This window comes from Micromys minutus (assembly GCF_963924665.1).
Source record: "Micromys minutus genome assembly, chromosome: 2".
Taxonomy (NCBI): Eukaryota; Metazoa; Chordata; class Mammalia; order Rodentia; family Muridae; genus Micromys; species Micromys minutus.
Window position 1 is genome coordinate 50,132,771 of NC_137971.1, and position 144,179 is coordinate 50,276,949.

Here is a 144,179-nt window from a genome sequence, read left to right on the forward strand (position 1 = left end):
AAATCTCAGTCCATGTCTCCACTGAGGGCCATGTCTAGGTCCACAACCATGCAGCTACAAGGTCCTGTGCCAATGTCTGTGGTTCATATTACCACTAAAGACCATGCACACATCCCTGCCTAGGACCACATTGGTGTGTGAGTGCTGTGCAGAGCTGGCTCCCCTCCTCACTGGCTGTAGCACTTGGGAGAGCCAGCTCTGCACTTTGCATGGGGAGTGCAATAGAGCACGTGACCCTGGTGGCAGGGGTAAGGGTAAGCCATCCTGAGGAGATGAGCACAGATAAGATGTTCTTCACACTTTGTCTCAAGAGGCAGCTGGGAGAGCAGGCCCTGCACCTCACCTGGGTAGTACATATGTGCTGGTCCTGATGGTGAGTCAGCCCCTAGGGTGAGAGTCTGAGAGCTGTCATAGACCTTCACTCTTTGCAATACTTGGGAGAGTAAGCCTCGCATCTCAACTGGACATCACAGTAGAGCTGGCTCTGGTGGCTTGGGTGTGACTTAGCTAGCTCTGAGGGCATGAGAGAGGGAAAGCTGGCTCCTTGCTGGCTGTAGTATTGGGTGAGCTCGTCAGGGGGAAGTGTTGGAGGGCTTGTCCTGGTAGTGTATGGGAGAACTGGTGTGCTGACCTACTCAGTTACCACCCAGGCCCAGATCCCCAACATCTACCTCATTGCACCAGTCCTACTACAGATTCAAAGCTGCAGGATCTCCATGACACAGGGCAACAACAACAACAACAACAACAACAACAACAACAACAACAGTAACAACTTCTCAGGAAGTCTGAGAGGAACCCCCTACCCCCAGTGAGGACCTGCTACTGATGGTGTGGCAGAATCCAGAGACCAATGGCTCATTGCAATAAACCCTCATGTAAAGATGAGTGGACAGGAGTATACTGTGGTGCACACTGTGACACACTACCGCTTCCATCATGTGATATCTTTTATGCTTTGTTTTATTTATTTTGTTGATTTTTTAAATTTTCTTTTAGGGGAGGTGGCAAGGGTAGAGGGTGGCTATGAAGGGAGAGGGAGATGAGTGGGATTGGGTGCATGATGTGAATCTCACAAAGAATTAATAAGAAGTAAATAAACCTCATAACAATAGGATTATAGTTAAAAAAATCTATACATGGGGTAAATCTTTATGTGCTTCAACATATGACATTTCTGATTCAACTCTTGTTTAGAATATACTGTATATATAACATAAATTCAACTCTTTTGAAAAAAATAGATCTACTAAAATATAGATGTTTTAAAATAGTTACCATGTGGCTGTCAGCCATCTTTACTAAGGTTAAAAAAAGAATACATGTCATGTGACTTCACCACCATCCTGATTAAGATGACCATACGGTATAAACCGACAATGGTAGTACTCATAAAACTTCTTCCTCCATGGCAATGAGCAAAGAAACACCTTGTTGGTGGTGGTGTCCTATCAGCCAGGGGCAGAGAAGGTGGCAGTCCTTTGTCTATCCTAGCTTGATGCCTGGTGTGGTGGCCAAAGCTGTTTCACACCTAGGACACATAAAAATCAAATCAAATCAAAACAAATCAAGCCAAAGCCAATCCAATACCATTTAGGCAATGCATCACGGGAGGGGAGGAGGAAGTCAGACAGAGACCTGGGAGCCTCTATACCACACAGATATGACCTCCAACACATGGCACAGGTGGACCATAGACACCCACTTGCTGCCAGAACACACAGTGAGGACAGACAATGTCACCCAGGGCCCCTCCAGCTTCGTGGCCAGTCTTCAGGGGGAGCCACCACAATGTGCGAGCATGTGTTAGACAGATGGGAGAAAGAGAAGAGGAGCAGCTTAAGCATTATGAAGAGAAAGAACTGGAGACTCAAAGGTGGAGAGGAGCTTGTTGAGAGTGGCCATCCCCACCTCCTGGGGCCATGGTGGGGCCCCAGCCCAAGCTGCAATTGAAGGCTATGTCTGAGTTTGTGGCCACACAGCAGTAGGGGTCAGTGTCGATGTCTATGGCTCATATTGTTACTAGAGAACATAGGGGCATCCTTGCCAGGTCGGGGCAGCTGTCAGGGACCACTTGGATGTCCAGGGGTGACTCACTGGCTGTGGTGCTCTGGGGAGCTGGCCCCACTTCTCACTGGTGGCAGCACTTGGGAGAGCGGGCTCTGCATCTTGCCCAGGGAGCACAGTGGAACTGGCCCTGGGTTTGAGGTGTGGGGTGTGGGGGTGCAGGGTGGGTGAGTGTCAAAACCAGCTTTGATACCGCAGGGTAAGTCGAGTTAGGCAGCTCGGTGTGGCATCCACGATTGGAGTCAGTGCTGAGAGCATCTGATAGGGGTCAGCACCAAGAGGGGCTGATGAGAGTTGAGAGTCCATACAGACAGCAACCAATTCAGGCTTCTGCCTATGGCAGCCAGTGATTAGGGAAAAGAAAAGGGGGGAAATCAAACACACACACACACACACACACACACACACACACACACACACACACACACAAAGAGAGCAGGGGCAGGAGAGAGGGAGGGAGGAAGGGAGAGAGAGAGATCGAAGCAAAAGCAGGCTCCAGCATTTTATTTTTTTCTCTTAACCATTTTTATACCCTTTAAGACAGTTTCTCTATTTAGAAAGTTACTTCATGGCTACAAGTTACACATTTTCTAAAAACAAACACTATAAGAACATATTCTTCAAAAACAGATTAAAATCATTACACAAGAGGAAATTGCAACAGGATTACTGATTATGTATTCCTTTTTTGAAATATATCTGACTAAACAATTCCAGTCTTTCTTTCCACAAGCTCATTGTAACCCCAAAGTAATAATTCTTTTGTCACAGATTAACAAAGTTTAAGTAGGAAAGGTCTATAATATCAAGTTTCTCCTATGCTTGGTTGACGGCAATCCGTACTTACAAAGGACTAGGTCATCTATCTTATGTCTTACTTTTGATGTCTTGATCAGCTAGGCTGGCTAATCATCTGTTCTCTGTTCTTATATGCATAATAGAACTATTTACTCTTTATTTATAACCTTCGTTTTTGCTGGCACACGCTGAAAACCTGTGACCCTCTCCCTAGATCACAAGGTCAAGGAGCTCAGGCACAACCGAGAGCGAATGCTTTCTTTGATCATTAACTTGTCCCAAGCCTACTTTTCTTGCTACTACAATTACATGCTTGTAATGCATGAACAGTCACTGTATTCATTTCTTTAGCTCACGAAGCTCTTGCCAGCCTATGAAGAAGGGGCACATTCTATTCTTGATTCTAACTTTAAACTTTCTATCAACTATCCCAACTTCCCCAGATCGTCTAAATCAAGCTAACTCCCTAAAACTATTTAAATCAAATCAGGAATTCTGTAAGATCATGAATTCATCTAAACAGCATTATCTTAAGAACTTTCATCTTCATGTTGCTCTGCAGAAAGCTTGTCCAACAGAGTGGGCTCTCACCCAGGAAGTAACCACACCAGGCTACAGGCAGCGAGGGTCTCCTGGTGTCTAGTCACACCAGGCCAAATAAATGAAGACAGTGACAAAGACAAACATGAGAAAACACATCAGTAGCAAGAAGCAATCCTAGGACAAAGTCTCCGGGGCCAGGCCAGGCCTTTCTAAAGTGCACTCTTTCATAGCTGAGCAAGACAGTGGGGCACCTCCATGCACCTCAATTGCCCACTGCAGCTCTTCTTTTATAGCACCATCAGGTGAGCCCACTTTGAGGACGTTAGGGTGGAAGAGCTGACCCAGTGACTCATCTGCTGTGGGTGGTACAGGCAGAGAGGGTTTGCTTCTGCCCCCACATGCCTTGCCACCTCAAGCAGTTAAGAAACCTCCCCACAGTGTCATGAGTGTGGGAGAGCTAGCCTTGCCCATCATGAGGTGAGCACTCAGGAGAGATGGCCCTACGTCTCACTTGGAAAGCACAGCAGAGCTGCCGGTCCTGGTGGTGGCAGTGCAGGTGAGCTGGCTCAGAGGGTGAGAGGTTCATGCCCCACTACCTACAGCAGCAGTAAGAAGAGCTGGCCTTGTTTACAGCACCCAGAGAGTACTTAGCAGCACAGTAGAGCTGGCCCTGTTGGCAGGGGTGGAAGGTGTGGGTGAGCTGGTCCTGAGTGTGTGAGGGAGAGCTGGCCCAGGCCTTCCGTGACACAGGGCAACAAGCAGGAGGAGGCCTGGTGAGGATCCAATACTGACGGTTGTTACAGAAGTTGGAGATCTCGAACCAGACTCATTGCAATGATCATTTTTGCAAGCGAAGCTGTGTGGACAGAGGGAAATACTGTGGGACACACTGTGGCACACACTAGAGCTTCCATGATGAGATGCTTTCTGTGATTTGGTTTTGTCTTTTGGTTTTGTTTGTTTGTGTGTTTTACATGTTTACATGGGGGAGAGGTTGTGAAAGGCCCCAGTAGTGGAAAAATACAAACTGTCCCCTCAGTGTCTTTAAGAGGGGTTGATGACGAGCTACAGCTGAGCCCCTTCAGGAACCTGATAACATTCCTCCTCAGGATGAGCTAGCGATGGACTGGGGCTGCACCTGTGCTCCTGATAACACCCCCAAAACCCAAGGTCCCAGGAGAAGGCCAACCCCAAGGTCTCAGCCCGTACCTGACAATAGATAATGGGTAAAATCAGCAGAAACAGAACATCTGGCATTGGTACCCTGCTCCCCCAGATACCCCCACCCCGTTTGTGGTTTTCAGCTTTAAAAACTCACTGTAACTACGGCTCAGGGTTCACTCCTTCCAGAAGGCTGCTGAACCTAGGCATGTAGGCATAACAAAATCCTCTTGCTTTTGCAACGAACCTTGACTTTTAGGTGGTCTTTGGGCAAGGGTCCTGAGAGAAAGGCTTAAAGTTTTTCATTTGGGGGCTCTTCTGAGATTTCCCTACGCCCCCAGACCCCATACTCCCGAGTTTGGAGGAACTTCTGCGAGTCTCAAAGAAAAGTCTTTACTTCTGCTTCACTTCTGCTTTCTCTCCGTTTTTACTTTTGGTTCGGTCAGTTGTCTCGCTGTCTGTATCTGTTTTACTGAGTTTAAATATTCAGTGTCTGCATCCTTGATTTGTGCGGGGAAATCAGAATCATGGGGATCGCCCCGGTGAAGTTTTAGGCTGCCCCTCCAACCTGTTTCAGTAGGCCGGCCATCTGATTGTATTTCTGATTTCAGACAAACTCACTGAGGTTGCTGTGTTCTTCTCTGTTTTGTCCTCTTTGTTGCAGTGCTTGTGAGCCTTTATTTTATTTCTTTGACTCCCCAGTGGTAAGATGGGACAGACTGTGATGACTCCTCTGACGTTGACTGTAGACCACTGGTCTGAGGTTAGGACTAGAGCCCATAAGTTGTCAGTAGAGGTTTTAAAAAAAAAAGTGGCAGACTCTGTAGTTCAGAGTGGACAGGATGGCCGAGCGAGGGCATTTTTGACTAACAGAAAATTAGGGCAGTAAAGGCAAAAACTGACTTTGGGACCCACCGGGCGACAGGGAGGATCCACAGGGAGGATCCCCTCAGGCCCAGTGGCAGGCACTCGTGGTCGCCTGGGTGCAGCCCCCCAGTCTGTGGCCCTCCCTCTCCGAGAATATGGATCCCCTGACGAGCATGGGTACAGGCCCCTACAATATTGGCCCTTTCCCCCTTCAGACCTTTATAATTAGAAGACCCACAACTCCTCCTTTTTAAAGAACCCCAAGCTCTTACAGCATTAATAGAATCTCTTCTTTCCTCCCATCAACCCACATGGGATGATTGCCAGCAGCTCTTACAGACTCTCCTCACTAAGGAGGAGAAATAGTGAGTTCTCTTGGAAGCCCGCAAAAACGTGCCAGGGGCAGATGAGAGACCCACTCAGTTCCCCGATGACATTGATGCCAGATTTCCACTCACCCGCCCCACCTGGGACTTCAACACACCAGAGGGTAGGGAGCATCTGAGGGTCTACCATCAGGCTCTTGCGGCAGGTCTCAGAGGGGCTTCCAGACGTCCCACCAATCTGGCTAAGGTAAGAGAAGTGACTCAGGGCGCCACCGAGTCACCGACAGTATTTCTAGAATGGCTTATGGAGGCATTCAGGTGTTATACACCTATGACTCCAGCTCAGAGGAGCACAGGGCTATGGCTGCCATGGTCTTTATTGACCAATCAGTCATAGATATCAGGAAGAAACTCCAGAGAATTGATGGCTTACAGAGTTACTCTTTACAAGATCTAGTTAAAGAGGTAGACAAAGTATATAATAAGAGACAGTGGAAAAAAAGGAAGAAAGAAAGAAAACAGGAGGAAAGAGAATTATGCAGGGACAGGAGGCAGGACAGAAACTTGAGCAAGATATTGGCCATGGTAGTTAGAGAAGGAAATAGAGCAGGTGAAAGAAAAAGGCCTAGAAAGATAGGGAAACTGGGCCCAAACAGCCATTAGGAAAAGACCAATGTGCCTACTGCAAAGAAAAAGGACACTGGATCAAAGACTGCCCCAAGAAGAAGAGAGGCTTCCTTCCCAAGGACAGAATCCTTGCCCTAGAAGATGAGGACTAGGGTAGTCGGGGCTCACATCTTCTCCCTGAGCCTTGGGTAATTTTAAAGGTGGAGGGGAAACCTGTCCAGTTCCCCGTGGACACTGGAGCTCAACATTCAGTCCTGTTAATGGCAGAGGGATTACTGTCTAGCAGAAAATCCTGGGTACAGAAGGCAACGGGAAACCAGCGTTATTCACAGACTACCTGAAGAATGGTGGACCTCGGCGTGGGCTGGGTATCCCACTCATTCCTGGTTATCCCAGATTGCCCTTACCCCCACTGGGGAGAGACATCCTAATTAAAGTAGGGGCCCAGATCCATTCTGACTCTAAAGATAAGCAGAGGACCCCGCTGCAAGTCCTAACAGTCAGGTTAAAAGACAAACATAGACTGCATGAAAACAAAAGGCTTTGGATAGACACGTTTCAAAAGGACGTGGTGAACATGGATTGGTGGCTGGCCACCACTCCCTTGACATGGGCAGAAGTGTCAGGGATTGGAATGTCAAAAATGCAACCTCCAGTAGTGGTCGAGTTGAAAGCCTCTGCAAGCCCAGTTGCCGTCAGACAATATCCCACGAGTAAGGAGGCCAGAGAAGGCATAACACCCCATATCAGAAAACTGCTCGACCTTGGGATACTTGTAAGCTGCCAATCCCAATGGAGTACTCTGCTTTTCCCAGTTCAGAAGCCTGGAACAGGAGACTACAGGCCAGTCCAGGACTTGAGAGAAGTTAGCAAGAGTTTACATCCAACTGTACCTAACCCTTGAGTGCCCTGCCACTCCAATGGCAGGGTACTGGACATAAAAGATGCCTTCTTTTGACTGGGACTCAGTCCTACTAGCCAGCCACTATTTGCCTTTGAATGGAAAGATCTAGATATGGGACTATCAGGGCAGCTGACCTGGACCAGGCTACCCCAGGGTTTTAAGAACTCCCCCACCATTTTTGACGAAGCCCTGCACGGAGATTTGGCCCACTTCAAAGCTCTGAAGTTACCCCAAAGTAACGATTTTACAGTATGTTTATCACCTCCTTCTGGCAGCTTCTACTAAACAGGAGTGTGCAAAAGTAACTGAAATGTTCCTCCAGGAGCTAGGCAATCTGGGGTATCAGACCTCAGCTAAAAAGGCCCGAATCTGTAAAAGAGTCAAGTACTTGAGATATCTCCTTAAAGATGGCCGGAGGTGGCTCTCAGAGGCCTGAAAGATGATTGTTTCACAGATCACCACCCTCGCTCGCTCCCTACTTTCTCACGGCAGGTGCTGGAATTCCTATGCACGGCTAGATTTTGTAGACTGTGGATGCAAGAAATTGCAGCCCCTCTCTAAGCAAGACATCCACTCCATTCAGCTGGGGCTTCAAGGAGCAACAGGCTTTTGACAAGATCAAACAAGCCTTGTTGTCTGCCCCCGCCCTAGGACTCCCAGACACCAACAAGCCTTTCTACCTGTTCTTGACTGAGTCGAAGGGAGTGGCAAAAGGAGTGCTGACCCAAAAATTGGGCCTTTGGGAGAGGGCAGTCGCTTACCTGTCTAAAAAGCTAGACCCAGTAGCTGCCGGATGGCCTGGCTGCCTACGGGCCATAGCAACAGTGGCCCTGCTGGTAGAAGACACTGATAAACTGATTCTGGGGCCAAATCTCATGATTACAGCCTTGCATGTACTTGAGAGCGTAGTCCACCAGTCTCCCGAGCGCTGGCTGACCAATGCTAAGATGTCCCATTACAAGGCATTATTGCTGAATCCAGACTGCATTTGATCCATGACCGTAGCCCACCTCAATCTTGCTATGCTACTGCCAGACTCGGGAAAGGAACCAATAGTGCATGACTGTCATGAAATCCTTGCCCAAGAATGTGGCAGGTGACAAAATCTGTCTGATCAACCACTACCTGACGCTGAGCTAACCTGGTACTTGGACAGTGGTAGTTTCCTGCGAAATCCATCCTCAACAACAAGAAAACATCTGTGGGAATCACTATCCCTGACCTCAAGCTATATTACAAGGCAATTGTGCTAAAAACTACATGGTACTGGTTCAGAGATAGGCATGTGGATCAACGGAATAGAATAGAAGATCCAGAAATGAGTCCTCACATATATGGTCACCTTATTTTTTACAAAGGAAGTGTAAACATTCAATGGGAAAAGGACAGCCTATTCAACAAATGGTGTTGCTCCAACTGGCACTCAGCATGCAGAACAATGAAAATAGATGTATTCTTATCTCCTTGTACAAAGCTCAAGTGCAAGTGGATCAAAGATCTTCACATTAAACCAGGTACACTGAAACTATTAGATGAGAAAGTAGGAAAAACCTTAGAACACATATGCAAAGGAGAAAATTTCCTGAACAGTTCACCAGTGGCTTGTGCTCTAAGGTCAAATATCGACAAATGGGTCTTAATGAGATTGCAAAGTTTCTGTAAGGCTAAGCACGCTGTCAAGAAAACAAAACGGCAACCAACAGATTGGGAAAAGATCTTTATCAACCCCACATCAGATAGAGGCCTAATATCGAATGTATACAAAGAACTCAAGAATCTAGACACCAGAGAACCAAACAACCCTTTTAAAAAATGGGGTACAGAGCTAAACAAAAAGTTCTCAATTGAGGAATATCGATGGCTTAGAAGCATCTAAGGAAGTGCTTGACATCCTTAGCCATCAGGGAAATGCAAATCAAAACAACCCTGAGATTCCACCTCACACTAGTCAGATTGGCCAAGATCAAAAATTTAGATGACAGCAGATGCTGGCAAGGATGTGGAGAAAGAGGAACACTCCTCCCCTGTTGGTGGGGTTGTAAACTGGTACAACCACTCTGGAAATCAGTCTGGCAATTCCTCAGAAAATTGGACATAATACTACCTGAAAACCCAGTTATTCCACTACTGGACACATACCCCAGAGAAGCTCCAACATACAATAAAGACACATGCATCACAATGTTCATAACAGCTCTATTTATAATAGCCAGAAGCAGGAAAAAACCCAGATGTTCTTCAGTAGATGAATGGATACAAAAATTATGGTACATTTACACAATGGAGTACTACTCAGCTACCAGAAACAATGACTCTATCAAATTCTTAAGTAAATGGATGCATCTATAGAATATCATCCTGAGTGAGATAACCCAGTCACAAAAGAACAGAAATAATATGCAGTCACTGATAATTGGATACTAACCCCAGAAAGTTCTGAACACTGCAGGAACAACTCACAGACTATATGAAGTTCAGGAAAAAAAAAAAAAGAAAAGAAAAGAAAAGAAAAGAAAAAACCATTATGCTTAATCCTTACACACCAAGAAACTAATTCCAGGTTACATCCTGTTTTACATGTACCTAATGCTCATTGTAACTAGTAAGATTTCAAAGCACACTATCAAACCTTTAAAAAAAAGAAACCCAAGCACTGACAAAAATGTATTCACATACTTTTATGCAAAAATGCTTAAAATTTGTACATTTTTCTTTATTTTTTAAAATAAAGTTGTTAAAAAAAGAATGGAAGTTTATGGTTTAGAATACACATTAAATAAGGCTTGAATCAGTGATATGGGGATTTGGAAAAATAGATGCTCTGCTAGACCAGTGCAAAGAACTCTGGAGTACCAGCCTATGGGATAAAGAAAGTAGGAAGTTTTCATGATTGGTGCTTTAAAAAACAGTACCTCATCTAACTCATTTTTTTCCTCCAATTTGTTTTACACAATTTTTTCATAATAAAAAATAAATACTGTTTAGACTTAAAAGAAATGGAGAGAAGAGAGTGGGGCAAAGAGAACACTTGGGGACCAAGAAGCACCAAGAGACTGTGTGTCCAAATGGCTGAGTTATATAGGTATAAGAAGCTGGAGAAAGGGAAGTGGAAGCCTAACCCCTAGGAAGAAGAGGTTTAGGATGGGGGCAGAGTAAGAACTGCTGGGAGGAGGCATAGGTACTGAGGGAGATTTGTACCAGGTTTCCTTGAGATTTAACACTTTGTCCTTGTTCACCCTCCCACTATCTTAACATATATTTACAATCAGAATTCATGGCATAAATAAACTTGAAACAGGACAGGTAGCCGAGGCCAAGAATTGTGCTTACCTCATTTGCATTAAGTTAACTTTTTATTCTTTTTATTCACTCTATTAACCAGGGTGAACTCTATTAACAAGGGTGAATATTGAGCACTCTCTTCCACAGATTAGGAAAATGACAAACACCTAACTTCCCAGTCTGGAAAGTTATATATTCTGTAAAGACTGTGAATTGTATAGTAGGTTAACTACAGTTTTAGAAAATTTGCAGATCAATGTCCACAGGTAATTAAGGGGCACTGTACAAAGTGTCTCACAAAGTAGATCTTTAACAGATTCATTACAGAAAGCAACTCAGCAGAATGCTCCTCTTGACGACCTTGAAGAAAGCAGCTTTTCTATCTAACACCTAAGGCATTAGTGGAAATCTGTTCTATGGCCCTGATGCAGAAGGGAAAGGGAATATATTAAGAAGGGGCTGGGATCTACTCACCAGTGAAAAAGAATTTGTTAAATACTTTGGGCTCACATAAGATCAATTGTTTTTGTACCTTCCTTTGGACATAGTCATTAGTCCTGGATGGCCTTTCAGGAACTCCTGAATCAAGTTGGCAGCCTGGGGAGATTCCAGATCTTCCAGATGACTTTCATTTTGATCTGCAACATAATCATATCTCCTCATTCTCTATTGGAGAACTTTACAGCAGCCATTCCCAATCACCGCTGCTGGGTCCCCATCCTCGACAATGGCACTGGCTCTGCTAATGACAGTGGGAATCTGAGCCAAGATGACCTCCTGAGAATCTCCATCCCCCTGGACTCCAACCTGAGACCAGAAAAGTGCCGTCGTTTTGTCCAATCACAGTGGCATCTCCTTCATCTGAATGACACCTTCTCCAGTGTGACAGAGCCAGACACAGAGCCCTGTGTGGATGGCTGGGTGTATGACAGGAGCACCTTCTTCTCCACCATTGTGACTGAGGTAAGTGACTTCATTTTCTGTTCATGACAGGTATTTAGCAATAGCATGAATAGTGTACATGCTTTGAGCTTAGATATCATCCTTTAGCCAATACTGATTACTTATCTTTTAAATGTGAAACACATTTGCAATGAGTCTAACAACTAGTAAAGGATAGGGACCTGTTTTCTGGATTATTTCACTCTATGGAAAGACCACAGTTTAAAAAGTAATCCTTATGTATCAAATCAGTTTAAGCAAATAATTCATGTATTCTGTTATAAATATTATAAGTTGGTATTTATTCTTTTAGTTTTGGTTTCAAATAAGAAATATATAGGAGACTGAACAAAACCATAGTGAGCTGTTTGGAATTATGGCTCACTGGTAGAATTCCTGTGTGGCATGTATAATCCCAGAATTCCATTCCTAGCACTCTAAAGTCTCAATACTTTCTGTGATAGGGTAGAACGGGGCTGTGCACAAGGTCCTGGACTCCAACTTCAGAATTGTCAACATATCTATATCTATACCTCTATACCTCTATAACTCATCTATCTATCTATCTATCTATCTATCTATCTATCTATCTATCTATCTATCTATCATTATCATCATCTATCTTATAAGAGGGTGTATTTGGGTATGGGTTCCAGAGCATTTTTTAAGGTTCTCAAATTATTGCAGTATATGGCCAAGTTTGAGAACTTTTAAAGCATGGAGTACAAGTCCGTAGTGCAACCTACAGAGCCAGGCTCTAGTGTTACTAAGGGAAGATTCCTGGAGTCAGGTGTATTTAATTTGAGTCCAGGATGGTAGAAGTCAGATGGTGTTGAAAGACTTCAGGACTCTTCTAGAATGGAACATGTTGAAGCATTTTGATAGAGTCTGACAGGCTATGAACCTTACTTTGATGGTTTCAATATCTTTCAGTGGGACCTGGTGTGTGAATCTCAGTCACTGGATTCCATAGCTAAGTTTCTATTCTTGACTGGTATGTTAGTAGGAAACATTCTATATGGCTGCTTAACAGACAGGTGAGTGTCTCTGGTTCATATTTCTCCCTATGTGTGAGTATTTTAGTCACCTGTGAGTCATTCAATTATTATCCAAGAAGCCATTGCAAATTATATTCTAGCTGTACTTTTATCCTAGAGACCCACAAACACAAATGGAAATATCAGTCAGTGTCATGAGTGCTGTTTGAATACAAGTCTCCATGTTGTGTGGACACATGAATACCCTCTCCATGAAATATAGATGCGTTTCAGGATGGGGATTATAGAATTATATAGATGTCTCACCCCCTATTTCAGGTGGATTTCTTTGAGTCTTTTTCCATTTAATATGGTATTTGCTATGATATTGTCATATATAGCCATTATTATGTTGAGGTATGGTTCCTCAGAACTTTTGTCATGAACTCATGTTGGATTTTGTCAAAGGCTTTTTTACTATATCACCCACTATATCATTTTTTGGTATATACTTAAGTACTCAATATTCAGTTCACATATACTTGCTCAACTAGGTTCACCATTACTATATTCACAATAGCTAGGAAATGGAAATAACTCAAATGTCCTTTATGAATGAATGATGAAAATGAGTACACACATACAATGGAATTTTGTTCAGTTGTAAAGAGAAACAAAATTATGAAATTTGCAAGTAAAATGGAACTGGAAAGTATGCTGAGGTAACCAGACCCAGGAAGAGAAACAGTGCAAGTTCTCTTTTAATTGTGGATCCTAGTTCCAGGTCTTTATTTGAGAATAACCTGAAGTAGTCAGAGAATTATGACATAGGTGGTCTATGGCTGCAGACAGAGCATTGGCTGTTTTTTTTTCAGGGATGAGCTTCCACACAGGATATTCAATCCCAAGTGGCCACCTGTGGGCACATGGACTTTGTAATTTATCTGTCTATCTATCTCCTATCTATCTATCTATCTATCTATCTATCTATCTATCTATCTATCTATCTATCCATCCATCCATCCATCCATCCATCCATCCATCCATCCATCCATCCATTTATCCATCCATCTATCTATCTACCTATCTATCTATCTATCTATCTATCTATCTATCTATCTTCTATCTATCTATCTATCTATCTATCTATCTATCTATCTATCTATCATCTATCTATCTATCTATCTATCTATCTATCTATCTATCTATCATCATCATCATCATCTATCATTATGAGGTGAGAAAGACTGATAGAGATGGGTAGAGTGAAAGACAGTTGGTATGGAAGGGATAATGGGATAACAGAGGGGCAATCAAAAAGTGGAAGGATGATAGAGATAACCGGAGAGGAAGGGTAATGCATGGGGAGAGAAAAAAAGAAAAGATAAATAACACCAATAAGTTTGAAAAAGCAGAAAATAACCCATTGGTGGATGAACTATTAAACTAGGCGACCACTAAAGGTTTGCTGTTCAAGAAGTAGAACATTTACAATTTTAATAGATGACTCTTTCCTATGAGAATACATATGATTTACATGGTGTACGTATGCATTGTTTGAACTGACTAAGCTTTATATAGACTGTCATTTTATCATTTTATTTAACACATCACTCTTTTTTTATTCATACCTTGTCCTAAGTTAAAACATAAACTTAACAATTATGACTATGTTGTATAAATTTGGATGAAATAGAATTTACAATTAAGTATAATTAATGTCACAATGTAAACAAGCTGATGAGAATAGCAGATACCACAGCATGCCTACCAGTTACCCAATTACTTTAAATCTAGTACTTTGTTCAATGTAGTGGAAAGAATTCCTCTTCTAATTGACAATTGAACTCTGAATTCCGACTTTTTCAATCTTTCTATTCTGTTAAAAATCTGCTTGATAAAAATTTCCATCTGAAGGGCCTGGAGTGGAGAGATGGCTCAGAGGTTAAGAGCACTGGATGTTTGTCCAGAGCTCCTGAGTTTAATTCCCAGAACCATTTATAATGAGATCTGGTGCCCTCTTCTGGGCTTCAGGCATAAAGCAGACAGAATGCTGTATACCTAATATATAAATCTTAAAAAAAATTCCATTTGATAAAAATTAAGTATTTTGTCATATCAATGAAACAAGGTACTAATACATGTTAAACAAATAATTTAATAAGAAGGTATTTATATTATGGTAAAACTTGAATGTTGTACACTTGTCTTGTGGCTTGAATTAGTAGGAAAAATACTAGTAGTAAATTGGAGATGAAGCTTTGGTTCACACTATTTTCAAACAGAAAGTTGCTTGTCAGGATATCTACTTTTAGTTATTTCTTGATTATTTATCAAAATATCTTCAGTTTGTATGCTAAGTGCATTGTTCCCATAATCTAATCCTTTTTTCCCTCAGGTTTGGGAGGAGGCTAATCTTTATATGTGCCTCACTGCAAATGGCCGTCACCGGAACCTGTGCAGCTTTGGCTCCTACCTTTCTCATCTACTGCTCACTACGATTCCTGGCAGGGATTTCTTACTCAACCATCTTAACAAATAGTGGGTTGCTCAGTAAGTCAAAACTTTTAATGGACATTTTCTAGGCTTTCGTTTTGAACTCAATGCCCCTCCCATCCTAATTTGATTTTTCTGTGTGTCATTGTCACTGAGCTTTAATTATCCAGGTTATAAAAGAATTTAAAATCAAGATTCATTTTCTTTTCTTTTAGTAATAGAATGGACAAGGCCTAAATTCCAAGCTTTGGCCACAGCACTGCTGTCGTGTGCTGGAGCGACTGGGCAGATAATATTGGCAGGCCTGGCTTTTACTATTCGAGACTGGCACCACCTCCATCTGGTGATGTCTGTACCAATATTTTTCTTACTTGTACCCACAAGGTATGAACTTTCTTCTTCTGTCTTGTGGAATCCTGGAATGACCATGTAGATGGAATCAAGATTTAAAAATGCATTAGTATTTGGTTGACACCAGCCAGTGTGTGCTCTTCTTTGAGCTTTGTGTCATGAGGACAAGTAGGACTCTCATATAAACCAAGGAGAGTGATTTAAACTTGAACTTAACACCATTACCCTTTTTATAAAATTATATGCATGTGTGATAAGAGATATAGTTTTACTGAGGAGGACTTATTATTTATCTGAAGGTTCTAATTGTGAGATTTTGTTTTACTAATAACTGGATAAAATGTATCCCATCATATTCATGCTTAGATAAATAATTTCAGAGGAAGTGTGTTCAATAATACATATTATCATTATTAGATGTGGTATACTGAAGAAAACTATGTACTCTTTGATATTTAGATTTTATTACTCACAAGATAATTTTGTTTACTAAGAAAAAATTTACTCTGAAAGAGTAGCAATGAATCCTTACCAGGATGTTCTTGTTTTTTTTCTGTGTGTCTTTGCTACCCAGGTTATAATAGAATCTTTGTAAAAATATTTCCTTTCCTACAGAAAATTTTTTTTATTAGATACTCTGCATTTATTTATTTATTTATTTAACAACTTTATTTTACAAAACAAAGATAAATGTACAGATTTTAAGCATTTTTTGCATAAAATTATACAATACATTTTTGTCAGTACTTTTTTTTTTTAAAGGTTTGATAGTGTGATAAAGATCCCACCAGTAACAATGAGCATAAAGTACATGTAAAACAAGATGCAACCTGGAAATAGTCAAAGTTTTCTCGGTGTGTAAAGATTTTTTTTGTTTTTTTTTTACAATGAGCAGACAGTACATGTAATATAGGGTACAACCCAAGATTTGTCAATGTGTTCTTGGTGGGTAAGGATTGAGCATGACTATTTTTTTTGTTTTGTTTTGTTTTCTTTATTTCTTAGACTTTATACAGTCTGTGAGTTGTTTCTGGGGCAGTGCGAGCCTCTGGGGTTAGCATCCCACTATCAGTGACTGCATATTATGTCTGTTCTTTTGTGACTGGGTTATCTCACTCAGGATGATATTCTATAGATGCAGCCATTTTCTTAAAAATTTGGTCAAGTCATTGTTTCTGGTGGCTGAGTAGTATTCCATTGTGTAAATGTACTACAATTTTTATATCCATTCAACTTCTGAAGGATATCTGGGTACTTTCCAGATTCTGGCTATTATAAATAGAGCTGCTATGAACATTGTGGTGCATATATCTTTGTTGTGTACTAAGGTGTCTCTGGGGTATATGCCCAGAAGTGGAATAGCTGAGTCTTCAGGTAGTATTATGTCCAATTTTCTGAGGTATCGCCAGACTGATTTCCAGAGTGGTTGTATTAGTTTGCAACCCCACCAACAGTGGAGAAGGGTACCTCTTTCTCCGCAACCTCACCAGCATCTGCTGTCATCTGATTTTTGGATCTTGGCCAATCTGACTGGTGTGAGGTGGAATCTCAGGGTTGTTTTGATTTGCATTTCCCTGATGGCTAAGGATGTCGAGCACTTCTTCAGATATTTCTCAGCCATTCGATATTCCTCAACTGAGAGCGTTTTGTTTAGCTCTGTACCCCATTTTTTAATAGGGTTGTTTGATTCTCTGGTGTCTAGCTTTTTGAGTTCTTTGTATACCTTGGATATTAGGCCTCTATCTGATGTGGAGTTGGTAAAGATCTTTTCCCAATCTGTTGGTTGCTGTGTTGTTTTCTTGACGATGTCCTTAGCCTTACAGAAACTTTGCAATCTCATTAAGTCCCATTTGTTAATCTTTGACCTTAGAGCTTGAGACATTGGTGTTTTGTTCAGGAAATTTTCTCCTGTGCCTATGTGTTCTAAGGTTTTCCCTACTTTTTCCTCTAATAGTTTCAGTGTATCTGGTTTAATGTGGAGATCTTTGATCCACTTACACTTGAGCTTTGTACAAGGAGATAAGAAAGGGTCTATTTTCATTTTTTTGCATGCTGAGTGCCAGTTGGACCAGCACCATTTGTTGAATAGGCTGTCCTTTTTCCATTGAATGTTTACTGCTCCTTTGTCAAAAATCAGGTGACCATATACATGAGGGCTTATTTCTGGATCTTCTATTCTATTCCATTGATCCACATGCCTATTTCTGTACCAGTACCATGCAGTTTTCAGCACAATTGCCTTGTAATATAGCTTGAGGTTAGGGATAGTGATTCCCGCATATGTTTTCTTGTTGTTGAGGATGGAGTTCGCTATTCTAGGTCTTTTGTTATTCCAAATGAAATTGCACATTGACCTTTTCAATTCCATGAAGAACTGTGTTGGAATTTTGATGGGGATTGCATTGAATCTGTAGATTGCTTTTGGTAGGATGGCCATTTTTAAAATGTTGATCTTTCCAATCCATGAGCATGGGAGATCTTTCTATTTTCTGAGATCCTCTTCAATTTCCTTCTTTAGAGGTTTGAAGTTCTTGTCGTACAGGTCCTTCACTTGCTTAGTTAGAGTCACACGAAGGTATTTCATAGTTTTTGTGATGATTGTGAAGGGTACCTTTTCCCTGTACAGGTCCTTCACTTGCTTAGTTAGAGTAACACCAAGGTATGTCATAGTTTTTGTGACGATTGTGAAGGGTACCTTTTCCCTAATTTCTTTCTGCACATGTTTGTCCTTTGAGTATAGGAAGGCTACTGACTTGTTTGAGTTAATTTTGTATCCAGCCACTTTGCTGAACTTGTTTATCAGCTGTAGGAGTTCTCTGGTGGAATTTTTGGGGTCAGTTAAGTACACTATCATGTCATCTGCAAAGAGTGATGTTTTTATTTTTTCCTTTCTGATTTGTATCCCCTTGATCTCCTTTTGCTGTCTAATTGCTCCAGCCAGGACTTCCAGTACTATTTTGAATAGGTAGTGGGAGAGTGGGCAGCCTTGTCGAGTCCCTGATTTTAGTGGGATTGCTTCAAGCTTCCCACTGTTAAGTTTGATGTTGGCTGTTGGTTTGCTGTATATTGCTTTTATTATGTTTAAGTATGGACCTTGGATTCCTGTTCTTTCCAGGACTTTTAACATGAAGGGGTGTTGAATTTTGTCAAATGCTTTCTCAGCATCTAGTGAGATGACCATGTGATTTTGTTCTTTGAGTTTGTTTATATGGTGGATTACATTGATGGATTTCCTTATATTAAACCATCCCTGCATCCCAAGGATGAAGCCTACTTTGTCATGATGAATGATTCTTTTGATGTGTTCTTGGATTCGGTTTGCAAGGATTTTGTTGAGTATTTTTGCATCAATGTTCATAAGTGAGATTGGTCTGAAGTTCTCTTTCCTTGTAGGGTTTTATTGTGGTTTAGGTACGAGGGTTATTGTAGCCTCAAAAAATAAGTTAGGTAGTATTCCATCTTATTCTATCTTTTGTAATAATTTGGAGAGTATTGGTGTTATTTCCGCAATAAATGTCAGATAAAATTCTGCACTGAACCCGTCTGGACCTGGGCTTTTTTTGGTTGGAAGGCTTTTGATGACTTCTTCTATTTCTTTAGGTGTTATAGGGTTATTTAGATGGTTTACTTGGTCCTGGTTTAACTTAGGGATCTTGTATCTGTCTAGGAATTCGTCCATTTCCTCCAGATTTTCCAATTTTGTGGAGTATAAGTTTTTGTAGTAGGATCTGATGATTTCTTGAATTTCCTCAGTTTCAATTGTTATGTCTCCACTTTTTTTTCTGATGTTGTTAATTTGTATACTCTCTCTTTGCTCTCTAGTTAGTCTGGCTAGGGGTTTATCAATCTTGTTGATTTTCTCAAAGAACCAAGTCTTGGTTTTGTTGATTTTTTCAATAGTTCTTTTTGTTTCTATTTGGTCTATTTCTGCCCTAATTTTGATTATTTCTTGCCGTCTACTCTTTTTGGGTATATCTGCTTCCTTCTGTTCTAGGGCTTTTAGCTGTGCTTTCAGGTTGCTGATGTAAGCTCTCTCCAGTTTCTTTTTGGAAGCACTTAGGGCTATGAGTTTTCCTCTCAGTACTGCATTCATTGCATCTCATAGGTTTGGGTATATTGTGTTTTTGTTTTTGTTAAATTCTAGAAAATCCTTAATTTCTTTTTTTATTTCCTCTTTGACCCTGCTATTGTTTAACAGAGCGTTGTTTAGTTTCCATGTGTATGTAGGCTTTTTGTTGTATTTGTTGTTGTTAAAGACCAGCCATAGACCATGGTGATCTGAGAGGATGCATGGGAGTATTTCAATCTTCTTATATCGATTGAGGCTCGTTCTGTGTCCAATTATGTGCTCAATTTTCGAGAAGGTGCCATGGGGTTCTGAGAAGAAGGTGTATTCTATTACTTTAGGATGATATGTTCTGTATATATCTATTAATTCTAGTTGGTTCAAAGTCTCTGCTAGTTTTGCAGTGTTCTTGTTCAGTTTCTGTTTCCATGATCTGTCCATTGGTGAGAGTGAGGTATTAAAGTCTCCCACTATTATTGTGTGAGGTGAAATGTATTTTTTGAGCTTTAGTAGGGTTTCTTTTATGAATGTGGGTGCTTTTTTATTTGGAGCATATATGTTAAGGATTGAGAGTTCCTCCTGACAGATATCCCCGGTAATGAGTAAAAAGTGTGCTTCCTTATCTTTTTTGATAACTTTTGGTTGGAAATTTACTTTATTCGATATTAGAATAGGCACTCCAGCTTGCTTCTTGGAGCTGTTTTTTGGAAGATTTTTTCGCACCCTTTTACTCTGAGATAGTGTCTGTCTTTGTCTCTGAGATGAATTTCCTGTATGCAGCAAAAGGCTGGATTTTGTTTATGTATCCAGTCTGATAGCCTATGTCTCTTTATTGGGGAGTTGAGTCCATTTATGTTAATAGATATCAAGGAATAGTTGTTTCTGTTTCCTGCTATTATTGCTTTTGTGTGTTGAGTTGTGTGTGTGTCTTTTTCTTCTTTTGGTTTTCTTGTTTAGGAGTTTTCTTGTTTTTACTAGGCTGTATTTTCCCTCATTGTATTGGGTTTTCCACCTATAATTCGTTGTAGTGCTGGGTTTGGGTCAGATATTGTGTAAATATTGATTTTTCTTGAAATATCTTCATCTCTCCATTTATGGTGATTGATAGTTTTGCTGGGTATAGCAGCTTGGGCTGGCACTTGTGCTCTCTTAGGGTGTCTGTCCAGGCTCTTCTAGCTTTCATAGTCTCTGTTGAGAAATCGGGTGTGAGTCTGATTGGCCTGCCTTTATATGTTACCTGACCTTTTTCCCTTACTGCTTTTAGTATTTTTTCTTTTTTGGGCACTTGATGTTTTTACTATTATGTTTTGGGAGGTATTTCTTTTCTGGTCCAACCTATTTGGAGTTCGAAAGGCTTCTTTTATTCTCATGGTCATCTCATTCTTGAAGGTAGGGGAGTTTCCTTCTACGATTTTGTTGAAGATATGGGATTTTTAAAGATTCTTTCCCAGATGTTGGCAGCCATTTTGTTTTGTTTTGTTTTGTTTAGGTTGCATATTTCAGTGTTTATTCTTTTTTTTCTTACAACTTTATTTACAAAAAAGTGAGATAAATGTATAGATTTTAAAAGCATTTTGGCATAAAACTATGTGAACACATTTTTGTCAGTACTCGATCTGTTTTGTTTTCTTTACAGTGCCCTCAGCTTTACAGAAATTTTGCAATCATGGTGTCATTTTAAAAAACTGTTGAGCAATACTCCCTTGTGTAAATATAGCACATTTTCTTTATTTATCCTTTGATGAGGAAAATACAGACTGTTTCCAGTATCTGACTATTAAGATTAAATTCACTATGAACATAGTTGAGCAAGTGTCTTTGTGGTATGATTGAACATCCTTTGGGAATATGCTTAAGAGTGTATAGCTGGGTATTGAGGTATATTGATTCCTAGTTTTTTGAGAAACTGCCTTATTGATTGATTTCCATAGTGACTGTATGAGTTTTCCTCCCATCAGCAATTGAAGAGTGTTTCCCGTGCTACACACAGATGAGATATCACTTGTCTTTTTGATCTTTGCTATTCTAACAGTAGAAAGTAGTTTGATCTTCATTTTTCTGATGGCTAAGCATGTTGACCAAATCTTTAAGTGTTTCTAGGCCACTTGAGACACCTCTGTTGAGAATTCTCTGTACTCCTCTCTAAAATTGGATTATTTGGTTTGTTGATGTCTAGTTTCTTCAGTTCTTTACATATTTTGGATATTTGCCCTCTGTCAGATGTGGAGTTGGTGAATTTTTTTTTGCCAGTCTGTAGGCTGCTGGTTTGTTTTGCCTTACAGAAGCTTTTCAGTTTCATGAAGTCCCATTTATTAATAGGTGATCTTAGTGCCTGTGTTACTGTTTTTGTTTCCAGAAAATTGTCTCCTGTGCCAATGTGTCCAAGGCTATTCCTCACTTTCTCTTCTGTCAGGCTCGGTGTAACTGGTTTTATATTGAGGTCTTTGGTCCACTTGGACTTGAGTTTTGTGCAGGGTGATAGATATGTATCTATTTGCATTATCCTATATAAAATTAGACAAGCACCATTTATTGAAGATGCTTCCCCCCCATTGTAAAGTTTTGGCTTCTTTGTCAAAAATCAAATGTCTATAGATGTGAAGGTTTACTTCTGGGTCTTCAATTCTATTCCATTAATCAACCTGCCTGTTTTCATGCTAATGCAGTTTTAATATCTCTAGAAGTTCCTTAATTGTAAGGATCCATTTGCATTCTTCACTCATTACAGGTAATCAGTTAGACTAGTATCACTTGAACATAATTTGTTTTTCATTGTGACTTTTGGTTTCTTTATCAAAAATTAGGTGTTCACAGGTGTGTGGATTTATGTCTAGGTCTTTGATTTGATTTGATTGGCTAGCATGTCTGTTACTATGTGGTTTTTACTACTATAGCTTTGTAGTAATGCTTGAAATCAGGGATGATGAAACCTTGGGAAATTCTTTTATTGTTCAAGAGTGTTTTGCCTAATCTGGATGTTTTCCACATAAAGTTGAATATTGTCCATTCAAGATATGTAAAAATTGTGTTAGAGTTTTGATAGTGATCATATTGAACATATAGATTAATTTTGGTAGGATGATCATTTTACTATCAATCCTACCAATCCATGAGCGTGGGAGGTTGTTACATCTTCTGATATCTTCTCCAATTTTGTTCTTCAAAGTCTTAAAGTTTTTGTTATGTAGGTCTTTCATTTGCTTGATTAGAGTTACCTCTATATATTTTATATGTTTTGTGGCTATTGTGAAAGGTGCTGTCTTTCTGATTTCTTTTTTAGTCCATTTGTCATTTGCATATGGGGGTTATGGATTTTATGTTTTGAGTTAATCTTGTATACAATCACTTTGCTGAGGGTGTTTATAAGCTACAAGTTCCCTGGTAGATTTTTTTTTTGGGTCATTTATGTACATTACCATATCATTTGTAAATAGCAATACATTGATTTCTTTCTTTCCAATTGTATCCCCTTGATCTTCAGTTGTCTTATTGCTCTAGCTACAAATTCAAGTACTATAGTGAATACATATGAAAGGAATGGAAAAAACCTTGTTTTATACCTGATTTTTAGTGAAACAGTTTTCAGTTTCTCTCCATTTAATTTGATGTTGGCTATTGGCTTGCTATTACATTGCTTTTATGATTCTTAGGTTATGTACCTCACATCCCTGATCTGTCCAAGACTTTACCTTAAAGAGTTTTAGATTTTGTGAAAAGTTTTTTTTTCAGCATCTAATGAGATAATAATGTGTTTTTTTCTTTCAGTTTGTTTATATAGTAAATTACATTGACTGATTTTTTTGATTGTTGAGCCATTCCTGCATCTGTAAGATGAAGCACACTTGCATATGGTAGGATACTTTTTTGATGTGTTCTTGGATTCAGTTTGTATTTCATTGAGTAATTTTGTATTTTTTTCCTTTTATTTCTTACAACTTTATTTAAAGAAGAGAGATACAAATACAGATTTTTAAAAGCATTTTGGCAATTCTTTTAGAGGTTTAATAGCATGCATTGAATACTACTAGTTACCATAAGCATAAAGTACATGTAGAACAGAATGTAACATGGAGACAGTCAGAGTTTTCTTGGTGTGTATAGATTAAACATAATAATCTTTGAATACCAAAAATTGCCACAAGGCTATATTCTTAGCTTTTGGATTATTAATGATTTAAGGTCTAGGTGTACCATACTCTGAGACAGTGTTATTAACTTAGTTTTTTTCCTAAGAAGGACTGAGACTTTCACTATTTGGCCTTTGTTATTCATGAGCTTCATATGGCCTCCGAGTTGCTTCTGGGGTATTGAGAGCTTTCTGGGGTTAGTATCCAATTATCAGTGACTGCATATTTTGTCTGCTCTTTTGTGACTGGGTTACCTCACTCAGGATGATATTCTCTAGATGCATCCATTTTTCTATGAATTTCATTAAGTCATTGTTTCTAATAGCTGAGTAGTACTTCATTCTGTAAATATACCACAATTTTTGTATCCATTTATCTACTGGAGGACATCTGGGTTCTTTCCATCTTTTGGCTATTATAAATAGGGCTGTTATGAGTATTGTGGTACATTTGTCCTTATTGTATGTTAAAGCATCTCTGGAGTATATGGCCAAAAGTGGGATAACTGGATCTTCAGGTAGGACTATGTCCAATTTTCTGAGGAACTTCTAGACTGATTTACAGAGTGGTACCAGCTTACAACCCCACCAACAGTGGAGAAGTGTTCCTCTTTCTCTACATATTTGCCAGCATCTGCTGTTTTTTGAGTTTTTGATCTTAGCTGTTCTGACTGGTGTGAGTTAGAATCTCAGAGTTGTTTTGATTTGCATTTCCTCGATGACTAAGGATGTCAAGCACTTCCTTAGATGCTTCTCAGCCATTCGATATTCCTCAATTGAGATTTTTTGTTTAGCTCTGTACCACGTTTTTAAGATAGGATTGTTTGATTCTCTAGAGTCTAACTTCCTAAGTTCTTTGTATACATTGGATATTAGGCCTATATCAGATGTGAGGTTGGTAAAGATATTTTCCCAATCTGTTGGCTGCTGTTTTGTTTTCTTGACAATGTCCTTAGCCTTACAGAAACTTTGCAATCTCATTAAGTCCCATTTTTCGATTCTTAGTCTTAGAGCACAAGCCATTGGTGTTCTGTTCAAAAAAATTTCCCTGGTGCCTATGTGTTCTAAAGTTTTCCCTACTTTCTCTTCTAATAGTTTCAGTGTACCTGATTTTATCTGCAGATCTTTGATCCACTTGCGCTTGAGCTTTGTACAAGGAGATAAGAAAGGTGTCTATTTTCATTCTTCTGTATGCTGAGTGCCACTTGAGCTAATACTATATGTTGAAAAGGCTGTCCTTTTTCCATTAAATGTTTTCGGCTCCTTTGTCAAAAATCAAGTGACCATATGTGTGAGGGTTCATTTCTGGATCTTTTATTCTGTTCCATTGATCAATGTGCCTATCTCTGTACCAGTACCATGCAGTTTTTAGCTCGAGGTCAGGGATGGTGATTCCCACAGATGTTTTATTGTTGTTGAGGGTGAATTTCGATATTCTAGGTCTTTTATTATTCCAGATGAATTTGTAAATTGCTCTTTCCAGATCTATGAAGAACTGAGTTGGAATTTTGATGGGGATTACATTGAATCTGTAGATTGATTTGGTAAGATGGACATTTTTACAATGTTGATCCTTCTAATCCATGATCATGGGAGATCTTTCCATCTTCTGAGATCTTCTTTAATTTCCTTCTTCAGAGATTTGAAGTTCTTGTCATACAGGTCCTTTACTTGCTTAGTTAGAGTCACACCCAGGTATTTTATATTGTTTGTGACTATTGTGAAGGGTATCTTTTCCCTAATTTCTTTCTCCACATGTTTGTCCTTTGAGTAGAAGGCTACTGATTTGTTTGAGTTAATTTTATATCCAGCCACTTTGCTGAAGCTGTTTATCAGCTGTAAAAGTTCTCTGGTGGAATTTTTGGGGTCACTTAAGTATACTATCATGTCATCTGCAAATAGTGGTATTTTTACTTCTTCTTTCCCAATTTGTATCCCTTTGATTTCCTTTTGCTGTATAATTGCTCTGGCCAGGACTTCTAGTACTATGTTGAATAGGTAGGGGGAGAGTGGGCAGCCTTGTCTAGTCCCTGATTTTAGTGGGATTGCTTCAAGTTTCCCACCATTAAGTTTGATGTTGGCTATTGGTTTGCTGTATATTGCTTTTTATTATGTTTATGTATTGGATTTCTGTTCTTTCCAAGACTTTTAACATGAGCAGGTGTTGAATTTTGTCAAATGCTTTCTTAGCATCTAGTGAGATGACCATGTGGTTTTTTTCTTTGAGTTTTTTTATATATATGGTGGATTATGTTGATGGATTTCCATATATTAAACCAACCCTGCATCCCAGGGATGAAGTCTACTTGATCATGGTGAATAATCATTTTGATGTGTTCTTAGATTTGGTTTGCAAGGATTTTGTTTTGTGTTTTTGCATCAATGTTCATAAGTGAGATTTGTCTTAAGTTCTCTTTCTTTGTAGGGTCTTTGTTTGGTTTAGGAACAAGTGTTATTGTGGCTTTGAAAAATGAGTAGAGTACTGTTCCATTGGACTCTATTTTGTGGAATATTTTAGAGAGTATTTGTGTTAGGTTGTCAATAAATGTCTGATAGAATACCGCACTAAACCCATATGGTCCTTTTTTTTTTTTTTTGGTAGGGAGGCTTTTGATGACTGCTTCTATTTCTTTAGGTGTTATGGGATTATTTAGATGATTTACCTGGTCTTGGTTTAACTTTGGTATCTGGTATCTGTCTAGGATGTTAACGTGTATACCCTCTTTGCCCTCTCGTTAGTCTGGCTAAGGGTTTCTCAATCTTGTTAATTTTTTCAAAGAACCAACTCTTGGTTTTGTTGATTCTTTGAATGGTTCTTTTTGTTTCTATTTGGTTACTTTCTGCTCTGAGTTTGATTATTTCTTGCTGTCTATTCCTCTTGGGTGTATCTGCTTCTTTTTGTTCTAGAGCTTTCAACTGTGCTATCAAGTTGCTAGTGTATGTTCTCTCCTGTTTCTTTTTGGAGGCACTCAGAGCTATGAGTTTCCTCTTAGCACTGCTTTCATTGCATCCCATAGGTTTGGGTATGTGGTGCTTTCATTTTCGTTAAATTCTAGAAAATCCTTAATTTCTTTCTTTATTTCTTCTTTGACCATGTTATTCTTTAGTAGAGCATTGTTCACCTTCCATGTGTATTTGGGCTTTTTATTGTTTTTGTTGTTATTAAAGACCAGGCTTAGTCCATGGTGATCTGATAAGATGCATGGGAGTATTTCAATTTTCTTATATCTATTGAGGTTTGTTTTGTGACCGATTATATTGTCAATTTTCGAGAAGGTGCTGTGAGGTGCTGAGAAGAAGGTGTATTCTTTTCTTTTAGGATGAAATGTTCTTTAGCTGTTTATTAATTCCAATTGGTTCATAACCTCTGCTAGTTTTACTGTGTCCTTGTTCAGTTTCTGTTTCCATGATCTTTCCTCTGATGAGAGTGGGGTGTTGAAGTCTCCCACTATTATTGTGTGTGATACAATGTATGTTTTGAGCTTTAGTAAAGTTTCTTTTATTAATATGGTGCTCTTGTATTTGAAATATATATGTTAAGGATTGAGAATTACTCCTGATAAATTTTCCCTGTAATGAGTAAAAAGTCTCCTTCCTTATCTTTTTTGATAACTTTTATTTGAAAATCTACTTTATTCAATATTAGAATGGCTACTCCAGCTTTTTTCTTGGGGCCATTTGCTTGGAAGGTTTTTTTCCCCAGCCTTTTACTTTGAGATAATGTTTGTCTTTGTCTTTGAGATGAGTTTCCTGCATGCAGCAAAATGCTGGATTCTGTTTATATATCCATTCTGATAGCCTATGTCTCTTTATTGGGGAATTGAGTCCATTTATGTTAACAGATATTAAGGAATAGTGGTTGCTGTTTCCTGTTATTTTAGCTTTTAGAAGTAGAATTAAATGTGTGTCTGTCTTCTTTTGGTTTTCTTGTTTTTTTTTTTTTCTTTTTTCTTTTTTTTTTAGGATGTAGTTTCCCTCCTTGTGTTGGGTTTTCCATCTATTATTCTTTGTAGGGCTGGATTTGTGGTCAGATATTGTGTAATTTTAGTTTTGTACTGGAATTGTACAATTTTGTTCTTGGTTTCTCCATCTATGGTGATCGAGAGTCTTACTCGGTATAGTAGCCCAGGCTGACATTTGTGTTTTTTTAGGGTCTTTATGATGTCTGTCCAGGATATTCTAACTTTCATAGTCTATGTTGAGAAGTCGGGTGTAATTCTGATTGGTCTGCCTTTATATGTTACATGACTTTTTCCCCTTACTGCCTTTAGAATTCCTTCTTTGTTTTGAATACTTGGTGTTTTGCCTATTATGTGTCAGGAAGAATTTATTTTCTGGTCCACTCTATTTGGAGTTCTGTAGGCTTCTTTTATGATCATGGTCATCTCATTCTTAAGGGTAGGGAAGTTTTCGTCTACAATTTTGTTGAAGATATTTACTGTGCCTCTTAGTTGGTATTCTTTGCCCTCTTCTATTTCTATTATCCTTACGTTTGGTCTTCTCATTGTGTCCTGGATCTTCTGGACATTTTGGGTTAGGAACTTTTTGGTTTTTGCATCTTTTCTTAATGTTTTGTCTATGTTTTCAATGTCTTCGGCCCCTGAGATTCTCTTTTTCATTTCTTGTAGTCTGTTGGAGATGCTTACATATGTGACTCCTGATTTCTTTTTTAGGTTTTCCATCTCTAGGGTTTCTCTCTTTTTGTGTTTTCTTCATTGTTTCTATTTCTATTTTCAATTCCTTCATCTCTTTGGTTGTGTTTTCCTGTAGTTCTTTGAGTTCTTTGTGTAATTTTTGTGTTTCCTCTTTAAAAGTTTTTATTTCTTTATGGTTGTCCTCCCGTACTTGTTTAAGTGAGTTATTCACGCTCTTCTCAAAGATCATTATCATCATCTTGAGGTATGATTTCAGGGTTGAGTCTTCTTTTTTTGTAGTGTTTGGCAATCCACTGCTTGCCGTGGTGGGAGAGCTAGTTTCTGATGTTGCCAGGTTGTCTTGGTTTCCATTGCTTAAGTTCTTTCGCTTTCCTCTTGCCATCTTGTTGTCTGTGGTTATATGTTGTCTTGTCAGTGACTGGCTCCTTTCTGTCCCATGGATCTGAGGGCCTGTGGGCTCAGGAAGAAAATTGCTTCTGAGTGTTCGGCTTCTTTGGGTGAGCAGTGAGTTCTAGTGGCAGGTACTTAGTTGCCTTTGTGGGCTCAGGTCGGGGAGCTCTTGTGAGGCTGCTCTGGGAACTCGGCCTTTTGCCTACTGGTCCTGAATATTAGTGGTGGAGATCTGGCTCTTTCTCCAGGCCAAAATGGACCCTTTTCCAGTTAGTGCAGCACTCTATGCTCATTGAGAACTCATGATGTGCCTTTCCTGGCCCTTTGTGTCAGGTTCACTTCTGGTCCAGGTGTAAAAGCGCTTTGGAGCTGATATTCCAGAACTGCCTTCCCCGGGCAGATCAGGATTCTCTCTGACACAGTTCCAGGCACTGCCTCCAAGCACTCTCTGTGCTCTGGGTACTCACTGCACAACCTCACTAGGTTTGTGCCCCAGGTTACCTGCTGGTCTAGGTGGAAGAGTGCCTGGGTGACTGGTCAGGGAGCACAGCCTTTTTTGGCGCATCCCTTTCCAGTACTTCTTTAAGTGTGTTATTTATGCACTTCTCGAGGATCTCCATCATCATCATGACATATGACTTTAAGCCTAAATCTTGTTCTTCTGGTGAGTTGGGATATACACTATTTGCTGTGTTGGGAGAACTTGGTCCTGATGTTGCTAGGTTGTCTTGGTTTCTGTTTCTTAGATTCTTCTGCTTGCCTCTTGCCATCTGGTTATTGGTTGACTGGAGCTTGTCTCTCCTGTGGTTCTATGGACCCGTTGTCCCCAGAGGGAGATTGTTCCTGGGTGTTTGGCTCTCTTGGTAGGCTGTTGAGTTCCAATGGTGGTGCCCAGTCATGATGCAACTGGGTGGGGTCTGGTCTTGGGTCACAAGTCATTTCTTCTGTTTCTGTTGTATAGGGTAATTTCAGGAGTATTGCCATTAGCTTCTATTTTTCAAAAATCTTTTTAAAACTTTTAATTACTTTATTTTCTAAGGGATTGTAGGTCTTATTAAGTTTTCTTTTTAAAATCTGATCTTGATTTAACCTTGGTAAATAGTTAAATAGGTAAATACCTATTTAGAAAATTGTTCATTTTTTTTACATTTTCCAGTTTTGTGAAGTATAACCTAATGATTTTTTTGATTTCTGCAGTGTCTGTTGTTACATTTTGTTAATTTATATTTGTTTTCTGCCTTTGGTTAATTTGGAAAATAGCCTGTTAGTCTTATTAATTTTACTCAAAGAACCAACTTACTGTTTCATTGATTCATTATATTGTTTGTTTCTATCTTATTGATGTCATCTCCGAGTTTGATTTTGCCTTGCCCTACTCCTTTTGGGTACAATTTCTTCATTTGGTTCTATAGTTGCATTGCTAGTATGAAATCTCTGCAAGTTTTATAAATGTGAGTACTTAATGCTATGAAATTTTCTCTTAGCACTACTTTCATTGTGTCTCTTATGTTTTGGTATGCCTTACATTCATTTTTATTGAATTTTAGAAAAGTCTTAATTCCTTTATTTCTACTTTGAACCAGTTTTCATTCAGTGAAGAGTGCTTTGGTTTCCATAAATTTGTAAGCTTTCTGTTGTTTTTGATATCCAGCTTCAATCCTCAGTGGTCTGGTAAGATACAGAGAGTTATTTAAGTTTTCTTGTCTCTGTTATGACTTGCTTTGTGTTCCAGTATGTGGTCAGTTTTGGAGAAGGTTTTGTGTGGTGCTGAGGTTTTCTCTTTTGTGTTTGGTAGAATGTTTTGTATATATGTGTTAAGTTTATTTAATTTCAACATCTGTTAGCTTCAGTATTTCCCTGTTCAGTTTTAGTTTTGTTTGGATGATTTGTTATTGATGATTGTTATTTGGTGGAAGGTAGGTATTCAAGTCTGGCTTTGAGCAGAAAGTGTCTGTTCCCAGGCAGCACTGCTACCCGGATCCTGAGGTTTTGTGTGGCCTCTCCCAGGATAGACAATGGAGAGCAAGTGTGGACTCACCGCTGGGCTCATGAGTGAGAGAACCCTCCCGAGGCTATTCTGGGTGCCCAGTAACTTGTGAGCAGGCTGCCAGTTCTGATGAACCTGGGCTGGGTCTGGCCTTGGACAGGAAGTGTATGTTTCTAGGCAGCACTGCTACCTGGGCCCTGAGAGTTCCAGGCAGCCTCTCTGGGATAGTCAGTGGAGAAGGAGTGTGACTTGCCCCTGTGCTCAGGAGTGAGTCATTTGTTTTCTTATAAAATGGTTTTAATTAATTTATTTTAAAAATATTTTTCTCTTATACAGTACACCGCAACAGCAGCCTCCCCCTACCTCTGCTCTGCCCCAGATCTACTGCTTCTTAATTTTTCTTCAGAAAAGAGCAGACTTCCTAGTGATATCAACTTATACATAACAAGATACAAGACTAGCCATAACTTTTTATTTCAATGCTGGTCAAGGCAATCGTCTTAGGGTTTTACTGCTGTGAACAGACACCATGACCAAGGCAACTCTTATAAGGAGAATATTTAATTAGGTTCAGAGTTTCAGTCCATTGTTATCAAGGTAGGCATAGTAGCATTCAGACAGGCATGGTGCATGAGGAGCTGAGAGTTCCACAATTTCATCTGAAGACTGCTAGCAGAGTACTGGTTTTCAGGCAACTAGGATGAGGGTCTTACAACCTACACATACAGAGACACACCAACAATGCCACAACTTCTCCAACAGGGCCCTATTCTTTAATAGTGCCACTTCTTGGGCTGAGCATATACAAACCATCACAGCAACCCACTGTGTAGAAAAGGTTCCAGGAGCAGGCAAAGGAGTCAGAGACAGTCCACTCCCACTGTTATGAATCCAACCCCCCCCCCAAACTAAACATCCAGTTGTGGTGGCACATACTGGTAGGACTTGCTGAAGGGGGCAGTTGTAGGAGGATAATGAGTTGAAGGCCAGTCTGGGCTTTACTAAGGTTTTTATTTGGATTATTGAGTTTTTAATTTCAGATTGGTTTTTACCCAGTAATTCTATCTCTTTGTTGAATATATTTTTATATCTTGTATCAATTTAAAAATTTATTTTTCTGCTTTTGTTATCTTGGAGCATATTCTTTTTTTTGTCATTCATTTTTTAAAATGACTTTATATTAAAAAACAAAGATAAATGTACAGATTTTAAACATTTTTTTATAAAAATTATACATTTTTGTCAGTACTGTTTTTTCAGATATTAAAATAATTTTTACATAAAACTATGTGAATATATTTTTTAGTCAGTACTTGATTTTTTTCAAGGGCTTGACAGTATGCATTGAAAACCTAATAGTTACCATGAACGTAAAGTACATGCAAAACAAAATGCAACATGGAAATAGTCAAAGTCTTCTTGTTTTGTAAATATATATATATTTTTGTTTTCTTTATTTCTTGGACTTCATACAGTCTGTGAGTTGTTTCTGGGGGAGTGCAAGCCTCTGGGGTTAGCATCCCAATATCAGTGACTGCATATTATGTATGTTCTTTTGTGACTGGGTTATCTCACTCAGGATGATATTCTCTAGATGCAGTCATTTTCTTAAGAATTTGTTTAAGTCATTGTTTCTGGTGGCTGAGTAGTATTCCATTGTGTATATGTACCACAATTTTTGTATTCATTCATCTTCTGAAGGACATCTGGGTTCTTTCCAGCTTCTGGCTATTATAAATAGAGCTGCTATGAACATTGTGGTGCATATATCTTTGTTGTGTATTAAAGTGTCTCTGGGGTATATGCCCAGAAGTGGAAAGCTGGGTCTTCAGGTAGTACAATATCCAATTTTCTGAGGTATCGCCAGACTGATTTCCAGAGTGGTTGTATTAGTTTGCAACCCCACCAACAGTGGAGAAGTGTTCCTCTTTCTCTGCAGCCTTGCCAGCATTTACTGTCATCTGATTTTTGGATCTTGGCCAATCTGACTGGTGTGAGGTGGAATCTCAGGGTTGTTTTGATTTGCATTTCCCTGATGGCTAAGGATGTCAAGCACTTGCTCAGATGTTTCTGGGCCATTCGGTGTTCCTCAACTGAGAACGTTTTGTTTAGCTCTGTACCCCATTTTTTAATGGGGTTATTTGAATCTCGGGTGTCTAGCTTTTTGAATTCCTTGTATACCTTGGATATTAGGCCTCTATCTGATGTGGTGTTGGTAAAGATCTTTTCCCATTCTGTTGGTTGCTGTTTTGTTTTCTTGACAATGTCCTTAGCCTTACAGAAACTTTGCAATCTCATTAAGTCCCATTTGTTAATCTTTGACCTTAGAGCTTGAGCCATTGGTGTTTTGTTCAGGAAATTTTCTCCTGTGCCTATGTGTTCTAAGGTTTTCCATACTTTCTCATCTAATAGTTTCAGTGTATCTGGTTTAATGTGGAGATCTTTGATCCACTTACACTTGAACTTTGTACGAGGAGATAAGAAAGGGTCTATTTTCATTCTTTTGCATGCTGAGTGCCAGTTGGACCAGCACCATTTGTTGAATAGGCTGTCCTTTTTCCATTGAATGTTTACTGCTCCTTTGTCAAAAATCAGGTGACCATATACATGAGGGCTTATTTCTGGATCTTCTATTCTATTCCATTGATCCACATGCCTATTTCTGTACCAGTACCATGCAGTTTTCAGCACAATTGCCTTGTAATATAGCTTGAGGTCAGGGATAGTGATTCCCACAGATGTTTTTTTGTTGTTGAGGATGGATTTCGCTATTCTAGGTCTTTTGTTATTCAATATGAAATTGCACATTGATCTTTTCAGTTCCATGAAGAACTGGGTTGGAATTTTGATGGGGATTGCATTGAATCTGTAGATTGCTTTTGGTAGGATGGCCATTTTTAAGATGTTGATCTTTTCAATCCATGAGCATGGGAGATCTTTCCATTTTCTGAGATCCTCCTCAATTTCTTTCTTTAGAGGTTTGAAATTCTTGTCGTACAGGTCCTTCACTTGCTTAGAGTCAAACCAAGGTATTTAATAGTTTTTGTGACGATTGTGACGGGTACCTTTTCCCTAAATTCTTTCTCCACATGTTTGTCCTTTGAGTATAGGAAGGCTACTGATTTGTTCAAGTTAATTTTGTATCCAGCCACTTTGCTGAACTTGTTTATCAGCTGTAGGAGTTCTCTGGTGGAATTTTTGGGGTCACTCAAGTACACTATCATGTCATCGGCAAAAAGTGATGTTTTTTATCTTTTTCTTTTTGATTTGTATCCCCTTGATCTCCTTTTGCTGTCTAATTGATCCAGCCAAAACTTCCAGTACTATGTTGAATAGGTAGGGGGAGAATGGGCAGCCTTGTCGAGTCCCTGATTTTAGTTGGATTGTTTCAAGTTTCTCGCCATTAAGTTTGATGTTAGCTGTTGGTTTGCTGTATATTGCTTTGATTATGTTTAAGTATGGACCTTGGATTCCTGTTCTTTCCAGGACTTTTAACATGAAGGGGTGTTGGATTTTGTCAAATGCTTTCTCAGCATCTAGTGAGATGACCATGTGATTTTGGTTTTGAGTTTGTTTATATGGTGGATTACATTGATGGATTTCCTTATAATAAACCATCCCTGCATCCCAGGGATGAAGCCTACTTGGTCATGATGAATGATCGTTTTGATGTGTTCTTGGATTCGGTTTGCAAGGATTTTGTTGAGTATTTTTGCATCAATGTTCATAAGTGAGATTGGTCTGAAGTTCTCTTTCCTTGTAGGGTCTTTGTGTGGTTTAGGTACGAGGGTTATTGTAGCCTCAAAAAATGAGTTAGGTAGTATTCCATCTGATTCTATCTTTTGGAATAGTTTGGAGAGTATTGGTGTTATTTCTGCAATAAATGTCTGATAAAATTCTGCGCTGAACCCATCTGTACCTGGACTTTTTTTGGTTGGGAGAATTTTGATGACTTCTTCTATTTCTTTAGGTGTTATAGGGTTATTTAGATGGTTTACTTGGTCCTGGTTTAACTTTTGGATCTTGTATCTGTCTAGGAATTCGTCCATTTCCTCAGGATTTTCCAATTTTGTGGAGTATAAGTTTTTGTAGTAGGATCTGATGATTTCTTGAATTTCTTCAGTTTCAGTTGTTATGTCCCCACTTCCTTTCTGATGTTGTTAATTTGTATACTCTCTTTTTGCCCTTTAGTTAGTCTTGCTAGGGGTTTATCAATCTTGTTGATTTTCTCAAAGAACCAACTCTTGGTTTTGTTGATTTTTTCAATGGTTCTTTTTGATTCTATTTGGTCTATTTCTGCCCTAATTTTGATTATTTCTTGCCGTCTACTCTTTTTGGGTATATCTGCTTCCTTCTGTTCTAGGGCTTTTAGCTGTGCTGTCAGGTTGCTGATGTAAGCTCTCTCCAGTTTCTTTTTGAAAGCACTTAGGGCTATGAGTTTTCCTCTCAGTACTGCTTTCATTGCATCCCATAGGTTTGGGTATGTTGTGTTTTCGTTTTCGTTGAATTCTAGAAAATACTTAATTCCTTTTTTTATTTCTACTTTGACCCTGCTATCCTTTAACAGAACGTTGTTTAGTTTCCATGTGTATGTGGGATTTTTGTTGTCTTTGTTGTTGTTAAAGACCAGCCGTAGACCATGGTGATCTGAGAGGATCCATGGGAGTATTTCAATCTTTTTATATCGATTGAGGATCGCTCTGTGTCCAATTATGTGGTCAATTTTCGAGAAGGTGCCATGGGGTGCTGAGAAGAAGGTGTATTCTTTTACTTTAGGATAACATGTTTTGTATATATCTATTAATTCTAGTTGGTTCAAAGTCTCTGTTAGTTTTGTAGTGTCCTTGTTCAGTTTCTGTTTCCCGGATCTGTCCATTGGTGAGAGTGAGGTATTAAAGTCTCCCACTATTATTGTGTAAGGTGAAATATATTTTTTGAGCTTTAGTTAGATTTCTTTTATGAATGTGGGTGCTTTTTTATTTGGAGCATATATGTTAAGGGTTGAGAGTTTCTCCTGACTGGTTTCCCCGGTAATGAGTAAAAATGTCCTTTCTTATCTTTTTTGATAACTTTTGGTTGGAAATTTACTCAATTCGATATTAGAATAGCCACTTCAGCTTGCTTCTTGGAGCTGTTTGCTTGGAAGTTTTTTTTCCACCCTTTAACTCTGAGATAGTGTCTGTCTTTGTCTCTGAGATGAGTTTTCTGTATGCAGCAAAAGGCTGGATTTTGTTTATGTATCCAGTCTGATAGCCTATGTCTCTTTATTGGGGAGTTGAGTCCATTTATGTTAATAGATATCAAGGAAGAGTTGTTTCTGTTTCCTGCCATTATTGCTTTTTTTTGGGTTGAGTTGTGTCTGTGTCTTTTTCTTCTTTTAGTTTTCTTGTTCTTACTAGGCTGTATTTTCCCTCATTGTGTTGGGTTTTCCACCTATAATTCATTGTAGTGCTCGGTTTGTGGTCAGATATTGTATAAATTTTGATTTGTCTTCAAATATCTTCATCTCTCCATCGATGGTGATTGATAGTTTTGCTGGTATAGCAGCTTGGGCTGGCACTTGTGTTCTCTTAGGGTGTGCATGATGTCTGTCCAGACTCTTCTAGCTTTCATAGTCTCTGTTGAGAAATCGGGTGTGAATCTGATTGGTCTGCCTTTATATGTTACCTGACCTTTTTCCCTTACTGCTTTTAGTATTCTTTCTTTGCTTTGGGCACCTGATGTTTTTACTATTATGTGTTGGGAGGTATTTCTTTTCTGGTCCAACCTATTTGGAGTTCTGAAGGCTTCTTTTATGCTCGTGGTCATCTCATTCTTGAGGGTAGGGAAGTTTTCTTCTATGATTTTGTTGAAGATATTTACTGTGCCTCTTAGTTGATACTCTTCTCCCTCTTCTATTCCTATTATCCTTAGGTTCGGTCTTCTCATTGTGTCCTGGATTTCCTGGACATTTTGGGTAGGAGCTTTTTGTTTTTTGCATTTTCTCTGGCTGTTTTGTCTATGTTTACAATGTTGTCTTCTGCCCCCGAGGTTCTCTCTTCCATCTCTTGTAATCTATTGGAAATGCTTGCTTCTGTGATTCCTGATTTATTTTTTAGGTGTTCTACCTCTAGGGTTATCTCTTTTTGTGTTTTCTTTATTGTGTCAATTTCCATTTTAAATTCCCTCTTCCATTCCTTCATCTCTTTGATTCTGTTTTCCTCTAGTTCTTTGAGTTCTTTGAGTGTTTTTCTTGTTTTCTCTTTAAAAGCTTCTGAATCTTTTTGCTTTTCCTGCCATTCTTGTTTAAGTATCTCTATCAGTGTCTTGAGGTATGATTTCAGGTCTGTGTCTTCCTTTTCTGGAGTGTTTGGAATTCTGATGTTTTCTGTTATGGGAGAGCTGGGTTCTGGTGTTGCCAGATTGTCTTGGTTTCCTTGGGATATACTCTTTCGCTTTCCTCTTGCCATTTTGTTGTCAGTGATATGTTCTTGCCTTTCCCTTGTATCTGGTCTGTGTCCCTGGATCTTCACTGGTCAGGTGGCAGATGGGTCAAGTCCTGTTATATGCGTCAGAGTCGCCGGGTGGGAACAGAAGTTCCAAAGTTCTATTCCTGGTCGCTGGATCTGACAGGGCGGGGCAGGTCAAGGTAGGGGGTGCACTTTCCGTGTGCACTCCGCAGAGATCTCTCTGCTCCCTGGCAGCCCCTAGGTCTCCCACCCACCAGTTGCTCAGCCTCTACTAGCCGTCGTTCCAGGTGGCAGATGGGCCAGGCTCTGCTCTGTGTCCTGAAGTCGCCTCCGGGTGGAAACAGAAGTTCCTAAGTTCTGTTCCAGGTCACTGGATCGGGCAGGACAGGGCAGGTCAAGGCAGGGGGTGCACTTTCCGTGCGCACTCCGCAGAGATCTCTCTGCTCCCTTGCAGCCCAGGTCTCCCACCCACCAGTTGCTCAGCCTCTATGAGCCGCTGTTCCGGGTGGCAGATGGGTCAGGCTCCGCTCTGTGTCCTGAAGTCGCCTCCGGGTGGAAACAGAAGTTCCTAAGTTCTGTTCCAGGTCACAGTTGTTCAGACTTTACGAGCTCGGAGCATATTCTTATCTAATTTGAGGTTCTTAACGTAATTGTAATCATTTTGTTGAATTATTTATCTGGAGCTTTTCCTGGTCATTTTCATTGCAGATTACTATTATAGGATTAGTAATTTTTGTAAGAGTCATGTTGCCTTGGTTTATCTTGTGTTAGTTTCTGAACTGGGACTGAAACAATTGGAAAACTTTGTTGCTTGGATTTTTCTTCATTTTTCTTCTTCTTCCTCCACCTTCTTTTTCTAGATTTATTTATTTATTTATTTATTTATTTATTTATTTATTTATTTATTTGAGTACACTGTAGTTCTCTTCAAACACACCAGAAGAAGGCATAGGATCCCATTGCAGATGGCTATGAGCCACCATGTAGTTCCTGGGAATTGAACTCAGGACCTGTGGAAAAATAGTAAGTGCTCTTAACCACTGAGCCATTTCTTTAGCCCTATTCTTGTTTTGTTGGTTCAGGTTGCCTTTTTTTTTTTTTTTTACTAGAGACACAATGTTCAGGATAGGACTAATTTATAGTATGGCTGAGATGTAATTTTACTCTTCAAATTGGTCCAGTGAGCTTTGCCTAAATAGGCCTGCACAGGGGAAGCTGAAGTCTCCTAATTAGTGTAAGGAGCTATGTGACCTTAGCTTCCAAAATTACACTCTTTCTTCTTTTAAAAATTATTTAAAAAGTGGTGCAGTATTGGATAAGCAGAGGAGACATACTTAGTTAGGATTGACTCTAAGAGGTGATTATAGGTTTGATATAATGAGATGAGTTCATACCAACAATGTGTAAACCTCTGTCAGACTTATCATATAATTTAAATCTTCATAACATATCAATCCACACCATAGCACTAATACTCTCATTATATAGATGAGAAACTACGGTATAGATGTTTTATGTATGGTTGGATGCCAACATGTTGTTAGCATAAGAATGAGTGCAATTCAGATGATATAATTAGTATGTGAAATTTCTTCAGAGGTCCTTAATTAGGAAAAAGTATTATGAATAAATATTCCCTACATTCTAACAAGAAAATCTGGAAAAGTACTATATAGGTTTCCCTTATGTTTCAGTTTGGTGAACTTCACAAAGTTTGCATGCAAGTCATGGCAGGGAGACCAACATGACTCCAGGTCTGCATCCCAAAAATACAGGTGTACTCTATGGGTGAATTGTTTCCTAATGAAGGTATCAGAAAACATAGGATTACATTTACTGCTATAACAGAATGAGTTGTACCAGTAGACTAATAGAACCATTTAAGGGCAAATTTGGCACAGAAAATGACCACACAAGAATTGTTTATAATTCCAATCTCCTCTTGAGCAGGTGGTTGTCAGAGTCAGCTCGGTGGTTGATAATGACCAACAAACCCCAGAAGGGCTTAAAGGAACTTAGAAAAGTTGCACACATAAATGGAATGAACAATTCTGGAGATGTCCTAACCATTGAGGTGAGCAAGATGGAAGCACAAAGAAAACACTAGCTTGGTAATACATGTCTAAATGTCAAGGTGCAATACGCTGCTATTCAATATAGTGTATGCATGTTTGTTTCAAAATGGACTAAAACATGTCATTCCTTTGCTTATTAAATTTAATTTGTAAAAATGTATGCACAGCATTTTATTCATTTTAAAACTTTTCTTAGCATATATTAGTTATATCTAATAACAAGTGTTATTGTAAAATTTTCATGTACTATTGTTATACATAATGATGAGTGTTATTGTAACATTTCCATATATGTAATTATATTTTTTCATATTTATCACTCCTTGCTTTTGTTCTCTCTCCCACTAGTTTTTCTCCTCTTCTTACACAGTCCTCTTGTACTTTCATGTCTTTTTTGTGTGTGAAACAAAAAATTCCATTAGGGTAAGCTATAAAAATAGGAATGAGAGGTTATTTACAGCATACAACTTCCAGTAGCTATTCAATTGAAACAATTCTTAAAACAGAACAACCCCCCCTACAACTGACTATCAATCTTCAGGAGCAGTAGGCCTTTGTCAGCCCTTTAATATAGTAACGGCCACTAAGTATGGAATGGCCTTACAAGCCCCTCTAATTTCTATTATGGAATGTTGACTGGACCATCTGGGTGTGTCTTGTGCAGGTAACCAGGACTGCTAACATTTAAGTGTAGAATGGCTATTTAAATCCTCTGGCTCTTAAACCCCTCATGTTGTTCCTCGAGCCTTGGAAGGGGTAATATAGATGTCCAATTTAGGAATGAGCATTCAACAGTCATGTATTTTTAGCACTTTGACCCATTTTGAGCTTGCAGTAACTGCAACCAGTATAAAAAGAAGCTTCTCTGACCATAACTGATAACACCAGTATTCTAGGACATAAATAAAGTCATTTAGATGGCAATTCAATAGACAGGTCAAGTCCAAATAGTAAAACAACTCCCAAAGCAGCAACAACAGCTTCCTGCCTTGGTTACTTTTCTATTGCCATGACAAAAACACCACGACAAGTAATCTTGTAAAAGAGAACATTTAATTTGGGGGTTCACAGTTTCAGAGGGTTAGAGTCTATGGTGCATGGCAGCAGGCAGCAAGCATGTTGCTGGAACAGATGATGAGAGATTATGTTCTATCTGCAAGGGAGGGATGGAGGCAGAGTGAGGGAGCAAGAGAGCAAGAAAGGGGAAGGGGAGAAAGAGAGCAAAGTGGGAGTGGCATAGATTTTGATACCTCAAAGCTCACCCCCAGCAACACAGCTCCTCCAAGACAACACGTTCTAATCCTTCCCAAAGAATTCTACTCAGTGGGAATCGGAGAGCATTAAAAAACCTGATTCTATGCGGACTATTGTTCAGACTGCCATACTCTCTCCACTTAGGTCTATGATGTACACAGCTATGGGTTTTCACTTAGGTTTGATGTGTCAAATACAAGTTATCACTTGTGATACAGGCCTTAAGTTCAGTCAGAAAGTGATATGTTAACCCCACCGCAGTGATGCTGGTATTGCACAAGACAAACTTTCTCTGGCATTTTATAGTGTAACACAAGTACTTACATCTGAGCAATCTGTGGATGAAAATCTTCTGCAACATCATTCGTAGCTCTTCCCAGGACTGTAAAAACTAGCCAGCAGGGAGGAAGTTTCTTGCTCAATTTTAGCTTGATTTCTCTGTATCCTGCTAGCACAGCATATGATATATTTAACAATCTATTCATATTGTAGTTCTAGTAGGAAACCATCAGCTATGGTATGGCCAACTTGACAAGATCTAGAATCACTTAGGATTTAAGTTTCCAGGCATACCTGTGAGGGGTTATTTATATTAGTTTAGTTTCTGAGCATGAATGTGAAGAATCAGCTTGATTAGGTTGGACAAGGAAGATGACATTACAAAGGCCAGCACCATCCTCTCAGATTGTCTCTGGTCAAGATAAAAATATGGAATTTGGTAGAATATATTCATTATTTTTTGTTGTGGTGATAAAGTAAAGAATTTATTTAGTTTATGGGTCCAGTGAAAGGGTCCATAATGATGGGAGTGTCATGGCAGTAGGCAGGCATAGCAGCAGGCAACAGAGAGACTGAACTGGAAGTAGGGTGAAGCTATAAACTTCCAAAGCCAACTTGCAATGATGTACTTCTTTCACCAAGATCTGCCTCCTAAATGTTGGATATCATCCTTAAATAGTATCACAACTAGGGACCAGGTATTCAGATAAACGAGCTTATGGCGGACTTTTCCCGTTGAAATTACCACATTCTACCTTCTGGATCTCATGAGCTCATAGACATATTATAATGTAAAATGCATTTAGCCTAATTTGAAAAGTTCCTATAGTCTTTCAAGTCTCAATACTGTTCAAAAATCTTAAGTGCAAAATCTCTTCTGAGTCTTAAGAAAATCTCTTAATTGTGAATCACTGTAAAAAACCAGAACTAAAACCAACATATTTCTAACATACAATGGCACAAAATATGAATTCTATTCAAATGGGAGCTTGGTGATAAAACACTGAACCAAAGCAAGACCAAAATACAGCAGGACAAACACTAACTCCTGTAACCCCATGTCACATGTCTAGATCTTGAGTTTCAAAGGGCTTAGGTGGGCTCTATGCTTTTAGACTTTTTGCCTGCAACATTTATCTTCACTGTATTCAGCTCTTCTTGGCAGATGTCCCAGGGCTGTGGCACCTCCCACACCTTGGGGTTTCCACTGAAACCCAAGCTTCCCTTTTACAGCTTTATACAATGCACTCTGAAGATCTCCTGGACTACAAGGAAATTCTTGTAGTGACTTCAGTACTGGCACACTTTTGGCTGGTCCCAGGCTTTCTGAAAACTGCAAAGGGAGAATTTTTGTTTTTTATCTTTTTAGGTTTATTTTATGTGTATTGGTGTTTGCAAGATTAAACAAGTTCTAACAACTGAGCCATCCCCAGCCCCACTGGTAATGATGTAATAGTTTTACTAACTATAGAGTGTTCAAAAAAAGGTAGGCTACCCTCAGAACTTCAAACAAAATAGTCTTTAATTATGTATGGACTTTTACAATTTAAATTTATACTTTGTGTATACTTTGTACAATTTTGGTATAGTAGAGTCATATTCATGCTTGTATTCTGCTACTAGTAAACAGGGCAGTCTAGAAAGGCCATAATTAATATGTTTAAAAGTTGCTTTGATGTCCGCAGATGAAAACTGCTACCAAAACCAAATGCTGGTGTTTTTAATTATACTTTCCTTAGCATGAAATACTGGCTTGAGTACTATTATAAGATTGCTAGCCTGTAATGTAATTGTATTTTATTAATTTATTTATTTTATAAAGTATTATTATAGCTCACAAAACTTGTTATATAATAATATGTGATGAATACATGATTTTTTCTCTTTTTTTTCTAAGAAAAACTGAGGCTTCCACATTTTGGCCTTCCTTATTTTTGAGCTTCATAGGTCTGTGAGTTGTTTCTTGGGTATTCAGAGCTTTCTGGGGCTAAAATTATCAGTGGATGTATATTATGTGTGATCTTTTTTGATGGGGTTACCTCACCCAGGATGATATTTTCTAAATACATCCATTTGCCTAGAAATTTCGAAAAATAATTGTTTCTAATAGCTAAGTAGTACTCCATTGTGTAAATGTATCACACTTTCTGTATCCATTCTTCTGCTGAAGGACATCTGGGTTCATTCCAGCTTCTGGCTATTATAAATAAGTCTGCTATGAATATGGTGGAGCATGTGTCCTTATTATATATTGAAGCATCTTTGTGGTATATGCCCAGTAGTAGAATAGCTGGGTTCTCAGGTAGTACTATGTCCAATTTTCTGAGGAACCGCCAGTTGATTTCCAGAGAGGTTATACAAAATTACAATCCCACTAACAGTGGAGAAGTGTTTCTCTTTCTCCATATTCTTGCCAGCATCTGCTGTCATCTGAATTTTTAATTTTAGCCATTCTGACTGGTGTGAGGTGGAATCTCAGGGTTGTTTTGATTTGCATTTCCCTGATGGCTAAGGATGTTGAGCACTTCCTAGATGTTTCTCAGCCATTAAATATTCCTCAAATGAGAACTTTTTGTTTAAGTCTGTACCCCATTTTTAATAGTGTTTTTAATTCTCTGGTGTCTAGCTTTTTGAGTTCTTTGTATATCTTGGATATTAGGCCTCTATCTGATGTGGTGTTGGTAAAAATCTTTCCCACTTGGTTGGCTGCCATTTTGTTTTCTTGACAGTGTCTTTAGCCTTACAGAAACTTTGCAATCTCATTAAGTCTCATTTGTTAATCTTTGACCTTAGAGCTTGAGCCATTGGTGTTCTGTTCAGGAAATTTTCTCCTGTGCCTATGTGTTCTAAGGTTTTTCCTACTTTCTCATCTAATAGTTTCAGTGTACCTGGTTTAATGTGGATATCTTTGATCTACTTGCACTTGAACTTTGTACAAGGAGATAAGAAAGGGTCAGTTTTCATTCTTCTGCATGCTGAGTGCCAGTTGGACCAACACCATTTGTTGAATAGGCTGTCCTTTTTTTGTTGAATGTTTACAGCTTCTTTGTTAAAATCAGGTGACCATATACATGAGGGTTCATTTCTGGATCTTTATTCTATTCCGTTGATCCACGTGCCTATCTCTGTACCAGTACCATGCAGTTTTCAGCACAATTGCCTTGTAATATAGCTTGAGGTCAGGGATAGTGATTCCCACAGATGTCTTCTTGTTGTTGAGGATGGATTTTGCTATTCTAGGTCTTTTGTTATTCCAGATGAAATTGCATATTGCTCTTTCCAATTCCATGAAGAACTGGGTTGGAATTTTGATGGGGATTGCATTGAATATGTAGATTGCTTTTGGTAAGATGGCCATTTTTAAAATGTTGATCCTTCCAATACATGAGCATGGGAGATCTTTCCATTTTCTAAGATCTTCCTTGATTTACTTCTTTAGATGTTTGAAGTTCTTGTCATACAGGTCCTTCACTTGCTTAGTTAGAGTCACACCAAGGTATTTCATAGTTTTTGTGACTATTGTGAAGGGTATCTTTTCCCTAATTTCTTTCTCCAAATGTTTGTCCTTTGAATATAGGAAGGCTACTTATTTGTTTGAGTTAATTTTATATCCAGCCACTTTGCTGAACTTGTTTATCAACTGTAGTAGTTCTCTGGTGGAAGTTGTGTGATAGCTTAAGTACACTATCATGTCATCTGCAAATAGTGATGTTTTTACTTCTTCCTTTCCAATTTGTATTCCTTTGATCTCCTTTTGCTGTTTAACTGCTCCAGTCAGGACTTCCAGTACTATGTTGAATAGGTAGGGGGAGAGTTGGCAGCCTTGTCTAGTCCCTGATTTTAGTGGGATTGCTTCAAGTTTCCTACCGTTAAGTTTGATGTTGGCTGTTGGTTTGCTGTATATTGCTTTTATTATGTTAGGTATTGGATTCCTGTTCTTTACAAGACTTTTAACATGAAGTAGTGTTTGATTTTGGCAAATGCTTTCTCAGTATCTAGTGAGATAATCATGTAGTTATTTTCTATGAATTTCTTTATATGGTGGATTACATTGATGGATTTTCTTATGTTAAACCATCCCTGCATTCCAGGGATGAAGCCTACTTGATCATGGTGAATGATCGTTTTGATGTGTTCTTGGATTCGGTTTGCAATGATTTTGTTGAGTATCTTTGCATCAATATTCATATGTGAGATTAGTCTGAAGTTCTCTTTCCTTGTAGGGTCTTTGTGTGGTTTTATGAATGAGGATTATTGTAGCCTCCAAAAATGGGTTAGGTCGTGTTCCATCAGATTCTATTTTGTGGAATAATTTGGAGAGTATTGATATTATGTCGTCAATAAATGTCTGATAAAACTCTGCACTGAACTCATCTGGAGCTGGGCTTTTTTTGGTTGGTAGGCTTTTGATGACTGCTTCTATTTCTTTAGGTGTTATGGGATTGTTTAGATGGTTTACCTGGTCCTGGTTTTACTTTGTTATCTTGTGTCTGTCTAGGAATTTATCCATTTCCTCCAGATTTTCCAGCTTTGTTGAGTATAGGCTTTTGTAATAGGATCTGATGATTTCTTGAATTTCCTCAGTTTCAGTTGTCATTTTTCCACTTTCCTTTCTGATTTTGTTAATTTGGACACTCTCTCTTTGCCCTCCTTTAGTCTGGTTAAGGGTTTATCAATTTTGTTAATTTTCTCAAAGAACCAGTTCTTGGTTTTTTTAATTCTTTCAATGGTTCTTTTTGTTTCTATTTGGTCTATTTCTGCCCTAAGTTTGATTATTTCTTGCAGTCTACTCCTCTTGGGTGTATCTGCTTCCTTTTGTTCTAGAGCTTTCAACTGTTCTGTTAGGTTGCTAGTATATGCTGTCTCCAGTTTCTTTTTGGAATCACTCAGAGCTATGAGTTTTCCTCTCAGTACTGCTTTCATTGCATCCCATAGGTTTGGGTATGTCGTGTTTTCACTTTCATTGCATTCTAGCAACTCCTTAATTTCTTTATTTATTTCTTCTTTGACCCTGCTATTGTTTAATAGAGCATTGTTTAGTGTCCTTGTGTATATGGGATTTCTGTTGTCTTTGTTGTTATTAAAGACCAGTGTTAGACCATGGTGGTCTGAAAGGATGCATGGGAGTATTTCGATCTTCTTGTATCGATTGAGGCTCATTCTGTGTCAAAGTATGTGGTCAATTTTTGAATAGGTCCCGTGAGGTGCTAAGAAGAAGGTGTATTCTTTTGGTTTAGGATGATATGTTTTGTAGATATCTATTAATTCTAGTTGGTTCATAGTCTCTGCTAGTTTTACAGTGTCTTTGTTCAGTTTCTGTTTCCACGATCTGTCCATTGATGAGAGTATGGTATTAAAGTCTCCCACTATTATTGTGTGGCGCAAAATGTATTTTTTGTTTAGTTGGGTTTCTTTTATGAATATGGGTGCTTTTGTATTTGGAGCATATATGTTAAGGATTGAGAGTTCCTCCTGACAGATTTCCCCTGTTATAAGTAAAACGTGTCTTTTCTTATCTTTTTTGATAACTTTTGGTTGAAAATCTACTTTATTCGACATTCGAATGGCCACTCCAGCTTGCTTCTTGGGGCCATTTGCCTGGACGGTTTTTACAACCTTTTATTCTGAGATAGTGTCTGTCTTTGTCTCTGAATTGAGTTTCCTATAATCTGCAAAATTCTACATTTTGTTTATGTATCCAGTCTGATAGTCTATGTCTCTTTATTGGGGAGTTGAGACCATTTATGTTAATAGATATCAAAAAATAGTTGTTTCTGTTTCCTGCCATTATTGCTTTTTTGGGTTGAGCTGTGTCTGTGTTTTTTTCTTCTTTTATTTTTCTTGTTTAGGAGTTTTCTTGTTCTTACTAGGCTGTATTTTCCCTCCTTGTATTGGGTTTTCCACCTATAATTCGTTGTAGTGCTGGGTTTGTGGTCAGATATTGTGTGAATTTTGATTTGTCTTGAAATATCTTCGTCTTTCCATCTATGGTGATTGATAGTTTTGCTGGGTATAGCAGCTTGGGCTGGCACTTGTGCTCTCTTAAGGAGTGCATGATGTCTGTCCAGACTCTTCTAGCTTTCATAGTCTCTGTTGAGAAATCGGGTGTGAGTCTGATTGGTCTGCCTTTATATGTTACCTGACCTTTTTCCCTTACTGCTTTTAGTATTCTTTCTTTACTTTGGGCGCTTGATGTTTTTACTATTATGTGTTGGGAGGTATTTCTTTTCTGGTCCAACCTATTTGGAGTTCTGAAGGCTTCTTTTATGCTCGTGGTCATCTCATTCTTGAGGGTAGGGAAGTTTTCTTCTATGATTTTGTTGAAGATATTTACTGTGCCCCTTAGTTGATACTCTTCTCCCTCTTCTATTCCTATTATCCTTAGGTTCGGTCTTCTCATTGTGTCTTGTATTTCCTGGACATTTTGGGTTAGGAGCTTTTTGTTTTTTGCATCTTCTCTGGCTGTTTTGTCTATGTTTGCAATGTTGTCTTCTGCCTCCGAGATTCTCTCTTCGATCTCTTGTAATCTATTGGAAATGCTTGCTTCTGTGATTCCTGATTTCTTTTCTTGGTGTTCTGACTCTAGGGTCATCTCTTTTAGTGTTTTCTTTATTGTGTCAATCTCTGTTTTAATTTCCCTCTTCCATTCTTTTATTTCTTTGGTTCTGTTTTCCTCTAGTTCTTTGAGTTCTTTGAGTGTTTTTCTTGTTTCTTCTTTAAAAGCTTCTGAATCTTTTTGCTTTTCCTCCCATTCTTGTTTAAGTAACTCTATCAGCGTCTTGAGGCATGATTTCAGGTCTGTGTCTTGTTTTTCTTGAGTGTTTGGAGTTCTGATGTTTGCTGTTATGGGAGAGCTGGGCTCTGGTGTTGCTAGATTGTCTTGGTTCCCTTGGGATATACTCTTTCTCTTTCCTCTTGCCATTTTGTTGTCAGTGATATGTTCTTGCCTTTCCCTTGTATCTGGTCTGTGTCCCTAGTTCTCCACTGCTTGAGGTGTCAGATGGGTCGAGCCCTGTTTTATGCCTCAGAGTTGTTGGGTGTGAGCAGAAGTTCCAACGTTCTGTTTCTGTTTGCTGGATCAGGCACAGCAGGGCAGGGCAAGGCAGGGGGTGCACTTTCCTTGTGTACTCCACAGAGATCTTTCTGCTCCCTTGCAGCCCAGGTCTCCCACCCACCAGTTGCTCAGCCTCTATGAGCCCCTTTTCCGCCTGGCAGGTAGGCCAGGCTCCGCTCTGCATCTGGAAGTCGCCTCCGGGTGGAAACAGAAGTTCTAATTTTCTGTTCCCAATCGCAGTTGCTCAGCCTCTATGAGCCGCCGTTCCGCCTGGCAGGTAGGCCAGGCTCCGCTCTGTGTCCGGAAGTCACCTCCGGGTGGAAACAGAAGTTCTAATTTTCTGTTCCCAATCTCTGGATCGGGCAGGGTGGGGCAGGGCAAGGTACGGTGTGCACTTTCCGTGTGCACTCTGCAGAGATCTCTCTGCTCCCCTGCAGTCTTGGTCTCCCACTCACCAGTTGTTCAGCCTCTGTGAGCAGCCGTTCCACCTGGCAGGTGGCCAGGCTCCGCTCTGGGTCCGGAAGTCACCAGTTGCTCACCGTTCTGCCTGGCAGGTAGGCCAGGCTCCGCTCTGCCTCTAATTTCTATATTACACAATTTCCTTTTCTTTCCCACTCCTCTTTATTTAAGAATGAAGGATAGAGAAGATGAAAGAAAAGGTAAAATATATGTCTGAGCTTTCTACTTTTCTCCTGGTCCAAAGCTACAACATTTGCAAACTATCCCTTAAAATGGCAACATAATTCATGAAATAACCAGAACCATCTATTCCAACCAAAGAAACTAGGATGATGATCTTCTTTTGTTTTCTTCTAGTTAATTGCATTGAAGAATTCTGGAGATTCAAAAGTAAATAGGAGCATTGGTTTGGTCAAATGTGGGCTAACTGGCATTATTTGTCTTACAGTCTCTATTTCTGAGAAAGATCATGGTTTAGCTGATGTCCTGAAGGTAACAGTCTGAGAGGCTTGATGGGTGAGTGAGCTGTTCTGAAAATGTCCTGAAGCAAGTTTTTAGAGGAAACAGCCTTGCTGTAATGGAGGTAGAATCAAACAAAGAGCAGGAATAAATGGTTCCAGAATATCAGCATCCCAGAGTGTTTACCTTGTTAGTGATGTCTCCTCTTGCATTCAGCAATATACAAACCTTACAAGTAATACATAGCTTTGTAAAGACATTCCTATGAAACATGCAAGATGCACATATCAGTTAAGGAAGATCAATAAAGAAAAAACTACTGCCTTTCTTTAGAGGTTAGTTTGATCACATCATCAAATTATGATATAATTTTCAATTAATGGCATCTTAAAGGATGATATGTAATAATAAGTCAAGAGCATTTTATACTCAGTAAGTGTTATTAGCTGTATATAGATGGTTAAGTTTCAGCTGGTCCCAGAGCTGTCTCAGTGTAGAGACATACACATCATCACATATACATCACTTATCTTGTTGATATTGTTAATCTCCTTCTTCTTGTCCATAGCCAAGGTCTTCAGGGGGTCTCCATTTGTCATTTCTGATTTTTATAAAATTGGGAAAAACCCATAGTTTTCTTTTCCTGTGCAAATATAGACATAATCTCTCCTCCAGTGCAACACATTACTGTTTTCTATTCTGATGTTAGAACATCTTTAATAAAACAAGCTGGTTAAGTTCAGCAGTGTTTTCTACAATCCAGTGTTTTTTAACTACCATAGGTTTTGTGCATTAGCACCAGTCAAGAAGAAACAAAAAGAACTAAATGAAGAATCAACAAAACCAGGATCTGGTTCTTTTAGAAAATCAACAAGATTGATAAATCCTTAGCAAGACTAACTAGAGGGCACAGTGAGAGTATCCAAATTAACAAAATCAGAAATTAAAGGGGATACACAACAACATAAATTGAGGAAATTTAAGAAATCATCAGATCCTACTACAAAAGCCTATATTCAACAAAAGTGGAAAATCTGGAGGAAATGGATGACTTTTTAGACAGATACCAGGTACCAATGTTAAATTGGAATCTGATAAACCATATAAAAAGTCCTATAACACGTAAAGAAATAGAAGCAGCCATCAAAAGCCTCCTAACTCAAAAAAAGAAAAACCCAGGACCAGATGGGTTTAGTGCAAAATTATATCAGATTTTCATAGAAGACCTAATACCAATACTCTCCAAACTATTCCACAAAATAGATACAGAAGGAGCACTACTCAATTCATTCTTCAAAGTCACAATTATGCTTATACCTAAACCACAGAAAGACCCTACAAAAAAAGAGAACATCAGGCCAATTTTTCTCATGAACATTGATGCAAAAATACTCAATAAAATTCTTGAGAACTGAATTCAAGAACACACCAAAACAACCATTCACCATGATCAAGTAGGCTTCATCCAGGGATGGAAGGATGGTTCAATATTCAGAAATCTATCAATGTAATCCACTATATAAAGAAACTCAAAGAAAAAAATCAAATGATAATCTCTTTAGATTCTGAGAAAGCATTTGACAAAATTCAACACTTCTTCATGTTAAAAGTCCTGAAAAGAAGAGGAATTCAAGACCCATACCTAAACATAGTAAAAGCAATATACAGCAACAAGTAGGCAACATTAAACTAAATGGCGAGAAACTTGAAGCAATTCCACTAAAATTAGAGACTAGACAAGGCTGCCCACTTACCTCTTACATATTCAATATAGTACTGGAAGTTCTGGTCAGAGCAATTAGACAGCATAAGGAAGTCAAAGTGATACAAGTTGGAAAGAAAGAAGTCAAAATATCACTATTTGCTGATAATATGATAATATACTTAAGTGACCCCAAAAATTCCACCAGAGAACTCACTCTTACAGCTGATAAACAACTTTAGCAAAGTGGCTTGGTTATAAATTAACTCAAACAAATCCATAACTTTCCTCTATTCAGAGGATAAACATGCTGAGAAACAAACTATGGAAAACATACTTCACAACAGTCACAAATAATATGAAATACTTTGATGTGATCCTAACCAAGCAAGTGAAAAATCTGTATGACAAGAACTTCAAATCTCTGAAGAAGGAAATTGAAGATTTCAGAAGATGGAAAGATTGACAAATGGGACTTAATGAGATTGCAAAGTTTCTGTAAGGCTAAAGACACTGTCAAGAAAACAAAACTGCAACCAACAGATTGGAAAAAGATCTTTACCAACCCCACATCAAATAGAGGCCTAATATCTAAGGTATACAAAGAACTCAAGAAGCTAGACACCAGAGAACCAAACAACCCTATTAAAAATGGGGTACAGAGCTAAACAAAAAGTTCTCAATTGAGGAATATCGAATGGCTGAGAAGCATCTAAGGAAGTGCTTGACATCATTAGCCATCAGGGAAATGCAAATCAAAACAACCCTGAGATTCCACCTCACATCAACCAGAATGGCTAAGATAAAAAATTTAGATGACAGCAGATGCTGGCAAAGATGTGGAGAAAGAGGAACACTTCTCCACTGTTGGTGGAGTTGTAAACTGGTACAACCACTCTGGAAATCAGTCTGGCGATTCCTCAGAAAATTGCACATAATACTAACTGAAGACCCAGTTATTCCACTTCTGGGCATATACCCCAGAGAAGCTCCAACATACAACAAAGACACATGCACCACAATGTTCATAGCAGCTTTATTTATAATAGCCAGAATCTGGAAAGTACCCAGATGTCCTTCAGTAGATGAATGGATTTAAAAATTGTGGTACATTTACACAATGGAGTACTACTCAGCTACCAGAAACAATGACTTTATGAAATTCTTAAGAAAATGGATGCATCTAGAGAATATCATCCTGAGTGAGATAACCCAGTCACAAAAGAACAGACATAATATGCAGTCGCTGATAATTGGATACTAACCCCAGAAAGCTCTGAACACCCCAGAAACAACTCACAGACTATATAAAGTTCAAGAGAAAAAAAAAAAAAAAGAAAAAACCATTATGCTTAATCCTTACACACCAAGAAAACTTTGACTAATTCCAGGTTACATCCTGTTTACATGTACTTTTTGCTCATTGTAACGAGTAAGATCTTAATGCACACTATTAAACCTTAAAAAAAACCCAAGAACTGACAAAAATATATTAGTATACTTTTATGCAAAAATGCTTAAAATTTGTACGTTTATCTTTGTTTTTTAAAATAAAGAAGTTAAAAAAGAAGACAGAAAGATCTCCAGTGCTCATGTATTAGAAGTATACATTCATAAAAATGGCTCTTTCTAAAAGCAATTTACAGATTCAATGCAGCCGCCCCATCAAAATTCTAACACAATTCTTTATAGAGTTGGAAAGAGCAATTCACAAATTAATCTGGAATAACAAAAAACCTAGGATAGCAAAAACTATTCTCATCAATAAAAGAATTTCCAGGGGAATCACCATCCCTGATCTCAAGCTATATTACAACGCAATTGTGATAAAACACACACAATATTGATACAGGGATAGGCAGGCAGATCAATGGAACAGAATTGAGACCCAGAAATTAATCCACGCACCTATGGTAACTTGATCTTTGAAAAAGGAGCTAAAAACATTCAATCAAAAGAGGACAGCCTCTTCAAAAAATGGTGTAGGTTCAACTGGCAGTCAGCAAGCAGAGGAATGCAAATCAATCTCTTCTTATCTCCTTGTACAAAGCTCAATCAAAGTGGATCAAAAACCTCCACATAAAACCATGTACACTAAAATTATTAGAAGAGAAAGTAGGGAAGAGCTCAGAACACATAGGCACAGTGTTAAATTTCCTGAACCAAACACCAATGGCTTATGCTCCAAGATCAAGAATTGACAAATGGGGTCTCGTGAAATTGCAGTTTTTATAAGGGTAAGGACACTGTTAAGAAGACAAAACAGCAGCCAACAGATTGGGAAAGGATCTTTACCAATCCTACATTTGATTCTCATTTAACTTTGGTACATGATATCTGCCTAGAAAATTGCCAATTTTATCCAGATTTTCCAGTTTCATTGGGAATAACCTTTTGTAGTAGGATCTGATAATTTTTTGAATTTCCTTCATTTCTATTGTTATGTCTCCTTTTTTATTTCTGATTTTGTTAGTTTGGGTACTGCCTCTGGGCACTTTAGTTAGTTTGGCTAGGGGTTTTTCTATCTTTCTGATTCTCTCAAAGAACTAGCTTTTGGTTCTGTTGATTCTTTGTATAGTTCTCTTTGTTTCTATTTGGTTGATTTGGGCCATGCATTTGACTATTTCCTGCCTTCTTCTTCTCTTTGGTGTTTGCTTCCTTTTGTTTTAGAGCTCTCAGGTATGTTATTAAGTTGACAGTGTATGCTCTCTCCAGTTTTTTTTCCCCCAGGGCACTTAGTGCTATGAATTTTTTTCTTAGCACTATTTTTATTGTGTCCCATAACTTTGGGTATATTATGTCAACCTTTTCATTGAATTCCAGGAAGTCTTTAATTTTTTTCTTTATTTCTTCCCTGACCAAGTTATCATTGAGCAGAGAGTTGTTCAGTTTCCACATGTATGTGGGCTTTCTGTTGCTTTTGTTTTTATTGAATTTCAGCCTGATCTCATAGGTTGCATGGGATTATTTCAAACATCCTGTATTGGTTGAGGCTTGTTTTGTGATCAATTATACAGTTGATTTTGTAGAAGGTATTATGAGGTGCTGAGACGAAGGTGTATTTTTTTATTTAGGGTAAAATGTTCTGCAAATATCTCTTAAATCCATTTGGTTTATACCTTTATAAGTTTCATTGTGCCTCTTTTCCATTGTGTTATTCTTTTTCAATGACCTGCCCATTAGTGAGAATGGGATGTTGAAGTCTCGTACTATTATTGTGTAAATATTTTTAAAAAAAGAAACTTTACTAAAGCCCAAAACCAATGTGTGTTTTGGGCTTTAGTAAAGTTTCTTTTTTTAAAAAATTTTTTTATTGGATATTTTTATGTATTTACATTTCAAATGTTATTCCCTTTACCCCCATTCTCTATCTCTACATCCTCCCCTTGCTTCCAGGAGGTTGCTCCCACTCTCAACCATCCACTCCCAACTTAGTGCCCTGGCATTCCCCTAAACTGATAAAATGAGCCTTCACAAGACCAAAGGATTCTCTTCTTATTGAGCCAGAGAATGCCATTCTTTGCTACATATGGGGCTGGAACCATAGTTGTCTGTGTGTATTCATTGGTTGGTGTTTTAGTCCCTGGGAGCTGTGTGGGGTTTGGCTGATTGATATTGTTGTTCTTTCCATGGGGTTGCAAACACTTTCAACTCCTTCATTTCGTTCTATAGCCCCTCCATTTGGGTCCCCATGCTCAGTCTGATGGTTTTTTTTTTTTTTCCATTTGGGGCATAGATGTTCACAATTGAACCTTTCACTTGGTACATTTTCCCTTTGATGAATATGAAGTTGCCTTCCTCATCTTGCTTGATAACTTCTGGTTGAAAGTCTATTTTATTGGATGTTAGGATGGAAACTCCAGCTTGTTTCTTGGGACTATTTTCTTGGTAGACTTTTCCCTAGTCTTTTACTTTGAGGTAGTGTTTAGATTTGTTATTTAGGTGTGTTTTTTGTATGCAGTAAAATGCTAAATTCTGTTTTCATATGTAGTCTGTTAACTTATGTCCTTTTATAGGTGAGTTAAGTCCTTTAATATTGAGATATTAAAGACATAATATTTTGGTTTCTGTTATGTTTGTTTTTTTCTTTTAATTATTTTATTGAATATGCACTGTATTTACATATAGGATGTTATCAACTCCCCCCCCCATCAAATCTCCCTTTCCTATCCACTTGCATCCATGAAGGTAATCTCTCTCCCAAACACCCTCTCCACCTAAGTGTCTTGGCATTCCCATGCAGTGGGAAAATGCACCTTCACTGGACCAAAGACCTCTTCTCCCATTGATACATATGTAACTGGAGCCATGGGACTTTCCATGTGTGCTCAGTGGTTGATGTTTTATTCCATGGGAGTCAGGAGGTTTTGGTTGGTTGATAATGTTGTTCTCCCCATGAGGTTGCTAAACCTTTCAGCTTCCTCAGTCCTTTCTTCAACTTTTTCATTGGGGTCCCCAAATTCAGTCTGATGGTTAGTCACAAGTATCCTCAACTGTATCTGTATGACTCTGGCAGAGATCCTCAGGAGGCATCCATATCTGGCTCCTGTTAGGAAGCACTTCTTGGCATCAGCAATAGTGCTTTGGTTGGGTGGCTAATATGGAGTAGATCTCCAGATGAGACAATCCCTGAATGAACTTTGCTTCAATTCCTGATCCTCTATTTAACCTTGTATTTCTACCCACGAGTGTTTTATTCTCCCCTTTAAGAAGGACTGAGGCATCCATATTCTGGCCTTCCTTACTTTAGAGCTTCATAAGGTCTGTGAATTGTTTCTTTGGTATTCAGAGCATTTTGGGGCTAGTATTTTGTGATACTCGGGATGATAGCTCCTACTTCTATCCATTTACCTATGAATTTCATGAAGTCATTGTTTCTAGTAGCTGAGCAGTACTCCATTGTGTAAATAAATGCACCACACTTTCTGTATCCATGAAGGACATCTGGGTTCTTTCCAGCTTCTGGCTATTATAAATAAGGCTGCCATGAACATGGTGGAATATGTGTCCTTATTATATGTTAAAGCAACTTTGGGGTGGTTATGTTTGTTTTTATAGATGGCATTATGTAATGTGGTTCTCTCCTTTTGGCTTTGTTGTGAGATGATTAATATTTCTTTGGTGTAGGTGCTCTCCTTGTGTTGGAATTTTTCTTCTAGAATCCTGTGTAGGGCAGGATTGGTAGATAGATACTATTAGAATTTGGTTTGTGTTTTGGAATATTTTGATTTCCCTATCTATGTTGATTGAGAGTTTTTCTAGTTATAGGATGACATTTATTTTCTCTTAGTGTACGCATGTCATCTGACCAGGCTCTTCTCTTTTTTAGTGTCTTTGTTGAGAAATCTGGTGTAATTCGGATAGGTCTACCTTTATATGTTATTTGGCCTTTTCCCTTGCAACTTTTAATATTTGTCGCGTGCCCCACGTCCCGCCGGCAGAAACAGGCGTGCAACAACACAAGATTCTTCTGTGGACAACCTTTATTGTACAGCACTCTGAGCAGGGGACCTCCTGAGCGGGGAACTTCTCTCTGAGCAGGGGACTCCCTACCGGGGTCTTCTGTATAGGCGATCTCTCACGTGCGATCTCCCACGTGCGATCTCCTCTCACCGGGTCTTTTCTCTCTGCAATCTCCCTACTGGGTCTTCCTCATGCGATCTCTCTTACTGGGTCTCTCTCCATGTGGGAGAGAAATGCACTGCTATATATGCCTAAGAGACTTGTGTTGCTACCTGATTGGTGCATCCTCCAGTAGCTCATTCACGTGCCCCGAGATTGGGCTGTGACTTATGTGGTTGCCAAGCAACACGAGGGGAAAAGTTTTTGTAGGCTGAATAATGGGCGGAAAGCTGGCGCCATCTATTGGCGCCAATGGCTTCCTACATTCTTTGTCCTGTGTATTTAGTGTTTTGATTATTATGTGACAAGAAGATTTTATTTTCTGGTCTCATTTATTTGGTGTTCTATAGTCTTCTTGTACCTTTATGGCCATTTCTTTTTTTAGGCTGAAGAAGTTTTCTTCTATGCTTTTGTTGAAGATGTTTTCAGATCTTTTGAGCTGGGAATCTTTGTTCTCCTCTACTCCAATATTTTCAGCTTTGGTCTTTTTACTGTGCCCTGAATTTCTGAATGTTTTGGGTTAGGAGTTTTTCATGTTTTGAATTTTCTTTGATAGTTGTGTCAATCTCTTTTATGGTATCTAATACACCCAAAATTCTTTTTTCTATCTCTTGTATTCTGTTGGTGATGCTTACATCTGTAATTCCTGAACACTTTTCTAGGTTTTCCATTTCCAAGTTTGTCTCAATTTGTGTTTTCTTTATTGTGTCTACTACTACTTTTAAGTCTTGGACTGTTTTATTCAATTTCTTCATCTGTTTGTGTTTTCCTGCATTTCTCTAAAGGATTTATTTGTTTCCTCTTTAAGGGTTTCTTTCTGTTTACTTGTGTTTTTCTGAATTTCTTTCAGTGAGTTATTTATATCCTCCTTAAAGGACTCAATTATTTTCATGAGATAAGAATTTAGGTCAGCTTCCTGATTTTCAGATATGTTGGTGTATTTAGGGCTTGCTGTGGTGGGAGAACTGGGTTCTGATGATGTCCATGTATATATGAATCTGTTGCTTGGTCTTGTGCTTGCCTCTTGCCATCTGGTTTTCTGTGGTGTTTGCTGGTCTGGGTGACTCTGTCTGGAGCCTGCCTCTTTTGTCCATGGGTTGCTTCAGGTCTCCTGGTAGGTCTGTGGCCCTGGCTGTAGCACACATCCTGTGGGGACTTCAGAGGGACAGAGAACCTGCTGATCTCTTGCTTTTGCTGCAGCAGATCTCCTGAGAGGCCTTCAGACTGTTGGGTCTTTAGAAGAGCAGTCAAGTTGTTTCCTGTGTGAAGCTGTTCTTCAGAAGGGGGCCTACAGACTGTGGTTTCTGTTTTCCTGTGTGCAGCAGAATTCCAGGAAGGCTCTCAGTTTGTTCTGTCAGTTGCCCTGCATGCCATGGAGCCCCTGGGAGGTCTTCAGACTGTGGTGTCAGTTGCCCAGTTACTTTGTGTATGGAGGAACTCCTGGGATGCCTTCAAGCTGTAGTATCTTCAGGGGAGCAGACAAGCTGGCTGGTGATAAGTTGCCCAGTTGCCCTGTGTACAGTGGATCTTCTGGGATGCCTTTAAGCTGTGGTGTCAGTTGCCCCCAGTTAGTTCTTTTTATGAAGTTGCTTCCTTTTAGGGTATCTGTTGTTAATCTCTCCCAAGAAATTACTGCATATTTTTGGAGGTGTTCCTCTTGTGTCCATAATGAGGCAATCTTTGCATTAGTAATTCCAGCTAATTTCCAGTCCCATTTTTTTTTAGTATCAATTTAGAAACCTTTTCTTTTTAGGTTTTTAATTTTGTACTCTGTTTATGTGCTAACACTTTCCATTTTAATATATAATCTTCCATGTTCATGAGAATTCCTGTAGGAGAATGAGCAGAAGGTAAGATAACTAAGATGCAGGTCCTCTTTGGATCAATATTATCTAGGTATGTATCCTGCAATTTCCTTTCTACCAAGCTAACTCCTGCTCAGCCTTGGATGATAATTGTCCCAGACCACTTAAATCTGTTTCCATCTCCTAAGGTTTGAAGTAAATTTCTTATCTCTTGAGTAGTCAAGCCAATTGCAGGCCATGACCTAATATCTCCCAGTAGCTTCTGAAAATCATTAAGAGTCCTTAATTGTTTTTATCTGACTTGTACCTTTTGTGACTTAACCTTTTTCCACCTCTATATCTTATAAAACTAACAAATTCCCCTCTTTGTATTTTCTGAAAAGTATTTAGTTCATTTCATTTTCTTTGGTGTCCCCAAGAAACAAGTCTGAGTCAGTGTACCCCAGCACTGTATAATAGAACTTTGTGCCATGATGGAATTGTCCTCTGATGTCCCACAAGCAGCCATGTGAGTGCTTGAAATGTGATTAGTGTAACTGAGAAACAGTTTTTCATCCCCCTTTAAATGGCACTTCAGCACTGGTGAGTTTGGGCAGAGCAATTCTTTACTTTGGAGGCTATTCTGTACAGAGAAGAATGTTCAAGTTCAGCTGACAGAAGCACCTCTTTGGATTTTTTAAGGGGCAATTTGCAATCCTCAGTAAGGCAAGGTTTTTTTCTTTGTTTTGTGTTTTTGCTTTTTATTTCATCATACATTCTTTCGAGGATATTTATATCTGAATCAGCCAATAGGATGTCATCTATATAATGATAAATAATGGATTAGGGACATTGTTTGCAAATCATATCCAATGGTTGTTGTACAAAATATTAGCACAAGGTGGAACTATTTAACTTTTCTTGTGGTAGGACTTTCCAATGATATATTTTTTATTGAATAACTTCTATTAAAGGTAGGTTCTGAGAAAGCAAGCCTTTACTATAATGTTCATGGAGGAATTGTGAAAAAACAATCTTTTAGATCAATCACTATGATAGGCCATTCCTTAGTCAACAAGAAAAACAATGGGATTGCAAGGAAATCATTGGCTGAATAATGTTATTAATTGCTCTGAAATCTGTCAACATTCTCCATTTGCCATATATATATATATATATTAATGACAATTACTGGAGAATTACAAGGGCTTGTGGACCCCTCTATATGCTGAGTCTCCAGCTGCTTCTGGAAAAGCTGTTCTAGTACCTGTAGTTTTTCTTTTATCATAGGCCGGTGATTAATCCAAATGGTTTGGTCAGTTAACAATTTTAGTGGCAAGGCTGTTGGTATTTTAATGGCAGTGACTCCTTTATGTAAAGCTGAATTGTCAGCCCTTGCTGTGTCTTGTTTATGGACACCCTGGACAGTACCTAACTGTCTTTGATAACATTCCTTAATTGATTTGATGTTTTTATTATTTTTTAGTTAGGGTTTCTATTTCTGAACAAAACATCATGACCAAGAAGCAAGTTGGGGAGGAAAGAATTTATTCAGCTTACACTTCCACATTGCTGTTCATCAATCACCAAAGGAAATCAGGACAGAAACTCACACAGGGTAGAAACTTGGAGGTATGAGTGGATGCAGAAGCTATGGAGGAATGCTGCTTATTGACTTGCTTCTCTTGCCTTGCTCAGCTTTGTTTTTTTATATAACCCCGGACCAGCCCAGGGATGGCACCACCCACAAAGGGCTGGGTTCTCCTCACTTGATCAGTGAGAAAATGACTTACAGCTGGATCTCATGGAGGCATTTTCTCAAAGGGGGCTCCTTTCTCTGTGTTAATTCCAGCTTGTGTCAAGTTGACACACATAACCAGCCAGTAGATATTAGGCACCTCAGTGATTTTGTTACCAGCACCTGAAACTAAAGGGATATTGATTTGTGTTTCCCATCATTGTAACAGATCTTTTTCTCATAAGTTTATGGCTACATCTGCCACATATAGCCTTAATTTTCTGACCCTCAGACCCTGTACATTTAAGTCATCTGGTGCTTTGCTTTATTTGGGATAAAGTCCCAACTCCTTAAAATTGTATGTCCACTTTTTGAAGTGGTCAATCTACAGGCCAAGATTTTGGAGAGATGATGGTGACATCTGCTCCAGTGTTGACTGTTCCTTTAATTCCAATGTTGTTTATTGATATTCTAAGCTTGGGCCTTTGATGTTATACAGAAATTTGCCAAAATGTTTGTTTTTGGCCCCCTTTTAGATTTTTTGAATTGTTTGTAGAAATTGTCTCGACCTTGTTATCTGGTCTCACAATGTCTGTATTTAGAACAGTGGTGTTTAATTGTCTCAAGGAAGAGAACTCTCCTTGTTTGGCTTTGGGGCTTGCAAGAGCCCCCACCCTGGAGATTTTTGTTAAGGTATTGCTCCATTTGTCTGTTGTTGCTCTATGTTCCCTAGTCCAGCGTTGGCTTTTGCCACATTGTTTACATATTCCAGACGGCATTGGCTCCCTTTTGGGATTGTTTTGGTTTTCTCTGCAGTTTCTTTTGAAATGACTCTGCTTACCACAATCAAGGCATTTGAGATTTTTGAGTCATCTCAAGGTCTCTAGTGGCAGGTTCTCCTTTTAAGATCATGTCAGGTGAACAAGATCTAACATTAGCTATGTATCTAATGCACTTGAATATTGATGTTGACCTTGTCCTTAGTGGTCTGATTACTTCCTTGTATTCAGCATTTACATTTTAAAAATCTGAAGACGCGATAATTGCTTTTCTTGCTGATGGACCCAATATACTCTTTCTACAGCAAAGAAAGGCAGGGAATGTTTTCTTTGGATCTTGTATAACTTGAAGAAATAGCTCACCTCTTTTCCTTGACTCTGCAACTTTGTCCCAGACATTTAAGGCTGCCAAGTGACACAATGCCAAGGTTTTTCATTATACACAGCCTGTACATCTAACTCAGCAAAGCAACCTTCACCAAACAGCTAATCTTTGAAAATATCTTTACCCTGGCTCTTTTTTGTCATATTATCTACTTGCCTCTTTTCTCCATGAGAACTACTTTAAATGTGACACAGGTTCTAGTATTGCTTTTGCCATATCCTCATAGTCTTTGGGATTATTCTAATTTTAATAGCCCAAGAAGTCAGGATTTGGTTTACAAATGAATGCATTCCAAAATTAATGACACTTTTCTTAAATTTTCTCAGTCCTAACACATCCATTGGTTGACTTCAGAGTTCCTGATAATCCTGTGGGTGATCATTGTCTTTGTTGTATACTAACTGGATGAACTAAAATTTGATTCCTAAAAACTATTGTTTGGCTTTCTCCAATTTTCTAATTTTATCTTCTGTTTTAATGTCAGTGTTCAGCCTTGACACAGGATTGGAGTTCTCAACTGGAATCAGAGATATCTGGAAGGCACATAATAAATAAACAGACTACTTGTCCCTGTTATATGTTGGAACATATTTTGGGTATATGCCCAGGAGTGGCATAGCTGGGTTCTCAGATAGTACTATGTAAAATTTTCTGAGGAACCACCAGACTGATTTTTAGAGTGGTTGTGCCAGCTTGGGATTCCAACAATAATGGAGGAATATTTATTTTTCTCCACATCCTAACTAGCATCTGCTGTCACCTGGGATTTTTATCTTAGTCATTCTGACTGGTGTGAGTTAGAATCTCAGGGTTCTTTGAATTACATTTTCCTGATGACTAAGGATGATGAAAATTTTTTAGGTGCTTCTTTTTTTTTTCTTTTTTTTTAAACGACTTTATTTTACAAAGCAAAGACAAATGTACAGATTTTAAACATTTTTTGCTTAAAATTATACATTTTTGTCAGTAATGTTTTTTCAGACATTGAAATAATTTTTACATAAAACCATGTGAATATATTTTTTTCGTCAGAACTTGATTTTTTTCAAGGGCTTGACAGTATGCATTGAAAACCTAATAGTTACAATAAGCATAAAGTACATGCAAAACAAAACGGAACATGGAAGTAGTCAAAGTCTTCTTGTTTTGTAAATATATGTATGTTTTTTTTTTTTTTTTTGTTTTCTTTATTTCTTGGACTTCATACAGTCTGTGAGTTGTTTCTGGGGGAGTGCAAGCCTCTGGGGTTAGAATTCCACTATCAGTGACTGCATATTATGTCTGTTCTTTTGTGACTGGGTTATCTCACTCAGGATGATATTCTCTAGATGCAGCCATTTTCTTAAGAATTTGGTTAAGTCATTGTTTCTGGTGGCTGAGTAGTATTCCATTGTGTATATGTACCACAATTTTTGTATACATTCATCTTCTGAAGGACATCTGGGTTCCTTCCAGCTTCTGGCTATTATAAATAGAGCTGCTATGAACATTGTGGTGCATATATCTTTGTTGTGTATTGAAGTGTCTCTGGGGTATATGCCCAGAAGTGGAATAGCTGGGTCTTCAGGTAGTACTATATCCAATTTTTTGAGGTATCGCCAGACAGACTTCCAGAGTGGTTGTATTAGCTTGCAACCCCACCAACAGTGGAGAAGTGTTCCTCTTTCTCCGAAGCCTCACCAGCATCTGCTGTCATCAGAGTTTTGGATCTTGGCCAATCTGACTGGTGTGAGGTGGTATCTCAGGGTTGTTTTGATTTGCATTGCCCTGATGGCTAAGGATGTCGAGCACTTCCTCAGGTGTTTCTCGGCCATTCAGTGTTCCTCAACTAAAAACGTTTTGTTTAGCTCTGTACCCCATTTTTTAATGGGGTTATTTGATTCTCTGGTGTCTAGCTTTTTGAGTTCCTTGTACACCTTGGATATTAGGCCTCTATCTGATGTGGTGTTGGTAAAGATCTTTTCCCATTCTGTTGGTTGCCATTTTGTTTTCTTGACGATGTCTTTAGCCTTACAGAAACTTTGCAATCTCATTAAGTCCCATTTGCTAATCTTTGATCTTAGAGCTTGAGCCATTGGTGTTTTGTTCAGGAAATTTTCTCCTGTACCTATGTGTTCTAAGGTTTTCCCTACTTTCTATCTAATAGTTTCAGTGTATCTGGTTTAATGTGGAGATCTTTGATCCACTTACACTTGAGCTTTGTACAAGGAGATAAGAAAGGGTCTATTTTCATTCTTTTGCATGCTGAGTGCCAGTTGGACCAGCACCATTTGTTGAATAGGCTGTCCTTTTTCCATTGAATGTTTACTGCTCCTTTGTCAAAGATCAGGTGACCATATACATGAGGGCTCATTTCTGGATCTTCTATTCTATTCCATTGATCCACATGCCTATTTCTGTACCAGTACCATGCAGTTTTCAGCACAATTGCCTTGTAATATAGCTTGAGGCCAGGGATAGTGATTCCCGCAGATGTTTTTTTGTTGTTGAGGATGGATTTCGCTATTCTAGGTCTTTTGTTATTCCATATGAAATTGCACATTGATCTTTCCAATTCCATGAAGAACTGGGTTGGAATTTCGATGGGGATTGCATTGAATCTGTAGATTGCTTTTGGTAGGATGGCCATTTTTAAGATGTTGATTTTTCCAATCCATGAGCATGGGAGATCTTTCCACTTTCTGAGATCCTCCTCAATTTCTTTCTTTAGAGGTTTGAAGTTCTTGTCATACAGGTCCTTCACTTGCTTAGTTAGAGTCACACCAAGGTATTTCATAGTTTTTGTAACGATTGTGAAGGGTACTTTTTCCCTAATTTCTTTCTCCAAATGTTTGTCCTTTGAGTACAGGAAGGCTACTGATTTGTTTGAGTTAATTTTGTATCCAGCCACTTTGCTGAACTTGTTTATCAGCTGTAGGAGTTCTCTGGTGGAATTTTTGGGGTCACTCAAGTACACTATCATGTCATTGGCAAAGAGTGATGTTTTTATCTCTTCCTTTTCGATTTGTATCCCCTTGATCTCCTTTTGCTGTCTAATTGCTCCAGCCAGGACTTCCAGTACTATGTTGAATAGGTAGGGGGAGATTGGGCAGCCTTGTCGAGTCCCTGATTTTAATGGGATTGCTTCAAGTTTCTCGCCATTAAGTTTGATGTTGGCTGTAGGTTTGCTGTATATAGCTTTTATTATGTTTAAGTATGGGCCATGGATTCCTGTTCTTTCCAAGACTTTTAACATGAAGGAGCGTTGGATTTTGTCGAATGCTTTCTCAGCGTCTACTGAGATGACCATGTGATTTTGGTCTTTGAGTTTGTTTATATGGTGGATTACGTTGATGGATTTCCTTATGTTAAACCATCCCTGCATCCCAGGGATGAAGCCTACTTGGTCATGATGAATGATCGTTTTGATGTGTTCTTGGATTCGGTTTGCAAGAATTTTGTTGAGTAATTTTGCATCAATGTTCATAAGTGAGATTGGTCTGAAGTTCTCTTTCCTTGTAGGGTCTTTGTGTGGTTTAGGTACGAGAATTATTGTAGCCTCAAAAAATGACTTGGGTAATATTCCATCTGATTCTATTTTTGGAATAGTTTGGCGAGTATTGGTCTTATATCCTCAATAAAAGTCTGATAAAATTCTGCACTGAACCCGTCTGGACCTGGGCTTTTTTTGGTTGGGAGGCTTTTGATGACTTCTTCTATTTCTTTAGGTGTTATAGGGTTATTTAGATGGTTTACTTGGTCTTGGTTTAACTTTGGGACCTTGTATCTGTCTAGGAATTCACCCATTTCCTCCAGATTTTCCAATTTTGTGGAGTATAAGTTTTTGTAGTAGGATCTGATGATTTCTTGAATTTCCTCAGTTTCAGTTGTTATGTCCCAACTTTCCTTTCTGATTTTGTTAATTTGGATACTCTCTCTTTGCCCTCTAGTTAGTCTGGCTAGGGGTTTATCAATCTTGTTGATTTTCTCAAAGAACCAACTCTTTGTTTTGTTGATTTTTTCAATGGTTCTTTTTGTTTCTATTTGGTCTATTTCTGCCCTAATTTTGATTATTTCTTGCCGTCTACTCTTTTTGGGTATATCTGCTTCCTTTTGTTCTAGGGCTTTTAGCTGTGCTGTCAGGTTGCTGATGTGAGCTCTCTCCAGTTTCTTTTTGGAAGCACTTAGGGCTATGAGTTTTCCTCTTAATACTGCTTTCATTGCATCCCATAGGTTTGGGTATGTTGTGTTTTCATTTTCGTTGAATTCTAGAAAATTCTTAATTTTTTTCTTTATTTCTTCTTTGACCCTGCTATCCTTTAACAGAGCGTTGTTTAGTTTCCATGTGTATGTGGGCTTTTTGTTGTTTTTGTTGTTGTTAAAGACCAGCCGTAGCCCATGGTGATCTGAGAGAATGCATGGGAGTATTTCAATCTTCTTATATCGATGGAGGCTCATTCTGTGTTTAATTATGTGGTCAATTTTCGAGAAGGTGCCATGGGGTGGTGAGAAGAAGTTGTATTCTTTTACTTTGGGATAGTATGTTCTGTATATATCTATTAATTCTAGTTGGTTCAAAGTCTCTGCTAGTTTTGCAGTGTCCTTGTTCAGTTTCTGTTTCCCTGATCTGTCCAGTGGTGAGAGTGGGGTATTAAAGTCTCCCACTATTATTGTGTGGGGTGAAATGTATTTTTTGAACTTTAGTAGGGTTTCTTTTTTGAATGTGGGTGATTTTTTATTTGGAGCATATAAGTTAAGGATTGAGAGTTCCTCCTGACAGATTTCCCCGGTAATGAGTAAAAAGTGTCCTTCCTTATCTTTTTTGATAACTTTTGGTTGGAAATTTACTTTATTCGATATTAGAATAGCCACTCCAGCTTTCTTCTTGGAGCTGGTTGCTTGGAAGTTTTTTTCCCACCCTTTTACTCTGAGATTGTGTCTGTCTTTGTCTCTGAAATGAGTTTCCTGTATGCAGCAAAAGGCTGGATTTTGTTTATGTATCCAGTCTGATAGTCTATGTCTCTTTATTGGGGAGTTAAGACCATTTATGTTAATAGATATCAAGGAATAGTTGTTTCTGTTTCCTGCCATTATTGCTTTTTTGGGTTGAGTTGTGTCTGTGTTTTTTTCTTCTTTTATTTTTCTTGTTTAGGAGTTTTCTTCTTCTTACTAGGCTGTATTTTCCCTCATTGTATTGGGTTTTCCACCTATAATTGTAGTTGTAGTGCTGGGTTTGTGGTCAGATATTGTGTGAATTTTGATTTGTCTTGAAATATCTTCATCTCTCCATCAATGGTGATTGATAGTTTTGCTGGGTATAGCAGCTTGGGTTAGCACTTGTGCTCTCTTAAGGAGTGCATGATGTCTGTCCAGGCTCTTCTAGCTTTCATAGTCTCTGTTGAGAAATCGGGTGTGAGTCTGATTGGTCTGCCTTTATATGTTACCTGACCTTTTTCCCTTACTGCTTTTAGTATTCTTTCTTTACTTTGGGCACTTGATGTTTTTACTATTATGTGTCGGGTGGTATTTCTTTTCTGGTCCAATCTATTTGGAGTTCTGAAGGCTTCTTTTATGCTCGTAGTCATCTCATTCTTGAGGGTAGGGAAGTTTTCTTCTACGATTTTGTTGAAGATATTTACTGTGCCTCTTAGTTGATACTCTTCTCCCTCTTCTATTCCTATTATCCTTAGGTTAGGTCTTCTCATTGTGTCTTGGATTTCCTGGACATTTTGGGTTAGAAGATTTTTGTTTTTTGCATCTTCTCTGGCTATTTTGTCTATGTTTGCAATGTTGTCTTCTGCCCCTGAGATTCTCTCTTCGATCTCTTGTAATCTATTGGAAATGCTTGCTTCTGTGACTCCTAATTTCTTTTTTTGGTGTTCTGACTCTAGGGTTATCTCTTTTAGTGTTTTCTTTATTGTGTCAATTTCTGTTTTAATTTCCCTCTTCCATTCCTTTATTTCTTTGGTTCTGTTTACCTCTCGTTCTTTGAGTTCTTTGAGTGTTTTTCTTGTTTCTTCTTTAAAAGCTTCTGAATCTTTTTGCTTTTCCTCCCTTTCTTGTTTAAGTAACTCTATCAGCGTCTTGAGGCATGATTTTAGGTCTGTGTCTTTTTTTTCTGGAGTGTTTGGAGTTCCGATGTTTGCTGTTATGGGAGAGCTGGGCTCTGGTGTTGCTAGATTGTCTTGGTTCCCTTGGAATATACTCTTTCTCTTTCCTCTTGCCATTTTGTTGTCAGTGATATGTTCTTACCTTTCCCTTGTATCTGGTCTGTGACCCTGGTTCTCCACTGGTTGAGGTGTCAGATGGGTCGAGCCCTGTTTTATGCCTCAGAGTCGTCGGGTGTGAGCAGAAGTTTCAACCTTCTGTTTCTGTTTTCTGGATCAGGCACGGCAGGGCAGGGGCAAGGCAGGGGGTGCACTTTCCTTGTGTACTCCACAGAGATCTTTCTGTTCACCTGTGGTCTAGGTCTCCCACTCCCCAGTTGCTCAGCCTCTATGAGCCGCTGTTCCGCGTGGCAGGTAGGCCAGGCTCCGCTCTGCGTCCGAAAGTCACCTCCGGGTGGAAACAGACGTTCTAATTTTCTGTTCCCAATCGCAGTTGCTCAGCCTCTATGAGCCGCTGTTCCGCGTGGCAGGTAGGCCAGGCTCCGCTCTGCGTCCGAAAGTCACCTCCGGGTGGAAACAGACGTTCTAATTTTCTGTTCCCAATCGCAGTTGCTCAGCCTCTATGAGCCGCCGTTCTGCCTGGCAGGTAGGTCAGGCTCCGCTCTGCGTCCGGAAGTCGCCTCCGGGTGGAAACAGAAGTTCTAATTTTCTGTTCCCAATCACAGTTGCTCAGCCTCTATGAGCCGCCGTTCTGCCTGGCAGGTAGGTCAGGCTCCGCTCTGTGTCCGGAAGTCGCCTCGGGGTGGAAACAGAAGTTCTAATTTTCTGTTCCCAATCGCTGGATTGGGCAGGGCGGGGCAAAGCAAGGTATGGTGTGCACTTTCCATGTGCATTCCGCAGAGATCTCTCTGCTCCCCTGCAATCTTGGTCTCCCACTCACCAGTTGCTCAGCCTCTATGAGCTGCCGTTCTGCCTGGCAGGTAAGCCAGGCTCTGCTCTGCGTCCGGAAGTAGCCAGTTGCTCAGCCTCTATCAAGGTGCTTCTTGACCATTCAGTATTCCTCATTTGAGTATTCTTTATTTAGCTCTGTATCCCATTTTTAATAGGGTTATTTGATTCTCTGGAGCCTAACTTCTTGAGTTATTTGTATATATTAAATATTAGCCCTCTATCAGATGTAGGATTGGCAAAGGTCTTTGCCCATTCTGTTGGTTACTCTTTTGTCCTATTGACAGTGTCCTTTGCCTTATAGAAGCTTTGTAATTTTATGAGCCCTATTTGCCAATTCTTGATCTTACAGAATAAATTGCAAACCCAGTCACTATTATTGATACCAAGAAGTGCTTAATGGGAAGAGCCTGATATGAATGCCTCCTCCAAGGCTCTGCGAGAGCCACACCAATACAGATGAGGATGCTTGCATCTAACCATCAGTCTGAGCATGAGAACCCCAATGGAGAAGCTAAAGAAAGAACTGAAGGAGCTGAAAGGACTTTTAACCCCATGGGAAGAACAACATTACCAACTAAACAAACCCTACATAGCTCCCAGGGACTAAAACACCAACCAGTGAGCACAGATGGAGAGACCCATGGCTCCAGTTGCCCATGTAGCAGAGGATGGAATTGTCTGGCATCAAAGGGAGGAGAGGCTTTGATGAGCAGTGAAGGCTCATTTCCCAGTGTAGGAGAATGCCAAGGCGCTGAGGTGGGAGTGGGTGGTTGGAAGTGAAAGCATCTTTATGGAAGCATGGAGAAGGGGAGGGGGATGAAAGGGGCAAAAGGGAATAACATTTGAAGTGAGAATACAGAGAATATCTGATAAAATTATTTTTTAAAAAGTATTTGACAAAATTCAACACACTTTATGTTAGGAAAATGATACCCTTCACAATAGTCACAAACAATACAAAAGACTTTGGTGTGACTCTAACCAAGAAAGTGAAAGATCTGAATGATAAGAACTTCAAGTCTCTGAAGAAAGAAATCAAAGATCTCCCATGACCATGGATTGACAGGATAAATATAGTAAAATGGCCATCTTGCCAAAAGCAATCTACAGGTTCAATGCAATTCCAATCAAAATTCCAATTCATTTCTTCACTGAGTTGGAAAGAGTAATTTTCAAATTCATTTGGAATAACAAAAGATCCAGAATAGCAAAAACTATTTTCAACAATAAAAGAACTGCTGGAGGAAATCACAATCCCCAACCTCAATCTGTATTACAAAGCAATAGTCATACAAACTGTATGTTATTGGTACAGAGACAGGCAGGGAGCTCAATGGAATAGAACTAAAGACCAAGAAATGAACTGACATACCTGTGGTCACTTGATCTGTGACAAAGGAGCTAAAACCATCCAGTGGAAGAAAGACAACATTTTCAATAAATGATGTTGTTCAGCTGGAGGTCAGCGTGTAGAACAATGCAAATTGGTCCATTCTCATTGCACTGTACACAAGTCCAAGTGGATCAAAGACCTCCACATAAAACCTGATACACTGAAACTAATAGAAGTGGGGAAGAGCCTTAAACAGAGGCACTGGGGAAATTTTTCTGAACAGAACACCAATGGCTTTATGTTCTAAGAGCAAGAATCAACAAATGGGACCTTATAAAATTGTAGGAGGAGTTCTGTAAGGCAAAGGACATTGTCAATAGGACAAAACAGCAACCAACAGATTGGAAAAAGATCTTTACCAACCCTACATCTAATAGAGGGTCAATATTCAATATATATAGAAAGGACTCAAAAAGTTAGACTCCAGAGAATCAAATAATCCTATTAAAATGGGGTACAGGGCTAAACAAAGAATTCTCAACTGAAAAATATTGAATGGCTGAGAAGCACCTAAGGAAATGTTCAACATTCTTAGTTGTCAGGGAAATGCAAATCAAAACATCCCTGAATTTCTACCTCACACCAGTCAGAATGGCTAAGATCAAAAACTCAGGTGACATCAGAAGCTGGTGAGGATGTGGAGAAAGGGGAGCACTCCTCCCCTATTGGTCTCAGTGTGAATAAGTTCCTGATGTCCTTAAGTGTGTCAGATCTCCTGGGAGTCAAGCTTCCTTTGTGTTCCTGTGATCCTGGTTCTGTTAGCACACCTGTGTTCCTGAGATCCTGGGCATGTTAGAGCACCTGGGTGACAGGTTTCCTCTGAGGGTTGTGGGATTGGGTACAGTACTAGTGCCCAAGGTCTGCTCAGGGCTCAAGTTCAGACCAGAAGGGACCTAGACCACTGGCTGGGTGGGGGGGTGGGAAGTCCCTGTTTCCTTGGATCCCAGGGGACCCTGTTACTCTTAGTATTGGGACAGATGTGTCTGCCTCACCTGTAATCCTGGGCATGTTAGAGCACCTGAGTATTGTTGGGATGGGTGAGGTTCCAGCATCCACGGTCTACTCAGGGCTCAAGTTCAGACTGGAAGAGCCCTGTATTTCTTTAAGATATTTATTTTTCCTTTAAGGCCTTCTACCTGTTTGCTTGTTTTCCTGTATTTCTTTAAATGTTTTATCTATTTCCTCCTTGAAGGTCTCTTTAACCTTCATGAGATAGGATTTTAGGTCATTATTTTGTTTTTCAAACATATTAGGCTATCCAGGGCTTGCTCTTGTGGGATAACTGGGTTCTGATGGTGCCAAATTGCTTTGAGTTCAGTTATTTATAATCTTGTGCATGTCTCTGGCTAACTGATTATTCTTATGTTAACTGGCCTGGGTGTCTCTGACTGGAGCCAGACTCTCTGGAGTCAGTTAGAGTTCTGAGATTCTGGGTTAGTGCTCATTTTGTTGGAGGCAGGCAGTGCTGTTTCTGGTCATAGTGGGCCTCCTGTGTCTGGTAAAAAGTCACAAGAAGATAGTTTTTCCTCTTGGCTATCTCTGTTTCTAATTATAAATGGTGCTATTCTGAGTACCTCTTACCAGAACAAAGAGGCCTGCTTTTTGGCTAGGCTCATCCCATGTGACTTTAGTAAGGTGCGAATCTCCCCAGCCTGGGGAAAGTCTTGATGTGATTGTGAACTGCCCATTGTATAAAAGAGAAGAAATGCTTTCTCCAATGGGAATGTTCCCTCAACCTTTCAGCTTTTAGGGGATTCCTCAGAGGTCCAGAAGCACTAAGCCTTCTTGCCAGTGCAGGCTCACAGCTGCTTTTATGGTCTAAAGCTGCTGCTTTGCCTGGGTGTTTTTGGATTTTTTTGTCTTTGATTGCTAGGGAGGCTCTCTTGAGTTGCAGGGAGCTTACGTTTCTTTCTTAGTCATCTGGGTGCTGAACCTTTAGGTCGTTGTCCTGCCCCACGTTGGATGCCAGTTGTTGGGGCTCCACTCTGCTCCTCTGAGGGAAGGTTGCTCCACACTGCAGGTCCCAAGGGAAGGCAGTTTCTGGGGCTCTCTGCCTAGCCTGCTTGATTTCAGGCTGGGAGGCGTGGGAACAAATCCCAGTGGGGTGCTGCCAGGCCTGTGAACTCTGGTAGGCCAATGCTCAGTAGGGTGCTGAGCAGTGCAGGGTCAGCAACAGGGCTCTGGAATAGAGCGTTCACAGAGGACAAAGGAATCAGGACCACAAAGGAGCCAGGACCGTGGAGAAGGTTTCAATGTGTGTCTTTATTTTCGCACATGTCTCTCCTTTGTTCTGCTCTTTTTAAACAGCCTGGGATTCAACCACCTGATTCCCATTTGTTTACCTCTGAGATTGGCCATAGTTGTTTTCTAATGCTATGTGTGTGCGTGCGTGCGTGCGTGCGTTCGTGCGTGCGTGTGTATGTGTGTGTGTGTGTGTGTGTGTGTGTGTGTGTGTGTGCAGGGGACTTAGGGAGTGGCTGACCTGGCTAGAGTCTACATCACTCTCTCCTGTGGAGGTGGGGTTTGGAGTGTGCCTAGAGCCTTGTACATCTGCCCCATTGTAGTGCATCTGGGCAAAGTGGCTTTACATTTGGGAGTTCAGAAAGCACCTACTAGTTGACAGTTATTTGCATAACCATCTTCGGGGCTTCACCTGACATAAACCACTTGTATTTCCAACTTTTACCTTTCAGAACCACAAGAGGGCAGGTAGATCTCATGTCAGCTGGGCTCTGTAGATGTCCCAGCTGGCATGGGTATTTGGGCAAGACTCTTACCTGCCTCTTGGTCACTGCCGACTTCCTGGGAGGCACACAGTCTGTAGTGCATAGGAGGTTATCTGTGCCATTCTAACTTTTAAATACTTAGGCCTATGGAGAACCCTCACCATCAAACCTCTATAGAGTATCTAAATGAGTCTTCACTTTCTTTTTTTCCCCCTAATCTGTATCTCTCATCTGTACATTACCTTCAATATTCTGAATCCATCTATACTTCCTTGCTTAACATATCCTTACTGCAGATATCTCTTAGCTCTCTTGGTTTCATATTACTTACCACTTTTCCCCCTACAATTTTATTTTTTAAAAAAAGAGATACATGTACAGATTATTAAAAGCATTTTAGTGTAAATATATATGAGTATATTTTTGTCAGTACTTTACTTTTTTAAAGGATTGTTATTATGCATTGAAATCTTATTATTTACAAAGATCATAAAGTATATGTAAAATAAATGTAACATGGAAATAGTCAAAGTTTTCTTGGTGTGTAAAGATTAAACACAATGATTTTTAACTACCAAAAATTGCCACAAGGCTATCTTCTTAGCTCTTGAGTTATTAATGATTTAAGGTCTAGGTGTACCCCACTCTGAGAGGGTGCTATACACTTATTGATTTTTTTTGTTTTTGTTTTCTAAGAAGTACTGAGGCTTCCACTCTTTGGCCTTTTTTTGAGCTTCATATGACTCACCACTTTTATAGCTAACATTATTTCTTTGATGTGTATATTTTTCACTAGCAGAAACAGTAACTACTGATCTAGTTCTTTGCAGGTACCCAGTATACCCAAATTGCCCATCATTTTGTGACAACTAAGCAGTTCATTAATTCTGTTGAAGGTTGTGAGAACAATCATGAAGGAGGAGCTGGAGGCCTCACAGACAAAATCTTCCCTATGGGACTTGTTCCGCACACCCAACCTGCGTAAGCGGCTCTGTCTCCTGTCCCTTGTGAGGTAGGTTTTCCACTGTTCATATTGAAGTGGTTTGAAGATAAATTTTCTGACTGATGCATTTGATTATAAGTGATGAGGAATTTCCGGAGCCAGAGTTGGTCAAAGGGTTTTGTGTAAATGCAGACGTATAGTGTGCTGAGGAGTGTGTTTATCTAGCCATTTCCTGGATTTATCATTAGAGATTGATGCTCAGAAGCTTAGTCACGGTACAAACTTGGGCTCTGAGTATTTACATTTGTCTATTTTAACTTCAAAAGAGATCTCAAAGTTAAGGTGCATGCATGTGTACATGCCAATGAATACATACATTGTACAGTCATCAACTAGATCAAGATACAGTGAAAATCCTAAAACTCCTCAAGCACTCATCATGTATCCTACAAACTCTATTATGCATTCAAAAATTCAATAGCAATTATATGTTCTATCTTCATACAATGATTTCTTTATTTTTATAAAATTAGGAGCTGGATAAATGGCTCAGCAGTTAAGATTATTTACTGCTCTTCCAGCGGACCTGGGTTTAATTCCCAGCACTTACTTGGTGGCTCACAATGGTTTGTAACTCCAGGATCTGACATCCTCACACAGCATACATGCAAGCAAAACACTAATGTACATAAATAAAGATAAATTATAAAAGTATTATTTTCAAAAATATCCCAGAGAACAGAATGTAAGAATGTACCACTAACAACAAAACCTAACAACTACCCATTCTCTGTGGTGACAAAAAACAGTTTACAAAAATAAATAAATAAAAAAAATCCTGTCTAACTGCCTTGGTAAACAGAGTACAGCAACAGCTGCAAAAGCTTGTTCAGTTTTTTATGGGTTGATGGCAAGAGGAGGTTGCTCAAATGGCTTGCCGGGGGAACCAGGTGGTTAGTTTGGGGACTTTTTTTTTTTAAGACAAATGTAGTGCTGATAGTTGTGGTCAGGAGTTTTCAGGCAGCCTTTAAGGGATTCTGAGAATCACTTTAGGTGATTTTTCTATTTCCTAGCAAAACCCAGTTCAGGTGGGGATCCTCCTCCACTTAGAGCCAGCTTTAGTGATTTAACATTTCAGCCATTTGTTGATTATAAAGGGTGACAGTGGTCTTCTGATTACTTCTGGCTGAGTAGAAATGTCAGAAAAAGGGGGTCTGGAATTGGGCCAAAGCAGAGGATCAAATTAGTAGGCAATGGTATGAGACCTGAGGGAATTCTATCATTAGCATCTGGTTCACTAAACAACCAGTCAGCTCATTGATTCTTTCCTGATGGGGCCAATTGTTACTCAGAGAAAAATAGAAGTTAGAGGGCTGAGGAAAGGCAGGAGTCAAAAGCCTAAAAGAGATCATAGTGAATGTTCTGTATTGAAGTCTGCTCCCAGGGGTCAGTTTTGTATGTCAGCTCATAATACTTTTGTCAGGTTCTTAATACTTTTGTTGAGCTGGCCAGATTAGTTTACATAGTAACAACATTTTTTGAGGAAGAGACAAGTGCCTTTCTTGGCAGTCAGCAAGTCAAGGGCTCTCTGGTTTTGTATATCACTGAGGCTAGATAGTTGAGCTGGGTTTGAAGCAATAGTAGAGCCAATGTTGATTTCTGGATGAATATGCCAGTTAGAAATCTGTTGGGACAGTTGGAGATTATGGGTAGAAGATAAAAGGAACTTAGGGGGATCTTGGACATATAGTTGAAACTTTCAGTCCTGCCCCACAGTCATGGTAATTGGGAGGGTATAAAAGAGCCTCAAGACCAGGGGAAAGAAAGGAATCACCTTTAGGAACAAGTGGTAGGCAGGAAAGTTTAAGCTTTTAACTGATCAGAGTACTTATCAGACAAGAAATCTTTATCCAATTTGAACTGTGGCAGATGGAGTCAAGTCACAACTCCCTGAAGCATACATGAATGTTTTAAAGTTGAAAAGAAGAGGTCTGTAGTACCACTGCCTGTTTTAATCTGCACGGAAATCCTCACTATAGGGTAAGCAGTTAATAAGTGTCTGCATACAGGTGCACTCCTTCAAATCATAGTAAAAATAAAGCCTAAACATTAACCAACATAAACACAAACATGCATCTGTAATAAGACAAAACTTCTGGAGGGAAAGAGGACAAAGGGAAGGAAGATCTTGAGAGACTGAAAGATGGTTCTGGAATAGAAACATGAACACTCTTTTCTTGGCCCAATTGTCTTCACATGCCTACTGGAAGAAGAAAAGGTTGGTATAGATTGAACAACAGAGATGTCTTCAGCACAATACTTTTAAAATTCTATATTTAGAAAAGAAAACAACCAAAGTAAATTAAAAAAATTTCAGCCCATGACTATTAATAATTTTAATGATTTAAAATGTTTAATAGCCAATACTTTTAACTGCACTAAAACTAGATTAATATATCTTATCAGAACCTATCTCCTCATTAAGCAATAGGTTCATCTTTTATATCCAAAGTGAGAATGCTTTAATGATAAAAGCAGGCTTTTAAAATTTGACCAATGAAGCACCAAAAGATGGCATCTGTCTAAGCATCTCCTTTTTACTCCATGATAGACACAATTTATTTATTTAATGTAAGATAGAAAAATATGTTCAGTTTGTATTTAAAAGAAAGTTAAACCACAGGGGCTTGTCCTAAGAGGTTAGGATAAGAAGGAACATTCAGGAAGGAGTTGGATTTAAAAAAAGGAAAAGCATAATTTAGATATAATAATAATCCCTGAACAACCAGTGGCTTGGGCAATTTGACATAATTATAAAGGAGTGATCGATAAGGTGACCCCAGAGAGTACAGAATACAGGCCCCTGTAGCCCTAGGTTGGAGGGGGTGGCTATCAACACCCATCACAGATATCTGAGAAAGATAAGTTTTATCAGAGTAAGCAGGAAATATAGACCAAGTGGCCTCTGTATAAATTAAAAATGACACAGACTTACCTGCTACCTGGACAGTCAGCCTAGGCTCCTCCATCCTAAATTTCATGGCTTTGTTGGAGGTAGAAGTCTCAGGGAGGCATCAGTCTGAGAGATTTTCCTGTGGGGGAAGAACTTGGAGGACTGATCTGCTTTGGTGAGACAGGATGGTACAATCAACTGTACAGTCTCCTGCTTGTCCAAAGTTTGGGCCTCAGTGGTGAGTGAGGCTTGGGGCAATTCTTTGCTCAGGGGCTAGCATTGCCACACTTGAAGCAGGTCCCAGGTGGAATCTGTTGGTGCCCTATCTTCTTTGGTGGTAGTGGCCTCAGGGCTGTTACCACAAGCCGGTATTTCTGCCTGTCACAGGAAGTCTTTTACTCCTCCTCCATTCCATTAAACACCTTAAGTGCCATATTCAGCAGATCTCTCTGAGAAGTTTAAGGGCCATCATCTAGTATCTGATTTTGAATATTCTTTTACATTAAGCAAAATTGACTTGTTTTCATCTACTTTCTTTAGATGTAACTTTGTCAACATATGCAGACTAAGGCTGTCCCTGTAAATGAATTACATTTGTACTGAGCATGAACATGGCTAGAAATATAGCTTTGAATACAGTAAAGAATTTGATCATTTATAAGCTCACTGACCAGTAACTTGATTTGAGTGTCTTAATTATTTTTTAACAGTTTTCAAGCTAGTAACTTTTCCAGGATTGAGCCTTAAAATTTATACTTTTAAGCAGAAGATCCTTTTGTATTAAAATAAATTTTCAGCCATAAATAGAGTCTTCCACAGAAATACTGAAACCTCATTTTTCTGATACTATTACAGTGTATTTTTGTAAAATATCACAAAAGTGATCACATAGGTGGCATGTACCTTTAAAACTAGTACCCAGGAAACAGAGGCAGGAAGATCTCTATGAGTCTGAGGATAGCCTGATCTACAGAATGAGTTCTAGGACACCCAGAGTCACACAGTGAAACCCTGTCTTAAAAACCATCCAACAAACCAAACAAAAAGAACTAAACAAAGCAAAACAAAACAAAACCCCCAAATAACTCACTAAATTTATCCAAATATTTAAAGCCTAACACAAAGACATAAATCATTAGACATGTATCTTTAAGGTAGAAGTAGTTAGACATATATCTTTAAGTCAGTTTGTGTAGGCCTGAATAGATCTTAGGAAGACAAAAATCTTTATATCAGTTTCTGTTAGCTGACTAAACCTGCATATCCTGAGGAAGCTATAAACCTTAATTATAAAACATGTGTTGTTTGTAAGTTCTGTTTTACACAAACAAGTGTTTAATTCATGTTACACATATGGTATACTATAGAAAAATAAGAAGACACATATATACATGTTTTAGCTTTCAATTCTGTTACAGAACTTAAATTACAGATTCTTAAACCATACCAAATGAACCTACACATTCTGAGATGAAGAGAATTTTAATTTTAGTGAAGGATTCCTAAGAAAAGGAATCAAAGACAGTAAAACTAAGGGGAAGAAAAGGAGGGCAATTATGAAAGTTAAACATCTGCAATTATGCTTGTCACTTGTGAACTTTATTAGAAATAATTTACTTTTTAGCTGTTCTAAAGCACATAGTGTCATTTTCCTGGGCTGTTCTGTTTCAATCTCAGTTTTTCTATTTCAGACTTAGGTGGATGACCTGACCCAGGACAGAGACATTGGAGAAAACTTTTAGTCTAACACACCTGGGTCTAGAACAGGTCAAATTCAAACTCCAGACTCCCCTTATTAGTAGTGCCCCATTCCATATACAGACATCAAACCCAGACACCATCGCAGATGCCAAGAAGTGCTTGCTGACAGGAGCCAGTTATAGCTATCTCTTGAGAGGTTTTGCCAGAGTCTGATAAATACAGAGGTGGATGCTCACAGCCAACCATTGGAGTGAACATGGGGACACCATTGGAAAAGTTAGAGAAAGGGCTGAAGGAGCTGAAATGGTTTGCAACCCCATAGGAAGAACAACATCAACCAACCAGACCCTCCAGATTCCCCAGGGACTAAATCACTAACCAAAGAGTAGACATGCAGAGACTCATGGCTCCAGCTGCATATGTAGCAGAAGATGGCCCTTGGTCCTGTGAAGGCTCGATACTCCAGTGTAGGGGAGGTGAAAGTGGGTGAGTGGGAGGGGGAGCACTCTCACAGAAGCAGGAAGAGAGGGGATGAGATAGGAGGTTCTGGAGGATAAAGTAGAAAAAGGGATAATTTGAAATGTAAATACATAAAATATTTTAAAAAATAGTGTAGAACAGCATGAGACAATATCCTAATATTATCCAAACTCCAAAGACATTTGAATGTGAGATTGAATCCAAAGCTCAGAGGGAGACATGGCAGCAGAGAGCACAGAAGTCTTAGAGATATGTGATTTTTTTTAGAGTGCAGAGTGCAGAAAGATTAAAGATAAATGATTTGAATAATTTGTCCTTCTGTGGCAGAGGTTGTAACAGTCTGTGTAAATTAGAAAGTTGGATGTTGTATTAAATAATAAGTAATGTAAAAGGCACCACATCACACTAGCGCTGCTACTTTCTGTCCCTGGTGGTCCTTCCACCTCCACCTATATGGCCACCTATCTCGTGGCTCTCTGCTCACATCCAGTGTCTCTGCCTCCTGTGGTTATAGTCATAATTCCCAGCGGCATGGTAAAATCAAAATTCTAAAAGCGTGTAAGTTATCAATCAGATTTATATCAGTAAATTCTCACTCCGTAATGTTCACACAAACTCAGAGCCAGTTGATGTTGATATGAACTGCTCACCTAGACAAGACACATTGTCCTATAATAGTCCATCCTTTCTATGATATCTATAGCTACCATTTGCTATTTAAAACCACACAGGGGTGGGTCATCCTTCTCCTCCTCCATTTTGGCTTTTTTCCCCCTTCTCTCTCTCCCAAATTTCAGATACTCTGCCCCACCTTACTTTTTCATTGCCCAATCACAGGCCTTGCCTTATGTTGTGCCTGAACTCACCTGCATATAGATTCATCCACATGACTTGAGTCATCCTTCTCTTCATCTTCCTCATTCTCCTGGAGACTGCCATCTTATTGGTCCCAAAGGCATCCAGTCTCTTTTTTCCTCCTTCTTTTGCCCTCTCTGACCTGGAAGTCCCACCTACTCCTTGCCAAGTGACTGACCCCTGAAATCTTTATTCATTAGGGAAAGGTCCTTGTTATATTTCACCCTTTCTGTTCAATTAAAAAAAAGTACTTTTCTTTCAAATGTAATCTGAGGACAAATATTACCATTTTGTAATTTACAAAGTACAAAATACACCTAAAACCAAGTCTATCATTTTTTTTGGTCAATTAAACAGAATGCTCTGTTATCAATCTTAACTTAAGAAAGGATAAAATTATATGTTATGTCCTAGCTAACTAGTATACTATTTAAAAATGATATTTTCTTTAATTACATTTTAAATGTTATTCCTTTGCCCTGTTTCCCCACTGGAGTCCCTCTGTACTCTCTGCCTCTATGAGAGTGCTCCCTTACCAACCCACCCACTATGTACAGAGCTAAACACAGAATTCTCAGCTGAGGAATACCAAATGGCTGAGAAGCACCTAAAGAAATGTTTTTAATAGGATTATTTGATCTCCGGAGTCTAACTACTTGAGTTCTCTGTATATATTGGATACTAGCCCTGTAACAAATGTAGGATTGGGAAAGATCTTTTCCCAATCTGTTGGCTGCCACTTTGTCCTATTGACAGCATCCTTTGCCTTACAGAAGCTTTGCAATTTTATGAGGTCCCACTTGTTGATTGTTGAACTTAGAGCATGAGCAATTAGTGTTCTGTTCAAAAAATTTTCCCTGTGCCCATGTGTTCAAGGCTCTTCCAAACCCTCTCTTCTATTAGTTTGAATGTATCTGATTTTATGTGGACGTCCTTGAGCCACGTGGACTTGAGCTTTGTACAAGGAGATAAGAATGGATCCATTTACATTCTTTTACATGCTAACCTCCAGTTAACCTAGCACTATTTGTTGAAAATACTGTCTTTTTTCCACTGGATAGTTTTAGCTCCTTTGTCAAAGATCTAGTGACCATAGGTTTGTGGGTTTATTTCTGGGTCTTCAGTTCTATTCTATTGATCTTCCTGCCCGTCTCTCTACCAATACCATACAGATTTTTTTTTTTTAAAATCACATTTGCTGTGTAATATGGCTTGAAGTCAAGGATAGTGATTATCTAAGAAGTTCTTTTGTTGTTAAGAGTAGTTGGCTATTTTTACTATATTAATCCTGCCAATCCATAAGCATGGAAGATCTTTCTATCTTCTGAGATCTTCGATGTTTTTCTTCAGAGACTTGACATTCTTGTCATAAAATACAGGATCTTTCACTTCCTTGCTTAGAGTCAAATCAAGGTATTTTATATTGTTTGTGACTATTGTGAAGTGTGTGTTTTCCTAATTTTTTTCTTAGCCTGTTTATTCTTTGAGTAGAGGAAGGCTACTGATTGGTTTGAGTTCATTTTTTATTGGATATTTTCTTTACTTACATTTCAAATGTCATCCCCTTTCTGGGTTTCCCCTCTCATATTCCCCTATTCCAATTCCCTCTCCCTGCCTCCATGATAGTGGTGTTCCCCCATCCAATCATTTGCTCCCATCTCTCAGCCATGGTATTCTCTTACACTAGGGTATTGAGCCTACACAGGACCAAAGACATCTCCTCTCATTGATGTCTCATAAGGCCATTCTCTGCTACATATGTTGCTGGAACCATGGGTCCCTCCATGTATACTTTTTAATTAGTGGTTTAGTCTCTGGGAGCTATGGGGGGTCTGGTTGGTTGATTTCTTTCTGTTGGCTTGCAACCCCCTTCAGTTTCTTCAGTCCTTTTTCTAACTCCTCCATTGGGGACCCTGTTCTGAGTCCAGTGGTTGGTTGAGAGCATCTGGCTCTGTATTTCTCAGGCTGAGTCAGAGCATCTCAGGAGACAGCTATATTAGGTACCTGTCAGCATGCACTTCTTGGCATCCACAATATTGTCTGGGTTTGGTGACACTATATGGCATGGATTCCCAGTCTCTGGATGGCCTTTCCTTTAGTCTCTGCTATAAACTTTGTCTTTGTGTTTTCTCCTGTGAATATTTTGTTTCCTTTTTAAAGAAGGATTGAAGCATTTTCTCTTTGGTCTTCCAACTTCTTGAGCTTCATGTGGTCTTTGGACTGTATCTTGGGTAATCTGAGCTTTTGGGCTAATATCCATTTATCAGTGAATGCATACCATATGTGTTCTTTTGTGACTGGGTTATCTCATTCAGGATGATATTTTCTAGTTACATACTTTTGCCTAAGAATTTAATAAAGTCATTGTTTCTAATAGTTGTGTAGAACTCCATTGTGTAAATGTACCACATTTTCTGTATCCATTCCTCTGTTGAAGGACATCTGGGTTCTTTCCAGCTTCTGGCTATTACAAACAAGGCTGCTATGAACATAGTGGAGCATGTGTCTCTTTTATATGTTGGGGCATCTTTTGGGCATATGTCCAAGTGTAGTATAGCTGGGTCCTCGGGTAGTACAATACCTAATTTTCTGAGGAACCACCTTGAATTAATTTTATATCCAACCACTTTGCTGAAGATGTTTATTATATATAGGAGTTCTTTGGTAAAATTTTTTGGGTCACTTAATTATACTATCATATCACCTGCAAATAGTGATATTTTAACTTTTTATTTTCTTTTTTTTAAAACAACTTTATTTTACAAAACAAAGATAAATGTACAGATTTTAAACATTTTTTGCTTAAAATTATACATTTTTTGTCAGCACATTTTTCAGATTTTAACATAATTTTAATATAAAACTATATGAATATATTTTTTAGCCAGTACTTGATTTTTTTCAAGGTTTGATTGTATGCCTTGAAAACTTAATAGTTACAATGAGCTAAAGTACATGTAAAACAAAATGTAACATGGAAATAGTTAAAGTTTTCTTGTTTTGTAAATATTTTTTTTGTTTTGTTTTGTTTTCTTTATTTTTTTGGTTGGGAGGCTTTTGATGACTTCTTCTATTTCTTTAGGTGTTATAGGGTTATTTAGATTTTTTACTTGGTCCTGGTTTAACTTCGGGACCTTGTATCTGTCTAGGATTTCGTCCATTTCCTCCAGATTTTCCAATTTTGTGGAGTATAAATTTTTGTAGTAGGATCTTATGATTTCTTGAATTTCCTCAGTTTCAGTTGTTATGTTGCCACTTTCCTTTCTGATTTTGTTAATTTGGATACTCTCTCTTTGCCCTCTAGTTAGTCTGGCTAGGGGTTTATCAATCTTGTTGATTTTCTCAAAGAACCAACTCTTTGTTTTGTTGAATTTTTTAATGGTTCTTTTTGTTTCTATTTGGTCTATTTCTGCCCTAATTTTGATTATTTCTTGCCATCTACTCTTTTTGGGTATATCTGCTTCCTTTTGTTCTAGGGCTTTTAGCTGTGCTGTCAGGTTTCTGATGTGAGCTCTCTCCAGTTTCTTTTTGGAAGCATTTAGGGCTATGACTTTTCCTCTAAATACTGCTTTCATTGCATCCCATAGGTTTGGGTATATTGTGTTTTCGTTTTCGTTGAATTCTAGAAAATCCTTAATTTCTTTCTTTATTTCTTCTTTGACCCTGCTATCCTTTAACAGAGTAATGTTTAGTTTCCATGTGTATGTGGGCTTTTTGTTGTTAAAGACCAGCCGTAGCCCATGGTGATCTGAGAGGATGCATGGGAGTATTTCAATCTTCTTATATTGATGGAGGCTCATTCTGTCTCCAATTATGTGGTTAATTTTTGAGAAGGTGCCATGGGGTGGTGAGAAGAAGGTGTATTCTTTTACTTTGGGATAGTATGTTTTGTATATATCTATTAATTCTAGTTGGTTCAAAGTCTCTGCTAGTTTTGCAGTGTCCTTGTTCAGTTTCTGTTTCCCTGATCTGTCCATTGGTGAGAGTGGGGTATTAAAGTCTCCCACTATTATTGTGTGGGGTGAAATGTATTTTCTGAGCTTTAGTAGGGTTTCTTTTATGAATGTGGGTGATTTTTTATTTGGAGCATATATGTTAAGGATTGAGAGTTCCTCCTGACAGATTTCCCCGGTAATGAGTAAAAAGTGTCCTTCCTTATCTTTTTTGATAACTTTTGGTTGGAAATTTACTTTATTTGATATTAGAATAGCCACTCCAGCTTGCTTCTTGGATCTGTTTGCTTGGAAGTTTTTTTCCCACCCTTTTACTCTGAGATAGTGTCTGTCTCTGTCTCTGAGATGAGTTTCCTGTATGCAGCAAAAGGCTGGATTTTGTTTATGTATCCAGTCTGATAGTCTATGTCTCTTTATTGGGGAGTTGAAACCATTTATGTTAATAGATATCAAGGAATAGTTGTTTCTGTTTCCTGCCATTATTGCTTTTTTGGGTTGAGTTGTGTATGTGTGTTTTTCTTCCTTTAGTTTTCTTGTTTAGGAGTTTTCTTGTTTTTACTAGGCTGTATTTTCCCTCATTGTATTGGGTTTTCCACCTATAATTTGTTGTAGTGCTGGGTTTGTGGTCAGATATTGTGTGAATTTTGATTTGTCTTGAAATATCTTCATCTCTCCATCGATGGTGATTGATAGTTTTTCTGGGTATAGCAGCTTGGGCTGGCACTTGTGCTCTCTTAAGGAGTGCATGATGTCTGTCCAGGCTCTTCTAGCTTTCATAGTCTCTGTTGAGAAATCGGGTGTGAGTCTGATTGGTCTGCCTTTATATGTTACCTGACCTTTTTCCCTTACTGCTTTTAGTATTCTTTCTTTACTTTGGGCACTTGATGTTTTTACTATTATGTGTCGGGTGGTATTTCTTTTCTGGTCCAACCTATTTGGAGTTCTGAAGGCTTCTTTTATGCTCGTAGTCATCTCATTCTTGAGGGTAGGGAAGTTTTCTTCTACAATTTTGTTGAAGATATTTACTGTGCCTCTTAGTTGATACTCTTCTCCCTCTTCTATTCCTATTATCCTTAGGTTAGGTCTTCTCATTGTGTCTTGGATTTCCTGGACATTTTGGGTTAGAAGCTTTTTGCTTTTTGCATCTTCTCTGGCTATTTTGTCTATGTTTGCAATGTGGTCTTCTGCCCCTGAGATTCTCTCTTCGATCTCTTGTAATCTATTGGAAATGCTTGCTTCTGTGACTCCTGATTTTTTTTTTTTGGTGTTCTGACTCTAGGGTTATCTCTTTTAGTGTTTTCTTTATTGTGTCAATTTCTGTTTTAATTTCCCTCTTCCATTCCTTTATTTCTTTGGTTCTGATTTCCTCTAGTTTTTTTGAGTTCTTTGAGTGTTTTTCTTGTTTCTTCTTTAAAAGCTTCTGAATCTTTTTGCTTTTCCTCCCTTTCTTGTTTAAGTATCTCTATCAGCATCTTGAGGTATGATTTCAGGTCTGTGTCTTCTTTTTCTGGAGTGTTTGGTGTTCCGATGTTTGCTGTTATGGGAGAGCTGGACTCTGGTGTTGCTAGATTGTCTTGGTTCCCTTGGATATACTCTTTCTCTTTCCTCTTACCATTTTGTTGTCAGTGATATGTTCTTGCCTTTCCCTTGTATCTGGTTTGTGTCTCTGGTTTTCCACTGGTCCAGGTGTCAGATGGGTCGAGCTCTGTTTTATGCCTCAGAGTCGTCGGGTGTGAGCAGAAGTTCCAACGTTCTGTTTCTATTTGCTGGATCAGGCAGGGCAGGGCAGGGCAAGGCAGGGGGTGCACTTTCTGTGTGTACTCCGCAGAGATCTCTCTGCTCCCTGGCAGCTTAGGTCTCCCACCCACCAGTTGCTCAGCCTCTATGAGCCTCCGTTCCGGGTGGCAGATGGGCCAGGCTCTGCTCTGTGTCCTGAAGTCACCTCCGGGTGGAAACAGAAGTTCTAATTTTCTGTTCCCAATCGCAGTTGCTCAGCCTCTATGAGCCACCGTTCAGGGTGGCAGATGGGCCAGGCTCCCTACTTTTTATTTTCTAATTTGTATTTCTTTGACTTTCTTTTGTTGTCTAAATGCTTTGGCTAGGCCTTCCGGTATTATATTGAATAGGTAGGGAGAGAGTGGGCATCCTTTATAATCCCTGATTTTAGTGGGATTACTTCCAGGTCTCTCTGTTTAGTTTGATGTTAGTTACTTGTTTTCTGTATATTGATTTTACTATATTTAGGTGTGGGCCTTGAATATTTAATCTTTCCAAGACTTTTACCATGAAGTGCTATTGAATTTTGTCAAGTGTTTCTCAGCATCTAATGAGATGATCATGTGAGTTTTTTTCTTTGAGTTTGTTTTTATTGTGGATTACATTGAGTGATTTCCATATTTTGATCTATCCCTTCATTCCTGGGATGAAGCCAACTTAATCATAATGGATGTTTGTTTTGATGTGTTCTTGGATTTGGTGTGAGAGTAACTTATTGAGGATTTTTATATTGATGTTCATAAGGGATATTGATTTGAAGTACTCTTTCTTTTTAGGTCTTTTGTGATTTATGTATATGTGTAATTGTGTTTTTATAGAGGGAATTGTGTAGTGTTCCTCCTGTTTCTATTTTGTGGAATAGTTTTCAGAGTATTGGTCTTAGGTCTTGTTTGAAGACCTGGTAGAATTCTTCAGTTAATCCATCTGGTCCTGGACTCCTTTTGGTTCGGGGATTTTTAATGATTGTTTCTATTTCATTAGGAGTTATGAGACTGTTTAGACAGTTTATCTCCTCCTGATTTAACTTTGGTACCTGTTATCTGTCTAGAAAATTGTCCATTTCCTCCAGATTTTCCAGTTTTGTTGAGTATAGGCTTTTGTAGTAGGATATGATGATTTTTTAAAAAAATTCCTGTTTTTGTTATGTCTCTCTTTTCCTTTCTGATTTCTAGATACTTTCCCTGTGCCCTCTGGTTAGTTTGGCTAAAGATTTATGTATCTTTTTGGTTTTCTCAAAGAACCAGCTCCTGCTTTTGTTGGTTCTTTGTATAATTCTTTTTGTTTCTACTTGGTTGATTTCAGCCCTGAGTTTGATTATTTCATGCCCTCTACTTCTCTGGAGTGTATTCCTTTTTTTTTTCCTAAAGCTTTCAGGTGTGCCGAGAAGCTACTGGTGTATTCTATTTTTAGTTTTTTTTTTGGACGCACTAAGAACTATGTGTTTTCCTCTTATCACTGCTTTCATTTTGTCTCATAAGTTTTGGTATGTTGAACTTTCATTTTCTTTAAATTATAAAAGGTCTTTAATTTTTTCTTTACTTCTTTCTTGACCAAGTTATCATTCAGTAGAGCATTTTTCAGTTTCTACGTGTATGTGGATTTTCTGTTATTTTTTTTGTTATTGAAGATCAGCCTTAATCTGTGGTGATCTGATAGGATGCATGAAATTATTTCAATCTTTTTGTATTTGTTGAGGCTTGTTTTGTGACAGATTTTATGGTCAATTTTAGAGAAGGTACCATGAGGTGCTGTGAAGAATATGTATTTAGAATGAAATTTTTTATAGATATCTGTTAAATCTTTTTGGTTTGTAACTTCTGTTAGTTTCACTGTATCTCTGTTTAGTTTCTGTTTCCGTCATCTGTCCATTGGTGAGAGTGGGGTGTTGAAGTCTCCCACTACTATTGTGTTGCACAATGAATGCTTTGAGCTTTAGTAAAGTTTTATTTTTTAATTTTTTAAAAATGAATGTGGGTGCCTTGTATTTGGAGCATAGATGTTCAGAATTAAGAGTTCATCTTGGTAGATATCTTTCTTTGATGAGTATGAAGTGTCTTTCTTTATCTTTTTTGATTAATTTTGCTTGGAAGTTGATTTTATTCCATATTGGAATGACTTCTTCAGCTTGTTTCTGTGTAACAATTGCCTGGAAAATTTTTTTCCAGCCTTTTACTCTGAGGCAGTGTCTGTCTTTGTTGCTGAAGTACTTCCCTTGTATGCAGAAAAATGCTGGGTCCTGTTTAAGCATCTAGACTGTTTGTCTGTGTCTTGTCATTGGGAAATTGAGTTCATTGATGTTAAGAAATATTAAGAAAAAGTTATTTTGGCTTTTTGTTATTTTTGTTGTTAGACGTGAAATAATAATCGTGTGGCTATCTTCTTTTGGGTTAGTTGAAAGAAGATTTCTTTCTTACTTTTCTTAGTGTGTAGTTTCTTTTCTTGTTTTGGAATTTTTCATCTATTATTTTTTGTTGGACTGGAGTTTTGCAATGATAATTGTGTAAATTTGGTTTTTTTATGAAATATCTTTGTTTCTCCACCTATGTTAATTGAGAGTTTTGCTGGGTGAGTAGCCTGGACCGACATTTGTGTTCTGTTAGGGTCTGTATGACATCTGTGCAGGATATTCTAGCTTTCATAGTCTCAGTTAAGAAGTCTGGTGTAATTCTGCTAGGTCTGCCTTAATATGCTAGTTGAACTTTTTCCCTTACTGTTTTTGATATTTGTTTTGTGCATTTGATATTTGATTATTATTTGATGGGAGAAATTTCTTTTCTGGTTTAGTCTATTTGGAGTTCTATTTGTATGTTCTTAAAGTTAGATACGTTTTCTTGTATAATTTTGTTGAAGATATTTACTGGTCATTTTAGTTGGGAATCTTTGTTGTCTTTTATACCTATTATCTTATTAGGTTTGATTTTCTTATGTGTCCTGGATTTTCTTGATGTTTTGGGTTAGGAGCTTCTTGCATTTTACATCTTCTTTGACTGTTTTGTTAATGTTTTCTATGGTACCTTTTGCACCTGAGATTCTCTTTTCTATCTCTTGTATTTTGTTGATAATGCTTGCTTCCTAGGTTTTCTATCTCCAGTGTTCTTTCCCTTTGTGATTTCTTTATTGTTTATATTTTAATTTTTTAGATCTCAGTTGGTTTAGTTCAATTTCTTCACCTTTTTGGTTGTAATTCTTTTAGGGATTTTTGTGTTTTCACTTTAAGGGCTTCTACCTGATTCCCTGTATTTCTTTATGGTAGTCATTTATGTTTTTCCTAAAGTTCTATATCATCATCATCAAAAGATGTGATTTTAAATCTGAATCTTGCTTTTCTGGTGCTATGGGGTATCCAAGACTAGCTGTAGTGGGAGAACTGTGTTCTGATGATGCCAAGTAGCCTTGGTTTCGTTGTTTATGTTCTTGTGCTTGCCTCTTGCCATCTGGTTATATGTAGTGCTACCTGCACTTGCTGTCTCTTATTGGAGCCTGTACCTCTTCTGATCCTGCTTGTGTCAGAACAATTCATAGTCTAGTTGTCTTTGTGATCCTGTGAGTCTGGGGTCCTTTGATCCTGTGATCTTGAGATCATGGGTATGTCAGAGCTCCTGGGAGTCAAGCACTTAAATCCTGGTATGAACAATTTCCTGTGATCCTCTTGTGTCAGTGCTTCTTGGAATCAAACTTTCTCTGGGTGTTGCAGGAGTGGGCAGGGTGTCTGAGAACTTAGTATACTCCTGGCACAGGTACAAGCTGAAAGGAACCCGTGCCTCTGGCTGGGTAGGGCTTTTTGTTTTTCTCATTCCTGTGGGGGTCCTAGTCATGCTGTGTGTTGGGAAAGATGTGTCCTCAACTGTAATCTTGAGTGTGTCAGAGTTACAGTGCTCCTGGGTGTATCATTTCCTGGGAGTTGAGCTTTCTCTGTGATCCTGGGCCTGTTAGCACACCTGCAATCCTGTGATCCTGGGTATGTTAGAGCACCTTGGAGTCATGCTTCCTCTGGGTGTTGTTGAAATGAATGTGGAATAAGCACCTAAGGTATGCTCAGGGCACAAGTTCAGACCTGAAGGGACCCATGCCACTGGCTGAGTAGGGTTTTCTGCTTCCCTGGATCCCTGGGGACCCAGTTACTCTGGATGTTGGGGCAGGTGTTATGCCCCTCCTCACCTGTGTTCCTGGGCTTGTTAGAGCAACTGGGTGGCAGGCTTCCTCTGGGTGTTGTGGGAATTCATGCTGAACCAGGGACTAAGGTCTGCTCAGGGCACAAATTCAGATGGGAAGAGACCTGTGCCACTGGCTGGGTGGGGGTTGCTTGTATACTATTTGAAAACTATCTAACTAAAATGTTTTCTAAATGTTAAATAGCTTGGGTAGGATATGAGACCATAATTAGTCTTCAATCCCATCAGAAATCCAAGAGTGACTAATATTAATTGAAAATATAGGAACCTAACATGTTTCCACAACCGAGACAAGTTGTAGAGACAGCTGCCTACCTATACAGTTCCTGCATGTGAAGAAGGTGCAGTGTCATTCTTCAGCCTGGCCCAAGATCATCTGACAGACCTTTGTAATGTAGAATTTTGAAAGACTGATTACCATGACTTGGCAGAGATTATCAGTTGTCTATTCTGAATACTGTGTCCATTTTCTGGACAGTATTTTGTCTGTAGATGAAATAGGCAATTTATGCCCTGTGGCTACCTTGCCATAATATACTACCTCACCTGGAGGTAGAGATGCCATTTCTTTTTTGAATCCACAGAAGAGGAGCTGCTACGAGCAAATATGTCTCAACAACAAAATAATAAATAATATTAAATGTTACATTTTGTGGATTTATGACATTTTTGAAAATCATCTATCTATGTAAAGTAATCTGGACTGTTGTCCATTAACTACTCTCAGCTATTCCTAAATAACATACCTAGCAAGCACCCTAGCAATTAACTCAGAGCCAAGAATTTGCTATCTCACCCTAACTTGTATTGCTTAATCATATAAAGACAACTTGTAATGGCATTTATAGAGGGACTGGGTCCAAGCCTTGTACTTAAAAATTTTTTGTATAAATAGAAGAAATTTATGTTAATGAAAACCATAATTATTTATGAAAACAAATCTATACTAATATGAGGAGTTATAACTTCAACTTAGTAAATTATAAGGATTTCTATCAAATGAGATTATGGCTGCACAATCAGTTCTAGCTAATTCCCACCTGTTAAATTATGACTATTTCTAAATTCCTCAGGAAGACAACCTTCAAATAACCATGTTTAGTTCCCCAAAATCCAGGGAACTGGGTTGATGTCTCTTCATAACTTCTTTCAGATGTATATGGGCATTAAGATATTTTTTGAGGTGGAGTAGAGAAAATGGGGGAGTTGCTACAGCAACAATTGTTATACTCTCTCATGTCTCTCCTGACTGGATCTGGCCAAAAGTCTCTGAGATCAGGAGTTTAACATGTCAGTTCAGCATGTCTGATGATGAGACTCACCAAAGCTGTACATTCTGTAATATATATATCTAAAAAAAATTAAGTATCATTAAGATATCTGTATGGATTGTATCAGTTTGTGTAGGATGTAAGACTAGTTAGGATGAAATTCTGTTTTTTTAATTCTCTTGAATCTAGTTTTTCAGGAGGTCTTCATCTATCCAATCTGATCTATATAATTCTGGAAGGTATCCAGAGTCTAATAACCTTTTCTAAAAGAGCAAAGAAAAAAATCTATTTCATAAGTCAGTATATCTTTTAGTCTACAACCAGAAAAGCTTATATCTTTCATTCTCTCTTAGAGAAATAATATAACTACAAAACTCAAAAATCACACTCACTTTGAAAATTAAAACAATCTAAAACACTAAAATAAGCTAAAATATTGTATGAGCCTGTTCTTAGGCCTTTAAAAATTTGTTATGTCAGGAAATTAACCCACAATTTCTGTGGAGCCTGTGTTAGAGAATGTGAGTTTCCTGCAGACTATAATATACCATCTGTTGTGCTTTCTACCTGGAGCCTCAGACTTTTATTTATTAATAACTTTTATAATACCTATCTGTTGTGCTCTCTAACTGGAGATACAGACTTCTATTTTTCCTATCTCAGTTCAGAACCATGAGTGAAATTCCCCACATGATTCGGACCAACTTTGTATATAAATCTATTTTAAAAGCAAATAAACCAGTCTTTGAACAGATACTTTCCCCCGCCCCTGTGTTTCTTTTTCTCTCACTTAGAAAATAAAACTCTAACTCTCCAGCTGATAATCTTAAATTTCTAGTGGATTCTTGCCTAACACATTGGATCACCACCTGTTGCATTAAATAATATAAAAAGGCACCATGTCATGCTAGCACCTGACTCCCAATCTAATGAGCCATATGGCGCTAGCAGGGTGTTCTCATCTCTGCAGACTCTGACACTTTGCTCTAAAATCTCTCCACCTGACTCACTAAGTTCCCATGGTGGGTCACTTCCATGCCAGCCCTAAGCATCCCAATTTTGTGGCATCCTTGGTGCATTCTGCCACAATACCTTCCACTAGGGGAAGGTCCTTGTCACATTTGAATGAACCAATTTTTTGGCCATTGAGATTGATTTTCTAATTAAAATAAAGCAGTAAGGCCTAATGACAATGAGTCTGAAGAGAGACAGAGACTTGAGAAGGCAGGCAAAGGAGTGGTGACATCTGGCTGATAGTGGGAGGATCCTATAGTTGATGAGATGATAGAGATCTAAGGAGAGAGGGAGAGAAAAGGAAACAGTATCAGGGCAAAAAGGTAGATAGAAAGCAGTTAGGAAAAGTCTTTTACAGTCCAGACACTGGGAACTGTAAGGAGAAGATTTGCTAGAAGGAGGAGGCCAATGGCTTATACAAGTGCAGGGGGGGGAGTTACAGATTGATCAAAAGTATGCAGAAGGAGGGCTGGTAAGATGGTGGAGGAGTAGCATAAGTGTCTCTGGACAAAAACTCATTTCAGAGGGTATCCCCAAGTGAAATGAAATACAAGTGAATTCCCAGATTGTGAGAGATGGTTGTCCAAAATCAAGTGAAGGATGTCAAGGAGAGTGTGAGAAACAACCTGGTGTATAGTAAGACTTTTGTGGCAGGCTTCAGTGAGAATAAGAGAAAATCTGAAACTGCGCATAGAGAAGGGCACTTGCCCCAGTCTGTAAGGAGAGGTGAGTAGATATTCAGGAGAGAGAAATGGTGAGAGAGATGGACTCAGAATTGAGTCAAATATAGTGTAAGGTAGAGGCAAATGATCTGTATCACAGAAAAGCTCAGCAGTCAGTTTTTGATTTAGTGAAAGGAGGGACTGATTCCCTAAAGGTGTCGCTTTTGGGTTTTCGACACCAAATGTAAGCAGGTGTAGCAATAAACAACCATAGTCATTTTCATTGGATAAAAGAACAGTTTAATTTAAAAATATGTCAAGCTGCCTCAGACAGTAAAGGACAGTAGCACTTGTAGAAGCGTGTTGGGTTTTATGTGGGTGGATAGAGCCTGGTGATGGGGGGAGGTCACTACTTAGAAGCTGGAGAAGCCAGGTGGTTAGCATGGGGACTCTGTCAGACAGATGAGGTGCTGACAGTTGCAATTAGGAGTATTCACACAGTCTCCCCCCTTTTATTGGTTATTTTATTTATTTTCATTTCAAATGCTGTCCTCCTTCCTGGTTTCCCCTTCACAACCCCTCTATCCCACCTCTCCTTCCTCTGCTTCTATGAGGGTGCTATTCCATCTACCCACCCACTCCTCTCTCACTGCCCTAACATGCCCCCTAGACTGGGGCATTAAGCCTTCACAGGACCAAGGGCCTCCCTGTTGTTAAAAGATGATGTCCTTGGTTTCAGCACCAATGTTAGGAAAAGAATGAAGTGTGTGTGTGTGTGTGTGTGTGTGTGTGTGTGATATGACCCATAGGCTTGGGGGCAAGGAAGATGCCTCTGGGGGCCCTATGTTGGAAATCTCTTCCTCCTGAAGGACCAGCCACATGACAGTGTAGTACAGAATAGATTTTATTCAGGTCATGGGGGGAGTTAATAGGGTAGTAGAGGCAGAGAGAGAGAGAAGAGAGGAATAGAGAGGTAGAGAAGTAGAGGTCAGCCATGGGCACATAAAGGAAAAGGGGGAAAGGAAAGGAGAGAGGAGGGACAAGGGTGGGAGAGCAAGAGTACAAGAGATCAAGAGAGAAAGGAAGGGGTAAGCAGATCCTTTTATAGTGTCAGGTAGCTGGGGCAGAGCATACCTGGCTATTGCCAAGTAACTGAGGGATTGGTTATACCTGGATGTTGCCAGGTAACTGAGGGGTGAGGTTTACAGAATCCCAATACTCCCCTTCTCTTCTACATATGCAGCTGGAGTCATGGGTCCATCCATGTATACTCTGGAACAGCAGTTAGTGCTCTTAACTACTGATCCATCTTTCCAGACCCCTTAGACAGCCTTAAAAGACTTCTGAGAAATGCTTTAGGTTTCTATTTACTATAAAAACTCAGTTCAGGTGGAAGACAAGTCATTGCCATCAACAGTCCACTTTGGGGACCTAACAAATATATATATATATTATTTGTTATCCCCTACTCCCTGGGACCTCAAGTCTCTTGAGGATTAGACAGTCTTCTCTCACTGTGGCCAGACCAGGAAGCTGGTATATGCTTTCTGGTTGGTCGCTCAGTGTCTGAGAGATCTCAGAGGTCCAGTTGAGAATGCTGGTCTTCCTAGGGGGGCACCCTCTTCAGCTTCTTTCAGTCTTTTCCTAATTCAACAGTAAGTGTCCCAGCTTAAGTACAATGGCTGTAAATATCTGTCTCTGTCTCAGTCATCTGCTTGTTAGGCCTCTTGGAGGAGAGCCATGCTATTTTCCTTCTGTAAGCATATCATAGCATCAGTAATAGTGTCAGGCCTTGGAGCCTCCCCTTGAGATGGATCAAGTTGGGCCAGTCACTGGACCTCCTTCCTTCAGTCTCTTCTCCATTTTTATCCCTGCAGTTCTTTTAGACGGAAATAAATCTGGGTCAGAGTTTTTGACTGTGGGATGGTAATCCCATCCCTCCACTTAATGCTGTATTTCTACTAGATTTAGACTCTAAAAGTTTCTTCTCTTCACTGTTGGGCATTTCACCTAAGATTCCTCCATTTGAACCCTGAAAGTCTCTCACCTCCCAGGTCTCTGGTATATTCTAGAGATTTTCCTTACCTCCTACCTCCTGAGGTTTCATATTTTCATTCTTTCTGCTGGCCCTCAGTGTTTCTCTCCTGTACCTGCCCCCCAATACCTGACCATGTTTTCCTTTCTCCTCCCTCTCCTCTCATTCAGATCCCTCCTTCCCTCTGCCTCCCATGATTGCTTTCTTCTCCCTCCCAAGTGTGATTAAAGCATTCTCACTTAGGTCCTTTGGTTTGTTAACCTTCTTGAGTTCTGTGGATTGTATTTCTTGATATTTTAACAACTAAAACTGGCTACTTTGACATCAACTCTAGACTCATGATGTAATTTTCTTTGTATTTTACAGATTTGTAATATGGACATCTGTGGTTGGCTTGCTGATTAACATCCAGCACCTGAGGATTAATGCTTTCCTATTGCAGTGTCTTTTTGGTACAATCACCATTCCAGCCAATTTAGTTGGAATTTTTTTGGTGAATCACTTGGGCCGCAGAATAAGTCAACTATTTATCATATCCCTGCTTGGAATTTTCATTTTGGCCATTGTATTTGTGCCTCAAGGTGAGTGAGGAAAGGATACAGGGTGAGCAAAGAAATAATCTCCTTTTTTCTTGGGACTTTTAGGCTCACCTATAAAATCAGAACAAAGCACATTCTAAGAATTTTTTTGTGTGGCTAATCGGGTGTTTCAGCCACACCATTACATTAAGGTACCCAGAGTCAAATTCAGTCATAGTTGGTTATAGTAGATGAATGTTTATTGTTTTCAAGATGCACATGAAAATTGTTGCCAATTATTTCCAAGTTTTGTTATTCTGCATAAGACCTTATAATTTGACTGACCATATCCATCTCTATCTTATTACTTCATTTTTAGTAAAAATTATTTTCTGAGCTCTGTGTATCTACTTTATGAGCCTCATGATATAAGGACATAAATATAACCCTTATTTGGAAATCAAGAAAATGGGTATCACTTGTACTGAAGTACATAAAAGTATATATAAATAGATTAGGCATTAAGACTATAGAACCAACTACATTGAATTTAAATAGATGTAAGTTATAGACAGCAGTACATAGCTGGTCATAACTCTTGAATATCAGCAATGATGTAATTTTTTTGCCTCACATGATGGCTCAATGAAAAGTTTGGATCTTATACAACACCAAATTGTGTAGAGAATGGCTTTATGAAACATTCCTTCAATGGTTTTAAAGTTTTACATGCTTCCTAGCAGCAGTTCTTATTCCTGAGTCTTGAGACATTATTTCAAATCAAACCAATCTCCAGATTGCACACCATTGTTGGGATTCTATCTTTTCAGAGCATGATTCTGTAGCATTGCAAATCAATTGTCTTTGAGTATCTGAGTGAGTATATAGTCATTTTTCACTTCTCCACAGCATTCCTACATTCTCCAAGAGAAATGGCTGAGACACTGGATAAAAAATATGAAAGTGAGCTGCTTCTGAGCTCATCCAGTTTTCTACTTCTTAAGCAAATACTAAGAGATTTAAGGCATATAAATCCAGTTGTTTAGAAGCTTTGATTCCCCATAAACTAATATATGCAAATAGGTCACATTCTCCAATTTATTAGCCACTGAGGGAATTTTACCTTTGTTCACTTTCTCCATACTATATTTTACACTTTTATTCATTCCCAGTAATAATGGTTTCCATTTTGGATTTGGGAAGTACAAATTCCACAGCTCAGATTTCATGATTCTCCTTGGTCTTCCTCTCTCTAGAAATGCAGATCCTACGCTTGGTTTTGGCAACTTTGGGAGGAGCATTTTCTTTTGTCTCTGTCTGCAGTATTCTTGTGCATGCAAATGAGTTACTTCCCACTATAATCAGGTACAGCACTTAAGGTTCATTGTCAGGTTTAAAACAAACTTTTAAACTTATTAATTATTTAAAAGTTTTCTTTGTGTATGCGTGTGAATATATGATAGTCGTTATGCACATATGTGCCTATGGACATTAGAAGACAGCTTTCAGGAATTGATTCTCTTCTTCTGGTCTTAGAAATTGAAATCAAGTCATCAAGCTTGATGGCAAGCACTTTTACCTGCTGAATCATCTTGCCGGTTTCTTAGCTCATTTACACCACTGACTGGATAGTTATCTGAAACAATTGATTATGATAATACCTAAAGTTTCTTCAGCCACCTTTTGATCAGTTCCTGTTAAATGTTCATGTACTACTAATTCAATCTCATGTAATATTTGAAACTCAGAAAAGGCAGAAGTCATGAGAAATAATCTACTGTGTGTGGATTTCTTCTTTTTCTTTTTTACCTTTCAAAATCAATTCTAAAATGTTATCATAAAAATAATAGGTTTATTATACATTTTCATATCTACACTTTGTTCGCTCTGCTACTTTTTTGTCCCTCCTATTCCCTTCTGCTAATTTACCCCATTCCTCTAATTATCATCTTCTCCTTTGAAGTCACATGTGTGTGTGTGTGTGTATGTGTGCTATTAAGTTCTTTTTCACTTAAATTCTTTTCTTTTCCCCTCATTGTTTCTTTACTAGTTTCCAAGCTTCTATCAATAATCCCACTCCATGTACACATATACATAAAAGCTAAAAATCTAGAATCTTCTCAGTAGAGAAAGTGTGCAGTATTTCTTTTTCCCACATCTTGTTTTGTAAGTGATAAATGAGTGTTTTAATATGTGGTATTGAGAAAAGATACTATCAAATGAAATGGAAATAGGAAAAACAATAGTAAAAGTTACTAACATTCTCATACCTAAATATACTGCTTCTTTCCATAATCAATGCAAGGGCTAAGTCACAAATTCCAAATGTGCATCCTCATGTAGTTATTTCCACATTTTGTTTTGTGCTCTAGGGCAACTGCTTTAGGAGTCATTGGAATTGCTGGTAGTACTGGGGCAGCCCTGTCTCCTCTGTTTATGATCCTCAAAACATACTCTTCTTCTTTACCCTGGACCATCTATGGGGTTCTTCCCTTCCTTGGTGGCCTTGTTGTCCTTCTCCTCCCTGAGACCAAGAATCAGCCTCTGCCTGACTTCATACAAGATGTGGAAAATGAGTAAGTAGAATCCTACCCCTATTAGGACTTGTGTGCTAATGTTTTGTGATGAGAGCCTTATCTCCCAAACAGCTCTGTGTGAGGTAGACTGATAACTAGGGGGGTTTTGTTTGTTTGTTTACCCGTGGATGTTGTATTTGCACATTTTTTAATACAATGGTTTCAGATGTGCCTGGAAACTCTCTAAATAACAAAGATCAGCATAGGGAGATTTAGAGATAAATAGAACAAGATTATATATTGTTTGTCCTCTCTGACCTCATGTGAACCACATGCCCTTGATATTTCACAAGCATGCATAAACACAAATGTCATTTTATTCCACATACCTGGTAAATGCTAGTAAGCTGTCTGAAACTCACAGTACTTATATACTTGAGTGTATGATGGTCACTGAATAACTTAAAGAAAATTAAACATAGGTCCAAAGGACCTGCCACAAAGTGACACTGGAGTGAAGGAATCTTGGTTTGCTATGAAATTCAGATTATTTTTGTTACATTAGAAATGAAAGTGTTCATGATAGAGAAGAAGGGAATCATCAACAAAGGGGTCAGAGAATGGGAAATAATGGGAAGAATTTTAAAACTTTTGAGGCATTTCTATTGCCCCCCCCACTCAAACCTCCTTAGCGAATACCTTGATAGTCAAGGTAGAAAGTGCCCTAGTTTGCTTCTCTGTTTCTGTGATAAAACACTGAGCAATGAACAAATGAGTTTTAGTTTATAGGTTAGTCCATCACTGAGGGAAGCTCAGATAAAGAGTTTCAAGCAGAAAATGATTAATCAATGTTATTTACTAGTTTGCTTCCTCTGGCTTGTTCAGCTACCTTTTCCACACAGTTCAGGCTATCTGCTTAAGAATGGCACCATAGTGAATTGGGTCCTTTTATCTCAATTAGCAATCAAGAAAAGTCTTTAAAGACATGCGACAGACTAATCTGATGAATCAGTTCTTCAACATTCTCATTTCTCAAGTATGTCAAGTTAACAACTAAGATTAGCCATTGCGCAGAAGTCACCAGGAGATTGGCCTTTTACTTGACAAAATGTACTCAAATCATTTTTGGCAGACATAATGGATATTTTCAAAGTAGTTGGGTAAAAAAAGAGGAAGTAAGGGATGTCATTGTTTTCTATGTTCTCTTAGGTTTACAGTGTTTCTCATGTTTGTTGTATGTGTTACAGAGGCAGAGTCTTCAGACAAGCAAATCAGAAAGATACTTCCATCAAAGTGACACAATTTTAAGGAACTCCAAGAACTAAAATCTGATAAAGGAGCAAGATAAAAAAGTATCACTTAGATTTATGATGGTCCAGGTTCATTCTAGATATAGCAAATTTTTTTATCAAATAACAATATAGCAAAAGTTTTTATTAGATTTAAAATTTCCATACTCAACTGATATATAAAGTATCTTAATAACAAAATTAAAGAAAAACATAACACAGTAAAATAAATCTTCAGAGATATTTTATTGGATATTTTATGTATTTACATTTCAAATGTTATCCCTTAACCCCCTTCTCCTTCTCTTTCCTTACCCCCTGCTTCTGTATGATAATAGACACCTATGAAGTTTGCAGATAGAATGTGGATGAATTGTATTACCATGATTGTGACATAATAGTTGGGAAAATTGAAGATAGATAATTTATTGTGGAATTCTCATTAGTTTCATCCTATGGCTATTGGAATAATCTCTTGTGCACTGTGTAAAGACGATCTTTGTATTATTCAAATGCTGATTTCTGTACCAGCAGAGATCTGAGTGAAGCTGAACTTTGGTATTATTATTTTTATGAAGCATCATCTGTCTAAGTATTCTGTAAAGATCTTTTCTATCACCTTCTGATTGGTTTAATAAAGAGGTGAGTGGCCTATGCCAGGTCAGAAGAGAAAAGGTGAGATATTTCATTTGGTGAAAGATAGGAACTCTGGGAAAGAGTTGATGATGAAATTGATCAGCTATTAATATGAAATGTGCTAGAAGCCTCAGAATTTTGTAAGAAACACTATGTTAACAGCAAAGGTTCGAAGAAATATTTTCCTATCACTTGGCATCAAGACTAGAAAATGATAAGAAAATGTCCTACTTGTTCTTTGTATAGCCTCACCTCATTATCTGCAGTAAGTAATCCAAAAGTTCCTGAAGAAATAAAATTTTACAAATGGATGCGTTTTATTTTATGGAGTTTAGAAAAATTAAAGTATGAGCACCATTTCATAGATACACATTCTAGATTTAAATGGGCACCTGATTTTCTGAAAAGGTTGATTTTGTAGTTGCACATTTATTATAAATTATGGCTTTTATAGGGATACATTTACAAATCAAGACTGGAAATGTTCCAGACTATTTCTCTAGTAAAATGAAAGGTTTTTTGCATATTATAATATAAAGCTTATTACATGCACACCATATAATCCTGCAGGACAAGAAATTATAGAAAGATCAAATCACACTTTAAAAGAGATGCTTAATAAACAGAAAGGAGTAATAAAGACCTCCCAGTGAAAGATTGCATAGTACTTTATTACCTTTAAAAAATTTAAATCTTATGAACAGAAAACAACAGCTGCTTAGAGACATTAAGTTATGGAAAAAAAAACCTGACACATTAAACCTGCTTATGTTTTAAGGATGTGGTAACTTCCAAATGGAAGTCACGAAATGTATTTCATGGGGGGGAGGCTACATCTTTGTTTCAGCAGAAAACAACAAAACACTGTATATTCCTTCAATATTAATAAATATTATCTTTAACTGGCAGAGAGCTCCTGAAAATCTCGGCTTTGTACCCAAAGGAAGAAACCAAGAAGAACAACAGAATTGGTAACATGAATGTTGATCTTTTTTCATGGAAACAGCTCTAAGATTGACTGAGACATGTCACTATAGCCAATAAATACTGTGGCTAGAGACTTCTTATTGTTATATGCCAACCTTTCACATGACATGGATGGAGATTTATATTACAATTTGGCCATATAGTCCAAATGAACCTGTAAAATTTAATGCCTTTTCTGATGAAACAAAGAACAGAGAATAATATTTAGTTGATTTGTGCACACTGTACATTCCATAGATATATTAGTGCAGAAATGTCCATTACCTTTGAAAGCTTATGTGTTTTTAGAACAAAAGGATTGGACACCAATGATGACAAGACAAGTAGCCCAGGTGATCCATCCTCACAGACTGTCTCAAAAGCTGTTTTCTCAAAAACCTGTAACCAGAATGACTTCAAAGTGCTAGCTCAATTGTTCCATCCCCAAAACTTCCAGTCACATCTTCAATTAAACCCTCCACTTTCTCATCAGACAGAGATTGGAGAGCAAATGATAAAACTGGCTTTCCCACCACTCGATCAATTTTCCAATTTTCTTAAGGTCCCTAAAAAATGCTGTTGCTCCCACCCTGTCCAGACAGTAGGAAGCAATTCTAAAAGAAATATAATCCATTTGTGAGAGGTGGTGTGGGTAGTTGTTGGTCATTAGTGGGCGATAGATGTTTGTCTTCATTTAAGGGGGCTTAGCCACAAGTTGTTAATGGTCTTTATCAGGGAAGAAACAAAGTAAAGGAGGCTAGATACAGGAATATATTTCTTTCTTTTTGTTTAATCTTTCCTTATTTATCACATATCTAGTGTTAAGGAGAACATGATGGAGTTGGTATAAAAAGAGAAAGGGGAAATATAGAAATGAATAGATGAAAGGATAAATTATTGAATTTGCTTTAGACTAGAAAACAACAAGCCAAATGTTTTACATTGGTATAGATTTTTGTATATTGATAGAAAATTAAGGTTATTCTTATTATAACTGTATCTATCTATCTTTCTATCTATCTATCTATCTATCTATCAGTCTGTCTGTCTGTCTGTCTGTCTACACACACACACACACACACACACACACACACACACACACACAAATCAACTCTTGTTTAAGGCATTGAACATATACAAGTCACTTTAAAATATAAGGTAAAGTTCTAGTCTTCTGAAGAGCGGAGATCCAGGGATGTAGGCCTGGTGAGACTGTGCTGTGAGTAGCCGGGGCACAAAGAGGTCTGGGCTGAGCTCCTGGAAAGCAAGCCCCTCAAATTGGTTCAGGGGAGCAGGAACTCTGCCGTAGGGACTCGGTTTTCAACCGGAGGGCCCATGCATGCAGAACAGGTGCTCAGGCAATCTGCCACCAGGAACAGCGGAGATCCAGGGATTCAGGCCTAGTGAGAGTGCACTGAGAGGTCTGGGCCGAGTGCCCAGAAAGCGCTACCTGGTTCAGGGGAGCAGGAACTCTGCCATAGGAATGCAGATTGCACCCAGTGGGCCTGTGAGTGCAGAACAGGCCCTAAGGCCATTTGACACTAGGAACAGTTGAGATCTAGGAATGCAGGCCTGGTGAGACTGTGCTGCAAGTAGCCAGGGAACAGAGAGGTCTGGGCTGATTGCCAGGAAAGTGTGACCACCGATTGGTTCAGGAGAGCAGAAACTCTGACATAGGGACTCGGGTTTCCACCCCGAGGGCCCTTGCATGCAGAAAAAACACCCAGGCCATCTGACACCAGGAACAGCTGAGATACAGGGAAACAGGGCAGGTACACAGGAGAGATGGGAACCAATCATTGATAACAAGATCACATATAATCACAGACAACAAGATGGCAAGAAGAAAGTGAAAGAAATTACCTAAGAAAACAAAGACAACCTGGCAACACCAGAACCCAGCTCTCTCATCACAGCAAACAGCAGAATGCCAAACACTCCAGAAAAAGCAGAGTCAGACCCAAAATCATGCCTCAAGATGATGATAGAGATCCTTAAACAAGAACAGGAGGAAAAGCATAAAGAAATAGAAGCTTTAAAAGAGAAAACAAGAAAAACACTAAAAAAAAATTTAAAGAACTAGAGGAAAAAAGAAACAAAGAGATGAAGGAATTGAAGAAGGAATTTAAAATGGAAGTGGAACCAATAAAGAAAAGACTAAAAGAAACAACCCTGGAGAAACAAAACCTAAAAAAGAAATCAGGAGTCACAGATGCAAGCATCTCCAAGAGACTACAAGAGATAAAAGAGAGAATCTCAGGGGCTGAAGACAACATGGAAAACATAGACAAAACAGTCAGAGAAGATGCAAAAGCCAAAAACTCCTAACCCAAAATGTCCAGGAGACCCAGGACACAATGAGAAGACCAAACGTAAAGATAATAGAAATAGAAGAGGGAAAAGACTATCAACTAAGAGGCACAGTAAATATTGTCAACAAAGTTGTAGAAGAAAACTTCCCTACCCTTAAGAATGAGATGACCATGAGCATAAAAGAAGCCTACAGAACTCCAAATAGAGTAGACCAGAAAAGAAATTCCTCCCGATACATAATAGTCAAAACACCAAGTGCCCAAAGCAAAGAAAGAATACTAAAAGCAGTTAGGGAAAAAGGTCATGTAACATATAAAGGCAGAACAATCAGGATCACACCCGATTTCTCAACAGAGAATATGAAAACTAGAAGATCCTAGACAGACATCCTGAAGACCCTAAGAGAACACAAGTGTCAGCCCAAGCTGCTATACCCAGCAAAACTCTCAATCACCATAGATGGAGAGACCAAGATATTCCAAGACAAAACTAAATTCACACAATACCTGACCACAAACACAGCACTACAATGAATTATAGGTGGAAAACCCAATACAAGGAGGGAAACTATATCCTAGTAAAAACAAGAAAATACCAAAGCAAGAAAACCAAAAGAAGAATGGCACACAGGCAAAATTCTACCTCAAAAAGCAAAAATAGCAGGAAACAGAAACCACTATTCCTTAATATCTGTTAACATAAATGGACTCAACTCCCCAATAAAAATATATAGGCTATCAGACTGGATAAATACAGGAAACCCAGCATTTTTCTGCATACAGGAAACATCTCAGAGAAAAAGAGAGACACTATCTCGGAGTAAAAGGTTGGGAAAAAAACCTTCCAAGCAAATGGCCCCAAGAAGGAAGCTGGAGTGGACATTCTAATATGGAATAGAGTAGATTTTCAATAAAAAGTTATCAAAAAACACGAGAAAGGACACTTTTTACTCATTACAGGGAAAATTTGTCAGGAGGAACTCTCAATCCTTAACATATATGCTCCAAATACAGGAGCACCCATACTCATAAAAGAAACCCTATAAAGTTCAAAAAATACATTTCACCTCACACAATAATAGTGGGAGACTTCAATACCCCACTCTCACCAATGGACAGATCATGGAAACAGAAACTGAACATGGACACAGTGAAACTAGCAGAGGTTATGAACCAAGTGGAAATAATATACATCTACAGAACATATCATCATAAAACAAAAGAATACACATTTTTTCTCAGCACTTCACAGAACCGTCTGAAAAAGTGACCATATAATCGGTCACAAAACAAGCCTCAATAGCTATAAGAAGATTGAAATACTCCCATGCATCCTTTCAGATCACCATGGTCTAAAGCTGGTCTTTAATAACAACAAAGGCAACAAAAAGCTCATATACACATGGAAACTAAACAATGCTCTATTAAATGATAGCATGGTCAAAGAAGAAATAAAGAAAGAAATTAAGGATTTTGTAGAATTTAATGAAAATGAAAACACAGCATACCCAAACATATGCGATGTAATGAAAGCAGTACTGAGAGGAAAACTCATAGTTTTGAGTGCTTCCAAAAACAAACTAGAGAGAGCATACACTAGCAAATTAACAGCACAGTTGAAAGCTCTAGAACAAAGGGAAGCAGACACACCCAAGAGGAGTAGAAGGCAAGAAATAATCAAACTCAGAGCAGAAAAAGACCAAATAGAAACAAAATAACCATTCAAAATATCAACTAAACCAAGAGCTGGTTCTATGAGAAAAATAATAGGATTGACAAACCATTAGCCAAACTAACTAGAGGCCAAAGATAGAGTATCCAAATTAACAAAATCAGATATGAAAGTGGAGACATAATAACTGAAACTGAGGAAATTCAAGAAATCATCAGATCCTACTACAAAAGCCTATACTCAACAGAACTGAAAAATCTGAAGGAAATGTCTGTATTCCTAGACAGATACCAGATACTAAATTTAAACCAGGACCAGGACAACCATCTAAATAATCCCATAACACCTAAAGAAATAGAAGCAGTCATCAATAGTCTCCCAACCAAAAAAAGCCCAGGTCCAGACGGGTTCAGTGCAGAATTTTATCAGACATTTATTGACAACCTAATACCAATACTCTCCAAACTCTTCCACAAAATAGAATCTGATGGAACACCACCTAACTCCCTTTTTGAGGCAAAAATAACTCTCATTCCTAAACCACACAAAGACCCTACAAGGAAATAGAACTTCAGACCAATCTCACTTAAGAACATTGAATCAAAAATCCTCAACAAAATTCTTGCAAACCGAATCCAAGAACACATCAAAACAATTATTCACCATGATCAAGTAGGCTTCATCCCTGGTGCAGGGATGGTTTAATATAAGGAAATCCCACAACGTAATCCACCATATAAACAAACCCAAAGAAAAAAACCATATGGTCATCTCACTAGATGCTGAGAAAGGATTTGACAAAATTCAACACACCTTCATTTTAAAAGTCTTGGAAGGAACAGGAATCCAAGGTCCATACCTAAACATAATAAAAGAATATACAGCAAACCAATGGCCAATATCAAACTTAACAGTGGGAAACTAGAAGCCATCCCACTCTTCCACTACCTTTTCAACATAGTAATGGGTGTCCTGACCAGAGCAATTAGACAGTAAAAGGAAATCAAATGGATACAAACTGGAAAGGAAGAAGTAAAAACATTACTGTTTGCAGATGACATGATAGTGTACTTAAGTGACCCCAAAAAATGCAACCAGAGAACTTCTACAGCTAATAAACAAGTTCAGCAAAGTGGCTGGATATAAAATTAACTCAAATCTGTAACCTTCCTCTACTCAAAGGACAAACATACAGAGAAAGAAATTGGGGAAAAGATACACTTCACAATAGTCACAAACAATATGAAATACATTAGTGTGACTCTAACTAAGCAAGTGAAGGATTTGTATGACAAGAACTTCAAACCTCTAAAGAAGAAAATTGAAGAAGATCTCAGAAAATGGAAAGATTTCCCATGCTCATGGATTGGAAGGGTCAACATTGTAAAAATTGCCATCTTACCAAAAGCAATCTACAGATCCAATGCAATCCCCATCAAAATTCCAACCCAGTTCTTCAGTTAGTTGGAAAGAGCCATGTGCAATTTCATCTGGAATAACAAAAGACCTAGAATAGCAAAATCCTTCCTCAACAACAAGAAAACATCTGCAGGAATTACTATCCCTGACCTCAAGCTATATTACAAGGCAATTGTGCTGAAAATTGCATGGTACTGCTACAAAAATAGGCATGTGGATCAATGGAATAGAATAGAAGATCCAGAAATGAGCCCTCACATATATGGTCACCTGATTTTTGACAAAGGAGCTGTAAACATTTAATGGAAAAAGGACAGCCTCTTCAACAAATGGTGTTGGTCCAACTGGCATTCAGCATGCAGAAGAATGAAAATTGACCCTTTCTTATCGCCTTATACAAAGCTCAAGTATAAGTGGATCAAAGATCTCCACATTAAACCAGGTACACTGAAACTATTAGATGAGAATTAGGGAAAATCTTAGAACACATAGGCACATTAGTAAAGTTACTGAGGAGAACACCAATATCTCAAGCTCTTAGGTCAAAGATTGACAAATGGAACTTAATGAGATTGCAAAGTTTCTATAAGGCTAAAGACACTGTCAAGAAAACAGAATGGCAGCCAACAGAGTGGGAAAAGATCTTTACCAACACCACATCATATAGTCTTAATATCCAAGGTATACAAAGAAATCAAAAAGCTAGACACCAGAGAATCAAACAACCCTATTAAAAATGGGGTACAGAGTTAAACAAAAAGTTCTCAATGGAGGAATATGGAATGGTTAAAAAACATTTAAGGAAGTGCTCAACATTCTTAGCCATCAGCGAAATGCAAATCCAAACAATCCTGAGATTCCACCTCACACCAGTCAGATTGGCCAAGATCCAAAACTCAGATGACAGCAGATGCTGGTGAGGATGTGAAGAAAGAGGAACATTTCTCCACTCTTGGTGGGGTTGTAAACTTATACGAACACTCTGGAAATCAGTCTGGCGATTCCTCAGAAAAATGGACATAGTACTACTTGAAGACCCAGCTATTCCACTTCTGTGCATATACCCCAGAGACACTCTAATATACATCAAAGATGCATGCACCACAATGTTCATAGCAGCTCTATTTATTATAGCCAGAAGCTGGAAAGAACCCAGATGTCCTTCAGTAGACGAATGGATACAAAAATTGTGGTACATTTACACAATGGAGAAGTTCATTTCAGATGGCATGAAATTTTACACCTCTGTTAGCTCACTAGAAGGTAATTGTTCTTTGAAAGCAATGCAGAGGTGACAAGAGATACATTAAGGACAGGTCAGGATCTAATTAACATGTCTTTGTGAAATTTAAATTTTAATGTTTTGTACTAATAATTTTTTACAGTAAAGTATTATTTGTCTCATTTTGGAAATAGTTGTTCCGCCTCAATGGTCTTTCAGGAACTCCTAAATCAAGTTGGAAGCTTAGAGAGATTCCAAATCTTTCAGATAGATTTATTTTTCATCCTCAATTGTCTTGTGATCTCTAATATTGTCTTGGAGAACTTTACTGCAGCTGTTCCTAGTCATTACTGCTGGGTCCCCATCCTTGACAATGACACTGTTCTAAACAATGACAATGAGATCCTGATCCATGATGACATCCTGAGGATCTCCATCCCCTTAGACTCTAACGTCAGACCAGAGAAGTGTCATCTTTTTACCCAACCACAGTGGCATCTTCTTCATTTGAATGGTACTTTCTCCAGTGTGACAGAAGCAGACACAGAGCCCTGTATGGATGGCTGGGTGTATGACAGGAGCCACTTCCTTTCCACCATTGTGACTGAGGTGTGTTATCCCCCAGAAGGAATTCATGATGTGGCTTTACCAATGGCACAAATAGTGGATATTCATTTATCTCAGTCTTCATCTTTTAGCCAACATCAATTACTGACATATTAAATGTGAAACATTTCTCATGCTTCTAGTATTTTATTCTAAGGATGACCACCATTTATGAATTAATTTTTTATCAATGTTTTCTAAAATATGTGTGTGTGTGCCACATGTGTGCCACTGTGTGCATGCTATATAATGAAGTAATAAGAGGGTGCTGTATCCCAAGAATGTGAAATCACAGATGTTTGTGAGACACTATGTATATGCTAAGAACTGAACTCAGGTCCTTACAGCAACAGTAAGTGCTTTTTATTGCTTAGGTATCTTTTCAACACCATGTACTAATTCATTTGAAGCTAACAATTATGTGTCCTCTTAGATATGATAAAATCAACAATGTTCTTCAGTCTTGATTTAAAATTTAAAAAGAATTGGATGATGAAATAAAATCACAAGGCCATCTCAGGCTATTGCTGAAAAGAAAAGAGATGTCTCATGTGTGATCAAGTATTGTATCTCAGTCTGTCTAAAATAAGACATGATATTTTCCTCTATAATAGGCTAGACCTTTTTTTCTTTGTTAGAACACTGTCTCCCTTGTTTAAAAGCTCACTTTACCAAAAATATAAAAGAAAGTAGGAAAGAATTAAGGGAGAGAGGGGGGAGGTATGCAGTCATTTCTAGGCTCTATCTATGCCTCGTAGAATATTATCACTTTACATACACACACACACACACACACACACACACACACACACACACACTCCAGAAAATTATTTACTATCTCAAATAATTGCACTTTATAGCGTTTTTGAAAGAATTTTTAAAAATGTTTCTTTATTGCATATTTTATTTATTTACATTTCAACTGTTATTCCATTTTTTGGTTTCCCTTCTGCAAAACACCTATCTCATTTTCCTTGCCTGTGTTTCAATTAGGATGCTCCTCCATGTACCTACGCACTCCCAATTTCCACCCTAGTATTCACCTACATTGGGACATAGAGCCTTCAAAGGAGCAAGGGTCTCCTCTACCACTGATGCCAGATAAGGCCATCCTCTGCTACATTTGCTGCAGCCATAAGTCTTTTTGTACAGGTGGTTTAGTCCCTGGGATCTTCGGTGTGGGAGGTTGGTTGGTTGATATTGCTGTTCTTCCTATGGAGTTGCAAACCACTTCAACTCCTCCAGTCCTTGCCCTAAGTCTTCCACTGGGCTCCACATGCTCAGTATGATGGTTGACTGCAAGCATCTATCTCTGTACTGGCCAGGTTATGGCAAAACCTTTAAGAAGACAGCTATATCAAGCTCCTGTCACTTCTTGGCACCAGCAGTAGTGTCTGGGTATGATGTCCCCAAATGGGATAAATCTCCAGGTAGGGAAGTCTCTGTATGGCTTTTACTTCAGTCTATACTCTACTCTTTGTTCTCCTATTTCTTTAGACAGAAGCAATTCTGGGTTAAAATTTTTGAGTGAGTGGGTGGCCCCACCCCTTAACTGGAAGGTCATGCCCAATCTGTGAATATGGTCTCTACAGGTTCTCTCTTCCCTTTGGGGGTGTTTCAACTAATGTCATCCCCATTAGGCCCTAGGATTCTTTTGTTTCCTGGTATCTGGAACATTCTGGTGGCTAGCCCCAGTCCCTCATACCCCATTGCTACCCATCTCTGTTCAATTTTTTGACCTGTATTTCATCACCATCTCCTCTTATACCTGATCGTGGTTTCTCTTTTCTTATCCTCCTCATCTACTCCTCCTAATTCCTTTCAACTCTCTACTTCCTGTATTTTATTGCTCTTTCTAAAAAGGACTGAAGTAGCCACATTTTTGTCTTCTTTTTCAGCTTCATAAGAACCGTGAATTATTTTTGGGTATTCTGAGCTTTTGGGGTAGTATATACTTATCAGTGAGTGCATACCATGTGTGTTTTTTTGTGCCTGTGTTACCTCACCCAGGATATTTTCTAGTTCAATCTATTTGCCTGTGAATTTCACCAAGTCATTGTTTTAAATCGCTGAGTAGTACTCCATTGTGTAAATATACCACATTTTCTGTATCCATTCCTCTGTTGAGCGACATCTTTTTTTTTTTTTTTTTTTTTTGAGATTCTGCCTTTTATAAAAAAGGCTGCTATGAACACAATGAAGCATGTGTCCTTGTTATATATTGGAGCATCTTTTGAGTACATGCCCAAGAGTGATTCTTTTTAGTATGTTTCCAAATCATCATCCTAAGATACAGTGTTAGATAAGGATACTTAGAGAACAATAATGTTAAATAATATTAGATACCCCATTGTATTCAAAAGCAATGATGAAGAGTCAGACAGGGCTATAGAATAAAAATAGCTGGTATGATAAAGGGTTAATACCTCTAATCACAGATTTGTTTCTTTTCTTCTTTTATAGTGGGACCTGGTGTGTGGATCTCAGGCCTTTAATTCTGTCACTAAAATTTTATTCATGATTGGCATATTTATAGGAGGTATCATATGTGGCCCTCTGTCAGACAGGTGAGTTTGCTTAAAGTGCTCCCATTCAATTTACACATATTTTAGAAGTTGTGTCTCATTGAAGTTGAAGTATTGAATGTACATTTTACAGTTCTGTTCTGCCACTGAACCAATAAAAAGATCTATAAACAGATTGTCAGGAGTTGGGTGCATAAGACAATTTAGAAACAGAGAAAAAGGTCTACAGGATGCAGACTAAGAAAAGTCACACTATTAATTTCAGCATATTTATATATTTTATATAAAACAGTGTTGTCCTTGGTCAAGGCACTTGGATCCCTTCTTTCTGGACATAGAACTGTGTAGATGTAATGCAAAGTGGAAAAATGGTATTTTAGTTGCTTGATCATGAGAAGAATGCCTTTTGATGCCTGTGAAATATGCAATCATGTGTAATTGGGGTTGTGTTGGGTGAAGGAGGCAGTTGTTTAAGGCTAGGCATCTCAGGGCTAATACCTCCTCCTTATTGCCAGGGTCAAAATAAGTTCATGTTTTAAATCCAGAAACCAATTTGTATTCTTTTACACAGCTGTTTCTTGTTTGTCTGTTATCCAGTAAATTAGAAAAGAATGTTAATAGAGAAGTTGCCTGTTATCTAAACTAAGAAACCCAAGTCATAAATGTATATAACTGATTGCCTGTCATAACTTAATTGAATATATGCAGTTTGTTCACTAATTTGTTCTCTAAACTTCCAAGGCTCTGAGTCAAGAACCTGAAAACATGGGAGTGTAAATGAGGCCCAACCACCAGCACACTTCCTTTCTATCACTGGCTGGCCACAAGTTAGGGCAAACCTCCAATGGAAATTACCATGCTCAAACCATTGGGCAAAAAAAAAAAATGACTGGACAAGGCTATAGCCTGTCCAGCTTTCTCTCTCTTTGTGATTTCATCCTTTAAAACTGATGTACAATTTCTCTACTTGGGCATGGTTCAGATCCTGAGCTAGCTACATCACTGAGTGCTCAGAGAATAACACATTCAATTTAATATTATTTGAAGTGCATTATACCTATCACTTTTATGCTTAGTTTTCCTTGATGCAGCTTTTTTATTGTTACACATTCCAAAATATTATATAATTACACATGTAAATACTATAGCAATAAATTTTGGAATAAGAATTGTGTCTGAATATATTTTCTTTAAATAGAAAATTTTAGCAAATTAATTTACTAAATTATTCATTTTTCTTCCCTGTTATAAAACTCATTAAAACACAAGAGGTTGACGTAGAGATGAACATTCACATATTTTGAGACAAGATGTTTACAGGGAAGCAAAGTAATAGGATATTCTAGGAGTGTTAAAGAATTCCACTCTGCATGGAAGCTCAGGAGGTAAATCTGTAACTCTGAGTAACTGAAATTGACCATATTCACTAGCACCCTCCTTTCTCATGTATGTATATATAGTAAACATTTTTGAGAGACACTCTCAAACAAGCTTATCTGCCTACAAAAAACTCAGGTTAGAGCTCAGTTCTCTAGGAGAGAATTTATCTGTTACCAGGAAGTGGTTTAAACCAACTGTGTTGCTAGTGAAGGCCACCCGCCAAATTACTGAACAAATTGTGACCTAGTCAGGACACTCTGTATTTCCAGCTTTCATGAGCTAACTCCCACACTGGATGTATTTGGTGATGGAACTGACTTTGAGTCATGTAACTCCCTTTTTGAACTTCATGCTTGTTCCTTTGGCTAGCTCAATAAAATTCATTGGTTTAGCAAGATGGAATGTCAATTTATCTATCCAATGGTCTTTTTTTTTTTGTTCCCTATCTGAAATGAGTAGACATTAGTTACTATAGTTCAATGATAGTGTCACACAATGTTGTCATAAAGCAATATTTGATTTTTTGAGGAGTGCACAGAAAATATTAGTATGCCCCAAAGGGAGAAGTATACTTAATAATATTCTAAGAAATATGTGTTAAAACTTATAGTGTGATGTAACAAAACAGAGTCACCAGAAACAACACAAGACAAAAAAAGGTTATTAAAAAACAGATTAATAAGGTCCCAAAAGTCACAGAGTCCAGAACAGGGCGCAGCCCATCTGCCATTCAGATCAGCAGCTCCTAAAGCTTTAAAGATTGATGAGTAGGAGATCTGGGCAGCGAGGGAGCAGAGAGATATCTGCAGAGTGCGCACAGTAAGTGCACCCCCAGGCCTGCCTGATCCAGGGACCAGGAACACAACTTTGGAACTTCTGTTTCCACCTGGCGGCGACTTCAGGGCACAGAACAAAGCGCGGCCCATCTGCCACTCGGATCAGCAACTCCTATAGCTTTAAAGACTGGTGAGTAGGAGATCTGGGCAACCAGGGAGCAGAGGGATTTCTGCGGAGTGCGCACAGTAAGCGTATCCCCAGGCCTGCCTGATCCAGGGACCAGGAACACAACTTTGGAACTTTTGTTTCCACCCGGCGGCGACTTCAGGGCGCAGAACAAAGCGCAGCCCATCTGCCACTCAGATTAGCAACTCCTAAAGCTTTAAAGACTGGTGAGTAAGAGATCTGGGCAGCCAGGGAGCAGAGAGATCTCTGCACAATGTACACGGTAAGCACACCCCCAGGCCTGCCTGATCCAGGGACCAGGAACACAACTTTGGAACTTCTGTTTCCACCCGGCGGGACTTCAGGGCGCAGAACAAAGCGCGGCCCATCTGCCACTCGGATCAGCAACTCCTAAAGCTTTAAAGACTGCAGTGACTTCAGGGCCCAGAACAGGGCCCGGCCCACCTGCCCCCCCCCCCAGCAGCAGCTCCTAAAGGCTTAAAGACTGGGACCAGGAACACAACTTTCAAACTTCTGTTTCCACCCGGTGGCGACTTCAGGGCGCAGAACAGGGCGCGGCCCATCAGCCACTTGGATCAGCAGCTCCTAAAGCTTTAAAGATTGGTGAGTAGGCGACCTGGGCAGCCAGAGAGCAGAGAGATCTCTGCGGAGTGTGTACAGTAAGTGCACCCCCAGGCTTGCCTGATCTAGGGACCAGGAACACAATTTTGGAACTTCTGTTTCCACCCGGCGGCGACTTCAGGGCGCAGAACAAAGCACGGCCCATCTGCCACTCGAATCAGCAACTCCTAAAGCTGTAAAGACTGCAGCGACTTCAGGGCCCAGAACAGGCCCGGCCCACCTGCCCCCCCCCCCAGCAGCAGCTCCTAAAGGCTTAAAGACTGGGACCAGGAACACAACTTTCGAACTTCTGTTTCCACCAGGTGGTGACTTCAGGGCGCAGAACAGGGCACGGCCCATCTGCCACTCGGATCAGCAGCTCCTAAAGCTTTAAAGACTGGTGAGTAGGAGATCTGGGCAGCCAGGGAGCAGAGAGAACTCTGCAGAGTGCGCACAGTAAGCGCACCCCCAGCCCTGCTTGATCCAGGGACCAGGAACACAACTTTGGAACTTCTGTTTCCACCCTGCAGCAACTTCAGGGTGCAGAACAGGGCTTGGCCAATCTGACACCTGGACCAGTGGAGATCCAGGGACACAGACCAGATACAAGGGAAAGGCAAGAACATATCACTGAAAACAAGATGGCGAGAGGAAAGCGAAAAAGTATGTCCCAAGGAAACCAAGACAACCTGGCAATAACAGAACCCAGCTCTGCCATAACAGCAAACAATAGAATGCCAAACACTCCAGAAAAAGAAGATGCAGACCTGAAGTCATACCTCAAGATGCTGATAAAGATACTTAAACAAGAACGGGAAGAAAAGCAAAAAGCTTCAGATGCTTTCAAAGAGGAAACAAGAAAAACACTCAAAGAACTCAAAGAACTAGAGGAAAAGAGAACCAAAGAGATGAGGGAATTTAAAACAGAAATTGACACAATAAAGAAAAAGAGGTAGAACACCTAAAAAAGAAATCAGGAGTCACAGAAGCAAGCATTTCCAATAGATTACAAGAGATGGAAGAGAAAATCTCGGCGGCAGAAGACAACATTGTAAACATAGACAAAACAGCCAGAGAAGATGCAAAAACCAAAAAGCTCCTAACCCAAAATGTCCAGGAAATCCAGGACACAATGAGAAGACCGAACCTAAGGATAATAGGAATATAAGAGGGAGAAGAGTATCAACTAAGAGGCACAGTAAATATCTTCAACAAAATCATAGAAGAAAACTTTCCTACCATCAAGAATGAGATGACCACGAGAATAAAAGAAGCCTTCAGAACGCCAAATAGGTTGGACCAGAAAAGAAATACCTCCCTACACATAATAGTAAAAACATCAAGTGCCCAAAGCAAAGAAAGAATACTAAAAGCAGTAAGGGAAAAAGGTCAGGTAACATATAAAGGCAGGCCAATCAGAATCACACCCGATTACTCAACAGAGACTATGAAAGCTAGAAGAGCCTGGACAGACATCATGCACACCCTAAGAGAGCATAAGTGCCAGCCCAAGCTGCTATACCCAGCAAAACTATCAATCACCATAGATGGAGAGATGAAGATATTTCAAGACAAATCAAAATTTACACAATATCTGACCACAAACCCAGCATTACAAAGAATTATAGGTGGAAAACCCAATACAATGAGCGAAAATACAGCCTAGTGAAAACAAGAAAACTCCTAAACAAGAAAACTGAAAGAAGAAAAAGACACACACACAACTCAACCCACAAAAGCAATAATGGCAGGAAACAGAAACAACTATTCTTTGATATCTATTAACATAAATGGACTCAACTCCCCAATAAAGAGACATAGACTATCAGACTGGATACATAAACAAAATCCAGCCTTTTGCTGCATACAGGAAACTCATCTCAGAGACAAAGACAGACACTATCTCAGAGTAAAAGGGTGGGAAAAAAACTTCCAAGGAAAGAGCCCGAAGAAGCAAGCTGGAGTGGCCATTCTAATATCGCATAAAGTAAATTTCCAACCAAAAGTTATCAAAAAAAATAAGAAAGGACACTTTTTAATCATTACCGTGGAAATCTGTCAGGAGGAACTCTTAGTTCTTAACATATATGCTCCAAATAAAAAAGCACCCACATTCATAAAAGAAACCCTACTAAAGCTCAAAAAATATATTTTACCCCACACAATAATAGTGGGAGACTTTAATACCCCACTCTCACCAATGGACAGATCAGGGAAACAGAAACTGAACAAGGACACTGCAAAACTAGCAGAGACTTTGAACCAACTAGAATTAATAGATATATACAGAACATATCATCCTAAAGTAAAAGAATACACCTTCTTCTCACCACCTCATGGCACCTTCTTGAAAATTGACCACATAATTGGACACAGAACGAGCCTCTATCGATATAAGAAGATTGAAATACTTCCATGCATGGTCTCAGATCACCATGGTCTTCGGCTGGTCTTTAACAACAACAAAGACAACAAAAAGCCTACTTACATATGGAAACTAAACAACGCCCTGTTAAATGATAGCAGGGCCAAAGAAGAAATAAAGAAAGAAATTAAGGACTTTCTAGAATTCAACGAAAACGAAAACACAACATATCCAAACATATGGGATGCAATGAAAGCAGTACTGAGACGAAAACTCATAGTTCTAAGTGCTTCCAAAAAGAAACTGGAGAGAGCTCATATCAGCAACCTGACAGCACAGCTAAAAGCCCTAGAACAAAAGGAAGCAGATATACCCAAAAAGAGTAGACGGCAAGAAATAATCAAAATTAGGGCAGAAATAGAACAAATAGAAACAAAAAGAACCTTTGAAAAAATTAACAAAACCAAGAGTTGGTTCTTTGAGAAAATCAACAAGATTGATAAACGCCTAGTCAGACTAACTAGAGGGCAAAGAGAGAGTATACAAATTAACAAAATCAGAAAGGAAAGTGGAGACATAACAACTGAAACAGGAAATTCAAGAAATCATCAGATCCTACTACAAAAACTTATACTCCACAAAATTGGAAAATCTGGAGAAAATGGACGAATTCCTAGACAGATATGAGGTCCCAAAGTTAAACCAGGACCAAGTAAACCATCTATATAACCCTATAACACCTAAAGGAATAGAAGAAGTCATCAAAAGCCTCCCAACCAAAAAAAGCCCAGGTCCAGACGGGTTCAATGCAGAATTTTATCAGACATTTATTGCAGATATAACACCAATACTCTCCAAACTATTCCAGAAGATAGGATCAGATGGAATACTACTTAACTCATTTTTTGAGGCTACAATAACCTTCGTCTCTAAACCACACAAAGACCCTACAAGGAAAGAGAACTTCAGACCAATCTCACTTATGAACATTGATGCAAAAATACTCAACAAAATCCTTGCAAACCGAATCCAAGAACACATCAAAAGAGTCATTTATCATGACCAAGTAGGCTTCATCCCTGGGATGCAGGGATGGTTTAATATAAAAAAATCCATCAATGTAATCTGCCATATAAACAAACTCAAAGAACAAAATCACATGGTCATCTCACTAGACACTGAGAAAGCATTTGACAAAATTCAGCAGCCCTTCATGTTAAAAGTTCTGGAAATAACAGGAATCCAAGATCCATACTTAAATAACAAAAGCAATATACAGCAAACCAACAGCCAACATCAAACTTAATGGCGAGAAACTTGAAGCAATCCCACTAAAATCAGGGACTCGACAAGGCTGCCCACTCTCCCCATACCTATTCAACATAGTACTGGAAGTCCTGGCTGGAGCAATTAGACAGCAAAAGGAGATTAAGGGGATACAAATCGGAAAGGAAGAGATAAAAACATCACTCTTTGCCGATGACATGATAGTGTACTTAAGTGACCCCAACAATTCCACCAGAGAACTCCTACAGCTGATAAACAAGTTCAGCAAAGTCGCTGGATACAAAGTCAACTCAAAGAAATCAGTAGCCTTCCTATACTCAAAGGACAAACATGTGGGGAAAGAAATTAGAAAAAAGGTACCCTTCACAATTGTCACAAAAACTATGAAATACCTTGGTGTGACTCTAACCAAGCAAGTGAAGGACCTGTATGACAAGAACTTCAAACCTCTAGAGAAGGAAATTGAGGAGGATCTCAGAAAATGGAAAGATATCCCATGCTCATGGATTGAAAAGATCAACATTTAAAAAATGGCCATCGTACCAAAAGCAATCTACAGATTCAACGCAATCCCCATCAAAATTTCAACACAGTTCTTCATGGAATTGGAAAGATCAATGTGCAATTTCATATGGAACAACAAAAGACCTAGAATAGCAAAATCCATCCTCAACAACAAGAAAACATCTGCGGGAATCACTATCCCTAACCTCAAGCTATACTACAAGGCAATTGTGCTGAAAACTGCATGGTACTGGTACAGAAATAGGCATGTGGATCAATGGAATAGAATAGAAGATACAGAAATGAGCCCTTGTGTATATGTCCACCTGATTTTTGACAAAGGAGCAGTAAACATTCAATGGAAAGAGGACAGCCCATTCAACAAATGGTGCTGGTCCAACTGGCACTCAACATGCAAAAGAATGAAAATAGACCCTTTCTTATCTCCCTGTACAAAGCTCAAGTGTAAGTGGATCAAAGATCTCCACATTAAACCAGATACACTGAAACTATTAGATGACAAAATAGGGAAAACCTTAGAACACATAGGCACAGAAGAAAATTTCCTGAACAAAACATCAATTGCTCAAGCTCTAAGTTCAATGATTAACAAATGGGACTTAATGAGATTGCAAAGTTTCTGTAAGGCTAAGGACATTGTCAAGAAAACAAAACGGCAGCCAACAGAATGGGAAAAGATTTTTACCAACTCCACATCAGAAAGAGGCCTAATATCTAAGGTATACAAAGAACTCAAAAAGCTAGACACCAGAGCATCAAATAATCCTATTAAAAAATGGGGTACAGAGCTAAACAAAACATTGTCAGTTGAGGAATATCGAATGGCTGAGAAGTATCTGAGGAAGTGCTCAACATCCTTAGCCATCAGGGAAATGCAAATCAAAACAACCCTGTGATTCCACCTCACACCAGTCACATTGGCAAAGATTCAAATCTCAGATGACAACAGATGCTGGCGAGGTTGCGGAGAAAAAGGAACCCTTCTCCACTGTTGGTGGGTTTGCAAACTAATACAAACACTCTGGAAATCAGTCTGGCAATACCTCAGAAAATTGGAAATAATACTACCTGAAGACCTAGATATTCCACTTCTGAGCATATACCCCAGAGACACCTTAGTACACAACAAAGATATATGCACCACAATGTTCATAGCAGCTCTATTTATAATAGCCAGAAGCTGGAAGGAACCCATATGTCCTTCAGAAGATGAATGGATACAAAAATTGTGGTACATATACACAATGGAATACTACTCAGCCACCAGAAACAATGACTTGACTAAATTCTTAAGAAAATGACTGCATCTAGAGAATATCATTCTGAGTGAGATAACCCAGTCACAAAAAAACATACATAATATGCAGTCACTGATAATGGGATGCTAACCCCAGAGGCTTGCACTGCCCCTGAAACAACTCACAGTCTGTATGAAGTCCAAGAAATAAAGAAAACAAAACAAAACAAAACAAAAAAATCTCTATACAAGAAGAAAACTTTGACTATTTCCATGTTACATTTTGTTTTACATGTACTTTATGCTCATTGTAACTATTAAGTTTTCAATGCATACTATCAAACCTTTAAAAAAATCAAGTACTGACTAAAAAATATTTTCATACAGTTCTATGTAAAAAGTATTTTAAAATCTGGATAAAAAGTACTGACAAAAATGTATTGTCTAATTTTATGCAAACAATGCTTAAAATGTGTACATTTATTTTTTTTGTAAAATAAAGTTGTTAAAAAAAAAAGAAAATGGATCATGGCCTCAGATAAAAAGGGAGCTGGTAATGCTAAAATCTGATTCATAGTCCTAGAGAGAAATTGTCCTGGGATGGGCATTTGACACCTCAAATTACAACCTATGACATAATTCCTCCTATATATCTACTTACCATTCTATTTTTTCCAATAGTGGCACTGATCCCAGTGACCACGAATTCAAAACCCTGAGTCTTTCAGGGGCCATTCTTATTCAAACTAACACTTCAAGTCTTTGGACCCCATAAGCATTCATTCCAATTTCAAAAGTCCCCACAGTTTATTGCTATCTCAACAGTGCTTAAGACTCCAAAGTTTAAGTATCTTCTGAGACTCACAGCAATCTCTTAACTCTAATCTTTTGTAAATTCAAAATAAAAAAGTTGATCATATTCAATGTACAATGGTACAGAGTATTTATTTCTATTCCAAAGAAGAAAAAGAAGAAGAAGAAGAAGAAGAAGAAGAAGAAGAAGAAGAAGAAGAAGAAGAAGAAGAAGAAGAAGAAGAAGAAGAAGAAGAAGAAATAGAGCACATTAAGGAGCTACTGTCCCAAAACAAGTAAAAACTTGCAGGGCAAACTCCAAACTCTGCATTTCCATGTCTGATGTCAAATGCCTTTTCGATTCCAAACTCCTTTCATCCTTGATTGCTGTAATCCATTTCTATGTCTTGGGTTGGTTCTACTCCTGCCCTGCAACTCTCCTTAGTATGTGTGACTCTGGCATCTACAACATCTTGAAGTCCCAAATGAAATCTATGGTCCACTTTCATAGCTTCAGACAATGTTCTCTTGACAAATCCTTGAAATGAGATGTTTTCCTCAGTAATGGAGGTTAACTTCACTGCTGCATTTTTATACCTTTGACTTTTAGTTCATATCCAGTTGGCTAACCCTGTCAAGTTTGGCTGCTTGATGGTGATGGAACTGGGCCCCTTATTCAATATATTTGCACCAGGTTTCTTTTCGTGGTGGTCTCCTTTTCATCTTAAGACTTTCTTTAATTAATTTTGAAAAGTTGGAAGCATAGCTAATTTATTTCTTACCCTGAGGTTATCACTTCATTTATTCCACTAAGCATTAAAATGTTATTTAAATATTTTTTTATCTTAACAACTAGGCTTAGGTCTGTTATAGTTGCTGGCACACATTTTACCCCAAACTATATGTTTTACATTGTTTTTATTTTTCTGTTTTCTCATTTTCATGTAGATCTATATATTTGCAACCCCTAATAACCATGCAACACATCCAGTATTAGGCTGTCTTGTAATCTTCTCCAACAGAATTAATTAATCCTAAACTATTAAGTATGAAGCACACGTTTTTCAGGACATGGGCAAAAAGCAGCAGCAGTTTTTGCTTTTTAAACACAAGAATGGTCTCTATCTAGGTACTAGAATTTTCTCCACTGTAACCTGTTTATCTGGGCCTCTGTCCTTTAAATAAGCCTTAACAATATCCCCCTTTCTTCTAATCCCATGGGCCACTAAACCTCACTTAAATTGTTCAACCACTCTTCTAGTCCAACTCCCAATGTTTTTGGTATTGTTTTAATAAATAGTATTGTCAAGCCTGTTACAGTATAGTAAACCATATTTTTGGTGCTAGTATCTATCTTAGTGACTATTCTATTGTTGTGAAGAAATATTATGACCAATCAAAGCAACTCTTATGAGAGAAAGCATTTAATTGGGAGCATGCTTGAAATTTCAGAGATTTAGTTCAATATCATCATGGTAGTAAGCATGGTGACAGGGAACATGGAAGGAGAGAAGTGTGATACAGAGAATAGACAAGAGTCCTTATTTTCTCTCTCTTACATCTTTATTTTTTTTTAAAAAAACAGGGATTCATATATAGATTTTAAAGGCATATTGGCATAACACTATATGAATATTTTTTGTCAGTACTTAATTCTTTTGATAGCATGCATTGAAATCCCACTAGTTACCATAAGCATAAAGTACATGTACGAAAGAACGTAACAAGGAAACAGATTTTTTGGTGAGTATAGATTATGCATAATAATCTTTGAATACCAAAAATTGGTACAAGGCTATGGTCTTAGCTCTTGGATTATTAATGATTTAAGTTCCAGGTGTACCACATTCTGAGATGGTGCTATACATTTATTTTTTTTCCTATGAAGGACTGAGGATTTCATTTCTTGGCTTTTGTTTATCTTGAGTTTCAGATGGCCTGTGAGTTGTTTCTGGGTTGTTAAGAGCTTTCTGGGGTTAGTCTCCAGTTATCAGTGACTACATATTACTTCTGTTCTTTTGTGACTGGGTTACCTCACTCAGGATGATATTCTCTAGATGCATCCATTTTCGTAGGAATTTCATAAAGTCATTATTTCTAATAGCTGAGTAGTACTCCATTGTGTAAATATACCACAATTTTTGTATCCATTCATTTACTGAAGGACATCTGGGTTCTTTCCTGCTTTTCGCTATTATAAATAGGTCTGCTAAGGATACAAATCAGAATGGCAGAAGTATATAAGAGTTCTATCCTAATCCAAGGCTGAGAGATACTGGCCTACCATGGGCTTCTGACACCTCAATTCTCTCCCAGTGACACACCCCATCCACAAAAGTCCCACCCTATAATTCCTTTGATCATTCAAAAAAGTACTACTTCTAGTATATGAGTTTATGGAGGGCATTCTTTTTGTTTATTGAAAAACTTTATTTTCAAAAACAAAGATAAATGTACAAATTTTTATGCCTTTTTGCATAGAAGTATACAGACACATTTTTTAAGGTTGTGATCAAGTATTTGTGGATACATATACATACACATATGTATATATGTAACAATAATATAGAAAAAGGGGGTATTAATTTGAGGGGATAGGAGAGAAACTTGGAGGGGCTGTAGGAAGGAAAAGGGAATGTGATACAGTTCTATTTTAAATAAAATATATTCTTTTTTTTTTTGAACTTCACACAGTCTGTTTCTGGGGTGTTCAGAGCTTTCTGGGATTAGTATCCCATTATCAGTGACTGCATATTATGTCTGTTCTTTTGTGACTGGGTTATCTCACTCAAAATGATATTCCCTAGATGCATACATTTTCTTAAGAATTTCATTAAGCAGTTGTTTCTGTTAGCTGAGTAGTACTCCATTGTGTAAATGTACCACAATTTTTGTATCCATTCATCTACTGAAGGACATCTGGGTTCTTTCCAGCTTCTGGCTATTATAAATAGAGCTTCAATGAACATTGTGGTGCATGTATCTTTGTTGTATGTTGGAGTGTCTCTGGGGTAAATGCCCAGAAGTGGAATAACTGGGTCTTCAAGTAGTGCTATTTTTCTGAGGAAACACCAGACTGATTTCCAGAGTGGTTGTATCAGTTTATAACCCCAACAACAGTGGAGAAGTGTTCCTCTTTCTCCACATCCTCGCCAGCATCTGCTGTCATCTGAGTTTTGGATCTTGGCCAATCTGACTGGTGTGAGGTAGAATCCCAGAGTTGTTTTGATTTGCATGTCCCTGATGGCTAAGGATGTTGAGCACTTCCTTAGATGTTTCTCAGCCATTCGATAATCCTCGATTGAGAACTTTTTGTTTAAGTCTGTACCCCATTTTTCATAGGGGTGTTTGATTCTCTGGTGTCTCTGGGCTGCCGCTGTTGCAGTCGCCGGAGCTGTGGTTGCTCCTGCTTACTGCTCTATGGAGGGAATTCTTATTGAAACAACCATACCACACAGAGTACATTCAGTGTTTGAAGTTTTCATGAGACTTTTAAAATATAGTTGGAAAATAGTTCCAAGAAACTTGCTTTAAAATGTATCCATAGTCTGACACTGTCCTAGAAGAAATTCTTATACATTATTGCTGAGGAATATGCCACCCCAGCTGTATAGTCCTCCAGGTTTATATCACACTCTTTTATATTAAATATTAAAATATTTAATATAATTAAAGAAATATTTTATATTAAATATTAAATTTTATATTAATAATAAAAAAGTTTTATATTAAACTTTTTCTATGTTTACCATGGATTTCAATGGCCTATGTATGATTCAAGACTTTAGATTCTTTCCTGATTCGCCCCATGACAGTTTCATATTGTAAATGAAGGACCATTGAAATCCTAGAGGGGAAATTTGAAAGTGAATTCCCCCTGCGCTGAACACTATATGAAACATGAAGAAGTTGACACAATTGTTCAAAAGCTTTAATTTTCCACAAACCATCATGAATAAATTGGTCACTTTTCTCAACATACTAGCCATTGTAGGACTTATTTTCTCCATTCTGGTTTTTTTCTCTGTATTTTAAACATGGACACACATCTGATGATAGGATTTTTGTTTGGGAATTGAGAACTAGAAATTATTTCAGCAAAGTTGAACTAACTACTGCCCTTGGTCTTCTTCTTTCTAGAAATTCAGACCCTGAGAATTATTATGGCCACATTGGCAGGATCACTTTCTACTCTAGGTTGTGCTGCTAATAATCTACATATAAATGAGCTACTCCTGACCACATTAAGGTACAAGTTTCAAGTCAGTCACAGAATAGACTTCTTTGCTCATTCTATATAATCAAAAGAACTCTTATCCATTTTGAGAAGGTATCTAACTTTTTTTTATTCAAAACAAGTATATTTAATGAGCTACAGTACAACATGAACTGTTGGAAGCCATTTGTGCCTCACCAATAGATGGTGCCAGCTTCCTGCCAATGATTCAGAAAACAGAGCTGTTGTCTAGCCCGAGGGACGCAGTGTACCACACACGTCACAGCCCACTCTTGGGGCATGCTAATGAGATACTGGAGGGCGTACCAATCAGGTAGCAACACGAGTCTCCTGGGCATTTATAAGCAGTGCATTTTTTTCCACGTGGTCCCCTGATCAAGAGTACTGTACAATAAAGGTTGTTCGCAGAAGAATCCTGTTGTCGCATGTCATTCTTGCCGGCGAGACATAGGGCGCATGAAAAGTGGTGCCGAAAGTCCCGGGAAGCCTTAAACACCACTGGCGCCAAGGGTAATCTTCAGTCCACTGAAGTAGATTCAGAATAGTGAAAAGTTAAATAGGTAAGCCCCGAGAGACATGTCCCTCTTTGGATTTTACGGGGCGCCAAGAGAGCGTGCCAAAAACGGAGGCATGTCCCTCCTTGGATTCTCTCCAGCAGTAGAAGGATTATTGCTTGCATTTGTGGTAACTATTGTAACAATATTGCTATGGAAGTTAGTTAGACAGAAAGTTATCACCCAGCACCAAGAGGGCGGGTCAGAAACGGAGCGGAATGAAATAGGGAGCATGCAAGGAACAAAAATTAAAACAGGTAGGCTCCGAGAGGCATGTTCAAAACAAGTCAGAAACGGAGCGAAATTCAAAATGAAAGTGAAAGAAAACTGAAAGGTGGAAGGACCACCAGGAGAGCCCCGGGAAGGATTGCCAGGAGAGGAAACAATTGTGCCCCAGGAAACAAAGTACAAGTTCCCGGGGAGGATATTTTGTATCCGCTAAAAGAGCAAAAAGCTTTAGAGCTGGCAGAAGAGGAGTTAGAGGATGAATTGTTTGAGTCTGAGGAGGAAGATTTAGAGGAGGAGGCAGCAGAATTTGAGGTGGAGCTATATCAGCTGGGGTGGAGGACTCCTATAGCGAAACCAAAAGCTCTTAAAGCAGCTGCCGCCTCTGCTCTTCCCCTTTATCCAGAGAGGAAGTGTGAGTTCTTTTGTTTGCCAGAGAAACACCATACCCTCAGGCAAATGTTTCCTGTGTTCGAGGAGTATAACAGTGTTCGTGGTTATCACTGCCTCGAGCATAAGCAAGTTAAAGAGTTGGCAGAGTCAGTCTGAACTTATAGAGTCACTGTTAATTATACAAAAAACCTGGGAAGGCTAATGCCACATGGATTGCCGGTCGCTGGCCTATTTCCCAGCCAAAGGTTAATTTGTCTATTCCAGCCCAACCTAAGTAGTCACCCTTCTGTACAGGAAGAAGAGACTCAGTCCTGCCTCCTTAGACTGGCTGTCAATCTCGGGGAGTACGTTGGGCACTTAAGGGCCTCTTTACCTTTTCTCCTAATATAAAAACTGTTTATAATAATACCTTAGAAAATTTATTTGGTTCAAGAACAGATAGATATATTGTGGCAGGTTGCCCAGCTGGGCTGCCAATGGAAGTTCTCAGGATTATGTGTGACCAGTATTCAGTATGAAAATTTTACTAAAGCTGCAAATTATTCTAAACAATTATCTCAGTATCTTTTACATGTGTCCATTGATACCTGTTTAAGAGTCATTTTTGCTTCTCCTTTATAGGGAGAAAAGGCTTCTCATGTTATTACTCATTGTCTTAAAGCATGAAGTGCATGGAAGATACCTAAAGTGTTAAAAACAGACAATGGTCCTGCCTATACTTCAGTAAAATTCAAGCAATTTTGCCATCACATGGGAGTTTCACTCCTGACAGGATTGCCTTAAAATCCTCAGGGTCAAGGCATCATTAAACATGCTCATCACACCCTAAAGGTTTATTTAAACAAACAAAAGGGGGAATTGAAGAGGTGACCCCTACACCCAAAATGGACATTTCTACTATTCTTCTTACCTTAAATTTTTTAAATTTGGATGCTCATGGCTACTCAGCTGCTGAGCGCCATGGACAATGACCTGTTCCACCTAAAGAGTTAGTAAAATGGTGATTGGAAAGGCTCGGATCCTATTTTAATACGATCCAGGGGAGCTATTTGTGTGTTTCCACAGGGAGACCAAAGCCAGATTTGGATTCCAGAACATCTAACATGTCGAGTGCTACCAGAACAAGATGCTGTTCTACCTGCTTCTGATGAGCCTGTCCTGCATGACGATTCAAGCAGAACCTCGATGGGGGATTCTTTCGGTGTTTCCAAAACCTATGCCCATTTGCCTTAATGCAATACTATTTCCTTGCTTGTTCGGCACCATTAAAACCTTTGATGTACCGTACTTGCCCTTAGACACTGAGATAGCAGGGTTAGGGGAAAATAGAACTTTTGCCTTATCAGGTAGTTTTTGGCATGCTTTTGTGCAGAGAGACTGTGTTTCTGCTCTGGATGGTGTGCATACTCCGTACTCAATAACAACGTGACAAAGTGGTCATAGCACAAGCTCTTGCTGCACTCAAAATGGGCACCTGTCCCTCTGTTTGGCTTAGTATTCTTAAGGAAAAGCGTTGGGTATGTGTCTGGATAGCCCTTCCACCCTGAGCCTTTGTGTCATTGCATCAGGAATGGTTGTCCTACACATAGGCAGCCTTTGCACCCTGCAGGGCTCATTCCCATTGCACGCAGGAAGGTGCCTTACCAAAAATTATTGCTGATCATGGTCTTGAACCCTAAAGGTCCAACAAGAGCCTGATGGTTGCTCGGCCATGTTTTATTTAAGAGAAAAGGGGGAGATGTTGGAAGCCGTTTGTGCCTCACCAATAGATGGCGCCAGCTTCTCGCCAATGATTCAGCAAACAGAGCTGTTGTCCAACCCGAGGGATGCAGTGCGCATGTTCCACACACGTCACAGCCCGCTCTTGCGGCATGTTAATGAGATACTGGAGGGCATACCAATCAGGTAGCAACACGAGTCTCCTGGGCATTTATAAGCAGTGCATTTTTCTTCCATGTGATCCCCTGCTCAAGAGTACTATACAATAAAGGTTGTTCACAGAAGAATCCTGTTGTCACACGTCGTTCTTGCCGGCGAGACATAGGGCGTGCGACAATGAACTAGTTATGGTAGAGAAAAATAAGTAAATTTATGAGATTATATCTTACAAAACTTCCATAAGACAGGTAAATGGCCTACAAATAATAAACTTTCTTTTTTTAATCTCAAATAATCAACTTCTATTTTAACCTCCTCAAAGACAAGCAGATGTGTAAAACAACAGCTAATGAATTAGCTGGATGATACTGTATGAATGGTCACACTTGCTTTTCATGTCTGTGTGACCACTGATGAACTGGGTAACACTGCGTTTCTAGGATCAGACATTGCAGCTATATTAGCCTATGACAAACAAACAAAAAAAAAAAAAACATTTTGACAATACATGTGATACTCATCACAGCTTCCATCCTACATGATTAAATCTTATCAGCCATCATGGATTTTAGGACAGAAACCATCATGCATTGAATCATCAACATGGCAAAGATTCTTGACCTCAGAAGCAGACTGGGTTGAAATATGTTCTGCATTATCACCCTTGATATGTAGGAAAATAAAACTTCAGAAACCAAAGACACATTATTATTGATAGCTCCTCCAAACAAACTATATCTCAATGTCCATATTTAGCACATCATAAAAAATAAATTGGGAGAAACTTATATCATTTAAAGATTTCACATTAAAGAAAACAAAAGGGCATGCATTGTGGACCTTATATTTCCAAAGGATAATTTACATTTTTGTTTACCTATGAAATTGACACCTTCCCTGCATGATGGTAAGGCGCTGCATCTCACTGGGCATGTGCCTTCAATATAGCAACCAGTTATCTAGCAAAGCAAAAACCTCATGAAACTGGCCTGCTATTATTTTAAATTCTGAGAAAAGTGTACTTTTCTCTAATATGAACATACATTGATGATGAAGACGGAAATGAGATTATGGTAAAAATAGAACATTTTACGTCATTTCTCCAAAGCTGTCTGATCACATCTGAAGAAGTTGTAAAAAATGTAGAAAAGGGTAAACTCGCTCAAACCTCCTTTGTTTGATGTTGTATTCTCACTGCAACAAAAACACATGCAGTGATGGCTAACTCATAGTTTGCAAATAACACTGCTGTAAAATTACAAAAGAGGGAGAGAGTTAAATAATTTTTCATCTCTTTGCTCAAAGTATAACTTATTTAGAATTCAACTTCACTTTTATATGTTCAAATTACCTTTGAGCATAAAACCATTTTCCCTGAGAAACAGACGTTTAATTTACGATGGCATCAGATGTGCTTCACTGTATTTTAAAATTATAAATAATTTAGATAAAATAGTTTGCATATGGATGCAAAACACTTGGATGAAAAGCAGTTTATCAAAACATGCCTGTAGATAGAAACTAGATTCTCTCTGGGATGCTTATTAAGGCCAAGAAACCTCTATTACTAACAATTAAAATTCCAACAAAAGCGTTTGCATATGCTTTTGAGACAGGATCTCTACCTATATCCTAGTCTACTTTTAAACTCTTTTTGTTTAGTTTTTATGATGTTAATGATTGAACCCATGTCCTTGTACAATTTAGACAGGCACATTACTACACTAGTACACTGAAATGCCTTTTCTTCAAAATGGCATCAAGTTTAAAGACATCACAACAAAACTACACCATGTAATGCAGTATAATATTGGCGTTACATGAAAAAAGAATGTTCTAAAGGAAAAAGCTAGTTTTAAAAGCACACAACTGGAAAGAAATTAAAATATAAAAAATAACTTATTGCCTCATGAATTAGAAAAAAATTAACATCTTTACTAGAAAATGGGCAATGTACCTTTTTAATTAATCATATTGGAGTTCAATTAATTTGTGTTTCAGGAAAGTTTTTTGAATGCTCTTTAACTGTTTAAAAGAAATCCTATGTTTTCTTACTTGTTTACATTAAGATTATATAATGTAGTCAAAAGTTTAAACTCAAATACAATGATGAAATAATTATAATCATGAATAGAAGGGATGGAAGTAATTATTGATATATTTTCTCTTTTTGTTGTTTTTAGCAAACAAATATTTTTCTTTTTACTTTTTATTTAGTTCCTTAGCAAACATTTTTTTTTTCTTTTTGCTACTTTTTCTCTCTTACAACTTTATTTTTAAAAAACAAGGATACATATACTTATTTTAAAAGGCATTTTGGCATAACTCTATATGAATATTTTTGTCAGTACTTAATTAATTTAGCGGTTTGATAGCCTACACTGATATCCCACTAGTTACCATAAGCATGAAGTACATGTAGGAGAGAATGTAACATGAACTCAGTTTTCTTGGGGAGTATAGATTAAGCATAATGAACTTTGAATACCAAAAATTTGCCACAAGGCTATATTCTTATCACTTGCATTATTAATGATTTAAGGTCCAGGGGTACCACACTCTGAGAAGGTGCTATACATTTGTTTTTTTTTTTCCTAAGAAGGACTCAGGCTTTTTTTTTTTTGCCTTTGTTTTTCTCGAGCTTCATATGGCCTGTGAGTTGTTTCTAGGGTGTTTAGTGCTTTCTGGGGTTAGTATCCAATTATCTGTGACTTCATATTACGTATGTTTTTTTGTGACTAGGTTATGTCACTCAGGATGATATTCTCTAGATGCATCCATTTTCTTAGGAATTCCATAAAGTCATTGTTTCTAATAGCTGAGTAGTAGTCTATTGTGTAAATATACCACAATTTTTTTATCCATTCATCTACTGAAGGACATCTGGGTTATTTCCAGCTTCTGGCCATTATAAATAGGACTTCTATGAACATTGTGGTGCATGTGCCTTTATTGTATGTTGGAGCATCTCTGGAGTATATGCCCAGAAATGGAATAACTGGGTTTCAGGTAGGACTATGTCCAATTTTCTGAGGAACTGCAAGACCGACTTCCAGAGTGGTTGTTTCAGTTTACAACCCCACCAACAACAGAGGAGTGTTCTTTGAAAAAAGCAATATAGATAAACATTTAGCCAGACTAACCAGAGGGCACAGAGAAAGTATTCAAATTCACAAAATCAGGAACAAAAAGGGAGACATTAGAACAGAACCTGAGGACATTAAAAAATAATCAGATCCTGCTACAAAAGTTCATAATCAACAAAACTGAAAAACCTGAATGAAATGGATAATTTTCTAGATAGATACCACAAACCAAATCAGGATAAAACAAACCATCTAAACATCCCCACAACTGAGAAAACATTAGAATTCTCACAACCAAAAAAGAAAAAGAAGTCCAGGGCCAGACAGTTTTAGTGCAGAATTCTATCATAACTTCAAAGAAAATTTAAGTTCAATACTTCTCAAACTATTCTATAAAATAGAAACAGAAGAAATATTACCCAGTTCTCTCTATGAAGCCATAGTTACACTGATACCTAAATCATTAAAAGACCTAACAAAGAAGGAGAACTAAAGGTCAATTTTTCTTATAAATATCGATGCAAAAGTATTCAATAAAATTCTTACAAACCAAATTCAAGAACATATCAAAAGAATCATTTAACATGATCAAGTAGGCTTCATCCCAATAATGTAGAAATGGTTCAATGTATGAAAATACATCAATTTAATCCACTACATAAACAAACTCAAAGAAAAAAAAAAAACACATGATCATCTCATTAGATGCTGAAAAGTGCTGTGACAAACTACAACAGTCATTCATGTTACAAGTATAGGAGAAATCAGGAATTCAAGGAGCATTCCTAAACATAATAAAAGTAACATACAGCCACTAATACCAAACATCAAGCTAAAGGGAGAGAAACTCAAAGTAATGCCATTACAGTCAGGGACAAGACCAGGATGCCCACTCTCTCCCTACCCATTCAATATAGTACTCAAAGTTCTAGCCAGAGCAGTTAGACAACAAAAACATATCAAAGGAATACAAATAGGGGGAGGAAGTCAAGATATCACTATTTGAAGATGGTATAATAGTATATATAAGTGACCCCCAAGATTCTAACAGAGAGCAGCTACAGCTGTATTTCTTTTTTTTTTATTTTTTAAAACGACTTTATTTTACAAAACAAAGATAAATGTACAGATTTTAAACATTTTTTGCTTAAAATTATACATTTTTGTCAGTACTGTTTTTTAAGATATTAAAATAATTTTTACATAAAACTATGTGAATATATTTTTTAGTCAGTACTTGATTTTTTCAAAGGCTTGACAGTATGCATTGAAAACCTAATAGTTACAATGAGCAAAAAGTACATGCAAAACAAAACACAACATGGAAATAGTCAAAGTCTTCTTGTTTTGTAAATATATGTATATTTTTGTTTTCTTTATTTCTTGGACTTCATATAGTCTGCGAGTTGTTTCTGGGGGAGTGCAAGCCTCTGGGGTTAGCATCCCAATATCTGTGACTGCATATTATGTCTGTTCTTTTGTGACTGGGTTATCTCACTCAGGATGATATTCTCTAGATGCAGCCATTTTCTTAAGAATTTGGTTAAGTCATTGTTTCTGGTGGCTGAGTAGTATTCCATTGTGTAAATGTACCACAATTTTTGTATTCATTCATCTTCTGAAGGACATCTGGGTTCCTTCCAGCTTCTGGCTATTATAAATAGAGCTGCTATGAACATTGTGGTGCATATATCTTTGTTGTGAATTAAAGTGTCTCTGGGGTATATGCCCAGAAGTGGAATAGCTGGGTCTTCAGGTTTATTATGTCCAATTTTCTGAGGTATCGCCAGACTGATTTCCAGAGTGGTTGTATTAGTTTGCAACCCCACCAATAGTGGAGAAGTGTTCCTCTTTCTCCGCAGCCTCGCCAGCATCTGCTGTCATCTGAGTTTTGGATCTTGGCCAATCTGACTGGTGTGAGGTGGAATCTCAGGGTTGTTTTGATTTGCATTTCCCTGATGGCTAAGGATGTCGAGCACTTCTACAAAACAAGAAGACTTTGACTAATTCCATGTTGCGTTTTGTTTTGCATGTACTTTACGCTCATTGTAACTATTAGGTTTTCAATACATACTGTCAAGCCCTTGAAAAAATCAAGTACTGACTAAAAAATATATTCACATAGTTTTATGTAAAAATTATTTTAATATCTGAAAAAACAGTACTGTTTAAAATCTGTACATTTATCTTTGTTTTGTAAAATAAAGTCATTTAAAAAAATACAGTTATATAAACAAATGATCTGCCTGACTTCTAAATATACTTTATTTATATAAAAAAAATGAATGTTGTGATTCTCTGAGCAAAAGTATTTTTATTACTTTTTGTTGTTTCTGTCATTAATATTGATTACAGTAGTCTTGATCACAGCAATGCAAAATTAGACAACTTAATTGGAGCCATGGAGGACTTTATTTTTACAAGTCTGATCCTGTTGTAGACTGTGGTGGATTTTGGGAAAGTTTGCAGAGGTAGGATACAGAGGATGGTCCTTGTGGAAGCTCAATATACTGAAATGCCAATAGAAATCTGAGCAGTGAAGGCCTCTGAGACTTCAGATGGAACTGGTTCTTTCTTGGAAATTGGGGAGAGGAATTCATTTTTACATTTTCAGGAATAGCAAAAAATTCTGGCAAGATTCTGACCATGTTTTGAAATTCTGAGTAGGGCTAAATCAAAGCAGTGGAGTAATTTATTTGCCAGAGGAAATTGCGAGACTTCACAGAATTTAGGCTGTGACATAGTAACGAACAGGGGGTAATGAATGTCTACACTGGGCTATGTTTCTGTACTCTAAGACCAATCCCTGGGCTGACACTGCTGTCCTTATGGTGGATGTTCCCTCCTCAGTTAGTGAAATCAAGATAATTCCACAAAGGAATGCACACAGGCTAAACTAAACTAAATTATCTCTCACAAATGTTCTGGGAGGTGGTCTCCTATGTGATTCTTAATCCTGTTGACGGATAGTCAAAACTAAACCCCATAGATTTACTCCTGGTCAACTTGACACCTAAGTACATCTCCTTTCACCCATAATCTTCTACAGGTTTTCTTTATATTCTCATAGGAAATAAGGCCATGGAGAAATACAAATCATTTATAAGTCTAAAGTCTCTTTATTTTCAGTGCCCTTACAAATTGTACTTAATTAAAAAAAATCTCAACAAGGTTTTATATAATAAACTAGATGATATACTGTTATATTCAAGGAAACAGAATTAATGTTTGTATTTCAAAAAAAAGTGTTGGAATATAACAATAAAAGTCTGGGCCAGTGTAAAACAATAAACATTACAGGTCCATGTCTTGTATCTAGGTTTCGTAATGGAATCTTCCAAGTACCAAAAACCTTAAATAGCCTTCAAATATTCTAGTTTATGGCCATATGTTAGTGCTTATGTCAGTCTCAATAAAAAAAAAAATTTTGTATTTAGTAGCTTACAGTCAAAAAACAAAAAACAAACAAAAAAGTCTGCTGACATTTCCCCCCTGTATTTCAGTCTGTTAAACATTTGCTTTCTGAGGACCTTTGTGAACCATGCCCCACTGTCAGTTCTGGAAAATAATTGGCAAACTCTCTGAAAATTAGCCAGAGTGAATCTGTCCCATGGCACATTCACATTTGCAGAATGTAGAGTTTACCAGGAACTGCACTGCAATACTTTTTACTTGGAAGTATTTTGTTTAATCTTGAATTTGTTTAATAGATTTGATGAGAAGAATCTGGAAGTTAATGCAAATGGATTATTTGCAATTCTCCACCTTTGCCACGTGACTTGATTTACATCAGCTGATTTCTAATGTAAACATATTATTTAAAGTTGTGGGAGAATGGACCAATATGGGTCTTTAAAGGCTTTCTAGTGCAAAGCTCGTGTAGAATTCTGATGCTTCAGATGGCAAGTGTACTGGTTTCTTGTGGTCTAATGTCAGTTTAGTGAATAACAGAAGATACATAAAGAGTTACATTTAGCTATTTTAAATTTATCTCTTAGTGTATAATATACATACATACATATATACATACACGTAAAAGATATTTTGTGGAAAGGTGTTGTTACTACAAAGGGAAATTGACTGTTTAGAATGTCAATAATATGGAGTTGAATGGATGTTGCAGGTACAGAGCTAAATCATTCCAGGCCACCTCTAGCCCCTCTTATAAGCATATACTTTCCTTACTATATGTTATCATACAGCTTTGCTACTATTAATAAAAGCATTTGGAATATAGAAACAGAGCCCTATTTTCTAACAATCAAGAGGTCAAGACTGCCATCAGGCAGCATCTGAGGCCAACAGATAAGATTTTCCCATGTTTCTGTGACTTGTCTTTTTGATGCAAAGTTTCCTTATGTATGATTTTTCTCCTTTTTGTTACTATAAAAGTCCATAAAACTGTTACCAGACATTAACACCAGATTTGGCTTAAGATCTATGGTCCCAGTCTCTTGCTCTTGTCACTCATATTTGTGCCCAGTGTTATGTGGATTTAGTTTAATGCTTCTTATATTATGTTAATTTTGTCCCCAAAGTGGATGAGAATATAGACAACCACACACAAGAAACTGAGGGGTTTGGTCCCCAGTCAGTTTAAATAAAATCACCAGGGTCCAATGGCCAGGCAGAGAGACAGAGGCAAGACGTTAGTTATACACGTTAGTCTCTGGGCAAGAGACCGGAGAAGAGGCAGGAAAAGAAATAGCTGCCATGTCAGAAAAGGAGTAGATGCCATGCCTGAGAGGGGCTGAGGAATTCAGCCGGAGAGGGCTGCCGGTCTGGGTCTGGGGCAGACAAGATGGAATATAGGATTTAGTAAGTAATAACTCAGGAATATCAGAGGGGAGTGTGTTAGCTATGTGGCAGTTTGGAAGTGGCCCAACCACTGAGCTATTTAAGGCATACTAAAATATAAGGCTGTGTGTGTTTTTCGTTGAAGAACTCAGAACATTGGGGCGGGTAGCAGGAGGCACTCCCATCACCTCTGGGAGTTGATTTGAACAATGTCAACTGGGTTCTGCTACACAGTAGTACTTCTCCCTTTATCTGCCAGAAAAGAAATGTGTTTTTGCATTTACACATAGATAATATTTATAATACAGTAATATACTGACATATTATTACTTTGTTTTTTTGATAATTGTTAAATATGCTTTGTCTTCTTAACTCTGAAGTAATGCTAATATGAATATGAAGTAATATCTTTTATGAGCAAATTTTTCATGGAATATATTTTGGTAATTTTTCTCATCCTCTATCTCTTCCTACATCCACACCCTTCTCACCTCCCAACCCACTCAGTGTCTTTTTCTTTCTATCTCAAAAACAAGCCAAACAAACCAAACAAAAACTAAACCCCATCTAAACAGTGACTAGAGAGTTGGCTCAGTGGTTGAGAGCACTGGTTGTTCTTCCAGAGGACCTGGACTCTATTCCCATCTCTACTTGGTTATACACAATTATGTAATACCAGTTACTGGGTATCTGATCCTGCTTTTTGTCCCCCCATAGCACCAGACACATAGGTAACACAAAGACACCATGTATCCCCTTTAGTTTAATAGCTCTACTTTATTGGCCCAGAAATTAAATTTAGCTTTATGTTAAATCTGGTTATCAACATATAAACTGGCCAAACAATCTCTTTAATGTCTGTGGAACTTAGGATCTAATGTAAATCAGGCCTTACCCATATTATTCTGCATTCTCTATTTCCACACTATATTTACATTAAAATTTTTCTCTTGAGTTTTGTGTTACTATTTTTCACCTTTGTATTGTCATGAACTCAGTGTCTAACTGTGATTAAAAGGTCCCATCATACTGTTTTGCATTTTGGCTTGTCTTAGAGTTTCCATTGGTGTGAAGATACACCATGACCAAGGCAACTCTTATAAAGGACATTTAATTGGAGCTAACTTACAATTTCAGTGGTTCAGTTTATTATCGTCATGGTGGGAAGCATGGGATCATGCAAGCAGATTTTGTGCTGGAGGAGTGAAGATTTATATAACTCAAATCGAAGGCAGCTCTGAGGAAACTTCTGGGCTTCATTCTAAGCACAGCTTAAGTATGTATAGGAGACCTCCATGCCCATCTACACAGAGACACACTTTCTCTAACAACAACACACCTACTGCAAAGCCTTACCTTCTGACAGTGCCAAACCACAGGGGCCAAACGTTCAAACACATGAACCTATGAGGGAAAAAATTCTATTCAATCAATCACATTCCACTCCCTGACCACTAAAGGCTTCTAGTTATAACATAATAAAAAATGCATTTAGTCAATTTTCAAAAGTCCCCACAGTCCACACAATCTCAACAAAGTTTAAAGGGCCGAAGTTCAAAGTTTCTTCTGAGCTACATGCAATCTCCTATAATATCAAAAGCAAAAAGTATTCTTGACAGTGTCTTCAGCAAACTACAGAAACTTTGCAATCTCATTAAATCCCATTTGTCAATCTTTGACCTTAGAGCATGAGCCATTGGTGTTCTGTTCAGGAAATTTTCTCCTGTGCTTATGAGTTCTAAGGTTTTCACTACTATCTCATCTAATAGTTTCAGTGTACATGGTTTAATGTGGAGATCTTTGATCCACTTGCACTTGAGCTTTGTACAAGGAGATAAGAATAGGTCTATTTTCATTCTTCTGCATGCTGAGTGCCAGTTGGACCAGCACCATTTGTTGAATAGGCTGTCCTTTTTCCATTGAGTGTTTACAGCTCCTTTGTCCAAAGTCAGGTGACCATATATGTGAGGGCTCATTTCTGGATCTTCTATTCTATTCCATTGATCCACAAGCTATTTCTGTACCAGTACCATGCAGTTTTCAGCACAATTGCCTTAAAATATAGCTTGAGGACAGGGATAATGATTCCCACAGATGTTTTCTTGTTGTTGAGGATGGATTTCGCTATTCTAGGTCTTCTTTTATTCCAGATGAAATTGCACATTGCTCTTTCCAACTCAGTGAAGAACTGGGTTGGATTTTTTGTGGGGGATTGCACTGAATCTGTAGATTGCTTTTGGTAAGACGGCCATTTTTAAAATGTTGATCCTTCCAATCCATGAGCATGGGAGATCTTTCCATTTTCTGAGATCTTCCTCGATTTCCTTCTTTAGAGGCTTGAAGTTCTTGTCATACAGGTCTTTCACTTGCTGAGTTAGAGTCACACCAAGGTATTTCATGGTTTTTGTGACTATTGTGAAGGGTATCTTTCCCCTAATTTCTTTCACCACATGTTTGTCCTTTGAATATAGAAAGGCTCCTGATTTGTTTGAGTTAATTTTATGTTCAGCCACTTTGCTGAACTTGTTTATCAGCTGTAGGAGTTCTTTGGTGGATTTTGGGGAGTCATTTAAGTACACTATCATGTCATCTGCAAATAGTGATATTTTTACTTCTTCCTTTCCAATTTGTATTCCTTTGATTTCCTTTTGCTGTCTAATTGCTCCAGCCAGGACTTCTAGTACAATGTTGAATATCTGGGGGAGAGTGGGCAGTCTTGTTGAGTCCCTGATTTTATGGGATTGCTTCAAGTTTCCCACCGTTAAGTTTGATGTTGGTTGTTGGTTTGCTGTATATTGCTTTTATTATGTTTATGTATGGGCCTCAGATTCCTGTCCTTTCCGAGACTTCTAACATGAAGTGGTGTTCAATTTTGCCAAATGCTTTCTCAGCATCTAGTGAGATAACCATTTGTTTTCTTTCTTTAAGTTTGTTTATATGGTGGATTACATTGATGATTTTCATATGTAAAACCATTCCTGCATCCCAAGGATGAAGCCTACTTGATCATGGTGAATGATCATTTTGATATGTTCTTGGATTCAGTTTGCAACAATTTTGTTGAGTATTGTGCATCAATGTTCATAAGTGAGGTTGGACTGAAGTCTCTTTCTTGTAGGGTCTTTGTTTGGTTTAGGAACAAGGCTTATTGTAGTTTCAAAAAATGAGTTAGGTAGTGTTCCCTCATATTCTATTTTGTGGAATAGGTTGGAGAGTATTGGTATTATGTCGTCAATAAATGTCTGATAAAACTCTGCACTGTACATATCTGGACCTGGGCTTTTTTTTTTTTTTGGGAGACTTTTGATAACTGCTTCTATTTCTTTAGGTGTTATGGGATTATTTAGATGGTTTACCTGGTTCTGGTTTAACTTTGGTATCTTGTATCTGTCTAGGAATCCATCCATTCCCTCCTGATTTTCCAGCTTTGTTGAGTATAGGATTTGTAGTAGGATCTGATGATTTCTTGAATTTCCTAAGTTTCAGCCGTTATTTTTCCACCTTTCTTTCTTATTTTGTTATTTTGGATACTCTCTCTTTGCCCTCTAATTAGTCTAGCTAAGTGTTTATCAATCTTGTTAATTTTCTCAAAGAACCAGCTCTGGGTTTTGTTGATTCTTTGAATGTTTTTTTTTTTTCTATTTGGTCTATTTCTGCCCTCAGTTTGATTATTTCTGGCCATCTACTCCTCTTGGGTGTGTCTGCTTCCTTTTGTTCTAGAGCTTTCAACTGTGCTGTCAGGATGCTAGTGTATGCTCTCTCCAGTTTCTTTTTGGAAGCACTCAGAGCTATAAGTTGCCCTCTCAGTACTGCTTTAATTGCATCCCATAGGTTTTGGTATGTCGTGTTTTTATTTTCATCGAATTATAGAAAATCCTCAACTTCTTTCTTTATTTCTTCTTTGACCTTGCTATCATTTAATAGAGCATTGTTTAGTTTCCATGTGTATATGGGCTTTTTGTTGTTTTTGATATTATTAAAGACCAGCCTTAGACCATGGTGATCTGAAAGGATGCATGGGAGTATTTTGATCTTCTTATATCGATTGAGGCTCATTCTGTGTCTAATTATGCTGTCAATTTTCAAGAAGGTACCATGACATGCTGAGAAGAAGGTTTATTCTTTTGTTTTAGGATGATATGTTCTATAAATATGTATTAATTCCAGTTGGTTCATAGTCTTTGCTAGTTTTACAGTGTCCTTTTTCAGTTTCTGTTTCCATGATCTGTTCATTGGTGAGAGTGGAGTATTAAAGTCTCACACTATTAATTTGTGGGGTGAAATGTATTTTTTGAGCTTTAGTATGGTTTTTTTTATAAGTATGGGTGCTTTTGTATTTGGAGCATATACATTAAGGATTAAGAGTTCCTCCTGACAGATTTCCCCTGTAATGAGAAAAAGTGTTCTTTCTTATCTTTTTTGATAACTTTTGGTTGAAAATCTACTTTATTCCATATTAGAATGGCCACTCCAGCTTGCTTCTTGGGGCCATTTGCTTGTAAGGTTTTTTCCCAACCTTTTACTATAAGATATTGTCTGTCTTTGTCTCTGGGGTGAGTTTCGTGTATGCAGCTAAATGCTGGGTTTTGTTTAAGTATCCAGTCTGATAGCATATGTCTCTTATTTGGGGAGTTGACTCCATTTATGTTTATAGATATCAAGGAATAGTGGTTTCTGTTTCTTGCTATTATTCCTTTGGTAGGTTGAATTGTGCCTGTGTGTCTTTCTTCTTTTGGTTTTCTTGCTTAGAAGTTTTCTTGTTTTTTCTATGAGGTGGTTACCCTCATTGTATTGAGTTTTCCACCTATAATTCATTGTAGTGCTGGAATTGTGGTCATATATTGCATGAATTTAGTTTTGTCTTTTAATATCTTGGTCTCTCCATCTATGGTGATTGATAGTTTTGCTGGGTATAGCAGCTTGGGCTGGCACTTGTGCTCTCTTAGACAAAACAGCAGCCAGCAGAGTGGGAAAAGATGTTTACCAACACCACATCAGATAGTGGCCTAATATCCAAGGTATAAAAAAAACTCAAAAATCTAGACACCAGAAAATTAAACAACTCTATTAAAAATGGGGTACAGACTTAAACAAAAAGTTCTCAATTGAGGAATATTGAATGGCTGAGAAACATCTAAGGAAGTGCTCAACATCCTTAGCCATAAGGGAAATGCAAATCAAAACAACCCCGAGATTCCACCTCACACCAGTCAGATTGTCCAAGATCTAAAACTCAGATGACAGCAGTTGCTGGCAAGGATGTGGAGAAAGAGGAACACTTCTTCACTGCTGCTGGGGTTTTAAACTGATACAACCACTCTGGAAATCAGTCTGGCAGTTTCTCAGAAAAATGGACATAGTACTACTTGAAGACCCAATTATTCCACTTCTGGGCATATACCCCAGAGACGCTCCAACATACAAGAAAGGTACATGGACCACAATGTTCATTGCAGCTCTATTTATAATAGCCAGAAGCTGGAAAGAACCCAGATGCCCTTCAGTAGATGAATGGATACAAAAATTGTGGTACATTTAGACAATGGAGTACTACTCAGCTATCAGAAACAATGACTTGATGAAAATCTCAAGAAAATGGAGGCATCTAGAGAATATCATCCTGAGTCAGGTAACCCAGTTACAGAAGAACAGACATAATATGCAGTCACTGATAATGGGATACTAACCCCAGAAAGCTCTGAACACCCTAGAAACAACTCACAGACTGAGTAAAGTTCAACAACAACAAAAAGAATATATTTTACTTTAAATAGAACTGTATCACATCCTCCTTTCCTCCCTACAGCCCCTCCTAGTTTCTCTTTTATCCCCTCAAATTAATAGCCTCTTTTCCCATATTATTTTTACATATATACATGTGTGTATGTATATGTACCCACAAATACTTAATTACAACCTTAAGAAATGAAGTCGTATACTTTTATGCAAAAGTGCTGAAAATTTGTACATTTATCTTTGTGATTTAAAATACGTTTTCTCAAAAAAAAGCAAAACGTAAACTTTACACTTCCAACATCAAAGGACATGCATTACCATTCCAATAGGCAGGGAAAGGAGCATCGTGAGACACTGCTGCACCAAACCAAGACCATAAACCAACAGACACTCCAAATTCGGTATCTCTATGTCTGATATCAAAATGTTCCTCACATTTTCAACTTCTTTAACCTTTTTAGACTGTAAGACACTTTTTTTTTCTTTTAGGATAGCTCCTGTTAGCAGCTTTCCTTCACAGGAATCTCAAGACCCGGGAATCTCTGACATCTTTGGGTCTTTAAAGCAACTTCAACTATGGCTTCATCCAATGGTTTCACTGGGATGTAGGTACACTCTTGTCAAAACTCCAGACTCAGAAACTTTCTAAGTTAGCAGAGGGAGATTTTATAACCCCCTTTTTTTAATCATGGCTCTAGATCCAGAGCCACTTGGCACTGGTTCTGCAGCTTTCTAAGGCTGCTTTCTAGGGCTTGTTCTATTATATTATCACAAGCTTTGTGTTCTCTATGGTTTCCTTCACATCCTAAGCTGGACTGTGTTGAAAGTTGCTGTGTAGATAAGGCTGACTTTGATCTTCTGTATTCTGAGTGCTGGGATTAAAGGCATGTACCACCAAGCCTGGACCTAAGCCTTTTTTTACCTGGAACTTGCTCTATAACTTCCCTTTAACTTTCCTCTATTTCCTGAATACTGGGATTAAGGAGTGTAGTACCATGTTTGGAACTACGCTTTTTTCAAATTCCTTTTCAAAAGATGGAAGCTTAGGCAGGTGCAATCTTGTTCACAGGTCACTCGTCCCTTATTTACATTTCATATCTGTAACAGGGTTATCTAATTTCCATTCCACTTCCTGGTGTCCCTTTAATACTTGAACCAAAAAGTTTGCATTTCTCCTTTCTAATCCAGTTATGTTTGAGCAAAACACTCTTTGTAAAGGTAAATCATAGGTCAGAGTCTATGCTAGGCTGTTTTGAGATTTTCTTGGTCTATGCAATTAATCTGATGTTTTCTTCTCTTTAACTTCTTTTAGACTCTTCAAACAAGGACTAAATCAGCCACATTCTTTACCAAAATACCACAAGAACACTCTCTAAGAAACATGATAAAATTCTTCTCCACTGAAACCTTTTAAATCAGGTCTCCATAGTTCAAATCATCCTCAGCACAACTATTTCCCATATTTCTGCTAGGATGCCCATTAAACCCCACATAAATGTTTCAACTTTTCTAATCCACAGTTTCCAAGTTCATATTTCTCTGAACAAAAGTATGCCTATCACAGAAATACCCCACCACCCCAAAGCCCATATTTCTCTAAACAAAAACATGGTCAAGCCTATCACAGAAATACCACATAGTTCCCAAGTCCATATTTCTCCAAACAAAAATGTGGTCAAGCCTATCACGACAATATTCCATTCCTTTTTTTCACCTTCTTCTGATTTTTTGATTAGATACTCTTTGTATTTACAATTGAAATGTTATCCCCTTCACCTACCTGCTCCCATCCTTCCACTTGCCTTCAAGAAGGTGCACTCCCACCCTCTCCACTCCATTGCCTTGGCATTCCCCTACAATGGAAAAACATGCTCTCCCTGGACCAAAGGCATTTTTTCACATTGATGCCAGATACTGCAATCTTCAGCCACATATGCACCTGGAGCCATATATCTCCCAATGTGTGCTCATTGGTTGGTGTTTTAGTCCATGGGAATTGTGGAGGGTTTGGTAGGTTGATAATGTTGTTCTTCTCATGAGGTAGTAACCCCTTTCATCTCCTTTTTTGTAGCACCTTCCATTCCTTACACTAAATTTTTAGTTAGGGTTTTCATTGTTGTGAAGAGACACCATAGCCAAGGCAACTCTTACAAAAAAAACATTTAATTTGGACTGTCTTACACTTTCAGTCATTCAGTTCTTTATCATTATGGTGAAAAGTATGGCATCATGGAGGCATATTTGGTGCTGTAGGACCTAAGATTTATACAACTTTTTTAAAAAGAATTTTTAAGTCATTTATTTTATAAAATATTATAGCTCACAAATTTGTTACATAATAATATATGGTGAATACATGATTTTTTTATTCTATTTCTTTTTTTTTCTAGGAAGGACTGAGGCTTCCACATTTTGGCATTCTTTTTGACCTTCATAAGGTTTGTGAGTTTTTTCTTGGGCATTCAGAGCTTTCTGGGGCTAGTGTCAAATTATCAGTGACTGCATATCATGTGTGTGTTTTTATGACTGGTTTGCCTCACTCAGGATTATAATCTCTCGATACATCCATTTGCCTAGGAATTTTGTAAAGTAATTGTTTCTAATAGCTGAGTAATACTTCAATGTATACCAAACTTTCTGTATCCATTCTTCTGTTGAAAGACATTGGGTTCTTTATAGCTTCTGGCTATTATAAATAAGGCTGCTATGAACATGGTGGAGCATATATCCTTATTATATGTTGAAGCATCATTGAGAAATCACCCAGAAGTGGAATAGCTGGGTCCTCAGGTAGTACTATGTCCAATTTTCTGAGGAACTGACAGACTGATTTCCAGAGTGGTTGTACCAATTTACAATTCCACCAACAGTGGTTTCCTCTTTCTTTGGATTCTTTCCAGCAAGTGTTGTCATCTGAGTTTTTGATCTTAGCCATTCTGACTGGTGTGAGGTGGAATCTCAGGGTTGTTTTGATTTGCATTTCCCTGATGACTAGGGATGTTAAGCATTTCTTTAGGTGCTTCCTGGCCATTCAGTATTCCTCAGTTGAGAATTTTTTGTTCAGCTCTGTACCCTATTTTTTAATAGGACTGTTGGATTCTCTGGAATATAACTTCTTGAGTTATTTGTATAGGATATTAGACCTCTATCAAATCTGGGCCTATGTATTCTAAGCTTTCCTCCACTTTCTCTTCTAATAGCTTCAATGTACCTGTTTTGTGTGTGTGTGTGTGTGTGTGTGTGTGTAGATCTTTGATCCACTTGCACTTGAGCTTTGTACAAGGAGATAAGAATGGATCTATTTCATTCTTCTGTATGCTGACTGCCAATTGAACCAACAGCATTTGTTGAAAAGGCTGTTTTTTTTCCATTGAATATTCTAGCTCTTTTGTCAAAGATCAAATGACCCTATGCGTGAGGGTTCATTTTTGGATCTTCAGTTTTGTTCCATTGATCTACCTGCCTATCTCTGTACCAATACGATTAACACGATTACTTTGTATTATAGCTTGAAGTAAGGGATGGTGATTACCACATAAGTTTTCTTGTTGAGAGTAGATTTCACTCTTCTAGGTTTTTGTTATTCTAGATGAATTTGGAAATTGCTCTTTCCAACTCTATGAAGAATTGGGTTGCACTTTTGATGAGGATTGCATTGAATATGTAGATTGCTTTAGGTAAGATGGCCATTTTTACAATGTTGATCCTTCCAATGCATAAGCTTGGGAGATCTTTTTCAATTTCCCTCTTCAGAAATTTGAAGTTCTTGTCATACAGGTCCTTCACTTGCTTAGTTAGGGTCACACCAAGGTATTTCATATTGTTTGTGACTATTGTGAAGGCTATCTTTTCCCTAATTTCTTTCTCAGCCTGTTTGTCCTTTGAGTAGATGAAGGTGATTTATTTGTTTAAGTTAATTTTATATCCAGCCATTTTGCTGAAGTTGTTTATCAGCTGTAAAAGTTTTCTGGTGGAACTTTTGGGGTCACGTAAGCATAATATCATGTCATCGGTAAATGGTGATATTTTGATTTGTTTCTTTCAGATTTGTATCCCTTTGACATTCTTTTTTGGTGTGTAATTACTCTGGCTAATACTTTCAGAAGTATCTTGAATAGGTAGGGGGAGAATGGGCAGCCTTGTCTTGTTGCTGATTTTAGTGGGATTGCTTTAAGTTTCTCACTGTTTAGTTTGATGTTCGCTACTGGTTTGCTGTATATTGTTTTTATTATGTTTAGGTATTGGCCTTGGTTTCCTGATCTTTCCAAGACTTTTAACATGAAGGTGTGTTGAATTTTGTTAAGTGCTTTCTCAATATCTAGTTAGATTATCATGTGTTTTTTTTTTTTTTTTTTGAGTTTGTTTGTATGAGAGAACCTACTTGATCATGTTGAATGATCATTTTGATGTGTTCTTGGATTTGTTTAGCAAGAATTTTATTGAGTATTTTTGCATTAATTTTCATGAGGGAGATTCATCTGATGTTCTCTTTCTTAGCAGGGTCTTTGTGTGGTTTAGAAATAAGAGTAATTGTGGCTTCAAAAAACGAGTTGGGTAGTTTGTGAAATAGTTTGGAGAGTATTGGTATTGGGTCTGCCCTGAAGGTCTGATAGAATTTGGCAATAAACTTGTCTGGTATTGGGCTTTTTTGTTTGGGATGCTTTTGATGACTGCTTCCATTTATTTTAAATTTTTTTCTTACAATTTTATTTTTAAAAAGAGAAACATGTTTAGATATTTAAAGGCATTTTGGCATAAAACTATATAAATATATTTTTGTCAGTACTTGATTTTTTAATAGGTTTGACAGTATGCATTGGAATCTTACTAGTTATAATAAGCATAAAGTACATATAAAACAAAACATA

The 144,179-nt window shown here is 38.4% G+C and overlaps 1 protein-coding gene across 1 annotated transcript; it reads left to right on the forward strand.

Moving 5' to 3' along the window:
* Window positions 1–11,136: 11,136 nt before the first annotated feature.
* Window positions 11,137–96,673, forward strand: LOC308417586 (solute carrier family 22 member 19-like; the record flags this gene model as incomplete). Its single annotated transcript, XM_080912952.1, has 9 exons — window positions 11,137–11,538; window positions 12,451–12,554; window positions 14,893–15,047; window positions 15,206–15,374; window positions 38,965–39,088; window positions 72,657–72,772; window positions 93,942–94,156; window positions 95,350–95,458; window positions 96,466–96,673. The coding sequence occupies 9 exons, from the start codon at window positions 11,137–11,139 to the stop codon at window positions 96,671–96,673; spliced, it is 1,602 nt and encodes a 533-aa protein (XP_080769078.1).
* Between the last annotated feature and the right edge of the window lie 47,506 nt (window positions 96,674–144,179).